At 35.8% G+C, this 144179-nt stretch overlaps 1 long non-coding RNA gene across 1 annotated transcript; it reads left to right on the top strand.

Moving 5' to 3' along the window:
* Positions 1–59102: 59102 nt before the first annotated feature.
* LOC131037532 (uncharacterized) lies at positions 59103–130680 on the top strand. Its single transcript, XR_009358226.1, has 2 exons — positions 59103–59448; positions 130577–130680. It is a non-coding gene; the product is annotated as an uncharacterized LOC131037532 (long non-coding RNA).
* Positions 130681–144179: the final 13499 nt, after the last annotated feature.

Genomic DNA, 144179 nt, shown 5'->3' with positions numbered 1-144179 from the left:
AGCCCATACTGAATTTCTTGGTATGCTTTCTGCTAAAGAATTTGTTGCCACTTCCTTACTACAAACTTGTTGTTCTATTTTGAAATGAGACCCAAAAGAGGCGATAATCGCTTTGCCTTTGTATAGCCATGCTTTTTTGCCCTCATCTCTAGCTTCTCTAACTATTGACATTTCCACCCTCCTCTCTTCTAGTTGCCTAATTGTTAAATCTTCATCTAAAGAAAAGAAAGATCCCCTTAGAAGTTGTTTCTTATTTAGAAGGACTTGCTTGTCTCATAGGTTTGACAAGGATCTAATGGGTCTTTCTCTTTCAGCACTAAGCTTACCCACTCTCCATGCCTGGCATATTCACCCTTGCCAACTCAACTTGTCTTTCAAGAAATCGCTAACCAGCTCAAGAGTACGTTGATTTATCCCATAGTCCTTCACCCCTTGAATGATTAAGTTTGTTTCTATAACTTGCCTTTCTTTGGCTTCTTTGTCTTACATAATGTCAACCTAAGTGTTTGCCTCTACTACTTTATTATCATAACTGATAAGAACTTGTGACCAAGATTTTGTATTTTATACGTAGCACCTCCTTCCTTACCTTCTTTTACTGCCTTACCTGCACTTTCTTCCACTTCATGGGTGTTAGTTTGGTCAATTGATTTCCCTACATCCTAAGGTGATTCATAGTTCAACACAACTTTAATATGAGCTTACTCCTCAAACAATATTATGAGCTTACTCCCCAAACTCTTCACAGGTTTTTTAAGAATTTGAAAGTGAAGTTGAGTTGTGTCTCCACCATTGCCAACAAACCATTCTGATGGTTATGGTGCAAGCCTGTGTTGACAGTTAGCAACATGAAGAATCTATGCAAGAACATTGTTTAGGTAGTTGTTTTCCTTTTGTATTGACATAATATTTTGACATGGACATGGTAATAGGTAATATATCATCTTTTAATGTAATACTAATTGAAGAAGGCATTAAGTGTAATTTCAAATGACACTCCTGCTTGTTGTTGGCTACTAGTTGGGTTGTTAGGAGTTTTGCCTAGATTGCTAGATCTTATGGTTCATCTCCTCTAGTGGTGTCCCTTGTCCTCTTCCTTGTGGTAAGACCCCTTCTGTGGTGGTATGTAGGTAGAATGAAGTTGAAAATAATTTTTTTATCAATATGGTGCCCTAGTTTGCATATTTTCCATCATTTGGCCCTCTCTATTGGATCTCCATGCTTGGGTTGTGTATCCTTGGCAGCCCCTTGGGTGGGAAAGATTGAGCTTTACTCTTTTGCTAAAGGATTTTTCATTTCTTCCTTTACTTCCTTGGAAGGGAGGAACTTGGTTTTGGATAGAGTTTAAGCTTGGGGTAAGAATCCTCTCACTCTTAAGCCTTGGTCTACTAATTTCTACCCTCTTTCGGAACCACTAAACATGTGTCCAGTGTGGGTGTGGCTTCCTAATATTCCACTCCATTTTTGGGAGATGACTTGCTATGAAGCCATTGGAAATTCTATTGGTCGGTTTTTGAAGGTTGACGAGTAAAATTCTATTATGGGGCACTCTACCTATGCTTGCTTCCTAGTGGACATTGATATCTCCTTTCCCCTTCATGGAGAGGTGGTTTTGATGGTTGGGGACTAGCCTTGGTCTCAACCTTTAGACTATGAGGGCATCCCTTAATGTTTTTGTTGTTGTTTATCATGATCACTTGATAGTTGTGGATTTGGCCTCTTATGAGGAAGTCTCTTCCTAGGATTCTGAGGAGTGCCTTGTCTGGGAGCCTATTGTCCCTTTCATGGTTCCTTGGCACGTTCCTTTTTCGAATTGCTCTCTTCTTGTAGCTCCTTCAAAAATCACTCCTTCAGTGGTAGTTAACTGCCTCTCGCCCTCTCCTTTTGTTCCCTCTTTGGGCTATTTGTCTTCTCAAGGGGAGATTTCTTCTTCCCCTCCTTGTGGTAGTTCAGAAGATAGTATTGTCTAGACTATTGTTAGTAGATGGAGGAAAGGTCCTAGTACCTCATCTCCCCTTCTTTAATTTGTTTTGAAAGAGTAGTACTTTTCTAAGGTCTAAACCCCCGTTTCTCATTGGTTCTTAGCTTCGGCTAAAAAGCTTTTGTTTTTTGGTTGTTTTACCCCTCGTGACACCCCTCTTTTCTACCTTGAAGGTTGATATATATATGGGTTCAAGCGCTTCCTTGATTTACTTAATCAAAACTAAAGAAGGCACTCATGAGGATGATGAATTGGATTTTAACCTATTGTGAATGTACTGAGAATCCTATGCAAACTATGAAACTATATAAAGAAATGCTTATTTGTTTGGTGACATGGCTAAACAAATGTGTTTTCATGGAATGAAGATCAACACATGATTGTGGAAAAATGGGCTTGTTGATAAAAGCCTCGAAGAGTTTGAAACAAATGCAATTATAATTTTTAAAGGAAAACTTATCAATAGTCATTTTCATGTATTGATTTTTCATCAACTAGTAATGCACAAGGTCAAGATCTTTCTATCATAATGTAAGTGATGTTACCCTCTCTTTTTTTAATAAAAGAGACAATTGACATGCTTTCATACTAGCATCACATTGTCAACCTCTTTGTTTGTCATTGAAAATCATTGCACATGCACAATGTGGAATCATACAAAAAACATACAAATTGAATGAGGAAGATGACTTAACAAAATTTGGTCTCATGGACTGCGATTGTTGTAGGATACAAAAAAAATGGACTTGTTTTTTTGTTTTTTGTTAATCTTTGTGAGGTTCAATTAAATGGGTCCCACCATAGAAGCAAGGAAAACATACAAAGCTTTAAAAACATGCTAAAGTCCTACATAAATAGACCATGCAAGGGTGTAGCAAGGCAAAATGCAAGACAAAAATCTAACCACCTAATCCCTACACAAAAACACAAATTAGTACCAAATTCATGGGAGTTCCTAGCCACCAACACTACATATCAAAACTTTGCCTCCTATATCCTTGTTAAACAAATCCATTGACAATCCTTTTGCAACAACCACCACCAACTTTAGCTTAACATCACCTTGAGATGTAAGCTTGTCCACAAACACAAATTTAACTCCATGAATGATTTCTACCACTTATTAGCCATGCACAACTTAGCATCTATCCACCATGGGAGAGAATAAGCACTTGTAAACCTTTATGGAGTCTTGATGGTGAGATGTTAGTAGGTAATGAACTGATAGACACACCATGACTATACATGAAGAGAATTCAAATCTTGATATTGATTATGTATTCTCTCACATCATAGAAAAATCTTCTACCATAGATAGACAATGGAACCATTGACTCATTACTTGGGGAGAGAAGCAAGATCCCAACCTAATTACACACTTATGAAATAGCCAACCTAGGCTTAGCAAGGAAGCTGGCCAAGATCATTCTTTTGGATCTAGGCTAAGAAATGTTGCAAAGACCATCTTTGCCAATTCTACCTTTCACCAAATTTAGTAATTTTTTATTAAGACAATGAAATATTTTATAAAAGTAATGGTCAAAGATGAGGCCACACCTTAGGGGTTTTGGGTGATATCTCACATTATTGTGTGCCATCAACTGACACCTAGTAGAATCCCTATATTCACACTCTACAACTATCTCAAAACACCATTACCTAATGTAGGAGACACCAAATCAAAGTAGTCAATAAAGCCTACATGTAAAGTACCTAAAATCAAAAAATCCACCCTAATCTCATGACACTGGTGGCAAACATTTCTATGACATAACATGATGATGAAATTGACTTGCCATGGGCAAAAATTACACAAAAATCTACCAACAAGATGACATTTCATTAATGTTCATTAAGTCACAATGAGGCCCAATCTATTATGATTGTTTGTCCTCTAGAAGGAAATCATTGAGCCTCATAATCTTCTATCTTACTTCTAACCAAAGAACAAAAGGGGGATAAAATAATGCCTTGATTGGTTGATGCAACCTAGAGTAGGGAATTTAATAAAAATATCCTCTCTAGTAACCCCCAAATTTAATATTACTTTCATTTGTAAAATGGAAGCAACATTGCCAAATGATAGTAAATTTATTAATGATTTGTAGTTCATTACAAACTTCTTTGAAAGCTACATAGTGCAAGATACATTCACTTCTAAAATAGGAGGAAGCATAGTCTTAGTAGGTAAATGGTGAGATAACTAGGGTGTATATGATTTAGCCTATATCATAGGTGTCTTTTCGCTTTCTATTGTTGGGATAATTAGAGGAAGTAGAGATATAATTGAAAGATGAGGCATAAGTGGTGTATGAGAGGATATTTTTTCTAGTGAGATGTTTTCCCTTTCCCATAAGAGAGGTACACCTAGGAATGATAGGAACCACTAGGGGTTAAAAAATGAAGGGAGGAGATTTGGACAACATAATTTGTTTTCCACTGTATATAATAATGACATGAGGAGGAACAAAAAAATAACTCGTAGCTGGATATCTTATGGAGAACAAGAGGTATACCCAATAGACCATTCTTATTCATAGTCATCAAGGGGGTAGTAATATGGATAAAGAGATGTTGTTGCAATTGGTTGATCGAGCAAGTGATCACCAAAAAATAAAAAAGGACTTGAAGCAAAAGAATTTGTATGACTCGGTTTGAATTTAGAATAAGATTTAAACAAAAATTATTCATGATGTTGTAAAGGTCTAATCAACATAGGATAAAATTAGTCTAGGGAGAAGCCCCCACAAGAGATGAATGGTTTATATCCAATGTGTTAGATAGTATGAACAACATATTTGTGGGAAACATTTAAGCATTCTGAACACTAAAGTGACCGTGTCCATGGAAGTTGGTCATGGAATGCTTAACTTCACCTTGAAAAACTCAAATATAGGAATAATAACAATCATGTCTTCAACCCACTTTGGTCCAACTAGGATCATCAAATTGGTGGAACCCATTGTTGGAAGATAAATCCCATCGTGTGTGGGAATAGTTAGTTGTGTGTTTCAGTTCAATCTTTGGGGATTAAACAATGTGTAAATTTTTTAAGTCAATTCTATTTGTGTGTTATCATACTTATCTTTATGAAAACTATTGATGCAGATCATTTGTTTTGTTATAACATTAACCATAATTATAGGGTCAATGGGTAAACCATACATATATTTCTTATTGAAATGAGAAGGTATATAAACATAACCATCCTCTATATCAATGAGAAAACCATTAGAAGAAAAGGATATAATTTACATAGTGATGGCATGTGCATGAGGTGATCAGGTGTGGACACCATTTATGTTTATTATATCACTAAATGAAATGGGATATTTAGAATTAGAAGGATAAGGATCAACTAAAATGAAATTAAGTGATGAAAAGAGGTTTTTGTAAATTTTTTAATTTTAGTTCAATTTTGCTACTGACTTATTAGTATTTTATTTTTCATTATATATCTAGATTGATCTTGCATAAATGTGTTATTATACCAAATGGTGAGTACACGTGTATTGTTTCATATCAAGCATAGGAATACAATTAAATTTACAAAATCATTTGGGTTGCACAAAGCTAACAAAGGTTGTTCAATTTAAAGTTGTCTAATTATAAGAAGTTTGTTGGCCAAAAAAAAATATACAAAGACATATCCAAAGATGCCTCATATCTTACTGGAAAGAACACTTTGGAATGCAAGCTTGGGAAGATATAATGTAGTCTAGGGATGTTATCTAAGGGCCACATCCCTTATTGTTACTATAAGTAGATAGTGAAATCTATTCACCAATAGCATAGTGTAGTAAGGAGAATATATGGAGCTACTAAGATACAAAAGATATAAGGAATGCAATGAATATTCATTGATATAAGAATACAAATAATGTGTGTATATAATATTTAAATTTAATTAATAACTAATATTAGGTCTAGAATACATTTCTTTGTTGCCTCAACAAGACTAAGTATGGGGTAGAAAACAACAACACTATAAATCCTTAGGGTATAAAACTCCAGTTTGCATCTCTCATATTTATTACTAGCATTGTTTATGTTGCCAAGGCCCTAATTAGGTTTTATTGAGGTTTACTGGGAATTTTTTCAATTTCTAAACCTTTTATTGAATCAAGAAATAAATAATAATGATGGAATATATATGATCAATCAAAGTTTTGTCTTCTTGATGTCTACCCTATGAGAGGTGGTTAGGCACCAAGGGGATGGGAAATGGAAAGGGGGAAAAGGTTCAAAGAGACTTTATGTGACCATTAATAAAATCACTTGATAACCACCATGGAATACAATATAGGAATAATGCAATCCTAAGTCTTAAATACCCATGGCCAAAGGAAAGAAGCAAAATTCAAGAGCGATTAAGGAGAAAATTGACTTAGAGGAAAGAAGAAAAATGCAAATGATGGAAAGAGATGATATATGTAGGGAAAGGATGGAGATGATGACAAAGGCAATGGGGGTGTCATTGAGCATGTCAATGTAGGTGTTACCATAAAAAAATGAAAATAGAGTATAAATAAAAAGAAGAAGATGTAGTCACATAAATCTGTCCATTTTAATTAAATGAATATTTCGTATTTATTTGATTAAAAACCCACTAGCCATCAGTTAATTAAATTTATATTTAATTAATTCATCTTCAATCATTCTCCTATTAATTAAATAAATTATTCAATTTATTTTAATTCATTCATTAAGCCAAAATTCACAATCAATTAAATGAATAAATTCTATTTATTCAATTTAATCCTCTTTCCTCTTTTAAATAAATTAAATAAAATATTTATTTAAATCATTTATTCCCACCCTTGCATTTTCCTACATCTCCCACTTGCCCTTCCTAAATTCTTCTAGAACCTATCTAATCTTAATCAATTAGCCTAATCCATCCCCTAATCATTGTCACATTCCTAAGCAACTTGGAGTCACTTCTCAAAGACTTCAAAGTCTTTGAAAAGCATTAAATGCTTTGTGTGTTCAACAATTTACCTCTAAAAGTCTTCCATACCACTTATGGCTCTTACATGACCATTTATGGTTAACCCCTAACTCAACCCTCATATGACTCATGTGTCTCCTCAAGCATTTATTGCTTTGACCATGGTTATCCCTTTTACCTTTGCACAAGGGTTTATCCATTGGATAAAAGCTTTATTCTTTGAATAAAGAATTTATTCACTCAACCCAACCTTGACCTTAACTCCCAAGTTAACCTTCAAGTCATGTCAAGCATTTAATGCTTAATCCCTCTCCTCTCAACCTATCTCATATTGACACTTGTCATCTTGGGATTGGGTTGAAAGTCCTCACATGGATTGAATATCATTCAATCCTGACCCTTGTTGAGATTGCTCAATCTCAACCATCCATTGCTCCATTTTTCCTATAAATAGAGCCCATTTCTTCATAATCCAGATCCTGAAAACTTGTATGCATTTAATTTATAGTGAATTTTAGAGAGCATTTAGCATAAATCACATATATTGTCATTTTGGACTAAAATAAATCTTAGTTCATTTCATAATATATCTAATTAGTTTGTTTTACACTTGCATAGCATAGTTAAAACATTTCAATCTTGAACCTCCATAAGCATCCATAGTGCAAAAAGTTGTTGAGAGCTACACTAATTTGGAACTTGGAGAGGAGAGGAACAAAGAAGAAGGAGCTAAGAGCATGTTAAAAGGCATTTGGAGATGTCTTGTGGTATTTACTTCCATAGTTAAATCCTTTATCATGTTTTAGTGTCTCTTTTGATATGCCTGCTTAGAATAGTTTTTGGTTGATTAACACTAACAATTTCTTGTATTCTTGTGTGTTATATGACCACATACTTTAGTCTAATCTTTGCCCCATTTCGCAGAGCATCATTTGGTGAACCTAACGTGAATCCAACAAACACATTTTTTTTAACAAACTAACTTTTTGACTATTTAGCTTGACACACAGGTTGCGCTTTTGCCTGTGCTTTAGTGCTATTGCAATTTGACATTTTAGCGCTATTGTTCTGACAATGGCGCTATTGTCTCAAATTTGGCGTTATTGCATGTATTATAGCGCTTTTGCTTATTAACTAGTGCTTTTGTCCCGGTTGTAGTGCACTTGTTATTGTTGTTTAAAATTTTAGTTTAGCGCATTTGTCTATACTTTAGCACGTTTGTGTTAAGTAGTGCTTCTGTTTTTACACAAAGTAGTGCTATTGTAACAGAACGTTGTAAAAAAAGGCCTTGTCACCGAGAAAATAAATTTTCTTAGGCTTGTAGAAGCCCACCATATGTTTGGATTTTCCTAATTGTTTGTTTCGTGTGTAGGTTTAAACTAACTCCTTTTGTTGTTTCAAGTTAAAAAAAATTAAAAAAATTCATTTGGTGCTCTAAAATTCACAACACAAATTTCATTTCTTGCAAGGTAGGATCCATTTCCTTTGGTGCTCTAAAATTCACAAATTTCATCTCTTGCAAGTTAGGATCCATTTCATTTGGTGCTCTAAAACTTACAATCAAATTTGTTTTCATTGCAAGTTAGGGATACACTCTATTTTTGGTGCTTAAAACAAAGACAAATCTCTTTTCTTGAATAAAATTTAAGAAAACTCACAAATACACACTTCAATTTTTGGGCAAGTAAAAAGAACAATCAATTTGTGTCATTATTTGTTACAAAGCGTTTTTACTTCATGCAAACGTGTTTTTCATTAAGTTGACTAGGATTTCAAATTCTAGTTTACTCAAACATATTGCCTTTGAAGTTAAAAAGAACATCATGGTTGTTGGAGCAACATCTCCAATTAGATAGAACATCATTGCAATGACAAGTGTATTTTGTGATTGGCACGCTTGTGCAAAAGAGTTGGTCGAGTGGTCCTACTTCTAACACACACTATCCTCTCCCTTGGCTTTTGTGGTCCTAGGTGCAAGAGAAAAGTGTTAGTAACACTCAAGTTTTATCTTTTTAAGAGAGGTCTACCAAGAGACACATCACCCTTGGGAATGACCTCGTGCGGTAAATCCTTTGAGCCACTATAGAAATCAGGTAAGAGAAAAAGTTGTAGCCTTGGGTATAGTTGTTCCTACAATGTAACTAGCCAAAAGGAAAAATGGGCCCCACCACAAGTTACAAGGCTCTTAAGTGAGTCACTGCAGAATGAACTTATGTCCAAAAAAATCAAAAATTACTAAACACCTTTAAGTAGTAGCCCACCCATTCAATTGATTGAGGATATTTGTGATAAATTCAGTGCAAGAGCATAGATGGTTTTGCTCCCAAGATACTCACCATACATATTTCTTTGAGTAGAAACATAGCTTTTGAAAAGTCACTTGTGGTTTGATGAAAGTGGTGATTCCCCCATCATAGGGATCATCTATTTGTTATGCTCACGCAAGACTTAGTATATCACATCCTTACCTACCACGACAGGATTCATAAGGTGTGTAGTACCAAAGTCAAAGAAATATCAAGATGTGGGCTGAAATTATTGCAACTGGCCATTTGACCTTAGGGATAAAAAAATGTTTGAAGTGTTTTCATTTTTGAGTCAAGACCAGTGAAAATTGCGCCGATTTCAGGCTTTGGAAAAACACCTAAAATACATTTGAAGGAAAGGGTCATTAAAAGTTCAAAAGATTGGGCTGATCTAGACCCATACTTACTTGTACCTTTTGAGGAAACATTCTTGTGTTTGTGTGCTTGCTTTGTTTTCTTGTGAAATAAAAATCAGAAAATCCAATTCCAAAACAAGTATTCATCCAACACAAACATTTTCAAAAACAAAGGATCCAAAAAAAAGATCAACAACAAAAGTATCAAAATATATCACCATTCTTCACATCTTGAGAAAGAAGAATCTTCATCAAAACATCAACTTGAAGAAAAGACCATTGAGCTCAAAAGCTCTTATCAAAAGGAGGAAATTCTTCTATCTTAATAGACAAATCTTTATCTCTCAAAAAACCTTCCTACATCACGTGCGTCTATATCTTCAAGGGAAATCAAACGAATTTGATCAAGAGTCATTAAACTGCATAGATTTTACACAATATCGAGCTTTGAGTTATCACAAGAACAAAGGAGGCAAGATCAATCCTGACTTGTTTCTAGACATTTGCATCACATATAGCATAGCTCGAGAAGCACCACCAACTCTTGAAAGAGAAGAGGAAGAATTTGTCCCATATGTGACACAAAGCTTTTATTGAAGTTAACATTTCATCCATTATCATATCCATATCTCATCAACTCCATTCCAACTCTCAAAACACCCAATGGTTTTTGTCCTAAGTTCTATTTTTGATATTGCTTGAATCAAACACAATAGATCAGTTTTAGATTGTCTCCACATCTAGGATAAACTCATCCTAAGAGGCATTTCTATGCAGGTTAAAACTAGTTTATGAGTGCATCCTCTCATTACTAGGTAGTTGTGTCTGTAATACATCTCAGATTCCTCTACACCTTATCACATCAAACTTTGTCAATCCAACACAACAAACAATTCAAGAAAAGAACTTTGGTAACATTTACCTTTAGTGCTAGGGATCCATATGCAAAACACTTCACCAAACATCAATCTTTCATTCCATCACCAACTCATCATCATTTTCATCAAAATTCAATAAAAACTTGTAAACAAAATGGCTCATACCAGATCCAAGTCTAGACAACAAGAAATTGAAGAGGAAGAGGAGGAAAATCTTAATGAATTCCAAGAAGCCCATGGAGGAAACACAAATGATGAAAATCCAAGTACTCCTACCCCTGCAGCAATAGAAAGGGCACAACACAACCCTCTCTTTAATAGACTTTTTGACAAAATACTCAGGAGCAATGCTGATGCTCACTTTTTAAGACTTGCTCAAGAGGGGGCTAAACCACCCTCTGACTTCGACGTTGCACAACTAAGACAAGCATCAGAATGCAAAAGTCATAATGAGGATGAAAGAGGTCAAGATCACATCAGATATAACCTTCATCAAGGTAATCCTCCTCCTCCTCCTCCAAATGAAATAGACATGTTGCGGCAACAAGTCAAAAATCTCGCCCAACAACTTCATAGTGATATAAGAACTAATCAATTTTCACTCAATGACATTTGTCCCTATCCATTTGATAGGAATCTTCATATGCCACCTTTTCCATGAGGTTTGAAACACCCAAGTTTGAAAAGTATAGAGGAAAAAGAGATCCTCGTGATCATGTTAGAGAATTCCATTCAGCTTTCCTCGAAGTGGCATATGAAGATACTTACCTAATGCAACTTTTTCCCCAAATCTTGGGAGGAACAACCACATCATGGTTTTCCCGATTACCAGGTGGCATTAGGACATTTGAAGAACTCATCCAGAAATTCTTGGCACATTACTCACACAACATTGAACGTGATATCACAATGGTTGATCTATGTAACACTAAACAAAAACCAGGTGAGCTATTTTCAGTCTTTCTGCAATGATGGCATCAAATGTTTTGCAGACATTCTCTTCAGTTACCTGAACAAGAACTAGTGGAAATATTTATTTCTGACTTAAATGATGAAATGAAATTTCACCTAGACGTAAAAGACACATATTCTTTCAATGACATGATCACCAAAGGTTTAAAATGTGAGCGGGCTCTCATAAAAAAAGGGCTTATCAAAATATATAATGAACCAAAGGATGGCCCTCGCTCGCGCTTCAATAGTGACAAGCCTAACTTCTAGAACAAAAACAAAAACATCATCAACGACGGGGTTGTGGATGCAAGAACTATCAAAAGTGCACAACTTGTGGTTCGATTTGCAGGACAGAACCCCCCACCCAAGAATAACACAGTTGCTCCTCCAAATCAAGGATGCAACACATCTCAAGAGGAACCCAGACAACGTTAAGAAAAATTTAAACCAAAACAAACATACACTCCCTTAGGGGAACCCATCAAAATAGTTTTACGTCAGTTGGTTTCTCAAAATCTGGTTACCTTACCCAAAACATCAAATTATGAACCTCAAGTCAAACCTTCAAGGTGGAGGGATACTGAACATTGCGATTTCCATCAAGGGAAAGGGCATAAGACAAGCAATTGTCATTGATTGAAAGATCTTATTCAAGATCTTATTGACCGTGGTGAAATCAAGATTGAAGGAAATGACCCAAAGACGACAAACAATGATCATCTCATGTTTAAAAATCCACTTCCATCACATGATCAAAGGGGTCCTTCCACTTCAGGGAGAAACATCGATACCACTGATTATACGTAAGCCGCATATAATTACACCATGAATCACCTATATGATGCCAGTGAATAGATTGCAACTATTACCATCAAAAATCCCAGCTCCACTTGCAATGTTGTTACACGTCGCAGCAAGATTACCATAAAAGCAGCTCCACAATGCACCCCATCTATCCCAAAGTAGTATAACCTTGTGGACCAATTAGACAAAATGCTTGCACTAATATCTATCTTAGAGTTGTTGCTCCTATCTCCATCCCAGAAAATAATTTTGGATCAAGCTCTCCAAGAGGCGTTAGTCCCTGCAAACTTAAATATAGATCAGTTCCAAGCCATGGTTGGAAATCTAAGGTCATCACCTTGTCTCACTTTCTCTGAAAGTGGCAACTCATCCTTCTAGCAACCTCACAATGCCTCACTACACATTGAAGGGTTTATCAACCAACATAGGATCAAGCGAGTCTTGATCGATAATGGAGCAGGCTTGAATATCTGTATGTTGCAATTAGTCACATCTTTGGGATATGCAATTGAATTAGTGGATCCCCGCAAGAAGATAACAATCAAAGCCTATGATGATGCAGAGAGTTCATCCAAAGGAGCTATGGTGCTACCAATCTAAGTGGGCCCTATGGTGAAACACATCATCTATCAAGTTCTGGACCTTCCTCTGCCATACAATTTATTATTAGAAAGACCTTGGATACACACCATGCAAGTCGTTCTATCCACTTACCATCAATGTATCAAGTTCCTGCATAATAGTGTAGAAATCACAATGTTGGGCGATGCCAACCCCTTTGCATATTATCACAATATCAATCATCAACCAGATATTACCGTTCTCAACAACAAAGAAGCCATCTCATCCACATCATACTTAAGTCCAGCCTCTCTTTCCAGTTCAAACACCACTATACCCAAGCAAGAGAAGCTCAAGATGAAAATAGCAAATGAAGGTCCTAGGGAATACAATCTCAACCAAATCTTTTGTGTTGGACAAATGCCCACTTCTCCTAGAACTCATGGTAAACCTCAACGGTTACTTCAACAACCACTAATCAAGCTAGCATGTACTTTGATGTCATTCATCATTGGAAAGAGTCAAGAAGAAGAGACCAAAGATGAAGACTTAGCAGAATGGATCTATAAAGATCCTATCACCACATAAATCCCACAAGCTAAGCTTCCCACAAATTAGTATGGCAAAGGCCTTCTCATTGTGCAAAGAATGGGTTATGATGGTCAGAGTGCTTTGGGACCTTGCAAGCAAGGATGACATGAACCGCTACAACCAAAATTAAAGCCCAAAGATAACACTGGCCTAGGCTTTCAAAAGGAGATCCTTTCGAAGCTCAGATTCAAAGGGAAACCCACCAAACCACTATTTCAGCCTATTACAAAGAGGTCACCTTTGATTATAAAAGCAACGTCAAGCACCATAGCAACTACCCCATTGAGGCTAAAAATCCCAACAAAACCATCTGCGACACCAATCATCCCACCAATCAAACCAGCAACCCCGTCAGCAGCAGCAATAACATCAATAGCACCATTAGCAGCAATTGTATCAGCACCCACAATAGTATCAACGCCACTGGCAATTCGAACAAAAGCAGCAAAGTCAACACTACCAATAATCCCCGTATCAAATTCATTGATCCCCATAATCCTTCTTACAGCACCAATCATTTCATCTACAAAGGTACATCAATCGATCACACCTGCAGTGTTTAACTCAAAGGATATCCCAATATGGTACAGTAACCGATTACTAGAAAGTGACTCAGAAACTAACTCACATGAGTGGGAATTTGATTCCATATAGCTTAATACTTCAGATGAGGAAGACACATCACTACCTCCACCCCGCAAAGGCATCCCTATTTATAGAGAAGCACAGATAAAGACCTCTTGGGTTCCTAAGCTGGAAACTTCTTCCACAGACACTACATCACATCCTACGCTTGATTCTGACAGGGAGAGTACCATCAATGACCTCCACCACAACATCTTAACCCTCACTGATACATCTAACGAACTTAACCTAATTGATGAGGTAATGCCCATTATCCATCCTGAACTCATCGAATGGAACCAACATAATCCCCCATGTCTTGACCTTTTCCAAAACGATGAGGCAATCATTGACTTTTTGGAACTACGGGATAACATACCAAGTGGGGATCACAAAGCTGGATTTGTCATTGAACTTAATAGCACAACATACTTTGGGGTGGATGCCAAACCTTTCAGCTGCAAAAATATAACAATAAAACATGGATCTTCCAGTGAAAACCACACTGTGGCACTGTTTGATCCCAAAAAAGTAAAAAGAAAGAGCGTATTGAACGATGAAAACCTCTCTGAGGTGCCTGAGGATGAAAGGTTTGACATTCTTCCCTCTAGTACACAGCAGGAATGATCAACGATTCTCATCAAAGAAACCAAAGAATACAACGTGGGGACTCTTGAAACTCCTCACCACATACATCTGGCATCTCTTTTGACTTCAAAGGAACAACCCAAGTTTGTCGAATTCTTCTAGAAGCATCAGATTAACGTTGCATGATCATATGCAGACATGCCTAGTCTTGATCCAGATTTAGTCATGCATCACCTCACCGTAGAAGAAGGAGCCAAGCCTGTCAAGCAGAAGCTTCGCAAGATGCATCCTCACATTGCAGTACTAGTCAAAGAAGAACTTAAGAAACTCCTAGATATCGGTTTTATTAGACCAATTGATTATGTGGATTGGATATCCAATATTGTGCCTGTCAGCAAACCAAATAGGGGCATTTGTATCTTTCCTGACTTTAGATATCTAAATAAGGCATGTCCTAAAGATGAATTCCCCCTACCAAACATCGACATAATCATAGACCTAACAGCAGGACATGCCATGCTTTCTCTCATGGATGGCTTTTCAGGGTACAACCAGATAAAGATCACCGCTGAGGATCAACATAAGACAACCTTCACATGTCCATGGGGCACATACTGCTCGAATGTCATGCCTTTTGGTCTAAAGAATGCAGGAGCGACCTATCAAAGAGCAATGCCCAGCATCTTTCATGACATGATGCATACTATAATGGAAGATTATGTTGATGACTTACTGGCAAAATCACTAACAAGAGAAGGTCATCTAGAAATATTAGAGAAAATCTTTAACAGACTGGAACTATATCATGTTCGACTCAACCCAAAGAAATGTGTCTTTGGAGTAACCTCCGGGAAGCTTCTAGGATACATTGTCTCAAGGTATTGAGGTTGACCCAACAAAAGTCAAGGCAATCATGGACATGCCACCACCAAAGAACATCAGTCAGCTAAGGACATTACAAGGATGACTACAATCCATCTGAAGATTCATTGCACAATTGGTGGATAAGTGTCACCCATTTACACACCTGCTACACAAAAACATCCGCTTTCAATGGGATACCAGATGCCAACAAGCATTCCTGATGCTTAAAGACTATCTCATGAATACACCATTGCCAATTCCACCAGATCCAAGTAGGCCTTTATTACTCTAGATATCAACAAGTATAGCATTGGGTGTCCTATTGGCACAACACAATGCAGAAGGGAAAGAGTGTGTTGTTTACTACATCTCTCGCACGCTAGTTGGCTATGAACTCAATTACACACCTATTGAGCAAGCTTGCCTAGTAGTAATCTTGACAACCACTAAGCTAAGACACTATCTAATGACACATAAAGTACAACTAATTGCAAAGATTGATCCACTAAAGTACTTACTCAGCAAAGCAGTATGGGTGATGATTCTAAGTGAATTTGACATTGAGTATGTGGACCGTAAGGCTATCAAAGGACAAGTTATTGCAGATCAGTTGGTAGATGTTGCCCTCATAGGTGATCATCCTCTCATTTCCAATTTTCCAGATGAAGAGATATTCATGATCACAGTAGCACAACCATGGAAACTATACTTTTATGGTTCATACACTAGGCATGGCTCAGGGGCAAGCATTCTGTTTATCACACCTCAAGGTGACAACATCCCAAAATCTTACAGGCTCACATTTCCGTGTACAAACAACATAGCTGAATATAAGGCCTTGATCACAAGACTCAGATTAGCCATACAATGGAAGTTACAAGAACTACAAGTATATGGTGACTCCCAACTGGTCATTCGACAAGCAACCGATGAATATCAGACCAAGGATGACAAACTCATGCCATACAAACAAATGGTGGACAAATTAAAGGCATCATTCACTACTATCACCTTTGAGAAAATACCCAGAGATAAGAATTGAGCTGCTAACGCTATGGCTACCATTGCATCTCTCCTAGATCTTCCACAGAATTCAACACGCTACAAGTTCTTAGTAGAACAACTTTGGATCCTCGCTTATGATATCCCCAAATCTGAGATGATATGTCACCTTATCAGTTCTGAATCCCCATGGTATGGTGAGTTCTAGACCTACCTCCACGATCACACACTTCCTCCTAACCAATCAAATAACCAACATAAAACCTTCATTCGCCAAACCGCACAATATACCATTATTGTTGAAACCCTATATTGACACAATCTTGATGGTACTCTCCTTCGATGTCTAGAACAGGATAAGATAACAAAGGCCTTGGAAGAGGTACATGAAGGAATTTGTGGAACTCATGCAAGCGGTCCATCACTAGCCAAGAAAAACCTGTGCACTGGATACTATTGGCCATCCATGGAAAAAGACTCCTACTACTTTGTCAGAAAGTGCAAGAAATGCCAAGTTCATGGAGACTTGATACATGCACCAGCACAGGAATTGCAACCAATCACAACACCATGGCCTTTTTGTCAATGGGGCCTTGACCTTGTGGGTAAAATCCATCCATCTTCATCCAAAGGCTACAAATTCATTATTACCGCCACCGAATACTTCACAAATTGGATCAAAGTTGTTCCACTTACCCAAGTCACCAACAAGTAGATAGCCTCATTCATCCTTAATTACATCATCTATCGGTATGGTGTACCCATATCCATCATCACAGATAACGGTCTTCCTTTCAAAAATCAAGATGTCTGTGAGCTTTGTGAGAAGTTTCACATCCAACACCGCTTTTCCACTCCCTATTACCCACAAGGAAATGGTCAAGCCGAAGCATCAAACAAGAACATATTAAGAATCCTCAAGAAAACAGTCAATGATGTCGGCCGTGATTGGCATATTCAATTGAATCCAGCACTATGGGCATATTGAACTAGCATTCGAACCCCTACAAGCGCAACTCCCTACTCACTGATCTATGGTGCAGAAGTTATCCTTCCTATTGAGGTCAAGATACCATCTCTACGGGTTTCCTTGCATAATCTTATAGATGATGAAGCCTACAGAGTATCACGTCTTCAGGACTTAGAGCTACTTGATGAGAAATGACAAGTTGCCTACAATCACCTCAAAGCCTATCAGCAGTGCATGAGCAGAAGCTATAATCATCAAGTTAGACCTCGTACATTCGAGGTAGGTGATCTTGTTCTCTGAGAGAATCCCTATAACCAACCAAACCAAGAACATCAGGGAAATTTTGAATGAAATTGGCTGGGTCCATATGTTATTATTGTTGTATTTGGGTCTGGGGCATATCAATTGGCTACTTCAGAAGGAGAACCACTAGCAGATCTGATCAACAACATGCACCTCAAACAATTTTATACATAAGCTACATAGAGCATCAGGCTCCCATACATATTAGCAAAAACACCAAAAACATTCAGATAAATGTCCTGAAGAAAATAAAAAAACATCAAAATAGTAAAGAAAAATCACACATCCAAATGGTGAACAACCACTCTGGTGGCACCTTGGGTAAGTGTGATGGTGAAAACCTGGCAAACATGTGCCACTCGTAAAGGCTATGGCTTCATTATCTTTCAGACTTGTTGCGATCACATTCATTTCATCCATTCATCCATCTGTCCAAACCATGGCTGGTTATTGATCTGCAATCCAAGGTAGTACTTCGTGCATCTGGCATCCCACTTTTTCATAGTAATGTCTAAACTGGAGGCAATACCCTTAATCTAGTTAATGGAAGTGGATACTACATTGTTTTGTGATTCACTGAGTTCTACATTCAAAACTGTCTCACAAAATCCCAAAAACATTCAAAACAATCATCACAATACCAAAAGCATTGGAAACATTGTCTCTGAAAATACAAAAACATTCAAAACTATCTCACAAAATCCAAAAACATCACAAAACATCAAACAAACAAAAACATGGCAACACTGTACATATGTTTTTCAAGGCAGATACCAAACAAAACATTATAACATACTCCAACAATGACCACTTATCCGATCAACCAAACAATCAACCTCAATGCACCCACTGTCTTAAACAAGGATGCATCCTTCCTTACCAAAACAAAGACAAAATGACATTTTTCTTTGACAAGAAAATTATGTTTAAGCTATCAAATACTTGGTTGATTTGTGGGTTATTTATTCATATCAGGTTCCTACAACATTGTTTGTGTATCTTCTGCGAATTATTCTGATGAAGTATTGGGGCATGTCCTAATGGTGTCTACGTGGGAAGTTCACTAAGCTACATGATCTTATGTTAAATACAGTCATAGATCACTACGGCTTGCTAACTACAGCGTATACCTCGACCATATGAGCATGAACCATTATCGAGGATCCATATTCTTTTATTCTTTATATATGTTGTTTGCCTACAGATACGATGCTCCATCCTTGGTTCCTACTGCCTCATCCAAACTCAATAGTGGTTTATCTCTGACTACGGTATGAACTTGTCTCAGGATGTGATCGACAAAAGATCGAGGAGGATGTTCCATCTCATGCATGAAAGGAGATAATCCTTTTCTGTTCCGCAAGCAATACTCAGGTCCACTTGATCCATTATGTTAAGTTTCTTGTATTAACTTGCTATATCAAAAACCATGTAAGGCATACTCAGGTCATCTTGAATCATTATGTCAAGTTGCTTGTATTTTCTTACAACATTTTAAAAGCTCAATGATGAAAAATAAAGCACTATGGATCATCATTCCATCTCATCTGTTTATATTGCATTCTGTTCCATATCACCCATCCATTTACTCACTCATTATTCAGATGCATGGTTTTGTATGCAAGTGTGAACAAAATGTGAGCAGTTATGTGAAAAATGGGCTAGTCTTAGATACAATCGCGATAGAGTACTCTGATACATCATCAGTGCATCATGCAAAGTCTAAACAACCTTGCATTCATCTATCATGATCATATCATCATCATTACATTTAGTTGCATTTAGTACTTTTCATATCATTTAGTTGCATAAAATTACATATAGTTAATTATCATTTATTGATATTAGTCTTATTATATCATTTCATCATCGCATAATCATGACATTTAGATTCATTCGTGTGATAAAATTGTCCTTGATTATATTAGCCATTACTATACATTCATTTAGTGTCAGTTACCAATCATCATTTATCATCATTTATCATTGCATACATTTATATATCTATCCATTAGTTAAGTAAATTCATTTATCCATTTAGTATATACTTATACTCATTCATTTCATTTCATTTAGCATTCATTACAAAATGCATTCATTCTACTTTTTAAAATTACATTAAGGTGCAGTTACCCATGAGTTGCATTATCATTATCATTATCACTTCATCATATTTTTCACCATTTAGACTCATAAACACAACCATTTGTTTCCACATTGGTTCAGATATTATCCATATACATTCATTTAGAAATCATCATTTCCACATTTGTACTTTACATTTGTTACATTCATCTAACAAACATCTAGATGCATTTACATATATAAATCATTCATTTAAACGCATTAAATCATAACATCATTGCATATCATTATCTCATTGTCTCATCAAAAACATCAAAATTCAAAATACCATCATAATCATCATTGCATTATGCACACATAACCATCTTGGCATTAAATACATAAGGCATTACATCACCAACACATCATGCACACATATATAAACCTGCATATACATGTTAGCATCACGTCATACAATATGCATATAGACATCATGTAGGCATAAATCATCATAAAAACATGCATATAGGAATCATCTCATAAAAACACATACATATAGCAAGTATAAAGTATCCATCTAAGCATAAAATCATAAAAGCATCATCCATACATATCATCAACATGCATATCAACACAAAATATGGGATCTCCTCATATATCATATCATATCGCCACAAATATACATATATCAAAGTACAATGAAATCCAAAAATATTGGCTATCAAGAGCCCTCCAAGGTACAGTCCAAATGATAAAATAAATGCATACAAAATTCTCTCTCAGATGCCACTCTGACTAGATGTTGCACCCCCATCTCTACCTGCTCCCCCACTAGCCCCTACACCACCTGATCTATCTCTCTGGGGAGGACCCATCACACCACCACTGCTCTGCATCCTCTGAAACCGCTTTGATCTCGCCTACCGCATCTGGGAATAGCTCAGTGCTCACTGACTAGCTGGCACCACCTGCTCGTATAACCCCCGCCAATACTCTATCTCTGGCTATGCCCGTCGAATCTCCCTCATCACCTCCCCAGTAGGACCCTGTGCTCCTACTCCAACCTGGACCCTCTCCTGTAGCTCTGCTAATATCTCCACTACATCATCCCTCTCTCATAGCACCACAGTAAGCTCTAACTCTCACACAAATAGCTGCACATCTCTAGCTGCCACCTCTGCCTCCAAATCCTCTACACGAGTGTGCAAATATCCTATCATATGATCCCGCAGATCTCCACATGTAGCTCCCTCCCCCATATCCATAGGTGCCTCCCTAGTGGCTCCCTCTCCAGTGGCTCCCTCCTCTGTATCCATAGGTCCCTGTCCCTCACCTGCATCCCTGCCACCTAATCTCATACCTCCCTGCATCAAAGGTCCCTGAGATAGCCGCAATGGTTGCCCACCTCTCCCCCTCCATTGTAATTGACCACCACCCCCACCTCCACCTCTGAATCCACCACCTCCTCCAAATCCACCACCCCCTCCTCCTCCTCCATCCCCACCACCACCATCTCCATCCCCACCATCCCCTATCCCCTGTCCACCTACTACTCCGTGACCTCCTCTCCTCCTCCATCTCTATCCCCTATTCTCCTCATAATCTGGGATCGGCTCTACTGGATCTGATATCCACGGAATCAGATGTGTTGTAATATACTATGTATACTCCTTTGACACCCCAACATCCACCATCCCCAACCTCATATGCCATGGTCTCACTTGTAACATGTGGAACCCTGTCAATGCCTGATCATATGGTAGCACTAGCCCCCATAAGTACCTCTCTCATACCACCCGTGCATACTCTCGCGAACCACTAGGTAACCCCTGTCACCGTCCAAACTGTCTCAACACTCTACCTGACAACTGTCTCTCCACATTGTAGGCTGTCCTACCAATGAGAAATCGAGTCATAAAAATATATGGCAATGCCTCTGCATCATCCTCCCATGGCTCACACTCAATATACGGCCTCCAGATCACTGTATCCAAGTCATCTAGTGCATGCCGCCACAACTTTAGCTTCCCCAGGTGGGGCTAACTCATCATACCACCATACATATATACATATGGCTGATCCACTACTTGAAATCTCAGACTGACTAGTCGGGTAACCGGTAGGTGCTCTGAGGCCCAGATATGTAGCAGCGTGGTCCCTACTCCCAATGAGCTCACTCCTCTGTATTCTACATCATGCAAATCTTGATATAAGTGTGATAGAACGCACGGTCCCCATGCAAACTGGGTCCCCTCTATAATCATCTGCTCGATCACCTGACCCCAACCAACAGCCAGTCCATGTGATCGTCTATCCAGGCATAGCAGTCCCCCAACAATCCCTGATAGCACTGTTGGTAATGGCTCATACAACAGGGCTATGTCCTCCTAAGCTATCGATCCATCATCAATATAGACATCCTCTTAAAAAGTTCTCTGCACTGCTAGGGTCCCCCACGCTCGGTCATAGCTCACCAGCTCTCCTCGGATGGGAATGTGCAGGATGCGCTATACATCTTCCAGAGTCACTGACATCTCTCCCTGCGCTAAGTGAAATGAGCATGTCTCACTATGCCATCACTCTACCAATGTTGTGATCAACCCATGATTTGTCTGAATCACGGGCATATACATGACGTCATATAGGCTGATCGTTGCAATACAATCCACCTCGACCTCAGTCAAATGATTGTGCAACACCTGTGTGGCGGGATGCCTCTCGTGCATTTGTAAGATGCGTAGATCCTCCTGCACACGTGCATTAACCATCATCATCAGTTGTTTTGTTTCAAACTTTCTTAAGTTTAAACCTAGACTATCAATAGATACTTTGATCAAGTATCTTCAGGTCTCAACAGGTAAGCAATCATGGCACACCTAAACTTCAACAAGCATTTATCCTAATGACCTAAGTCTCATCAGAGCTGTTATGGTTCAAAATAACTCTCACCTCACATCTCCATCCATCCATCATTGGCATCCGGAGATTCTTGTTCACACACACTGGGGCATTTTATTTTTCCTAACAAAAGCACTATTTTGCATTTCAACAGCGCTACAAGATTGACCAAAGTGCTAACTCAACTATCCACTAGTGCTAAAACACCAATAGCGCTACACTGACTATACCATAGCCCTACTTCACCTCAACAATGCTAATTCAACTACTCAATAGCGCTAACAAAGCAAAAGTGCTATTCTAACTACACACAAGCGCTACCTCGCAACAAACGCGCTCAATTGACCAAGCAATAGTGCTAAAAACCCAACAGCGCTAAAACAACTATACAATAGCGCAACTATTGATACAAGCACTAAAACTGCTATACAATAGCACTGATTTAGTTGACAACAGCGCTAAAACATTGTCTTAACTCAACTTGGACCTAGCTAAAAACATATAAAAATGCACAAAAATCAAAAATTCAAATTCACATACCGCTGGTCCATAGTCGTTTGGCCGCTGGAATTGACAGACTCGCTCTAATCGGTGCTCTACTATGGGAACCAGCATTCTGACTACTCCTTGCTCTTCCAAAAAGTCAAAACCAGAGCTCAGATTTTACTATGGTCACGAATACAAATGACCCTGTTTTCACCCCTTCTTATCCATATATACCCTTCGTCATAACCCTAATTTGTTCCTGCTCACCGCCGTGAACTTCCCGAACCTCCCATTTCTTCATTTTATCTCTGATTTCTTCTATTTTTCACCACTATTGCTAACAACTTCTCTTCTACCACCCTGCCAATTTTTAGTCTTTTTCGAGAGATCGCCCGATTTTTCAAAAAAATTCGGCCCATCTCTCGAGGGGGCATGCAACCCACTAAATTAAATTTTTATGGGAAATTTCTTCACACCTTTGTTTCTTTCTTTGAAACGACACGATAAACCGCACCGTCTCAAAGAGGGGCAAATGTAGTCACATAAATCTGTCCATTTTAATTAAATGAATATTTCGTATTTATTTGATTAAAAACCTACTAGCCATCAGTTAATTAAATTTATATTTAATTAATTCATCTTCAATCATTCTCCTATTAATTAAATAAATTATTTAATTTATTTTAATTCATTCATTAAGCCAAAATTCACAATCAATTAAATGAATAAATTCTATTTATTCAATTTAATCCTCTTTCCTCTTTTAAATAAATTAAATAAAATATTTATTTAAATCATTTATTCCCCCCCTTGCATTTTCCTACATCTCCCACTTGCCCTTCTTAAATTCTTCTAGAACCTATCTAATCTTAATCAATTAGCCTAATCCATCCCCTAATCATTGTCACATTCCTAAGCAACTTGGAGTCACTTCTCAAAGACTTCAAAGTCTTTGAAAAGCATTAAATGCTTTGTGTGTTCAACAATTTAACCTCTAAAAGTCTTCCATACCACTTATGGCTCTTACATGACCATTTATGGTTAACCCCTAACTCAACCCTCATACGACTCATGTGTCTTCTCAAGCATTTATTGCTTTGACCATGGTTATCCCTTTTACCTTTGCACAAGGGTTTATCCATTGGATAAAAGCTTTATTCTTTGAATAAAGAATTTATTCACTCAACCCAACCTTGACCTTAACTCCCAAGTTAACCTTCAGGTCATGTCAAGCATTTAATGCTTAGTCCCTCTCCTCTCAACCTATCTCATATTGACACTTGTCATCTTGGGATTGGGTTGAAAGTCCTCACATGGATTGAATATCATTCAATCCTGACCCTTGTTGAGATTGCTCAATCTCAACCATCCATTGCTCCATTTTTCCTATAAATAGAGCCCATTTCTTCATAATCCAGATCCTGAAAACTTGTATGCATTTAATTTATAGTGAATTTTAGAGAGCATTTAGCATAAATCACATATATTGTCATTTTGGACTAAAATAAATCTTAGTTCATTTCATAATATATCTAATTAGTTTGTTTTACACTTGCATAGCATAGTTAAAACATTTCAATCTTGAACCTCCATAAGCATCCATAGTGCAAAAAGTTGTTGAGAGCTACACTAATTTGGAACTTGGAGAGGAGAGGAACAAAGGAGAAGGAGCTAAGAGCATATTAAAAGGCATTTGGAAATGTCTTGTGGTATTTACTTCCATAGTTAAATCCTTTATCATGTTTTAGTGTCTCTTTTGATATGCCTACTTAGAATAGTTTTTGGTTGATTAACACAAATAATTTCTTCTATTCTTGTGTGTTATACGACCACATACTTTAGTCTAATCTTTGCCCCATTTCGCAGAGCATCATTTGGTGAACCTGACGTGAATCCAACAAACACATTTTTTTAACAAACTAACTTTTTGACTGTTTAGCTTAACACACAGGTCGCGCTTTTGCCTGTGCTTTAGTGCTATTGCAATTTCACATTTTAGTGCTATTGTTCTAACAATGGCACTATTGTCTCAAATTTGGCGTTATTGCATGTATTATAGCGCTTTTGTCCCGGTTGTAGCGCACTTGTTATTGTTGTTTAAAATTTTAGTTTAGCGCGTTTGTCTATACTTTAGCGCGTTTGTGTTAAGTAGTGCTTCTGTTTTTACACAGAGTAGTCCTATTATAACAGAACGTTGTAAAAAAGGGCCATGTCACCGAGAAAATAAATTTTCTTAGGCTTGTAGAAGCCCACCATATGTTTGGATTTTCCTAACTCTTTGTTTCGTGTGTAGGTTTAAACTAACTCCTTTTGTTGTTTCAAGTTAAAAAAAAATTAAAAAAATTCATTTGGTGCTCTAAAATTCACAACACAAATTTCATTTCTTGCAAGTTAGGATCCATTTCCTTTGGTGCTCTAAAATTCACAAATTTCATCTCTTGCAAGTTAGGATCCATTTCATTTGGTGCTCTAAAACTTACAATCAAATTTGTTTTCATTGCAAGTTAGGGATACACTCTATTTTTGGTGCTTAAAACAAAGACAAATCTCCTTTCTTGCATAAAATTTAAGAAAACTCACAAATACACACTTCAATTTTTGGGCAAGTAAAAAGAACAATCAATTTGTGTCATTATTTGTTACAAAGTGATTTTACTTCATGCAAACGTGTTTTTCATTAAGTTGACTAGGATTTCAAATTCTAGTTTACTCAAACATATTGCCTTTGAAGTTAAAAAGAACATCATGGTTGTTGGAGAAACATCTCCAATTAGATAGAACATCATTGCAATGACAAGTGTATTTTGTGATTGGCACGCTTGTGCAAAAGAGTTGGTCGAGTGGTCCTACTTCTAACACACACTATCCTCTCCCTTGGCTTTTGTGGTCCTAGGTGCAAGAGAAAAGTGTTAGTAACACTCAAGTTTTATCTTTTTAAGAGAGGTCTACCAAGAGACACATCACCCTTGGGAACGACCTCGCATGGTAAATCCTTTGAGCCACTATAGAAATCAGGTGAGAGCAAAAATTGTAGCCTTGGGTATAGTTGTTCCTACAGTGTAACTTGCCAAAAGGACAAATGGGCCCCACCATAAGTTACAAGGCTCTTAAGTGAGTCACTGCAGAATGAACTTATGTCCAAAAACATAAAAAATTACTAAACACCTTTAAGTAGTAGCCCACCCATTCTATTGATTGAGGATATTTGTGATAAATTCAGTGCAAGAGCATAGATGGTTTTACTCCCAAGATACTCACCATACATATTTCTTTGAGTAGAAACATAGCTTTTTGAAAAGTCACTTGTGGCTTGATGAAAGTGGTGATTCCCCCATCATAGGGATCATCTATTTGTTATGCTCACGCAAGACTTAGTATATCACATCCTTACCTACCACAACAGGATTCATAAGGTGTGTAGTACCAAAGTCAAAGAAATATCAAGATGTGGGCTGAAATTATTGCAACTGGCTATTTGACCTTAGGGATAAAAAGTGTTTGAAGTGTTTTCATTTTGAGTCAAGACCAGTGAAAATTGCGCCGATTTCAGGCTTTGGAAAAACACCTAAAATACATTTGAAGGAAAGGGTCATTAAAAGTTCAAAAGATTGGGTTGATCTAGACCCATACTTACTTGTGCCTTTTGAGGCAATATTCTTGTGTTTGTGTGCTTGCTTTGTTTCCTTGTCAAAGAAAAATCAGAAAATCCAATTCCAAAACAAGTATTCATCCAACACAAACATTTTCAAAAACAAAGGATCCAAAACAAAGAGCAACAACAAAAGTATCAAACTATATGACCATTCTTCACATCTTGAGAAAGAAGAATCTTCATCAAAACATCAACTTGAAGAAAAGACCATTGAGCTCAAAAGCTCTTATCAAAAGCAGGAAATTCTTCTATCTTAATAGACAAACCTTTGTCTCTCAAAGAACCTTCCTACGTCGCGTGCGTCTATATCTTCAAGGGAAATCAAACGAATTTGATCAAGAGTCATTAAACTGCAGAGATTTTACACAATATCGAGCTTTGAGTTATCACAAGAACAAAGGAGGCAAGATCAATCCTGACTTCTTTCTAGACATTTGCATCATAGATAGCGTAGCTCGAGAAGCACCACCAACTCTTGAAAGAGAAGAGGAAGAATTTGTCCCATATGTGACACAAAGCTTTTATTGAAGTTAACATTTGATCCATTATCATATCCATATCTCATCAACTTTATTCCAACTCTCAAAACACCCAATGGTTTTTGTCCTAAGTTCTATTTTTGATATTGCTTGAATCAAACACAATAGATCAGTTTTAGATTGTCTCCACATCTAGGATAAACTCGTCCTAAGAGGCATTTCTACGCAGGTTAAAACTAGCTTATGAGTGCTTCCTCTCATTACTAGGTAGTTGTGTCTATAATACATCTCAAATTCCTCTACACCTTATCACATCAAACTTTGTCAATCCAACACAACAAACAATTCGAGAAAAGAACTTTGGTAACATTTACCTTTAGTGCTAGGGATCCATATGCAAAACACTTCACCAAACATCAATCTTTCATTCCATCACCAACTCATCATTATTTTCATCAAACTTCAATGAAAACTTGTAAACAAAATGGCTCATACCAGATCCAGGTCTAGACAACAAGAAATTGAAGAGGAAGAGGAGGAAAATCTTAATGAATTCCAAGAAGCCCTTGGAGGAAATGCAAATGATGAAAATCCAAGTACTCCTACTCCTGCAGCAATAGAAAGGGCACAACACAACCCTCTCTTTAATAGACTTTTTGACAAAATACTCAGGAGCAATGCTGATGCTCACTTTTTAAGACTTGCTCAAGAGGGGGCTAAACTACCCTCTAACTTTGACGTTGCACAACTAAGACAAGCATCAGAATGCAAAAGTCATAATGAGGATGAAAGAGGTCGAGATCACATCAGATATAACCTTCATCAAGTTAATCCTCCTCCTCCTCCTCCAAATGAAATAGACATGTTGCGGAAACAAGTCAAAAATCTCACCCAACAACTTCATAGTGATATAAAAACTAATCAATTTCACTCAATGACATTTGTCCCTATCCCTTTGATAGGAATCTTCATATGCCACCTTTTCCACGAGGTTTGAAACACCCAAGTTTGAAAAGTATAGAGGAAAAAGAGATCCTCGTGATCATGTTAGAGAATTCCATTCAGCTTGCCTCGAAGTGGCATATGAGGATACTTACCTAATGCAACTTTTTCCCCAAAGCTTGGGAGGAACAACCACATCATGGTTTTCTCGATTACCAGGTGGCATTAGGACATTTGAAGAACTCATCCAGAAATTCTTGGCACATTAATCACACAACATTGAATGTGATATCACAATGGTTGATCTATGTAACACTAAACAAAAACCAGGTGAGCTATTTTCAATCTTTGTGCAACGATGGCATCAAATGTCTTGTAGACATTCTCTTCAGTTACCTGAACAAGAACTAGTGGAGATATTTATTTCCAACTTAAATGATGAAATGAAATTTCACCTAGACGTAAAAGACAAAGATTCTTTCAATGACATGATCACCAAAGGCTTAAAATGTGAGTGGGCTCTCATCAAAAAAGGGCTTATCAAAATATATAATGAACCAAAGGATGGCCCTCACTCGCGCTTCAATAGTGACAAGCCTAACTTCTGGAACAAAAACAAAAACATCGTCAATGATGGGGTTGTGGATGCAAGAACTAGCAAAAGTGCACAACTTCTGGTTCAATTTGTAGGATAGAACCCCCCACCCAAGAATAACACAGTTGCTCCTCCAAATCAAGGATGCAACACATCCCAAGAGGAACCCAGACAACGTCAAAATTTTTTTGAACCAAAACAAACATAGACTCCCTTAGGGGAACCCATCAAAACAGTGTTACATCAGTTGGTTTCTCAAAATCTGGTTACCTTACCCAAAACATCAAATTATGAACCTCAAGTCAAACCTTCATGGTGGAGGGATACTGAACATTGTGATTTCAATCAAGGGAAAGGGCATAAGACAAGAAATTGTCATTGATTGAAAGATCTTATTCAAGATCTTATTCACCGAGGTGAAATCGAGATTGAAGGACATGACCCAAAGACGACAAACAATGATCATCTCATGTTTAAAAATAAGGTCCTATTCATGAATGTTGATTATTTGAAAAGAGTAAATAATAAAAGTATAAGTAAATTAAAAGAAGAGGAAAATAGAAAAGAACAAGTTAATCTAGAATGGTCATAGTGGTGCAACCATTAACTAATCAAATATCAATTACTAACAAAAGGGAAAAAATATTATGAGGAGTCACAAACCCGAGACTAGGACACATCCCTATTAAGGTCCAAAAGTTGGAGAGTTGTTCTAGAAACATCACAAAAACAAAGTGAAGAGAAGAGATAATAGAAGTAAGAGAAAAAAGAAGAGAGTAAAGAGTAGGATTCCCCTTGGAGTGAGATATTAGGGGAAGATTATTTTGACATTAAACTTGAGAGAGATAAGAATATAGAAACTAATCCCTAAAATAGCATAGAGAATGAAACCGAACAAGCTACACCAAAATTGACAAAACAACTGGCATACAAACCTAAGACAACACAAAACCCAAGAAACATTCGCATACCATGGAAGCACCAATTGAGATCCCTATTTTTGGAACTGACACTATTTGAGCTTTGGAACATTTTTTCTTTTTGGAGTTTGTATGGGAGAGATTGGGAAAACATGCAAACAAGGATATCATATTGGACTATGTTGGCTCACTAAGAAAAGAAGAATTGAAATGTTACTTGAAGAATTATCCTCAGCATCCAGCCACATGGGATGTAGTATAAGAAGAATTTTGAGCTAACTTTAGCACCCAAGATATTTCAACTGAAAGTGTCAGCTAGATGAGGAACTTTGTGCAAGGAGACATAGAATTGGTAAAAAGTTATGAGAAGAAATTTAAGGAAGTGTGTAGGAAATTAGAGGAGCATTTAATAAAAAACAAAAGATAGAATAGTTCATATATGGAATTTGCAAATATATTAGAGTAGGACTATATGGATGGGTATTTGATAAATGTGCTAATATAATTTCCAAGGCAATACCAGGTTGAAGCTCAACCATGGAGGAGACCAAAGAAAGACAAGACTATTGAAGTCCTTGAAGATTTATAATTGAAAGTACACAAGTTAGTAGTACACTAAGAAATTGGGGCCACTGAGCCTAAACAACCCAAAAGAATTTGGTGCACACATTTCAATAGAGAAGGGTGCATCTAAAATGAACTCCCCAAGAACATACCAAAGAAAACATTAGCTGTAGTGAAATCAATGAGACTCAAATCTACATATTGTGCAATATGTCAAGTGTGGGATATACACTTAATAGAAGACTATCCAAAGAATAAACCTCCAGTCTAAACAGGAGGAAACTAGCAAATCAAGACAATCAATGTTTTTATTGTAGACACCTAAAACTGTCCTAGCCTTTTTGAATAAATATTATTTATTTATTTAATTAATTATTTCCCCTTTTCTTCTATTAATTAAATGAATTTTTGTTTGTTTAATTAATTTATCAATCCATTTCTAAACCTTTATTGAAATAAACATTTTATTTATTTAAATCTCCTTTTCCTAAATTAAATAAATTATTTATTTATTTAATTTATTTGGCCCTACCCTTCTATTAGTTAAATAAATATTTATTTATTTAATTAATTCATTTAGCCTCTTCTTTCCATGACAAGTGACATTCATTTCGTAATTCACCTCTAACTACTTTCCCAATATTTTATTATTTACCATACCTACTCTCTAATCCTAGCCGAACATTTATCCTTTCACCTCTTAATCTTAGCCCTCCATTTTTAAGGTGCTCTCTATAAAAGAGGCTCTTTGCCCTCTCTTTCAAAGAATCAAGTTTAAATATACCTAAACTCTATTGAATTATCTACCACAATATTCCTATCCGCACACACTCTTGTTTGACTTAGACCCAACAGAATCTTGAGCAACCTCATGCTAATGATCTTCATGGTCGACAAAATACCCATACATATACTCAACAACAAGATAATAACCAAGTTTATAATCATGACAATACACATACAAGATGACCTCGTGTTAGATTTGATGAACATCTACAAGAACATGCCTACAATACCAATTATGCTCATGGACATGATGATTACACTCATCCAATATTTAATACTGAATATCAAAATTGCATTCCAGGTCATCCATATAAAAATTATATGCCTCATCCACTACCTCCAGAAGATACTCATGACCAATATCATGCTTATATACCTCCTCTTCCCTATGGCCTAAGCATCAAGGTACCTCAAAGTAATAGAATACCACCTAGTAGTGATTTGCAACAACAAATTAGATAATTGCAACAACAAATGGCTAGCATGCGAACTCCCATAAAGAACTACACAATTCACGATAATTGTCCTTATCCTTTTGATAAGAGCATACCTATGCCATATTTTCCCACACATTTCATTGTACCTAAATTTGACAGGTACAAATGAAAATGTGATCCAAAGTAATACATTAGAGAATTTTTCTCGGCTTGCAAAGAAGTGGCTCACAAAGATTCCTAATTAATGCATCCATTTCTACAAAGTTTGGGTGGACAAGGCATGGAATGGTTTACACAATTATTGTTTGGGATTAGTTCATATGGGGTGATTTGGCTGAAGTGTTTATTCAACATTTCTCTTATAATATCAAGTGTGAAGTTTTGATAACAACTTTGTGCACTACCAAAGAATGAAATGGGGAATCCTTTGCATCATTTTACAATGATGGAGAAGGTTGGCTAGTTGTTTCCCTTGTCACATTCCACAATAACAAACAGTCAAAATGTTTTATCGAGAAATTAGATATGACCTTTTCAAGTTATGTTTGTCCACATTCGAAGAAGTTGTAGAAAAGGTTTTATGCATTTATAAAATTCTTCTTAAACAAGGCACTATTACAATCTTTAAGGAAAACAAAGATAATTTAAGTTTGAAAGAAAAACCCCTTTTTTGGAACAAAAAGAAGAACACGGTGAACAATGGGGTTGTAGATGTGAATGTGGTCAAACCTATGGTAATGTTTCCTAAAGGTAGATCTAACAATGAAGTTAGTACCCAAAGGGCACCAAGCCCTACAATATAGAGAAAATGTGTCTTTGGGAGAACTAATTGAATCAGCATTTAAGAAAATTATTGCTAGCAAGCTCATTACAATACCTGACAATCGAACATTTGAACCAAGAGTAAAACCATCATGGTGGAATGACAATGAGTATTTGTGAAATTATAAGATCAGAAGGGAATAAGTCTAGTAATTTTTACAAGTTGGAAAATCTTAGTCAAGATCTTATTGACAATGGAACAATTGAAGTCAACAGTCACTTGTTCAATGAAGAACATGTGATGCTTAAGGGTCCATTCCCAAAACATGAAAAAGGAAAATCTCCTAAAACTAAGGCCAATTTTAATGCTAATTATAGTTATTCATCTTATGAGTACACAATGAACCATATTTTTAAAGTGGGCCATCATATGTCTACCATAACCATTAAGAATAAAACCCGTAAAGGTAAAGTCACTTTACAATGCACCATTTCTAAACTATTTCATCGACCAACCAGTGTGACCTTATCAATCAATTGGGTAATATATCAACCCTCATATCCATCCTTAAATTATTGTGCATATCACCTTCATATAAGGCTATCCTAGACAAGACTTTGCAAGAAACTTTCGTTCCTACCAATCTCAATGTGGACCAGTTTCAAACCATGGTAGGACATCTTTCTACCCCTCATAATCTTACATTCACCAAAGAAGATGATTCATCCCCATAATAACCACATAATGCACCACATTACATCGAGGCTTTTTTCCATAAACACCAAATGAAATGAGTCTTGATAGATGGAGGAGAAACTCTTAACTAGGATTTTTTGAAGAAGTTGTGGACTCTAGGAAAATCATAACAATCAAAGAATATGATGATGAATAATGCTCATATAAGGGAACAATCACCTGGCCACTCAGAGTAGGACAAAAAGTAAGAGATGTGGTTTACCAAGTTTTGGACCTTGATCCCACATATAATATACTTTTGGGACAACCTTGGATACATGTTATGAATCAATTCCTTCAACCTATCATCAATGCATCAAATTCCCACACAATGAAACAAAGGTTACTATTCAGGATGATCCAAAAGCTTATTTATATTGTAACAACATTCATCCTCGACTGGAAGCAATAATACCTATTAATCACGAAGATAATTCATCTTCATCATATGTTGATCTTGAATCACTAAAAGCTTCCACTTTGAAACAAGTTGAGATCAAGGCTTAGGTAAAATATAAAATAATGGAAGAATACAAATTGTATCAATCTATGTACCTTAGACAACTTATGCACTCCCCAAAGTCATATGGTAGACCACAATCATCACCAAAAATGTCAAAAGTAACCATAAAATGGGATCTTGCCACTTTTACTAAATGGTATGAAATGGAAGAAGAAGGTCTTTAATAAAATGTTATACAAAGATCCAGAAGAATAATCAAATCATGACCACATCAAGGTACTAGTTGAGAACTATGGAAAAGGCTTCAAATTCCTAAAAGATGGGATACATTGGTAAAGGTCCTCTTGGCTTACAAAAACAAGGAACTGTGGAACCAATTCAACCAGAACTAGTACCAAAGAAACATTGGACCAAAGGACTTGGATACACACCCTTACAATTATGTAATCCTAAATATCAAGTAGCACTACAAATTGGTTCCTCAAGTTCCACCAAGGATATTAGAACACTTAAATAACATTGCCACTCTACTAATTCAAATGAATGGGAATGGGGTTCAGACAAGTCATCTAGTGACTATGACCTTGAGGAAAATTTTAGAGAATCTAATGAGCCTATATCAGAAGAAAAGTTTTGAGAGACATTCAAAGTTGGCCAATTGTCATTAGATCCAATAGCCCAAGACAAAAATTCTAATGGTGAAGCATTAATAATTTTTTTGGGTGATCATGAACCCTCTACGTCTTGAGGCTCTAGATATAAATTGCGAAAGGTGCATTGATCCAACTGAATTCATATTTAAAATTGATGAGGAGAGTACTAGTCATTACCTTCATGATATCATTGATATATACAAAGACTCTTGCAGCTTTACCCTTACCCCTTTTTACTTTGATCATTTTGATGGCCTTTCACTCATTTACCCTCAACCTATAAACTAGGACCAACAAGGGCCTCCACAACTTGATATCTTTAAAAATTATAAGGCATTCATATACTATCTTGGCATAAAAATTGATCTTCCTATTGAATACCATAGAGAAGGTTTCACTATTGAACTCAACAGCGTGGCCTACTTTGGAGAAGGTGCCAAACTTTCTCATCGCAAAAATATAAAAACAAAAACAAATGAAGAGTCTTCTAGTGAAAAATGCTTTGTGGTGCTTTTAGACTAACAAAAAGTAAAAAGAAAGGACATATATGATAGTAAAAACCTCCTTGAGGTGCTAGAGGATGGAAGGTTTGAAACTCTCCCCATAGCAGCAAATCATGAGAGATCACTTGTTTTGATAGAAGAGATAATACAAACAAATCTTGGGATAAAAAAAGAACAATGTAACATTTACCTTGAACATCATTGATAGAACAAGAGAGGCCCGGGTTTATTAAGTTTTTAAAGGAACGACGAATCAATCTTGCAGGATCATACATTGATATGTTTGGATTAGATCTTGAACTTGTTATGCATCATTTAACAATGACACTAGGTGCAAAATCGGTCAAATAAAAGTTGTGAAAGATGGATCCACAATTGGCACTTTTAGTCAAAGTAGAACTTGAGAATTTGTTGGATGTTGGCTTCATCTTACCTATCAATGATCTTGAATGGATCTCCAATATCGTAACTATAGCTAAACTAGATGGCCATATCAAAATATGCACAAATTTTAGAGACATCAACAAGGCTTGTCCTAAGGATGACTTCCCCTTGCCTAACATAGATTTGATTGTCGATCTCACAATCAGGCATGGAATGTTATCACTAACAAATGGATTCTCTGGTTATAATCAAATAAATATCACAACTAAGGACCAACACAAGGTTATTTTCAAATGTTTGTGGGGAACATTTTGTTGGAATATCATTCCTTTTGGACTCAAGAATGCAAGTGCTACTTATCAGAGAGATATGACCATAATCTTCCATGATATGATGCATGTTTTGATGGAAGACTATGTAGGTAACCTCTTGGGAAAGTCAATCACAAGAGAAGACAATTTTAATGATCTAGAAAAAATATTTGATTGATTGGAGAAATACAAAGTAAGATTAAATCCCAAGAAATGTGTCTTCAAGGTAACCTCTAGGAAACTCCTAGGATACATAGTGTCATAATGAGGTGTTGAAGTGGATCTTGCAAAAAGTCAAAGCAATCTTAGAGATGCCACCTCCAAGGAACATGAGTCAATTGAGATCATTACAAGGGAATTTTTATTCAATCCATAGATTCATTGCTCAACTTGTAGATAAGTATCATCCATTTACATATTTTCTATGTAAGAATATCAAATATAGATGGGATGATAAGTGCCAACAAGCATTTCAGTTTCTCAAAGGTTATCTCATGAGTCCACCAGTTCTTATGTCACCAATTCAAGGAAATCCATCACCACTCTACAATATCAGCAACAACAACAACAACACTAGGGGCACACTTGGCACGACAAGATCATGAAGGAAAGGAATGAGCCATCTATTACATCAATAGAACCTTAGTGGTTTATGAACTTAATTATACTCCTATTGAGCATGCCTGTCTTGTTGAGTTTTTTCTTTGCAAAACTACGATATTATATGCTCAATCGTTAGACAAATATTGAAAGAATTGACCCAAGAAGAACCTACTCAATAAAGCACCTCTCACAAGCAAATTGGCTAAATGGGTGATGATCTTAAGTGAATTTTATATTGAGTATGTTGACAGAAAGGATATAAAAGGACAAGTCATTGCAAACCAACTAGCAAATGCCCTAATGATAGTGATTCTCCTTTAATTTTGGAATTTTCAAATGAATTCATCCTAATAGTGACACAGTCAAAGTTATGGCAATTTAATTTTGATGGATCTTTCACACAACATAGTGCAGGTACATACATTCTTTTCATGATACCACAAGGATGTTTCATCTCAAAGTCATGTTGATTATCTTTTCCTTGCAACAACAACATAACAAAATATGAGGCACTCACTACAAGTCTAAGGGTTGCAATACAATGAAAAAGCTAGGAGCTTCATGTTTTTGGTGATTCCCAACTTGTAATTTCACAAACAAACAATGATTTTGAAACTAAGGACGAAAAACAATTTCCTTGTAAGAAGATGGTGGATGACTTTAAGAAATACATTGCAGAGATAATCTTTGAGTAGATTCCTAGAGAAAACAACCAAGTTGCATATGTCATGGCTAAAATCACTTCTTTGATCAACATGCTACGAAATATGACATATTGTGAGTTCTTGGTGGATAATCTATTGGTCCTCGCATATGAGATCCCTCCATCTAATATTATATGTTTTATTTATCCCAATTTCCCTTGGTACGATGACATATTTTCTTACCTCCACAATAACAGTCTTCCACCCAACCTTTCTAACAATCTATATTGTTCTTCCATTCACCAAGCCTTTGGATATATCATCATTAGTGACACCCTTTATTGTCGAGGTCTTGATGGTACTCTCTTTAAAATTTTAGAAAGTGAGGAAGTTCAAACCACATTGTGAGAGGTTCATGAAGGTATATGTGGGGCTCACTAAAGTGGTCCAACTTTAGCCAAGAAACTAATGAGGACTGGCTACTATTGGCCTATAATGGAAAAAAATGGCTATCAGTTTGTCAAGAAATGTAAGCAATGTGAGATTCATAGAGACTTGAAACATGCACTAGCACAGGAACGTCAACCAATCACTACACCATGGCCTTTTTCTCAATGGGGATTCTACCTGGTGGATAAGATTCACCCTCCATCATCCAATGGCCATAAGTTTATAATGACTTCCAATGAGTACTACACAAAGTGGATTGAAGTTGTTCCCCTAACACAAATTAATGATAAACTAATCACCATATTCATACTTAATTACATCATATGTCGATATGGTGTTCCCCTTTCCATCATCACAGATAATAGGCGTAATTTCAAGAATCAGGATGTTCATGAGCATTGTGATAAGTTCCATATCGGACATCATTTCTCTACTCCCTATTATCCCTAAGGCAATGGTCAAGCTAAAGCATCTAATAAAACTATCCCTGAAATCCTAAAAAAGATAGTCACTGGCGTTGGTTATGATTAGCACATAAAGTTTAATCCAACTTTGTGGGCCTATCGCACAAGTGTCTGAACCCCCACTAGAGCTACACCATATTCATTTGTCTATGATGTCGAAGCTATCTTTCCCATTGAGGTTGAGTTACCATCCTTATGGGTCTCCTTGCACGATCTTATTAGTGATGAGGATTATAGAGTCTCCTGATTACAGGATCTTGAATTATTAGATGAGCACATACAAATTGCTTTCAATCATCTCAATCTTGAGAAATAAGGTGTTTTACACCTTGCATAATAATGTTATAATTGTAATATTTATTTATTATGTGATGTTTCACATGGACATGTAATATGTAGAGATTCATTTGGAATATTCTTGGGTCCACTGTGATATTGTATTGTAACATTAATATTATATTGTGATTATTTAATATTGGGAAAAGATATTTAAAAAGAGAAAACTTAGTAACCAATATTAAATGTGGGGTTAAGGGTTAGTTGTGAGCACATGGTTTTGTGGCACATGGTTTCACTTTACCACTAGTTTTTGTGTGAGTTTTTGTCTATAAAAGCAAGCACATGTTTAGTGGTTAAGGTTGGTTGGTGGTTTTGGGATATCATTATATTGAGTCCTTTGGAGGATTGCATTTGTGGAGCATGGCATGGGATGTGTGGATTCCTTCTTGGACACATGGGAATGAATTAGAGGGCTTGATGGCTCAAAGGTATTCATTGTAACTCTGTATTGCTTTATGGTTGAATAATATGATGGAGTATGGATGCTTTTGAAGGATGGGTTTTTCCCTCGTGAGGGTTTTCCCTAGGTACATATTGTGTCATCATGTGTCTTGTCTATTTGATCTTTGCATTATGGTGATTTTGTAAGATTGTATGCATGTTTTTTTCTCATGAGTTATGGAGGAAGTGGATTATTAGAATGTGGATTTAAATCATTTCCTAACATTGGTATCAGAGCTTTCATGGTTTATTTGGAGTTATAACCCTAGTTTGAGTGGAAAAGGTACAAAGTGGAAGCCATGGCTATGCATGAAAGGATTGGGACATTACAAGGTGTGAAAGACACTTGAGGGTTGTTTTATTGCAGATATGAGGGCTTTAGATTCACTCTTGTGATGGGTTGTTGGCAGATTTGGGGTTTGGAAAATATTTGGTGAAAAGGGTTTCCTTTGGATATGCATTCAAATGAGGGTTTTTTGGGGGAGTTTGTAGAAATCTACTCTTGGGAAAAAACAAACCTCACCATTGGATCTAGATTGGCTAAGAAATGAAAATTGATAATAAAAAAATTGCCCTATTTGGGTCACGATTGAAAAAAAGGCAAATTTTTTTAATAACACGACCTTGACGACCGTCAAATTTAGTCTAACGCAATTTGCAAAATAAAAAAAAATATATTCCTCATCAAATATTATTTACCTACAAATAAATTAAAAAAAAAAAAATACTAACTTGTTGGGGAGGCGGATTTTATTTTTAAATGCATAAAAAATATATATAAATAATTTTTTGGGTGGGTCGTGGGACCCCATCCCCGTACCCCCTACACAATTCATGACAACATAGTACTCTTGTCTTAGTATTGTGCCAGTGTACTGATGTTGCCAGTACTATGGTAGTAGTATGTCCTATATGGGGGATACCAAACCTTGTCCATTGATGTTGGAACCCCGATCAGCGGGCCCCACCACCTCCTCCGCCCAGCCCTTAGGGCTTAAAACAAAATAACTACCATTTAAAAAGTTTTTAATTGTCGATTTTAAGAAAATAAAAATAAAAATTCTTAATTAGATTTTATAAAGGGGGCGAGTCCGCCAACCCAACCTTATATTTGTTATCTTTATTTTTTTTATTTTTGAAATTTAAAGATTAAATCCGATTGGATAAAGAAAATTATAATCAACAAATGGTGCTTCATATATCCTAATAGGCTGAAATTATTCAATGGAGCATAACTTTCACATACAACACAAGATAAGGGCAAATAAGGGACTGATTACAACATTAGAAAAGTGGTGGTACTCAAAGGTAAACTCATTTCATCTATTGATGTGGGAGGTGACAATTACATTAGAGGATGTGTGTTACATCCCGAGGATCCCTATTCATGGAGAGTTAGCAGTGTATGAGCCAGCCACAAGGAGAGAGGTTTTGGGTTGGCTATTCAAGGTGGATGAGGATGAGCTATGCATTGTGGATTATGAGGTCAGATGGGAGACTATGGTGACTCAACATCTTAGGTCTTTGATGGTGATCATCATGTTCATAGTAGGTTTGGTTGCATCGGGCAAGAGAGGACGTGGATTTCCTATTGGATGGGGATGAGTGTTACAAAATATGGCGTCAGGTGGGATGGTATTTTCTTGGGGACCATGCATGTTAGGCATGTTATACTTCCATCTACATCAGATAGTATACAAAGATACTTTAACACTCAATTGTGGGATGACACTACTACAAGTGTGGGCATTTGAGCACATTGCGATATGTTGGCCTATACCACAGAGACAAGTATGAACGGGATTACCATATGTATATTGCTATTATGGGGCCTTATTGTGAGGACCAATTAGATTCACTCTATACTGGAGAGATTAGTTAGACTGCTTGAGATATTTTTCTTGAAGACCATACAGTTATTGTGAGGGTTGGTCAGATGATGATGAGCATCTTCCTTATTACAAACAAGAGAGGCACTTGATAGGGAAAATGATGATGAGACAAAGGGTCTTTGAGGTGTAGCTACCAGAGAGAGTGTGAAGGTGGTTTGGGGAGAGACAATATTCCCTATAGGTATGGCTTACTATGCATGGTTGGTGCAATACAGAGAGGGGGAATTGTCAAAACAAGATTAAAACCCTAGTTGCCTTGCTAATGAGGTCACCATGTGCAAACATTTAAAGTTCTTATTCGTGTCGAATTTGAAACTCAAATCACCAGCAACTAGAAGTTAATTCAATGCTTAACCATACATGTAACTTGACCAACCAATTTGAATTCATACAACCACATGTAAGTACAGGAAATGGATTAATTACAAAAAAAATGAAAAGAACTTCCAATACAATGCCAGTGATTTCAAAACTTTCAGACTATGTTACAAAATCATATTCTAATTCAAATTTTCATATTTCACCCTTCAAAATTGGTTTTTCCAACATTTCTATACAATTTATTCCAAATTTGTGTTTTCCCACCATGACCGTTGAACTGCATGACTATTTGACTTCCACATTTGAAAAATCAAATTTGAATATGTTCATCAGGAAAACAATCCTGAACTGATAAGACCTTACCGGACACCGACATCAAGATAGCAATCTTGAACTGAATTCTTTATCCATCCATCAGAATAGCTACTATTGGTGAAATAACCTTTTTGTGCAACTCTGATAAGGAAAACTTACCCCAATGACCATATATCTGCATAGCTATACCAAACAAAGCAATTGAACGACTATCGGGATAAACTTCCATAGTCGGCTAAACCATATTTGCCAGTCCCGATAGAAGAAACTATCTCGATGACCCTTTTATCAGGATAACTATCCCAATGAAAAACTTGACACTTATTTTGCAACAATGACACCTCATCGAAATAACTATCTTGATGACAACATTGCTAGTTTTTACAACAATGACACTTTATTAGTATAACTTATCGTGATGACAACATTGCAAATTTTTACACACTTGCAAAATATGACTCCAACTCTGACATACAAACCTAAAAATATGAAAAGACATTAAAAATGGTCTCCATAGACCTTATTGAACCAGAATAAAGTGACCCCTAACTCCTAAGACTCAAACATGTAATTAACATGATGACTAGATACTAGGTGCTCTTGCACCAACAGTCAAGGAGAGAGATAGGAGATTGGGGTCCAATTATCATGTCATAGGTAGCCTACTCAAAGTTTAAGTAGTTGTAGCTTAGGTAGTGGGGTGCAGGTGTGGATGTGATAGATGTAGGTACCATAGAGGCATATGATAGATGGTTTTCAGAGCATAGACCTATTCCTTTGACAGATCCAAATATTTCTATTTTGAGGGTTCTATTATGAGGTCGTCGTCAAAGGAGAAGGGTCGCAAAGACGACATGAAGGGGGGAGAAGAGCCATGAGATGATGATGGCTATGGCAATGAGGATTATGAGGAGGAGGATGATGAGGATGAGGATGAGGATGAGGATGAGTCAGATGAGTAGGGAGATGAGTAGTACGATGACCTACTAGCAGTATAGGATGATTCTATGCATGATGTAGCAGTGGGGGATGATGCAGAGAAAATCCTTGATGGTGGAGATGTGAGAGAAGAGGTTAGATATTAAAGGGATCATATTTCTATATTAGAGAGGCATATAGCATATCTTTAGCAGGACATGGCATCTTGGGATGTCGAAGGGGCATCTATGATAGCGGACATGGAGAGTGTGACAACGGAGAGGGATTAGTTAAGTTCCAAGAGAGCAACACTATTGGTAGAATGAGATATACACAATGTAGAGAGGGATTGATGGGCAATAAATTGAGTTTCATTGATAGATTCTTGAGACACAACAGTGGCCAAGACATAGACATTAGATGAGTGATTTTGAGAGTTCATTGATGGGGTACAAGATATGACTATGTGTGAGGCCTTTGATTGGATGAGGGATTATTTGTTGGTAAGAGACACTGAAGGTATGTTGTGATGTTATTTATGGAAACTTGTATTAGAATTGGCATCCACATTTCATGATTTCATCATTCTGGAAGATTGAGTAAAGATTGCTTGAGTCTGGTAAGGTCTGTTAAGATAAACAGAGTATCTGATAGAGTGTACAGTATTTTGGTTGGCAGAATATTTTGGTTGAGTATTTTTTCTTTGCGGATTTGGGAGATGTGTTGGGGATATGCAATTTACCTTATTCTAGGCTTATAGCCTCTAGTGATAATTCTTGTGTAAGTTAGAAAATCTGGTATACATGTTTTGATTAGAACAATGGTTATCAGTGGTAACGTGTGATGCTTTAGTTTGTGGATCTTGCGAATAGATTTTTGTGTGTTCTAGGTTGATGAGCCAACCTAAGGGAAGCATGTGGACATTTTATTTTGGTCTGCTTAATTATTTTTGGATCAAATTGAAGCTGACTTGTGTACACGTTTCATCTTTTGTGACATGTTCTTGAAGTTGACTTGGTGGCGACCTAAATTGGTGATGTGGATACATAAGACAAGTTTATATGATCATTTTGGTATTTGATGATTGTGTTGGATATGTGTATGAGCGATTGTGTGTAGTTTCACGTGCGCAAGGTGAAGATTGGTGCTCCGATATGTTGCAAAATATTAGAATAGAACAATATTGTAGAACAGAGTAATAATATGTTTTGTACTTAACCGAAACTATATCCAGGCATTTGTTGATGCTACTTCATTGTTAAAACTTCATTGTAGTCTCTTACAAACATTTGTAAGCCACTGAGCCTTCCAGGTTGTAGCCCTTTCTTGTAATTTGAGAAGTGAGCTCTAGGCAGTGTGCCTGAATGCATGTGCATTCCCCTTTATGTAATACTTTTATACTTTTAGCAGAGTATATTAATATTGTGGGTTACAATCCCAACATGGTTTTTCCCCTAACAAGGTTTCCACATAAAGATCTTGATGTTATGGTGTTGTTGATCCTTGATGTGTGTTTCTGCACTTTAATTTCTTTCATATGCATGAAGTGGTTTAATAAACAGATTGTCAAAGTTAAAAATTGCAGAACATTGATTCACCCCCTCTCAACATTCCTTGATTCCAAAATTATTGTGAGGAGATGCATTATTGGAGGTTCCTATATGAGGGGGCGGTACCATCAGATCAGAGAGTATCATCCTTTGTAGTGGTTCAGAGCCATAGTGGATCATAGAGCATGACTCATTCTTGAAGGATACAGAGTAGCCCGGGAGTGTTAGGATTAGCTATACAGATAGGAAAGGGGATAGGAGGAGCTTCATCCTTAGGACAAGGATGAAACCAAGAGGATCGAGGGAGAAATATATGATACTAACAGTTAGAAATTTGATGTTCATCTATTGTAGACACTTTTTGATATTATATCAAGCTTGCAAGCTCAATTTTGAGATAGACACCAAGACTATGTACTCTAATACATTTTGATGATATATATAATATGTGTAGATTCTATATGTGGTGTGATTGTCATTAGTGTATAGTGTGGTACCATACACATTAGTTGGAGGAGATCAATACCATATAGGGAGAGATTATATCTTAAGGGGGTAGTAGACAAACATGAAAGACAATCAATTCTAAAGGAAGATCATGAACTAATAGCAAGAGGGCACAATGAGAGAGGACTATAACTAAGAGAGTACAAATTGCTAGATATTGGCAAATGTCACAATGTTTGGCAAATTTTTTGAATGTCTTCACTCTTTGGGTTTGGTCATGTCATGCCTTCTGTCTCTACTACTCTAATTGATGGGCATACATTGCAATATGTCTAAATTCATCCACTTTTCACAATGGCCCCATCATTTGTGCCAAAGACTAATCATCATCCAAATGCAAAGTGAGCACAATATGCATATTAGGTATAATAATGTTCATTAGAACTATTGCATCCATGCCATATTCCAACTAAAATGGGGTGAAGTGACTAGTCATCTTATATGCAACGTGGTAGGCCCAAAGTATTGTAGGCACTTTTGCATCCCAGTCTATTTTATTTCTATCACACATATTAGTCAACGATTTTCCAATTATATTGTTTAGTGCTTCACTTGCCCCATTGGCTTGTAGATGATATGGTGACCATCAAAAATGTGAATTATATGCTAGTATTTGTCTTAGTGGCATCTCATCCCTCATGGTATGTCTTTGGAAGATGTCAACCATGTTCAAAATGTATTCACTCTTAGATGAGATTAAAACTATAGCTATAAGTATAGAATGTCGAAGCCATAGTGAAAATGTGCCACTCTTAGATAAGAATACAACTATAGGTTTGTATGCCAAAGGTTGTGATATTTTCCAAAGAGCAGGAAGACCTACCTTAGGAGATGAGATGCCACTAAGACTACTACTAGCACAAAATCTATTTGAGAAATGGGCTATATACTTCACTGGGCCAATTGATCCATCGTCAAGTCATTCAAAAGAATTATTCATCATCACCTGAATGAAGTATCTAGAAAAATGGGAGAGGTAGAACCAACAAAGACTGCTACAAGGTTGTTGTATGAGAATATAATCACAAGCTATGGATGTCCTTTAAGTATTTTAAGTGATCAAGGGAAGCATTTTGTCAATAATATGATCAAGGAACTACTTTAGAATTGTACGATTATTCATAATAGAGTTCACCATATCATCTACAAGATAATGGGGCAAGTGAAACACTAAAGAGGATAATTGACAAAGCAATAACTAAGAGTGTGATAGAAACATAATGGTTTGGGATGTAAAAGTACTTATGGTACTTTGGACCTACTAGACTGCATATAAGAAGATTAATAAGTTCACCCCATTTCATTTGGTGTATGGCAATGGATGCAAAAATTCTGATGAACTTCATTATACCTAATATGCATATCGCACTCACTTTGATTGGAGGATGATTAGTGTTTGGCATAGGATGGCATCATTGTGTGAATTGGATGAATTTAAACAAATTGTAATGTATGACCATCAATTAAAATGATAGAGATAGAACACATGACATGATCAAAATCTAAGAGTGAAGACATTTAAAATATGGAACTTGGTATTGATGTATGACAACAAGTTCAAAAAGCAAGGGAAGTTGAAGGAGTGATGGATAGGACCATACTACATTCATGAGATTAATGAATCTAAAGTGATAAGGATGAGATAGTTGCATAGAGACCTAATATGGATAGACATTAATGTTGCACGTCTCAAGAAGTACCATTTGATGCCACCCAAAAACTAAGTTAGAAAGAAAATCAAATCTTGTATATTATGTACTACAATAGATTAGGAATCCAAAAAGAAAAACCAAAAAAAAAATATAGACCACAAAAAAAAGGAAAAAGCACTTAGGGTTTAACGATTAGAAATAGCCTGCTAATGAACATTGTATTTTTAAATACGTGCGTACCTTTTGTCTATTTAACCACTCATCTAGACTCATTTTCATCCACTTATTCTAAAATTCACTTTACATTCCAAGTTATCTCATGAGCTCGGAGCCCTCAAAAGAATTAGCAAGTCCTCGCAAGCCCTAGAACACCCTAGCTATTGTCCCCAACTTGTAAACCCCTCTGCCCACTATAATTTCACCAAGGCAACCAGTCATCAACATTGCCAACAAGCCCTAACATATTTACCAAAAATACCCATACAAATCCATGTTCATAGACAAAGAAGGTGCATTCTCACATATCGCCATCAACGTACATATTGGCCAAGGTAATGCTTGAAGCAAGTGTGAAAGAGGGGTGCCTAGATTAGCCCAATGTAAAAAAAATTATGGGTATAAACAATGAAGACATGCAAAAGACATACAACCTAGGTTGGAAACTGGATTCTCTTTCTTGGATCCCCACTTGGATTTCTCTAAATACCTAGACAAAGCGGATAGATAGAGATCTGGTAGTAGTGGCTCCCCTCCACGACACTCACTTCTTAGGCATACTAGAATCTCTTACCTTGAAGATCCAAAGATCTTATGAATCGAGGGACATTTATCTTTACTTTGAATGGTACGAATTGGGGTGGCTTTGAAGGTTTGACCTCCTGCGCCAACAAGAAAATAGGATTTTGATGAGTAAAGCAAGGTGTCTAGTAATTTTCCAATGGATCCCAGTCCAATGATGGATTCTCAAAGTAAGACACTTAATGCTTTAATTGAGCTTATGGATGTAGAGAAGGCCTCCACATAGCCAAAATCACTCAACACTCCAGCCGCCTAACCATCGCATTTATATAGCGACTCGAAAAATGTCGTTCAAGATCCTATTGTGGGAGATGATATCCCTGATGTACCTCATTTTTGAAACACTCCCTTGGGGTGATGAGGCCCCCAAGAGGTGATTCTCTACTAAAAAAAGAAAAGTCGAGTATTGTTAATCACTTTTATCTTGCACCCAAGGTCCACAAAGGTGAGGGGAGAGGATATTCAATGTAATGGTGGGTCCACCCTACAATAGAGCAAGCGCACCAAACACGAAAGACAATGATTCATTTTAACCCCTAAAAAGATGTTGTCTAAGCTAAAAAATGAAAAAGGAAAGCCAATTTTAGTGAAAAATCAAATTCTTCGACAAATGTCTGGCAAAAAGTGATTAGTATTTGTGATTTTTAGTCTTGTACACACAAGGGATTGCAAAACATAGCAAAGTTATTAAAAAACTTAAATAAAAATACTTACAATGCAGATGCCAAAGTGCAGGTGCAGATGCTGACTGTGGTCCTATGCAGAAGAGTGTTAGCTAGCAAATTCAAAATTTAAAATTTGAAAGGTGGGAAATATACCTATGCGAGGACACTGATCTAGGCATGTAGAGACACTAATTCAAGTTCTATAGAAAAATGATTAGTTTAAAATTTTAAATTTTAAAGGCAGAGACATGGTGGGAAATAAAAAAGGTAGAGACGTCGATGTCTACGTAGGTGACAAAGTGCAACCCACCAAAATGATTAGTCCAAAACGTCTAAAAATACTATGCTCAAGACAGAAATCTAAAATGTAGGTTGCTTAAAATGAACACTAAACAACTCTAGATGCTATTTTCTTGTATTTTTTTCTTCAAGCTTAATGTGTGTATTTATTATTATTATGAGTGTTTTGTAATTAAAAATAAAGAAAATAGAGGAAACGAAGGTATCGATTGGCCTTTGCGGAGACACTGAAACAGTGGCAGAAATGTTGATATGTGGGTGGAGACGTCGATCCGTAGATTCCTATACAAAAAAGGTTAGGCAAGAAAACAAATTTGAATGGAAAGGTCGATGTGCGTCTATGGAGATGTCAAAGTAGAGGTGGAGATGTTGAAGCAGAGGCAAAGACGTCGAACCATAGTTAGAGGCATCAATCTGAAACTTGCGAAAAACTTGCTAGAAAAAAACACAAAAAACCTGAAATCTAAGGGACTTGGGATCCCACCGAACATGCCAAAATGAAGATAGTAAAAACCTAGACTAAGGGTTAGTTGCATAAATCACAAATAAAACACCAAAATGCATTCAAAAGATACACAAATAACCTTTATACCTAGATTCTCGCATTTTCCTTCGATTGAGATTGAAGTGGAAAACGCCCTTGATGTCCACTTGATTTTCTCCTTGAGAGGGGATAGATGTGGATTACTCTCCACTACACAGCAAGGTATGATAAGGAGTATAGGATTCATATGATGGATAATGGTTAGGATATGATAAGATTTTGGCATAACAAGGGTGCAATGAATGTATTTGGAACTCAATGGAGAAGCATAACAATACTCAAATGATGAATGATTTGTGAGGAGAGTGGATGTTGATTTATAGATTGGAGGAGGCCGAAATGGAGGTCTAGGATTGAAAGAATGTGGAGGAAGACTAAGAGGATAAGGTGTGAGATCCAAGAGATATGTCATAAAGACATCTCTTATCTCCACACCCCATAAGTACATAGGGAAGAGTTCCCCAAGTACATTGGGAAGATAAAAAGAGAGATAAAATTCCTTGATGGAAGGGAGGAGAAATTAAAAATTCATTAGGAAAAGGAGGGCATAAGAATGCGCAAGGATTTGACATTCCTTAGAAGAGACAAAATTGGTGCATTTAAGGTTTGGAGGGTCAAGGAAGAAAACCATTTATGGCAAGGAGTCGACCCATCCCTAATCAAGGTGATTAGGAATGTGCAAGTGATTAAGGGTACCAATTAGGTAAGTTAATGGAAGATTAGAATGCAAGTGGGAAAGTTAGGAGGATGTGACATGATGAGAGATAATGAGTGGAGCAATATAAAATTGAGGAAAATGATAAGCATGATTAAAAGGTGATTAATTAGGCTAGATAATAGGATTAGAAAAGGGCGATTTGTAGGAATCACATGATTAGCTTAGTTAATTGAAATTAATTAACTAATAAATATTTAGAAGAAATAATGATTGAAATGACTTTAGATGAATGGAAAAATAATTAATTTTGAGAAATTAATTATAAGACTACGGTGATAAGATTAATTAAATTTGATTTAGTTAATCTTAAGAAGGGGATTGATACAATTAAATTAAATAATTATGTGGAAACACTTAAATTAATTAAATATTAGTTTAATTAATTTTAAATTTCTACAATTTCAATTTATATTTTATGTTGAATTCTATATATCAATATTAATATATAAAAAAAAACTAACTTTAATTTTTTTTATCAAACTCAAAAAATTATATAAAAGAATGAAGTCCTTTTTTTTACATTCTAATTGTGCTTTCAACATGTAAAACTTATTAAGAAATAAATTGAAAGATCCCTGACCAAAATCTGATTTGATTTTGGTGATTGTTTCAAAATTTAATCTTTGACAAGCGATAAGGATGATTGGTTTTTGTTTGGTTTTTGAATTGTTTCTAAATTTTTTGTGTTTTTAATGCCTTGCATGGAAATGTATACAAAAATACAATGAAAGAATTAACTGAAATAGATCTTTATAATATGAAAATTCTAAACAACAACTATAAAAGCAAACTTTGGAAACTTAATAACTAGAAAGATCATTGTTGCATACCAGGTAGTTCCATGCCTAGCTTGGAATGTGGGTTTTATTGATCATTTGCAAATTAATGGATTCCAATGCAATTCAACCCTTCCATTAAATTTTATTCACCATACAAATAATTATCTAAAACAAATTAATGATCAGACAGGATATTTGAAGCTGATTCCAAAAACTTACCAGGAGACTTCACTGAACAAGGGCAATTTTCCTCATTATTTTGCTAATAACTCTCTCCGATAGCATCACAAACCTGAAAGGACGAGTCCCATCTCTATTCCCAATGCTGAAAATCAGAATTGTACAAAAAAAAACATGCTAAACCTTTCAATTTATTTTTTCTGAGCTCCAGGCAAGTGGGAATGGTATGGCTGGCCTAGGGAGTTGTACGGTTGGCATTTATTGTAAATGGTTTGCTTCAAACTCTATCCAAACCACACAAATTTGATCCTCGGCCTCTAGAATTGCAAACAATATCAAATTTATTATAGATCAGCCCCAAATAGTGCAAGTGTTCCCCAAAATAGTTGTCGTGGTGAAGAGGGAAGTGTGGGTTTTAGTCCACACAACTTGCATTTGAAGGGGTTATTGTTGGCATATGTACAAAGCATGATGACATGTTAATACTGTATGTTGTCATTGATATCAATATGATGTTGTGAACTAGCTTATTTGAAAAAGTAAAGCGGTATGCTTGTCCAAGTGAATCGGTATGTCGCAAAGAGAACAAGAGAACCAATATGATGTTGTGAACCGAAACCGGTATGTCGGAATGAGAACCGGTATATGGAATGTTTTGTATCAAGGGTTCATATGGCATGACTACCGATTGGTAGTCTTAGTCTCAAGGTTTTTGGTTGAAGTGAGAATTGTAATGGAGGTCAAATTGTGTCGCCACGTCAACCTTGTACGCGTGAAGGATCTTGCATGGAGATTGATCCTATCTACCTCAGGAACGTGCGAAGTCTCTGCAAATGCTGGAGAACGTGTGATGGGTTATCACCTCCAAGAAGCAGCGAAGAATGAATGATGGAGAATGTCTTGAGATCTATTCAAGACCGTTGTATTCAAATGCAAAGTGTTCAATGGTCAGGATTGAACCGACTAAATTTCTCAACCTAAGTGTTCAGGGTTTAGGGTTTATGCTACTGACCTATCTGTTTCTTATAAGGTCGATGTTGTATTTCATGCTGAGGTTGTTGGAAAATGTTGTGTGTGTATCTATGTGCAGAGATACATGATTCTTGCCAGACCAGTTGAGAGGATTGATACCTGCAAAGTGTGTGTGCAAAAGGAAGGAACTAAAGCGGATCTACATTGGCATTGAGTGCTATTACCAGATCATTGTAATACCTGTTGATCTCTAATCACTTCAACAATTGGAAAATCCCTTAACAGGGTAGCTTTAACCAACTTGTTGTAAATCCTTTAACAGGGTGACTCAAAGCCATTAAGTTCATAAAATCCTCTAACAAGGTAACCTGTAACAGGGTTTAACCCTTAACCAGGTATTCTAGCCATCCCTTAACTGGGTGATCCCTAATAGGATCGGTTCCTAACAGAACCTGATGTAACAGTCTTTAACCGGACTAGGCTTCTAACAGAGCGAACTTCTAAAGAGTTCAAAAATAGATTGTGGGTATTCATCCCCACTGTGGTTTTTCCCAGTTGAGTTTCCACATGAAAAAATATGTGTGTCATGTGTGATGCCTCTTTCATGTGATGTTTTGTTATTTCTTGTTTAGTGGTAAATTATTGTATCTCTGATGATAGATTATTTGTTTATGCATAAGGACAAAATGGAAATGAGGGAGTAGGTTGTGTGGAAAGCTAAGAAGATTGACCGATTCATGTCTTTCACAGTTGCACTGTGTTTAACTGATAGTAATCTGGTTCAGACCAGTGTTAGGGATTGCCAATAGTTTACAGTCTGCAATCAAACCGGTTCAGGAAAAAAATTTGTGCCTGTATTGATTCACCCCCCCCCCCCCTTAGTACTAGTTTGGTACTCAGTGTTCATCATTGAGTTATTAGTTACATCCTCCAAATGTTTCTCAAGGAGAAACCATTTTATTATAGACCATCAATGTCCAAAGAATGTCAAAAAATAAGTCATGAATGAATCCAAAATGACCCGTACAAGCCTTTTTATCCAAATCGAACCCTAGAGGCATCTAGCAAGATTTTTTGGAATCTTCTATTCTCTAAAAAGTGGCACCCACCTGAGGGGATTCCCATCATGACTTAATAACCACTTTTTAAGGTTTAGGAATTCACCTAGGAAGGTGTGCCATGGACTTAAAAAAAAGTCATTTATTAAGTTTTATTAGTAACTTGCAAGTTACTTTATTAGATTTTTTTAGTTTTAGAAAAATGACACATGTAACTTTTATATCATAAAGTTGCTTTATTACACCCACCAAAGTCAAAAGAAATGATTAATCTAAGTCCCCTTTGGCTAGAGAATTCATCTTCAAACATCAAATTCACCTATAGAGATGGGTGACAGGTGAATCTGAGCTCTAAATGACACTAAAGAAGAGGGGACATTACAATCCTCCCTTCCCGAGATTGCTTGTCCTCAAGCAATTGAAGAGTTGGATGTTGTAGAATAACTTCTCCTTCCCAAATGTCATAGTCTATGGGAAAATCCTTCCATCTAATAAAAAATTCTCTAACCACCATGTTCCTCAATGTCCTCTCACGCCTATCCAAGATCTCCACTGGAACCAAGATCAACTTCCCTTCTTCATCCAACGGTGGTAACATCGAAGAAGTCACTGTGTGCTATCCAATTGCCTTCTTAAGGCAAGATACATGAAAGACATTATGAATCCTGCTATCTGGTGGGATCTCAATCTCATATGCCACTTCCCCAACTCTCCTCAAAATATGGTACATACCATAGAATCGGGGCTTGAGCTTCTCTGCCCCATTCATCTTCATATATCTCTATCGGTAAGGTTGGAGGTGCAAAAACACCAAGTCTCCAACCTCAAATGATCTCTCAATCCTATGGCAATCAACATATAACTTCTATTGATTCTGGGATCACTGGATAATCTCCTTAAGTGCTTTAAGTATGTCTTGGCTCTCCTAAAGCTAATCCTGTGCTAATGGTGCTCTAATATCTCCAAGTGCCATATCCATGAATGTCATAGCATCGTAACCATATAGTGCACGAAAAGGAGACATATCAATAGACATGTGATGTGTCGTGTTGTAGAAAAACTCTCCCAAATATAACCAATGAACCCATGTATGTTGTTGTTCTAACACATGGTTGCGTAAATACCCCTCAAGCCACTTGTTCACAATCTCAGTCTATCCATCAGTTTGAGGGTGATAGTTGGTGCTAGTTGTCAACTTGGTGCTAGTAAGTCTAAACAAATCTTGCCAAAAATAACTCATGAACCGGCTGTCACAGTCACTGACAATGGTCTTTGGAAGACCATGGAGCCTAAATACTTCTCTGAAAAATAGATTAGCAACCTGTGAAGTTGTATATGTTGCTACTATGGGAAAGAAATGAGCATATTTTGTCAACCTGTCCACTACTACATATATGCAATCTTTCCCTTGCACCTTGGGAAGACCCGTGATGAAATCCATTGAAATACCAGTCCATTTTTGCTTTAGAATGGGTAATGGTTGCAGCAAACCAACAGGGTGTGTATTTTTCAATTTTATTTTGTTGGCAAGTAATACACTCCCTTACATATTGTAAAACATAATCTTTGAGGCCTTTCCAAGAGAACCTCTCTCTAATCTACCTGTAAGTCTTAACAAACCCCTGATGTCTTGCTACAGGAGTGTCATGAAAAGCATGTAAAATCTGATTTTTTCAGTTTAGATTCTGGAACTAAATAAATTCTCCCCTTGTAGTAAATCACATCATCCACAACTATGTATCGGTCATCCTGAATGATCCCATCAATAATTTCACATACATGCTGATTTTTGGAGTACTCTACTAAAAGTTGAGATTTCCAATCAACTGAAATCTCACTCAATGAACAAAGGGCAGCAATGGATGGCTTCCTTGATATTGCATCAACAACTACATTATTTTTCCCCTTGACATATTTAATGTCAAAAGCATATGCTTGGATCTTACTGGCCCATTTTTTTTTGTCTCTCATTAAGATCTTTTTGTCCTAAAAAGTAAGTACTTAAGGCAGTTATGATCAGTTCTAACAATGAATTTCCTCCCCACTAAATACTGTTTGAATTTTGTGAGAGCGTGCATAATAGTCAACATTTCTTTATAATTTCTCATTGTCTTTCAATTTTCAACTCTCATACACAATAGGATGATGATTATACATAAGTACTACACCCACACCCTCTCCAGAAGCATCACATTCAAGCACAAAAGGTTGGGTGAAATCAGGAAGTGCCAACACAGGACAAGTGCTCATCACCTACTTAAGCCTATCAAATACCTCTTGTGCTTACTGAGTCCATCTAAAAGCCCCTTTCCAAGTAAGGTCTGTCAAAGGTGTTGCAAGCTAAGAATAGCCCCTTACAAATCTCCTGTAATAAGCACATAAACCAAGGAAATCACGCTACTGAAATATTCCTGGGAGGTGGCCAATCAGTAATAGCTTGGATCTTTTCCTGATGGAATTTGACTCCATCAACTCCTATCACATGACCCAAGTATAACATCTCAGTGAGCCTAAATTCGCATTTGGACATCTTAGCATAAAAGGACCAAAATTTCATAATGCTCAACACCTCATCTAAGTGCCTCGGATGTTCCTCCCATGATCTCTTGTAAATTGATATATCATCAAAGAATACCAATACAAACTTATGTAGATGCTTATCAAATATGTGGTTCATACATGACTGAAATGTAGCAGGGGCATTAGTGAGACCGAAAGACATCACTAAGAACTCATAATGACCATAATGGCACCTAAAGGTTGTTTATGAATATCAGACTCTCGCACCTTAATCTGGTGATACCCTGATCGAAGATCAATCTTTGAACTAAGTTACCGGTTCGGGTTCGAATTCGGGTACGAATTTGTGGGTTCGGCATTTTTTTTTTATTGGGTACGGGTACGGGTTCGTCCGTACATATATACATATATTAATTATAAATTTATATATATACACATATATTATATATATTTTCAATAAATACAATCCATACAAAAATAATTTTTTATTGTTTTTTGACCCATGGGCCCCGTTTTTGGGAACCCACGGGCCTGGGTTCACTCGGGTCCTCCTAGATTCACTTGGGTCCTCCTGGGTTCCACCCGAGCCGGACCAGGACCAGGCACGAACAAGGACCCGAACCCAAGCCAAAACCACAAGAACCGGTAACTTAGTCTTTGAAAAATAAACTGAGCCATGAAGCTCATCCAACAACTCATCTATGCGTGGAATGGGGTACTGATTCTTAATGGTTTTCTTATTGAGTGCATGGTAGTCAATACACATATGTAGGGTCCCATCCATCTTCTTCACCAACACAACTGAAGAAGCAAAGGGACTAGAGCTTAGTCTAATGAATCCCATGTCCAGAAGTTTCCTGATGGTCTTCTCAATCTCATCTTTGTAGGCCTTAGGATGGCGGTAAGGAGTTGTCATGATTGGCTTTGCTCCATTCTCTAATTCTATCACATGCTCAAAGCCTCTATCAGGTGGTACTCTAGGAGGTATATCACCAAACACCACCCCATGCTTATCTAAAATCTGTTGTATATCAATGTGATATGAATTGCCATCCTCAGATGAAGGTGCTTTAGATGAAATAAAGCACTGTGTAGTCCAAAGGATATCTCTATGCCTGATAATAGTCTCCATTCTGCGGGAGGAAACCTCCTTGGGGCCTCCATCCGATAATGCCCTCAGTATTCTCTTCTTACCATCAACTAAGAACTCCAATTGCATTTTGCGGTGATCAATGAAATACCTGCCAATTCCTTGTAACCATTGCATACCTATAATTGTATCCTAATCCTCTAAGGGTAAAACATAAAAGTCATATGTCAAAGTGTAGTCCCCCATCTAGATATTGAGTTGAGGAATCCTCCTTGTACATCACAACACCGCACCATTTGCAACCTTCACACCAAATCCTAAAATATTCCTCTCTGTAACCCATGTCTCTCTACCATATGTTGATCAATAAAGTTATGGGTCGCTCTAGTATCTACAAAACACACTACACGCCGCCCCTGAATAGTTCCCTTCAATCTGAAAGCATGGAACTTAGGATAACTGGAAAGAGTGGCCATGGTAACATTGGTCGTAGCCTGTGCATCAGTAGAGTCAAGCTCAATCTAGGGAGACTCAATATGCTCTCCCTCATCATTTGTGTCTTGTATGTGCTCATCCTCCACATCTAAGCTCACTTCAATGAGATGAGATTTGCCTCTACCAAGGCATTTGTGACCTGGTTCCCAAGGTTCCTTACAAGTAAAACACAATTTCTTTCTCCTTAATTCATTTCTAGTCTCCTGATCAATCCTAGGAGAAGATGTGTTACCCTTCTGTGGATTGAAAGGCTTCTAGAAGGGTTTGGAGTTCCTGTGAAAGTTTTTGTTTTGCTGAAAAGTGGAGGATGGAGGAGTGGTTTCCAAGTCTAACGTGAGCTGAATAGCCTCCTACAAAGTCTTAGGCTTCAAAGCCTTGACTAAACCACGGTATCTCTCATGAAGTCCCTCTATGAAGAGCATAACTACCGTCCTATCAGGCATCTCCGGTACCATCACTGCTATACACTGAAATTCATTAATATATGTATCCACACGACCCGACTATTTCAGGAGAGCTAAATCTCTATAATAAAGTTTCACATCTTTCCTGTCAAATCTAGAAATCAGCCTCTCTGTGAACTCTACATATGAATAAATGAGAGTGTGATTCTGCATGACCAATCCATGGTGCCACCAGTCATATGTGACACCCTCTAAATGTAGGACAACAATCTGAATGGCCTCATTTTCAGCCATGGGTTTCAAGGAGAGGTATATATCTAGCTTGTGAACCCACACTCATGCACTAGTGGAACCGCTGCCATCAAAAGTTGATAAAATCATCTTATCTATAGCCTTCTTCAGATCATTATTCCACTATTATCTGGGTCCCCTGTCATTCTGTCCCATCATGGAATCACAACGTTGCATACAATATTGATGCAACGGAAATGCATCTCTAACATGTGCTGGTAGACGTGCCCACTCATGGCCGCTGGCAGCCATAACTGTATCCTAGAAGGTGATTCCATTACGAGGCTCAGCCAACGGTGGTACATCTCTAGGAGTGAACCATGGGAGCATAGGCCTATCTATTGTCCTAGTATGGGTCTTGTCCCTCCATGGTGAGATGGATGCATTACTCAGGGAAGATGAAATTCTACTACTGCCCCTACTTCTTGCAGTTGATATTGTCCTACTACAACTCCTATGCCTTCCCCTATTATTGCCCAAATCCATTTTGTCAAGTGTGTCTTGTAACCTGTTGATTGCCTCAATAATTCTTTGATGTGCTTCAGCCAAGCTCCTCATAATCTCTTCAGGATTGAGTGGAATCTACCTCTCTTGTCTGGGTGGTCTCCTTTGTCCTTCAGGTATATCACCCATATTAGTCTCAAAGAGTGGTTCTATGACAAAATTTAAATCCACTCTAGGTCTCCTACGTGTGTAATATTTGTAGGTACCAAATCTGCCCTGATGCATAGAGTTACTTTGATGACCCCCAGGCTGGCGAGATCATCGCTCTGATACCACTGAAAGATCCCTGACCAAAAACTGATCCGATTTTGGTGATTGTTTCTAAATTTTATCTTTGACTAGCGATAAGGATGATTGGTTTTTGTTTTGTTTTTGAATTGTTTCTAATTTTTTTATGTTTTTAATGCCTTGCATGGAAATGTATACAAAAATACAATGAAAGAATTGACTGAAATAGATATTTATATTCTGAAAATTCTAAACAACAACTATAAAAGCAAACTTTGGAAACTTAATAACTAGAAAGATCATTGTTGCATACTAGGTAGTTCCACGCTTAGCTTGGAATGTGGGTTTTATTGATAATTTGTAAATTAATGGCTCCCAATGTAATTCAACCCTTTCATTAAAGTTTATTCACCATACAAATAATTATCTAAAACAAATTGGGCAATTTTCTTCATTGTTTTGCTCATAACTCTCTCTGGTAGCATCACAAACCTGAAAGGATGAGTCCCAACTCTATTCCCAATGCTAACAATCAGAATTGTACAAAAAACCCCATGGTAAACCTTTCAATTTATTTTTTCTAAGCTTCGGGCAAGTGGGAATGGTATGGCTGGCCTAGGGAGTTGTACGACTAGCATTTATTGCAAATGGTTTGCTTCAAACTCTCTCCAAACCACCCTGATCCTCACCCTTTGGAATTGCAGACAATATCGAAGTTATTGCAAATCAGCCCCAAATGGTGCAAGTGCTGCTCAAAATAGCTGTCGTGGTGAAGAGGGGAGTGTGTGGGGGTTTCCGTCCACACAACTTATATTTGAAGGAGGTTACGTCCCCCAAATGTTGCTCAAGGAGAAACTGTGCTATTGCAGACCATCAATGTCCAAAGAATGTCAAAAAATAAAAGTCATGAATGAATCCAAAATGCCCCTCCAAAAAGTGGTGCCCACCTAAAAGGAATCTTATCATGACTTAATAACCACTTTTTAAGGTTTAGGAATTTACCTAGGAAGGTGTGCCATGAACTTTTTAAAAAAGTCATTTATTAAATTTTATTAGTAACTTACAAGTTACTTTATTAGATTACAAGTTACTTTATTAGATTTTTCTAATTTTAGAAAAATGACACATGTAACTTTTATATCATAAAGTTACTTTATTACATCCACCAAAATCAAAAGAAATGATTAATCTAAATCCCCTTTGGCTAGCAATTCATCTCCAAACATCAACTTCACCTCTGAACTTGAATTACATAAATTCAACTTTTTTCAAATATATTTCCGGATTCAATTGTATAGAAATTTTTGCACCAACATTCATCAAAATAAGAGAGCTGTGTAGAAGTTTTTCATCAACATTTATCGGAATGAGAAAAAACTAAATAGTTAAAAAAAAACTAAATTCCCTCCAACAGAGCCGAATGGTGAAGCCCTGAGCCGTGAGGAATTTTCGGTGGCATGATCAACTTCGATTGGCAAATGTTTAGAGGAATACTGCTGATTAATTAGCGTGGAATTAATGAAGAAAGAGGGTAATTTTATTCAACTATGACAACTGTAAGCTCTGACGAGAAAAATGAAAAATCACTAGCTCAATCACGGGGAGAAAATCAGAAGAAGCCCAATAGTGTATGCTTCGATTCATAAGAAGCCCATCAAGGAGAAGCTGGTGATGAAGAGGAAGTACAGAGGAGTGGGGGAGGCGGCCATGGGTAAAATATGGTGCAGAGATCAGGGATCATTTAACTCTTCGGAAGCAGCCATTCTCAACTTGGCTTGGATTTGGCTTATACCAAGTTGCCTGCACTATGAGAGGCTCTCGGGCTATTCTCAACTTCGCTAATTATTTTGTGGGCAGATCACCCAAAGAAACCCAAACAATGGAACCCTTAGAATGAGATTCCACCATTAATGTAGAATTTCCTCCGTTGGAGTAAAAACTCCACCGTTGGGAAAAAGCATTTGCACCGTTGGAGCAAAAACTGCACCGTTGGAAAAAGCAGTGCCGTTAAGAAAAAAACAGTACCGTTAGGTTTTAAGGAATTCAAAATTAGGAGGAGCTATAAATAACTGGGAATATAACTGTATTATTCATTCTCTTCCTTCTTTTATCGATGGTTTCCTTTTGTGAATGTCCCTTTTTCCTCATTCTCGGTTTGCAAAGAATTTTCCTTTTCTTCTTTTCATTGTGAATGTTCTTATCTTCTTTTACATATGTTTTGTTTCCTTTTCTGTGAATGTCTGTTTTTGTCAATGTTGTGTGCGCACTGTTGTGTCTACTCGTGTTGTTTTTCTGTACATTTTCTGTGGTGTTATGTTATTTTTTCTCCCCAATTATGTTGTTGTCGTCTTTTTCATAGTGACAGCAAAAAAGAGGCAGAGAAGAGGAGGCGACAACACAGGATGAGAAGAGGCAGAGAAGAGGAGGCGACCACACAGGTGCTATGTTAATATTGTTGTACTATTTTAGTCAGCGACTATTATTCCAATTTCTTTAGGCATGCAAATGATCTTTAATATCATGAAGATGATGTTTCACTCTTTTTTTGGGTCATAATGTTCTGGGCCTTTGTAGTTTTAACTATGGAGTCTACGAAGGATCTTGTGTTTGATCTGGTGTTGTTGGAAACTAAGAATCATAGTTTTTGTGTATTTAGTAGCACTGATCTATATTCCAGTCTCAATATTTGATGTTAAATTTGGTTGGAAGGCAATTACTGTGACTTCTTCATTTTGGTACTTAGAGTTGACGTGGCCCTCAACTAAATATATTTTGCAATAGGTTTTATGCATAGTCCTTCAACTAAATATATTTAAATTTCAAATGTGATGTTCATTTATATAATATATTGGTTCATTCATTGTGTATTGATACTCTTTACATTTGAACCAAATTTGCTACTTTATTCTCTGCTGTCAAATTGCATGAATGAGGATTATTGTCATCTAAAATTTTGATGGTAAGGAAAAGGCCCTTTGTTCGATATGCCTCTGAGTAGATAGATGTACATGCATGTGACTAGATAGAAGGTTTTGATCATTTCTTTGTCGCTACTGAGCTTTTTGAGATCATAGAAATAAATTTTTGAGTTTCTCATTTTGTATAATATTTTCTTTCCTTTCTAAACAATTATTAATACCTAGGAACTTTGCAGTCAATAGTGTCAGAATATGCACTCCGTTGATTTTAATAAATCAAGACACATTGTCTCATTATGTAGGGAATATTTGAATATTTGAATATGCACTCCGTTGATTTTAATAAATATGTAAAAAAATTTGTTGTTGCTTGTCATTATTCTTTGTGCAATTAGTATTATTGGAAATCAGTTACCTGTTAGTCATTTTTTTGAATGGCCGTTGTGAATGTTGTTATCTTCTAAAGAAGTTTTCTTCCCTTAGAGCCTTATTTGAATCTTTGTCATGAGACAATAGTAAGGAGACCGACCATCTGCCACAGGAAAATTGTTAGCCCATTTCCTATCTGCCAATGGAAGATGTGCTGTTTGGGGGGTTTTTATTAATTGTTTGTTCTAATGTGTTTTTACTGCTGTGTATATAACGACTTGAGCCTCTTGGTATAGTCTACTATAAGTCAATTAAATTCTAATAGTTTTTCTAATGTAAACAACAAAAAAAACTTAGATTACTTTGAAATAGGAAATAAGTTTGAAAAGTAACTGAAATTTGATTTGGAAGCAATGCAAACTATATTTTGACAATCTATTTTCTATTTTAATTCTAGCGACTTTGCTGAAATTGGTTTGAATTTGAAAGCATTATTTTTTTGTTAACAATATGCTTTTTACTTGAAGTTTACATTAGCTGGAGTTGGTTTGAATGTAGTGCAACACTATATTGGATAGGGTCATGAAAACCCTCATTAAAGAATATGATGGAATGCTTTCTAGGTTTCCCATGTTCTATGTTAAAATTGTCTTACGAGACTTAAAATTTCTGAGGAATCAAACTGGTTTACTGTTGCAATGTCACTGGTTTGGCTATTTATGCAGGAAACTATTTTGTTGGGTTAGACAAAAATTGATTTATAAATGTAGTCTCAGCATGTAAAAAGACAACTTTATTAGAAGAAAACAGGGTTTAGGGGTGCAAGTTTATGGTACAAGGATAAGCCCTACTATTTTTGATACTTGAGAAAACGCTACATATATCTAAAATGTGTCATTCCCGTTTGTTTACTAATTTGAATTTCCGGTTACCTTCATATAAATCTCATATAAATCTCAAGAAAACGCTGCATGACATAGCCATAGCCTTTATTGTAGGAAATAGACATTTGAGAAGTAGTCAATCAAAACTTGCATCGGTTTTACTACATTTAATTGTAGTGGATGGAATTGACATTTTATGAAATGGAGCTAGAAAAGAGACATTAGAACCCAAACACCACCATCCATAGTGGGTTGTACAATTCAAGAAGGGGAATCTGTAACTAATTAAAACATCAACGCTTTTTTAGCTAAATCAACATTCTATAGCTGAAAGTTTTAGAACAAGTTAAGAGCATTGAAGTATTGAATTGTGTAATGAGAATTGCAAGGAACTGAAAACGGTGTATAAAATTGGAAGCATTGTCAATTCAGTAGGATCTTGCCTACAATTGTCTTACAACTTCGATGAGTGGGGAGGTGGACAACAAATAAGTCAACTCAATTTTTAATCATCTTCCTCAATGAGCAGGGGAACTGGACAATCAACAAGTCACCTCTAGCTTTCAAGCTCCATTATGAGCTTTTCTCTAATGCAATGTTCTTCAAGCAATCTACAACCTTTGTTGTTGAATAGAATTGTCATCATCTTTAATCCTCATTACAGTATTTGCAGTAGCCTTTGTCACCACTATCTTCTAGTGTGGGCAATGTTTGTGTTTGGTTAGTTTTAATTTGTTATAGGGGTTAAATTTGTTATGTAAATGATGAATGCTTGAATTTTATTTTCATTTTTGTATTATTAGTTTAATCATTTTAAATAGTTTGATGTGAAACACTTAAGTTTAATATCAACAATACATGAAATGTTTTGTTACTCACAAATCAAAGCAACATACCTAATTGTAGCTACTAATCCCATGAGCTTTTTTCATGGATAAAATGTGTAGGCCCTGTTTGCCTTCTACAAATTGTGTTATAGTATAATGCTGTAAGCTGAATTTCTGATCCAACTGTGTTGCAGTATTTAATTCCAGCATTTGGACCTCTTAATAGGCTCTTATTTTCTATAGAATACTTTTTCTACTCAAGCACATTTAATTATTGAGATTTCTCTACAACACCGGTTTAGCTTCTACCCAAATAATACAGTCTTGAAGATTTCTCTAATTTATATAACTTTTTGGATCAATTCACTTCTGAAATTGTTTTTTAGGACAGTCATTTAGAGAGCTATTTATGGCTCACCATGTTGTTGTAATTCTACATCCAGTTCAGGGACACCAAAATTTCAGACGTTTTCCATGGAATTTTAGAAGACCCATGTTTTAGCATTCGTTTTGTTCAAGTTTCAGAATGATAAAAGCTTACCACTTGATTTTAGGCGAATAGCCATGTCAGAAGAAGCAATAGAATTCACAGATAAACTATGTATTAGAACATGCCTTTTTTGGGGGGTTATGTTTTTAGATATATTATTTATTTCATAAAATGTAAAGATCATTAATTATAAACAACAAACTGAAGGAAGTAATTATTGAATGATAAAATATATACGTCATTTGATTTTAAAGATTTCATTAATGTTAGGTGTGAAATGTGCAAGGTGCAGGATCTATTTGTGATGCAGAGCATCTTCCTTAAAATCTGACTACCCATCACTTGGGTTGACTCAGTATTTTAGGAATTCTTCTTTCTTTTTTTTAGCTAAACTGGTAAGGAGTTTTTCCAGTCTTAGATAGTAGGAAAAGGGTAGGAGTAGAGAAGGACAGAGAAAAAAACAGAGAGGACAGAGGATAATGAGAGAGAGCTGGTTGTAACTGAGATGAAATACACATCTGTTTCTACTTTTGTATTTTTCTGAGTATTATTATTAGAATATAAATTTATGGAGTAAACAGAGTTTTCTAATCTGCCTCTTAAATTCCGTGTTTTACATTTTTGGGGGGTTTATGCACTCCATAGTGGTTAGATACATATTAGTAATGCACCACGACTTGTTTGTTTTATCCATGTATCATGTGGTTGGTTAGTGACAGTCGCTATTGTTCAATGTGATTATATGGCCTTCATATTTGGGATATGATAACACATAATTAATTTGTATATATTTTGTTCAAACTTTATAATGTTTTATATGTGATTGATTTGTATGGGTTCTATCTGAAGGTTGCAGAAAATTCCTATGATGCACTCCATAGTGGTTAGATACATATTAGTAATGCACCACGACTTGTTTGTTTTATCCATGTATCATATGGTTGGTTAGTGACAGTCGCTATTGTTCAATGTGATTATATGGGCTTCATATTTGGGATATGATAACTCATAATTAATTTGTATATATTTTGTTCAAACTTTATAATGTTTTATATGTGATTGATTTGTATGGGTTCTATCTGAAGGTTGCAGAAAATTCCTATGATGTGCCTAGTGTGTTTGTTTATGGATCATGGTTAAGTCACATTGTGTCTTTTGCATTGTGATTACATGTGAAAGGTCTAAAGATTAATCAGAGTCTTATTGGTTTTGTATGAAGATTACTTGTGGATTAGGTTAAATGGCATATATGGCATAGCATCCTACAATTGTTCTAGATTTTATGTTAAACTTGCATCATGACTAGCAATCATAAAACTCCTATGGTGTGCTTAGTGTGCTTATTCATATATGCATTATGTTTGAAAGTTTCTTGTACAAGCATCATGATTGAGTGACATTGATGCTTCTACATGATTTTATGGTTTTTGCATGTAGGATCCACATATATTTTTGAGTTGTATGATGGGCGTTGTTTAAGTTACTAGTGACATATATTCCATTGAGTTGTATAGGTTTTATTTGAAGTTTGCTTCAAACTTATATATCATGCTTGGTGTGGGTCAAATTTGAATATAACATAACATCCTACTAGTGTGGATCATATGACATGTTCAAGTTCTATTGTGTTTGTTTAATGGATGCATCGAACTTTACACAACTGAATTTATTTGTTGTAGCATCCCCATGTCTCGTACCCATACGTTTGACCTAATACCTTATTTTTAGTCATTTTGTCTTATCTCGTAATATGATGACATGATTACTAGCTGTATCATGTACACTGTCTAGAAGGGTGGTGATCATTATGGAGAAATTACTGTTAGTACAATCTCTATCAGAAGGGTGATTGTGTAGAAAGCTTCTCAATGGCAAATAGAACATTTCTTTTACACCAGAATTTTTGATAAATGATCTTATGGAGTAGCTACATCTTGTTTGAGCAACAAGGTTGGTATTTTGGGAAGTCTGGTCATGGAAAAAATTAAAATCTATTTAAAAATCTCTTTGATGGTTTAGAATAAATAGGCATCTATTAGAGATGCTTTTATCTTTATTTCGACTATCAATCAATTCATTGTTTCAAAAATTGAGTTATTTATTGCAATTCAGTTATTGATTTTTTAACCTTATAGTTTGAGAAAGATATGACTACAACATCGATTTCATATTTGTGTGAATGAATATTAGTAGGACTTTCTTGGGAATTTGCATGCATTTTTAAGTTCTTTTCTTTTTTGGTATATGTCATGTGTTTTGGGACACATTAATTAGCCTTGTGTAAAACATTTTTTTAGTTTTGTGAGTTTTGCCGATGCAAACTATAATATGAATGATGGACGAGACATGCAAAGGGTCATATTGGGTTCTCCTTTTCCTTTGGAATCAAGGATTTAGGTCGTATTTTCTTTAGCTTTTTTGTTCAAGTGATTTTTGAAAAAAAATAAAAATTTACTTGCCAAATCAAGTATGAGTATGTGGGTACAATACTCCTTACAATTTTTATTATGGGTATTGGGTATGTTTAGTTATTTTGTTACGATCGTAAAAATAATATGTAAAAATCACAAATGTATGCATACATAAAGTAAGAGAATAAAAAAAACAATATTATTAAAAATTAATTTAAAATAAAATATTATAGACAATTATATAGATTTTATGAAAATCAAACTAGAAAATTAAAACGTAAATGATAACTCACTATGTGTAGAACAAACATAAGTAATCAACATCATTCATCCATCTTCCCATGGGTTTTTATACGATTTATGGCACAAAAACAATGAAAGTCCTTTGCTCTTAGGTTATCAATGTATGCAGTTGATTAGTGTTTTATTTCCCAAAAAATGTAAAATTCATACAAGGTGTTGTATTGAAGTTGAAAAGAATTTTCAGAAGACTAGAATTCTTAGAGATTTTAGATTTATAGGAGCTTTCCTTCGCTTGAGAACTACTCCTTATTCAGGATTTGTCCAAAATTGTCTTGGTATTATGTTATCTCTAATTAGGAACAACAACAACAACAACAACAACAACAACAACAACAACAACAACAACAACAACAACAACAATATTATTATCAAGAAATATGATTAGAGTTCCCAGCCCTAGGTGTCAAGCTCCTTATTCAAGATTTGTCCAAAATTGTCTTGGTATTATGTTATCTCTAATTAGGAACAACAACAACAATATTATTATTATCAAGAAATATGATTGATCTGCAACTAATGGTACTACAAGAGTCACCTTAGAGTTACCAACCCTAGGTGTCAAGTGGGCTACTTAAAATTCAATCTGTTTGAGAAAAAATAAAGGATAAACAAGCATATCACTCTTGATCATAGGCTTTGTTTAAATAGGTAACTTTCATAATTTTCATTTTCCCTCCAAAATAAACCCACACAAAAACCTTTTTCCCAATGCTACTTTAAAATTATAAACTTTGTTACATAATATTTGTGTCCCCATTACCTAGGCACTCTAAACATACTTAAAATATTTGATTCCCTATTTTATTTTCCTAAGCCCGATCAGAAATGGGAAATGTGTTTTTTGCTTCACGGATTTTTTTTCAAAAGGGGACATAATAGTTTGCATTCCCCAAAATTGCACTCTCTCGAACAAAGTAGATTCTAGACCCTAGTTCCTTTTGCAAAATTTCATGTTTGATTTTGCTAGCTGACCCATAATCCTTTTTGGAGCCTCTGTTGATATACCTAGCTTGGTTGCTTTGTCCCTCTTTTACCTTCCAAATGTTCTCACCAACATACTTATATTGCACTTTTCAGATATTATTGGAAGCTAAAAATATTGCACTTGAAGAAACTTCTAACACCCTAAAAGCTTTTGTCAAACACATTATTTCATAAGGCATATTGTCACTTGCAAGTTGTGGCTTTGAATAAAGAGAAGTTTTGCCTTATCTTCCTTGCGCATCTAGGGGTGATTGTCATGTTTAGAACTTAATTCCAAACTCATGATTTGTTGAGTGAGGTCCTTTGTCTAATTTTGATCTTTGGAAAATTGGCTAAACACCATACTACAATTATTTAAGAAAGCTGAAATATCAAAATGATGTTTACCTTGTTGAAGCCTCCAATAATCTCATCTGCCTACCTTTTATGATGCTTTCTTGTCGTTGTGTTTTCTCCCATTAAATTATAGATTATTTCAAACAATATCCCTTGATCTTCCATTGTAGCATGTAGGTTTGCGAATTGCAAGCACTGAACTCCCATAACCTTGTCAGTTCCTAAATCAAGGAGTCTAGATTCATATTAGAATTTAGACTCAACCTTGGATAAAAAGATCTATGCACCTATTTGCATTTTCCATATTAGGATGTTTCCCATTTGACCACTTATTGTTATAGGCATGCACAATGTTATACCAATCAATATTTAGGGAGTTGACTTCTTAATGAGTATTGTTTAACCTATTGCATGTGGAGGATGCCATGCCAATGTTAACAACACTAACATTTGTATCAACACTTGTATAAGAATAGAAAGTTGTTGTTGCTTTAAATAGTGTGTTATTCATTGTGTGTAGAAGAGAACCATTTTTCTACTTATTCTCCATATGCTTGTGCCAATGCAATCATAGTTTTGATGGTTGCACTCTCTATCCAAACACATGTCTGTAACCAACTAAAATGATATGAGTTTTCTTACTTGGATTTAAAATTGCTCATCATTGATGTCAAAATAGGAGTTGGTAGTTGGTAGTTCATTGTTTCTTACTTTATATCTTCGCGTTGCAATTATTGAATTTTGTTATCATTCACAATGTTTGTTTTGTGCTCATCTCAAATCAAAATTGGTGGACTTACCAACAACAATAATATTAAAATTATTAAAAGTTTGAATCTTCATATACCTCAAAATATCACCTAAATCCATAGCATATTGCATAAATAATCTTGAAGAAGGCGATTTACCATTTTTACATTTTCTCTTTAGAAATTATTACTCAAGTCCCAAATCCCCATGCATGCATGCTTTTGGATTTGAACCAAATGATCTTTCTACCCTTAATTGTGAGTTATACATTTCATTATTTCCATCTTCTTAGGATATCTTCAATGATGGTAATAATGGGATGGTTGCTATAAATTTGTACTCTCATTTGAGCTGAAATTATTGTGGTAGCAAGAGAGCTTACCTTCTTTAGGTGAGAAATTTACTTCAACACAACCATCCTTGTGATTAAGCATTTGAGCTTTAAAGTCGAAAACATTTCCTTCAATTCCATGCCTATCAATATGGTGATTTTGAAATTTTTTTTATGGGGTAGAGTCTCACATTTTAGAAGATTCTTTTCAATTATAGAAGTTTTACATTCAATCTATAATGCCAATTTCTCCTTGACTTCATTAATGTGGACATTTTCTTTCTTAGAAATTACTAGAATACCTTTTTTCTATCAATGAACCTTCACCTTTAGCTTGTATGGTTGATTCATTTTGTTCTTGCTCACATTCCTTATCAATTTTTGGTAGGTTTGGCTTGGCCTTTCTTCTTCTTTTGGCTTATTCTCTATAGATTCTACTTTGCTCTTGTAATTTTGTCTCTCGTGTATTTGTCACTAGTTCCATGATATTCTCTCTCTTCATCTAATTTTTTTTAAGCCTTTTGTCTTGATATATGTAATTTTCCTCCCAAGGTTCTTTGCATGAACTGCAATAAGGTAATATACTTAATAGAATATGCAATGCAAAAATGAATTTTTAATACTTACAAAATGAACAATTAACATAGCAACTCAATAATGGGTTTACCTGGATGATTTTTGTAAGTACATTTATGAGCCTATTTTAGATATTAACCATGATAGGAGACATTCCAACAAATAAGGTAGTGATGAATAATGAGGTGAAAGATATAATTGAGGTCATGCTAGATAGAAGGTGCATGAACATGAGAAATATAACTGATGATGGAGTCTGATATGCTACCATGGGCATTGCATACAATGTGTATTACACAAACTGGGAAGACTTTGCAATGGTTATGACCATTCATACTGACTACCAAATGGTAGTCAAGGGGAAGGACTATGACCTCTATGAGAGGAGTTGGTGGATAAACTAGCCAAAATAAAAGATGAAAAATATCATTTTTGGTATGGCACACTGATTATTTGTTTAATGTTCTATTTTCTTCAATAATTCCCAAATTTTAGGAGCATAGCATGGTGGAATGGCTAGAGAGTTAGAGAAAATCAAATATCATACATGGTGGTTTCCTAACTCTTCCACCTACAAGGTTGCATACTAGGGGTTTATCAAAACCTTTTAGGAAAAAATGCAGAAGAGAGAAATGGTCCTCTACAAGTCAACTGCACAATACACAAACATTTCACTTCCATGGTTGACAAGGATTTAACCTAAATGGAGGCAGTGAAGCCTTACATTGTATGGATATTGTGATTTCCCTACAAAGTTCCTAAGCAAGATGTAAATGCATATGTCGCCACTTTACTAAGCAACCCCAATGATCCCAATGCAACTGGGTTTTGCACACATAAGTGGTAATGGATGCAAAAATCAAGGAGGAGGCACATGCGGAAGCACAAAAGAACAAGGATGATATATTTGAGAAAGTGGGGATACCGAAGGGAGTATTTTTTTAATATTTTATTCAAGTCAACCTTAGGCTAGTCGGACCACAACCCACCAGAGCACCACCTACATCCATTGCCACCACAAGGACATCTACAACCACAACTTCTACCACAACCACTACCACAAGGAAGTCCAAAAATTTTCACATGGAAATTCATAATGTGGATAAAGAAGAGGAAAAAGAGATAGAGATTACATTGCAAAGGACATCAAAGAAGAGAAAGATGATGTAGAAACCTTCGAGGGTGGACCAAGAAGGTCTAGATCTAACAAAGGAGACAATCAACATAATGACAACTTTTAATGCCATCGCGAGACATGAAATATTGCTAGAGTTTCTATTGAATGCACTCCTCTACTAGGAATGCACCGAGGTCGTCGTCTTTAGGAGTATATAAAAATAATTATTTAAACAAGCTTGAGTTCCGCCTTGGAATTCGGCCTAAAGCCTTGAAAAGTCAGGCAAATCCATATGGGATTCTTTTTGAGTATGCATTGAATTAATTTTAACCTTCCAATTAGCATTATCTGTACTCTTTGATTAAAAGACCAAGGAGTTTCGAGAACCAACTACTCACCCATAACCAAAACCTAATCCACATCCCAAAATGCCTGAGTACAAGGAACAACTCCGTCCCTAGACTACCTACATACCCGTTTTGACACGGGATCAAGGCGTAAAGTATGTAGTTTTGGTTTCTAACCATGGTTTAATGTAAATTGTTTGGAATTAAAAACTGAGATATAAGTATTACATGTCAAACAATTCAACCATTTTGGAAATAGTATTTTTTTGAAAGAAAATTAAAAATCTAAAACTTGAACTATATACATGAATGTACTAATCGCTTGAAAACTATGATACTTATAGGAAATAGCTTACAAAAATGACCATAACACTTTAAGTATGAATCCTAAAACTTGAAAACTTGAAAGGTACTAAATTGCTTGAAAGAAAATTAAATGATTAAATAGCAAGACTTTGGAAAAGAATTTAACATTAACTTGCTAAAAAGAAAAACTATTTAATAATAGGCTTGAGAATAACCACATTATTGATAAACCAAATAATTCTTCCATTTGAAATAGCATAAATTTTATCTTTAATTATTTTCTACAAATGATAACCTTATGTAAATATTAATAAGCTTGAGAATAACCACATTATTGATAAACCAACTAATTCTTCCATTTGAAATAGCATAATTTTTTTCTTTAATTATTTTCTACAAATGACAACCTTACGTAAATATGAATCCTAATACTTGAAAGGTACTAAATTGCCTGAAAGAATTTAACAATTAACTTGTTGAAGAGGAAAACTATTTAATAATAAACATTATTCATAAACCAACTAATTCTCCCATTTGAAATAGCATAAATTTTATCTTTAATTATTTTCTATAACCTTGCGTAAATATGAATCCTAATACTTGAAAGGTGCTAAATTGCTTGAAAGAGAAAAACTATTTAATAATAAGCTTGAGAATAACCACACTATACCATAATTTAAATAATTTGAAGGAACTTACATTTCATCTAATAATAAGCAAAATGTTTAATTAATAATAATTTATTTCATATGTTATTTAATCTCTTAATTATAATTCATCGTCAACATATTACTTATAAATAACTTCTTATCCATTTATATCCCAAATATAAGGATTATATAGCATTTAAATAATTTTTAAAAGTAAAGTCTTATTTAAATAATTAGAGAGCACATGATAAGGTCAAAAGTAAACTTTACCCAACAATCATTTGGAAAAGAAATAAAATCTTTTTTTTTTCCTTTTATTTGATAAAATTTCCAAACGCTTAAATTAAGATTATTCTTTTTAATAAATAGAATTTAACAAATGATTTTAAATTTATAGCTTTAATAGGGAAATGCGAATAAGAAAATTTAAAATCTTTTTAGATAACTTACTAATTATCAAAAAAGATAATTTTATCCTCGTGTAATTAAATAATAAGTTGATTAAATTATTGGTTCAAAACTATTGGTGCAATTAAAATTAAGGTTGTTAATATCTATTTATAAAATAAGCAATTAATTTAATATAATTATGATTAATTTTTATACAAGAGAACATAACAACCAACCAATCAAATCAATGGTAAATTTACTATAATTGATTTTTATTTATTTTATCTAAATTTATGTATATCAACAAAGAGATTATTTAATATTTGCCTTCAATAAAATTGCCTCACAAAAATGTTATCTTAAATATCCTAATAATATTAAATTTAAATATGAAAGAAAGAATTTCCTTTTTATTTTAGTGATTAAACAAATTAATGAAGCAATCTCAACCCTTAGATTAGATTAATCTTAGCCTTTAGATGTAGAGTTCACCCACCACCCTAAAATCTTAATACTAATATTAAAATTTAGGGCTTTTCTTCCATTCCATCACCGTGAATCTTGTAGGAAGAATGGATAAGAAGAATCTACAAAATCGATCATGCCTATCTATGAGTTTGCAACCCCTTGTCATCAACCGACTTATCTGTTGGCTAAAAATATGCAAATTTCTACATATTTTGAAAACCCTTTTGCAAGGATTGAATGGTTGATTTAACTATAGGTTTCAACCTAGTTGTTTTATTTTCATTTTCATTTTCTTCTTTTTATTGAAGTTGTAGATGCCACAACTTTCCTCAAGGGAGGTCGTTTGGAGACTACGACAGAGCTCCTCTTAGAGGCTGCAAGCTTCCATAGGAAGTCACAGACACCCCCTCCTACAGGCTTGACATACAATTTTTTTTTTTTTTTTTTATAATTTAAATTATTTATCTAATGATTTTATTTTATTAGATTATTATTATTATTATTATTACTTTATTTATTTTTTTACTAATTATTAAATATTGTTATATTCACTGAGTCTGTGGATTCTTTTGAAAGTATTGCATTGCATCATAAGAGAATGGCAATAAAATTAAATTATGTGCATATCTAAATTTTATCAGATCTAATATTTTTCCCTATACATGTATATCTATTCAGCCATATAATGTTAATCATGACATACATTTTCTTCTCCTAAATTTATATACGTTGGCCATTTGGTGGAATTGATTATGTGTTGCATTGATGTTTTGTCATTGATGTCAACACTAGTTGTTTGGATGCTTTACCAACACCCTTCTGGTCCCAGTAGGTTAAGTGGTTTCTGGTTAACTTAGATTCGATATGATTCGACAGGCTCCGGTATAGTTTGGTGATGGAATTGGCTTGTTCATGATACTAATACTCATATTTGGTCAATTGGATTTGGTATGGTGATTGGATGCTATCCTTCTTTCTTAAAAGCTTGGTTTCTGGTTCCGGTGAGGGTTTCGCCGACAGAGCTTTTGATGGAGATTTTTGATGAATTTCATAAGTGGTGTTGGTGCATCTTTTGATGAAGTTTCAGGATGTTGTTGGTGATCATGTTCGAGAATTGGCGGTTGGAGATCATTGTTGAAGCGTGTTGACCTATACTTGGTCCCGGTTGATCTAGGTTATGGACCGACTTTAATGTAATGTGTGGATAGGACCTATTGATGTATTTTCGAGATGTCTTATGTGTTGATATTATTTGTTTGGTCTAAGGCCAACATGGTTTGTAATTATGTAATTGGTTTATTGTCTGGTGGTCGACCTGATTGTTTATGGTTGAGGGTTTGTATAAATAGATGTAAGATCTTATTGCAGATCATCATGGTTAATGTAAGAGGTCATGGTCAACGAATGTAATGAGCAAATAATGTAATATCATTCAGGCAGAGGAGTTGGTCGATCATTGGAGATCAAATTGGGTTTATGTAAGAGGATTTAGTCCTCTGGTATTGAGCTTAACCGGACCTGTACTCAGGCATAGGAGATGCTATCTTTTGCAGTTCAACACTTCTCTGGATTGTTGTCTGGATTTATATGTAGTCAGTGAGGCTCCTTTTGTGATGAGAAGTGTTCTCTAGGCTGTTGGCCTTCCTGCAAGTGCAAGCCCCTTCATTGTAATTCACATGCTTACTGCAAAAGTATTATCTGACTGTGGGTAGGCTTCCCACCATGGTTTTTCCCTTTACTGGGTTTTCCATGTACAAATCTTCCTGTTGTGTAGATGGCTTTTATTCTGTGATTATTGTTATACTTAATTGGATTAATTGCTATTTGTAATATTGTTTTGGGTTTCGGTATTAAAGTTTTAATTACTGAATGTTCCTATAATCTGTGACAACTGATTCACTGCCCCCCCCCCCCCCCCCCGCCCTCCCAGTTGTCTTCTGGTTATCTGAATTGTCTAACAATTGGTATCAGAGCTTTGGTCCTCTCTGCAAAAAGCTTAACCACTTGAGGAAGATCCTATGGCGACTAACAGTTCAAGTTCATCCAGTTCTTTTGGAGCTATCTTTCGAAGGGATATTCTGAGGCTTGATGGAACAAATTACACAGTATGGAAGATTCAGATGGAGACTCATCTGAGATGTCTTGGCAAGGAGATTTGGGAGATCACACAGAATGGTGTCACACCCTTTAATCCAGGATCTAGCAATCCTCCGCTGACATACCTGGACAAGGAGCTTGAGAATCATTGTAGAGAAAGAGAAGCCCTCTTGTGTGCACTTTCTGATCAACAAATAATGGGATTAATAGACAAATCATCTGGAAAGGCTATATGGGATAAATTGGAGACTCTTAATGAAGGTGACCCTATAGTGAAGATTGCTAAACTTGATGGTTATCGGGTGAGATATGAAAACCTGAAGATGGAAGAAGATGAAAGGATTATTGCATTCATGGAAAGGATAAATGAGATTAATATGGGAATTCAATGTTGTGGTGGAACTCTAAGCGAAGATGAAATTGTTCCTAAAGTTCTGAGAGTCCTACCACCAGCTTACAAAATGAAGGCTACTACTATTAATGAGTTGAGAACAATGGCCAATACATCTATCAACAGAGATACTTTGGTTGGGAAACTATCTTCTTTTGAGCTTGAGGAATTTGAACCTTCTAGAGCTGTGAAGACTGAACCTACTTTTCATGCATCTGCATCTGCAACCGGTAAGAAAGATTGGAAATATTTATATGCAAAGGAGTTAGAAGATATGAAAAAAGAAGATGATGAGTTTGAGAAACTTGAAGCACTATTTGCTAGAAGAGTACCGAAACGACCGATAGGAAGTAAGTATGAAGGAAAAAAACCTTTTAAATGTTTTGCATGTAATAAGATTGGTCATTTTGCATCTAGATGTCCTGAAAGAAATTCAAGATTTGAAGAAAGAGTTAAAAGATCATTTAAGCCTAACCCTCAATATTAGAACAAGTATAAATACAAAAAATCCATAGACAAATCATGCTAAATAGCGGATGAGAAAGGTATTATTGATTTAGAAGATGAACTGACAGAAGACTCCGCTAGTGGATCCGACAATGGGAAGGAATGGGTGTTCCTGGTTATCAAGGAAGATGATCCGACATTGGAAGAGAATGTACCTAAGGAAAAGGCACTTGCGGCTAAAATTGAGGACAATGATGAATGAGTAATTGATAGTGGTTGTTCACATCATATGACGAGAGATAAAGGGAAGTTTCTATCTTGGCAATAATTTGATGGTGGACTAGTTAGATTTGGAGATGACAAGACATCTATGATCAAAGGAAAATGAACTATATCATTGGATGGTAAGAACGATACTGACAATGTTTATTATGTTGAAGGTTTGAAGTATAATCTTTTGAGTGTAGGACAATTGGTAGATAAGGGATTTCAATTACAATTCAAGGATGGAAAATGCAAAATCATTAACATATCTGGCTTGGAGATTGCAACCGGTACATAGACAAAAGGTAACATATTTCATTTGAACTCCGATAAGAATACATGTTTTATTACACAGATTGACGAGAGTTGGCTATGACATAAAAGGTCGTGTCATGTAAATTTCGATTGCATTGTGAAGATCAGTTCAACTAAGGCAGTTAGGGATATACCTAAGATTATGAAGCCCTATAATCTGGTATGTAAAGAATGTCAAATGGGTAAATAGGTCAGAACCTCTTTTAGGAGTATACAAGATAAATCAAATGATGTTCTTAATCTTATTCATACTAATTTGTGTGGCCCTACTAGAGTTAAAAATTTTCATGGTGATAGATATTTTATGCTAATCATTTATGGTTATTCTAGAATGACGTTGGTTACTTTTTTGAGAGAAAAATCCGAACCACTTGAAAAGTTTAAAATCTTTAAGACTAAAGTGGAAACTGAGACAGGATTGAAGATTAAATGTTTGAGATCAGATCATGGTGGAGAATTCAAATCTGGTGAGTTTAATAACTTTTGTAACAAGCATGGTATAAGAAGACCATTTTCTGCTCCTTGGACACCTCAGCAGAATGGACTTGTGGAAAGGAAAAACAGAACTATCTTGGATGCTGCTAGAACAATGATGATGGAAGTTAATTTACCTCATATCTATTGCAGAGAAGCAGTGAGTACAACAGTTTATACATTTAACATAGTACATATCAAAGGAGAAACCGGTAAGACACCTTATGAATTATGGTTTGGCAATACACCTACAATTACGTATTTCAGAATTTTTGGTAGTAAATTTTATATCAGGAGAGATGATACTATTGGGAAATTTGATCCTAGATGTGATGAAGGTATATTTCTTGGTTATTCTAATGAAATCAAATCATATAGATGTTATAACAAGAGATTGTAGAGAATTGTGGAGAGTGCTAATGTCAAAGTAGATGAGCTAAACAAAAGTCAAATCAAAGTTTATGAGAAGGAACCGACAGTGGAAATCATTATATCTGAACCAGTAGCACCTTTACCAGAACAGAGAGTTGAACCAGTTACTCCGGCAACATTAGAGAATTCTACAGTAACTGAAGAATTGGGAAGATGAACAGAGAGTCAGAAGACCCCTAGGTATGTGAGATTGAATCATTCTGAAGATCAAATCATTGGGGATAAGAACAATGGAGTGATGACAAGAAGAAGACCGACAACTAATGAGGTATGTATAATTTCACAAGTTGAACCGGTATCAGTAATTGAGGCATGTAAAGATGAACATTGGTTAAAAGAAATGGAAGAAGAATTAGACCAGATTGAGAAAAATAACACATGGACTTTGCTTCCCCGGCCTAAAAATAAAAATGTTATTGGAACTAAATGGGTTTTAAAGAATAAAATGAATGAGGATGGTCAAGTTATAATGAATAAGGCTAGATTGGTTTGTAAAGGATATTCTCAAAATGAAGGAATTGATTATGGAGAGACTTTTGCACCAGTAGCTAGGATTGAAGCTGTAAGATTATTTCTTGCCTATGTTGCTTATAAAAACTACAAGGTTTATCAGATGGATGTTAAATGTACATTTTTGAATGGGGATATTGATGAGGAAGTTTATATTGAGCAACCTTATGGTTTTTCACTATCAGATGATACAAATATGGTTTGCAGGTTAAGGAAAGCTTTATATGGATTGAAACAAGCACCTAGAGCTTGGTATGCAAGGTTGGACAAATATCTTTTGAAGCTTGTCTTTACTAAGGGCGGTGCTGACAGTAATTTATATTATAAAATAATTGATGATGATATATTGATTGTTGAAGTATTTGTTGATGACATTATTTTTGGAGGTGAATATAAATTATGCATAGAATTTTCTAAAAACATGGAGAAAGAATTTGAGATGTCTATGATTGGTGAGATGATTTTTTTTTAAGGTTTGCATATTACTCAAACTCACAAAGGTATTTTTATCTATCAAACTAAATATGCTAAGGAATTGTTGAAGAAATTTGGTATGGGAGATTCTAAACCAATAATTACTCTTATGGTTACAAGTGAGAAATTGACAAGAAAAGATGTTTCTACATCTGTAAATCCTACAAGATACAAATCTATGATTGGAGGTTTGCTTTATTTGACTTAGACTAGGCCTGACATTATGAATGTTGTTTGTATTGTTTCAAGATTTCAAAGTGATCCTAGAGAAAATCATGAGATGGCAGTGAAAAGAATTTTTAGATACTTGCAAGGTACATCAAAATATGGCTTGTGGTACCCTAAGGATGATAACTTCACTTTATGTGCATATACAAATGTTGATTGGGCTGGAGATGTTGATGACTAAAAAAGTACTTTCGGTGGAGCTTTCTTTCTTGGAAAGAAGTTGGTTTCATGGATCAGCAAGAAACAGTCATGTACTTCTTTAGCTACTATTGAAGTTGAGTATGTTGTTGCTGCTACTAACTGTACACAAGTTTTATGGATGAAGCAAATGTTGAAAGATATAAAGGTGGATTGTGATGCATCGGTAGTCATTCATTGCGACAACTCTACTGCTATTGATATATCAAAGAATTTGGTATTTCATTCTAAGACAAAGCACATATCTATCAAGTATAACTTTTTGAAGGAGAAGGTGGAAGAAAACGAGGTTAGACTGGTTTATGTGAACACTAAAGAGCATATTGCAAATATTTTCACTAAACCGTTATCCAAGGAATCATTTGAGTACCTGAGAGACAAATTGGGAGTTTCTACCCCCTCTGGTAGAGACTTGATTGATGTCATTTGGAATCAGTCCGACATGTATTTGTTTATGGTGAAAATGGATAACAATAATAACAAAATTGAAAGGCTAAATGAATTCAACCACCAAACCCTAGCCTAACAACAACAAAGATCCACCATAACATATGAAGATTACCTAAGACAATGCAAATCAAATGAAATCACAAAGATTATACCATTACATGTCCAATAGGGTTTTGATCTCCATTCTTCCTATCTCCATTGATCTTGCTTGATATATTTGCTCTCAGATTTTATGTGCACAAGAGCTCAACAAAGAACAGAATGTGGTTGCAAGTAGGATCGTAGTATAGTCAAATGATCAAAAATAGTTCATTAGGTCATTAGGGTTTGATAATGAAGGAAGCATCTCCTTAAATAGAAGACACTATATGAAATGGAGGGATAAGATTGAGAGGTGTAAAAAGGAGGTCGGCTATGATTAGAGGGTAGGTAGAAGAAATAATAAAATAATGAAAGAGGTAGGTAGTGTAGGAATTAAGAGATGAATGACATGTGTCATGTGTAGAAAAAGGCTAATGAATTAATTAAATAAATAAAGATTCATTTAATTAATAGAGGAAATGGGATCAATTAAATAAATAAAATATTTATTTAATTTAGGAAAAGGATAATTTAAATAAATAAATGTATTTATTTAAACGAGAAATAAGGCTAGAAGAGGATAAATAAATTAATTAAATAAATAAAGATTTATTTAATTAATAGAAGAATTAGGCTTAGATAATTAAATAAATAAAATATTTATTTAATTAGACATGACAATTTTGAGTGTATATAGTATTATCTGAGATACTATTCATTCTAGCACTGATGTGAGATGCTACTGCTTAGGACGAGTATTCAGCTTTGAGATTCAGAGGCTTCTGTTTTTGCTTTGATATTTCTGTCAGATTTATGGCATTGATGTCAAAGGGGGAGTGATATTGATGTGAAAAAGTAAAAGTCAACGGGGTTGAGATATTGATATTCATAGCTATATGCAGGTGATTGTTGGTTATCTTCCACAAGGGGAGACTTGTTTGGCATTTCTTGGTACTTAGATGTTTTTCACATCTAGTGTTGCCATCAATGCCAAAGGTGGAGATTGTTGGCTATTTGATGGAATTGATTATGTGTTGCATTGATGTTTTGTCATTGATGTCAACACTAGTTGTTTGGATACTTTACCAGTAACCTTCTAGTCTCGGTAGGTTAAGTAGTTTCTGGTTAACTTGGATCCGGTATGATCCGGCAGGCTTCAGTATAGTCTGATGATGGAATTGGCTTGTTCATGATACTAATATTCATATTTGGTCAGTTGGCTGTGGTCTGGTGATTGGATTCTATCCTTCTTTCTTAAAAGCTTGGTTTCTAGTTTTGGCGAGGGTTTCACCTGTAGAGCTTTTGATGGAGATCTTTGATGAATTGCATAAGTGGTGTTGGTGCAGCTTCTGATGAAGTTTTAGGATGTTGTTGGTGATCACGTTCGAGACTTGGTGGTTGGAGATCATTGCTGAAGCATGTAGACCTATATTTGGTGCCAATTGATCTAGGTTATGGACCGACTTTAATGTAACGTGTGGATAGGACCTATTGATGTATTTTTTGGGATGTCTTATGTGTTGATATTATTTGTTTGGTCTAAGGCCAACACGGTTTGTAATTATATAATTGGTTTATTGTCTGGTGGCCGACCTAATTGTTTATGGTCGAGGGTTTGTATAAATAGATGTCACTAGAAATCAACTCATGCTAGTTAGATCGCACCTCGCACAAGTCAATCCCAAACTACGCCTTCACCAAACTTTAGCAAAACCATTTAGTACTTTTCCAACTTCAATTCAAAACAAATCAACTTAACATAGAACACAAAGTATAAGAGGCAAAATAACTTCCTTATGTCATTTAGCAATCCAACATTACAGGACATAAAGCCAAGTTGTGCTCCAGCAAGTAGGTCGGGCTCCGCCGAAAATGCCTACATTATTCTCCGCCGAAAATGCCTACATTATTCACAGTTAACAAGTATTCTTAACCTTTCCCCTAGGACCAATGCTAGTCCCAACCCAAGACTCAGTCTGATCCACACAATAAGACTTGTCACAACAAAGAAACCTCCAGCTAGCTCCTCGCTCGCTCCTTTGCATTCCTTTTCGCAACTTGCCTCTTCAACTCGTACTTTGTTTGAATATCCCTTTGAATTTTGTAGCTCGCTTATAAAGGCACACCTCCATGATCGCCTTCAAAACTCTCATAACATCCATACCGTTAGATCACATCGCATGGCTCCTAAAATTCACCAAGGAGCGTGATCCACTTTTCACGCCTCAAGTTTACAAACCCACTCTATAGGTCCTAACCTATTCAATTCGGATCACCCCGTGCATGTAACCACCATGGGACCAATAACAGATGTGACTGTTGGTGTAAATAATTATTCATCATGGATATTATTACACTTTACTTAAGTTTACTTAGGAAATGTATTTCATAGTAGTTTGGGTATGAGACACTTGGGTGTTTGTGCCACATTGGGATAGTGTGTGTAGGAGAAATTCCACCTTTTATGGTGTTGATCTTGTTGTTACACTCCACATTCAGTGGGTGATCCACCTCATGTGGACTATTATATTATTTCTCCTACCTACCCACACCTATTTCCTACCTACCCTTGTTTCTTATTGAGCCACATGTCATGTTTGTGTGCTCACATATCCCTAGCCTTGCCTATATAAGCAGGCTCATCTACATTGTATGTAATCATTATTATTGATCATTTTCTATTGATGAGAATACAGTTTATTCTTGTCCTATATTGTGTCTCTATTTTGTACATTTCATTGAGCTCTTGATCTTGGCAAAATCTCACATGGTATCAGAGCTATTGGGGCTTCATTGATTCATCTTGAAGAGGCATTATTGTGACATCAAGAGGCAGATCTAAGGAGTAGCATCTTTTGGAGGCATCCTAGACCAGATCTGACCTTGCCATTGCATCCAGAAGGCCATTTCCATGAATTTTGGTTATAAAGTCGGCCTATTTTCGTGAGAATTTTTTTTTCGCCAATTTTGCTATTATTGTACGGATTTCCAAATTTTTTATTAATTTTTTGGAAAAAAAAATCTTATTTTCGGAAAATTCTTTTCGAAAAATCAAAAATTAAAAAAAAAAATCAAAAAAAAACTTTTCGAAAAATTTAAAAAAAATCAATTTTTGGGGGGTCCGCAGACCCCCCCTGGACCTGTCGTACCCTACAGGTCTACAGCACTGTTAGCCCATGCCTGTACCCACCGTCATCTGTGTTGTACCCGCAGCGTAGATCGTCTTGCCGCAGCACTGCCTGACACCACCACCGGTGACGTCCTCTCGGCTCCGCTCGCTCGTTCGCCGCCGCGTCGGCTCCTCCTGACACCGGCCCCCGTCCTTGGTTCCTCCGGTGACTGCTCCCCAGCCGCCTGCTGCAACCTCTGCTAACCCGCTACCGGCGGCCCCCTCAGCCACCATCGCCGGCCTTTCGGCTCCAACCGCTCCCTCCGCCGGTGGTCAACCCAGACAGGAGGACCCGTGTCCGCCACATGGCAGGCGGCCACTGGCCCGTGGGTACAACCCGTACACATAGTCATCCACCACATCATCTGCCACACAAAGCTCCTAGTCAGCAAATCCGTACGGTACAACCTACACAGTCACCTGCCCAGTCAGCAGTCCGTACAGTACAGACGCCCAATCAGCAGGGAGGTGAAGTTTTTGCGACGGTCATACAACTATCAAATTTAACACAGTGACTTACTGACGTCAGCGCCACATCATCATTTTTCAAAAATTTGCAGGCCCCTCTCATTGAGCTTTTTGATTTTGCAGTTCAACTTCAAATGGCCATAACTTGCTCATTTTTGCTCCTTTTTGGGTGCAATTTTTTTTTAAATGGGCTAGAATTTCATGCTCTCCGCAGTGGTAAAATTTTTATTTTATTTTGATGCACTATTTTTTTTTCAAAAAATGCAGTTTTTGGTGACTATACCTAAATAATCCCAGTTTTTGCAACTTCAGAGGCTTCGTTTAGGGTCATACGACCTCTTTTTCAGGTGCTGTCTTTTTTAAAAGTGCGTATTTTTTTGTCTACTTTCACATGATGCTATCAGATTGATGTCATTGTAAGTAGAAATTGTACTTTTAGATTTTGGTCATTTTTGGCTCTCTTGGTACTTGTATATTTGCTTGAATCTCAGTTAGATTCATTGCACTATTGATTGAAGTCTCTTGTATCTCATTTGAGAAGTTGTAAAATTTGCATCATAAGACCACTTTGCCTTGTTTTGCAAGTGGCTCATTGTAATCGCACTAAGTATAAAGTGCCAAAATCATCACTTTGGGGGGGGGGGGGGTACTTTGATTGATTGAATTTGGGGGGGTGTCTCTTGTGCTCTTGTTCTCTTGTGTTTCTTCCTTTTTGCTGCTATGGGTTCTTCTAAGTTTCCTCTCTTAACTCCACATAATTATGCTACTTGGAAAATTGATGCATGGAGTAAACTTATGGAAAAAGGACTCACTCATTATATTGATGGAACTATTGTTGCTCCCGCTGATCCTAAGGTTGATCTAGTTGGTCACTTGAATTGGCTCACTAAAAATATCATGGCAATTGGTACCTTAAGAAAGTATGTATCAAAGGATCTCATTTTTCATATTGAGAAATGTACTCTAATCAAGGATGCTTGGCAAAAGTTTCAAGATTTGTATGGTCAAGTTGATGAGATTAGGGGATATCAAATTGATAGTGATCTCACCATGTTAGATCCCAAGAACTTTGATACTATACAAGATTATGTCACTAAGGCAAATGAGTTGAGGGCACAACTCAAAGATTGTGGCATTGATAAGAAGGATACTCAATTGATATTCAACTTGATAGGCAAGCTTCCACAAGAATATGCAACATTTGTTTCTAGTTTCCAAACCCATAGGATGACAATGGGTTCAAGCTACAAAATGCCTACATTTGATGCTTTCAATGAAATGTTAATGATGGAACAAACTAAGTTGATAAGCATGGGCATTCTTAAGGCTTCTAAGTCTCAAGCATTAGTGGCAAATCAAGGGAACAAAGGAAATCAAGGAAAGGACAACTCAAACAAGAAGAAATGGCAATCAAAGCCTAAGGAAAAAGGACCATCTTCTCCACAACAAGGAGATTCATCCTCTTCCAAGAGAGATAATTCACCAAAGAGGGAGAGACCTACTTGTGCTTATTGTAAAAAGATTGGTCATGAGGAGCATCGTTGCCATTCTAAGAAGATTGATGAGCTCACACATATCATCAAAAAGCATAACATTGATTTGCCTAAAGCCTACAAGAAGGATGATTCATCAAATTCCACTTCCTCACATTCAAAAGGAAAAGGGCAAGCATTCATGGCTTCTACAAGTGGGAAGACTCACTCTTTTGGGACAAGAAAAGGAAAAGCTCTATGTGCTATTATCAGTCATGATTTAGAGAGATGGCTTCTAGATTCAGGGGCTTCTCATCATATGGCATCTTCGCAATCTATGTTCTCTACATTTGAGCCTTGCACCATGCCGTAGATTTTGATGGGCAATCATACATACATGGATGTGATTGGGAAAGGATCTATTGACATTGGGGATAACTCCTTCAATGATGTGTTGTGTGTACCCCACTTGACAAACAATCTCCTTTCTATCTATCAAATCACACATGGCACAACTAAGAGAGTTGTGGAGTTCACACCTGACTCAATTTTCATTAGAGACTTGGAGACTAGAGCTATCATTGCAAATGGGGTGGTTGATCATGCATCTCGGTTATACTCCTTTTCAGATTTTGTTGATGATGATGATTTCACATTTGATGATTCTACACATGATGATCACACTTATTGTGATGGATCGGATTTTGAGGAGAACTTTGGGCACTTGAACATGGGGATTCTCACATGTGACCCCATTCTTGAGTCTTGTATTTCATCTCCTCATATTGATATCACATCACCTATTGCACCTGATGATGTGGATAGTGCGACAGTTTTGCCTTCATGTGATTCAGTGCAACAGGATATTCATTGTCTTCCAGCTTCAGATTCATGGGATGATTACTTGACAGACATTGTAGGTTTATTTATAGAATCCTACATTGCGGATTTGGGAGACATCATTGATGACATTCATCTTCTCTTTGATGAAGATGATCCTTCTTTGATTGTTGCGAGGGGACACTCTGACCCTCTTGTTCGTTCTCTACATGATCATTCTTTCGAGGCTGACATGATTGTGGATACTTATGTACAGCAGTTGGAGGAGGTCTCTTTATTTTTTGAGGAGACATGTGAGTATTTGGGACATGTTCTACATCCATCTCCACTAGATCTTGGAGTGCCTTTTTCAGTAGCGTGGCATAGTTTACCACCTTTGGAGGGGGTATCTTTCAGCATCGACATGGGGACACTTGAGTAGTTTTCAGAGATTCCTTTCATCATGAGTTTTCTTCATACATCTTCCCTTCATGATTGGGGAGACTTCATGGATACACCTTTGGTTTTGTTTCTTCCTAAGGGGAGGAATGTTGTTCGACGTTCGTGGAGCAGTTTCTTCATACATCGAGCTTCTATCATTGGTGCAAATTCCACATTGAGGGGGGGCTTCCTAGCTTCTCTTCTTCTCTCATATGGGGGGGACTTTTTCCTCACATGGGGTTTTTGTCCTTCACATACTTCTATGAGAGTTCTTTGTATCTAGTTTTTCATCTCTCTTTTGGGGGAGGGTTTTTTCCCATTGGGTTTTTCTCTCTTTCCCCACTTTGTGAGAGTTTTCATTGCATTGGTTTGCATGCATTTGCATTTGTACATGGGTACCTAACATGGCCTCGTAGTCGGGACCCATCTTGCATTTCTTAGTTGCATTGTAGACTTTAGTGCATTCCCCTAAGTTGCACTTAAGGGGGGGTGTTGGTGTAAATAATTATTCATCATGGATATTATTACACTTTACTTAAGTTTACTTAGGAAATGTATTTCATAGTAGTTTGGGTATGAGACACTTGGGTGTTTGTGCCACATTGGGATAGTGTGTGTAGGAGAAATTACACCTTTTATGGTGTTGATCTTGTTGTTACACTCCACATTCAGTGGGTGATCCACCTCATGTGGACTATTATATTATTTCTCTTACCTACCCACACCTATTTCCTACCTACCCTTGTTTCTTATTGAGCCACATGTCATGTTTGTGTGCTCACATATCCCTAGCCTTGCCTATATAAGCAGGCTCATCTACATTGTATGTAATCATTATTATTGATCATTTTCTATTGATGAGAATACAATTTATTCTTGTCCTATATTATGTCTCTATTTTGTACATTTCATTGAGCTCTTGATCTTGGCAAAATCTCACAGTGACCTATCCAATTTGCAAGAGTTCAATTGAATTCATTGTCGAATTATGATCCGCTCCAACTTCCTTGCATCTGGGCCATTGCACACCAATCTCAATGAAAAGTAAGGTGGGCCTATAAGCTCAACAGTCGACTTAGCCACCAAGGCAAAGTCATCTTTATTTCAGATGTTACACCCTCCCCAACCTAACTCATGGCGACACCCTCGGCGCCGATGCACCTTGTGTCCCCAAGATGCATGAGAGGTATCGAATACAACTTAATTGTGCTAAGTCAAGTTCCCCTAAAGGAACTCCAAAACCTTCTCTTCATCTCTCCACAAAGTCTCGCCTCTTTCCCAAGAAGCTTCCTCACAAGTTGAGCCTTCCCAAATCACAAGGAACTCATGGATCATCCTCTTTCCATAAGCTCTTGACCGCATCGCCAAAACCTATCCAACTCGCCTATTTGGATTGTCTACCACATTGGTCGGTCCCCGATTTGGAATGTTCCTCACCAAATCCTCTTGTTTAGGATGATGAGCTCGCAACTGAGATACATGGAACACAGGGTGCACACTCAAATGTAAAGGTAAATTCAATTTATAGGCGACTAGACCAACTTTGTGCACAACTTCAAACAGACCATCTCATCTCCTCACCAGCGAAGCATTCAAACCCTTAGGAACTTTGAACTGGTTCGGATCCATCCATAGCAGAACCTTATTGCCAACATTGAATTCCAACTTTCTCCTCTTTTAATCTACAAAATTTTTCATTCGGTCTGCATCCTTGGTGAGATGATATCTCGCCAAGTCAACTCGCTCAGTCCACCTCTTCACGAGTTCTTTCGCATCTGTGTCACTAGCCTAGTATCCCTGCATCACTGTATGTGGAGTGAATGGTTGTTGCTCATATTGATGAGAGTTGGTTATGGCATAAGAGATTGTGTCATGTTAATTTTGATTGTATTGTTAAGATCAGTTCAACAAAGATAGTTAGAGATATACCTAAGATTATAAAGCCTCATAATCCAGTATGTAAGGAATGTCAATTGGGAAAGCAAGTTAGAACTTCTTTTAAGAGCATACATGATAAATCTAATGATGTGTTTGATTTGATTCATACTAACTTATGTGGTCTAGCAAGGACCAGAAGCTTTCAAGGTGATAGGTACTTCATGGTAATAATTGATGATTATTCTAGAATGATGTGGGTGACTTTTCTAAGGGAGAAGTTTGAATCTTTTGATAAATTCAAGATGTTCAAAGCAAAGGTGGAAATACAAATTGGATTGAAAATAAAATGTATGAGATCAGATCAAGGCAGTGAGTTCACTTCTCATGAATTTAACAATTTTTGTGGGACAAATAGAATTAGGAGAAAATTATCTACACCCGGACTCCTTAGCAGAATGGAGTAGTGGAAAAGAAGAATAGAACCATTTTGGATTCAACAAGAACCATGATGATGGAATCCAAATTGCCTCACATCTACTAGAGAGCAGCAGTAAGTACAACAATCTACACATTCAACAAAGTTCATATCAAAGGTGAAACCGATAAGACTCCTTATGAATTATGGTTTGGACATACACCTACTGTTAAATATTTCAGAATTTTTGGAAGTAAATGTTATATCAAAAAAGATGGTTCAATTGGGAATTTTGATCCTAGATTTGATGAAGGGACATTTCTTGGATATTCAATTCAAAGCAAAGCATATAGATGTTATAACAAAAGATTGTAGAAAATTGTGGAGAGCGCAAATGTGAAAGTGGATGAGAAATACAAAGATCAATCTATATCATATGACAGAGAAATGGTAGTGGAAATGATCATAATTGAACCGATAATGCCTCAACCAGTACAAGACACTGAGACAGTTACACCAGTACAATCAGAAAATTCAACTGTGACTGATGATCAAAACAATGAACCTGAAGTTCAAAAGACACTAAGGTATGTAAGGTTAAATCATTCTGAAGATCAAATCATTGGAGATAGGAACAAGGGAGTTATGATAAGAAGAAGACTGACAAATGAAGAGGTATGTCTTATTTCTCAAATTGAACCGACATCTATTATTGAAGCTTGTAAAGATAAATATTGGTTAAAGGCTATGGAAGATGAATTAGATCAGATAGAGAAGAATGAAACTTGGACTTTAGTTCCCCAACCTAAAAATAAGAATGTTATTGGAACTAAATGGGTTCTTAGAAATAAAATAAATGAGGATGATCAAGTTGTAAGAAACAAGGCTAGATTGGTTTGTAAAGGATATTCTCAAATGGAAGGAATTGGTTATGGTGAGACATTTGTACCAATAGCTAGAATTGAAGTTGTTAGACTATTTCTTGCCTATGCAGCATAAAAGAACTATAAGGTGTATGAAATGGATGTTAAATGTGCATTTTTGAATGGTGAACTTGAGGAAGAAGTATACATTGAGCATCCTAATGGATTTTCACTGATAGATGATAAAGATATGGTTTGCAGGTTAAGGAAAGCATTAAATGGATTGAAACAAGCTCCTAGAGCTTGGTATGCAAGGTTGGATAAATATCTTTTGAAGCTTGGTTTTACTAAAGGAAGTGTTGAAAATAATTTATATTAAAAAATCACTGATGATGATATTATGATTATTGAAGTATTTGTTGATGATATCATTTTTGGAGGTGAAGATAAATTGTGCATGGAATTCTCTAATAATATGAAGAATGAATTTGAAATGTCTATGATTGGTGAAATGAGATTTTTTTAGGTTTGCAGATTACTCAAACTGACAAAGGCATTTTTATCTATCAAAATAAGTATCAAAGGGAATTATTGAAGAAGTTTGGTATGGATAATTCCAAACCGGTAAGTACTCCTATGGTGACAAGTGAGAAATTATCTATCAAAGATACATCTGCACCGGTAAATTCGACAAGGTATAAGTCTATGATTGGTGGCTTATTATATCTAACTCAGACTAGACCGAATATTATGAATGCAGTAAGTATTGTTTCAAGATATCAAAGTAATCCTATAGAAAATCACGAATGTGTAGTAAAGAGGATATTTTGGTATTTGCAAGGAACAACAGAATATGGCTTATGGCACTCTAGAGATGATAACTTCACTTTATGTGCATATATAGATTCAGATTGGGTAGGAGATACTAATGATAGGAAGAGCACTTCTGGTGGAGCTTTCTTTCTTGGAAATAAATTGGTTTCATGGATCAGCAAAAAATAGTCATGCATTTCTTTATCTACTATAGAAGTTAAATATGTTGCAACAGCAACTAATTGTACTCAAGTCTTGTGGATGAAGCAAATGTTGAAGGATATCAAGGTAAATTCCAGTGAACCAGTAGTTATCTATTGCGATAACTCTATAGCTATTGACATATCTAAGAATCTGGTATTTCACTCTAAGACTAAGCACATTTTAATAAAATATAACTTTTTGAAGGAAAAGGTGGAAGAAAAGGAAGTCAAATTGGTTTATGTGAACACTAAAGACCAGATTGTAGATATATTCACTAAACTGTTGTCTAAGGAATCATTTGAACATTTGAGAGATAGGTTAGGAGTATCTACTCCTTTGACAGAAACGTAACTGATAGAGCAGTTCATTAGTCTGGTACGCATCATCAACTTTATCCTTTACTTTGGGTTGATGCAGTGGTGCTACTACTCAGGGGGAGTAGTCAGCTTTGAGATTCATAAGATTTTGATAGCTATGTCACATCTTTGGCTTTGATCTCAAAGGGGGAGAGTTATATGTGAAAATTAATGTCATAATATGTCATATGGGAGAGAGATTCATATCAGTTTCAGATTGGACTACACTCAGGGGGAGTTGCTGGGATTTTTTAGTTTTTCATTGTTATATCTTTTATGAGAAATGTGATGGTATGATGAAAGAATAAGTATCCGGTAGAATGCTAAGAGGGGGGGCTGAATTAGTATATTGAAAAATTGATACAAAGTTCCCAAACTCAAGTTTAGTCAAACAAAGTAAACATATCTCAGTAAAGATCAATATTCATAAGAATGCTTGACATCAATAGGTTTAACTATTATGACAACTTTAATAGTAAACAACTTCAATCTTGTGAAATTCTTAATCATAACTCAGCATAATCATCTCCAATTCTTCTACTTAACATGCCTTATCAAAGATTAACCAAATCAACAAATAAGATCACATCCACAAAAGCATTCACCACTTGACACAAATGTTTATACGTGGAAAACCCAAATAGGTAAAAATCATGGTGAGATGGGACTCACAAGGATAGCTATCTAAACTCTTTCTAAGTTCTCCCTGTTAGGATCCAAGCATGTTAAAGCTTTACGATAAGTCCTGTTAAGAACTAATTCTGGTTAGGAATCACCCGATTAAGGGATTTACAAATATGCCTTGATGAAAAGCACAATACCCTGTTAGGAGTAACCTCACTAGAGGATTTAAGAATCCAAGCTAATGGACCACCTTGTTAGAGGATTTAATGAGTAACCAAGCTTGTTAGAGCTTACCCGGTTAAGGGATTTTATTTCTGCTGTAATTGTTAGAAAACAACAGGTTTTCTTGATTTGTCTGAGTAACACTATATTTGCTTGATCAGATCCTTCTAAGCTTCAATATGCCTTCACTCAAAGTGCAGATCCATTCACTGGTTAGGCAACTACACACGCAATGGGCTTTCATCAATCTTGCCAACAACCTTTACAAACAACTTCATCGACCTTATATATAAATCAATTACGTCGATAACACAACAAAAACCTAATTCTCATCATTGAGATTACAAACAAGTCGGTTCAATCTTGACCATTAGAAATCATGACAATCTCTTCACATTCTTCAAGAAAATTCCAATCGCTCCATGATCACCGCTCCATTGGACTTTGTAACTCATCACACATTGTGCATTAAATGCAATCCACTTTGCTCCTTTCCTAAACAATAATAAACATGCCAAAATAATTTGAATTTATCCTCATACAATGATCACATGTGTCTTCATCATTACCGCTCATCAGATAATAAACCATCAAACTTGATCAGTTAGGGTTTAACAGCTGATAAGGTTTGTTGGTTACAATGCATAGAAAGGTTTAACCCTTTACACCGGTTCACCGGTTCAATTCATAAACTTTACATATCGGTTTACAATATCTTCTACATAGCTCTTCTTACCAGTTACTACCCAATATCAAAAACAACAATATCAACAATAACATGAATAACATTATCGGTTCAATTGACATCAATGACAACATATCATTAATGCAATCTCTATGCAAAATGCTAATAAACTCAAAATACCAACAAAATGTTTGGCATTTCTTGACACTTAGACGTTTTCTTTTTCACGTCTAGTGTTGCAATCAATGCCAAAGGGGGAGATTGTTGGCAATATGAAGGAACTGATTATGTGTTGCATTGATGTTTTATCATTGATGTCAACACTAGCTATTATGATTGGTTACCGACAGATAAATTTTGGTTACCGGTAGAAGTAGTGTTACCAGCAAAAGGGACTAGTAGTTGGATACTATTGACATGTTTGGATCAATGGAATATGTTTGGTTTGATGTTTCTGGAGTATGTTTTGGTCAGTTGGTATTGACTTGATGATCAGATGCTATCATACACTCTAGTAAGCCTTTACTGGTAAGGGTTTAAGGTTTTACCGGTAGAGATTTTACTACTAATCTTTGACAAGATGCATAAGTGGTGTTGGTGTGGCTTCTAGATAGAATTTAGGATGTAGAAGGTGATCCTTGATCATGCCTCGACTGATTGGATACATCGCTTTGGTGTGGTAAATCTATTTAGGTCTGGTACCTATCTAGGTTATGAACTAGTATCATGTTACGTGTTCTCTACACATTACTAGGATGATTTATGGATTGATTAATGTTGTTTTGGTCTAAAGCTGACATGGCATATTATTGTAATATGGATGTATGTAATGATCTTATTGTAATATCTTTTAGGTGGTCGACCTAATTGGTTTAGGCCTTAAGGTTTGTATAAATTGATGTAAGATATCATTGTAGATCATGGTTGTAATGGTCGTGGTCATGGAATGAAATATTATATGCGAAGGAGATTTGGTCGATCATAGGTGATCGAATTGGGTTTATGTAAGAGGTCAAAGGCCTCTAATATTGAGCTTAACCAGGGTTGTAATCAGGCATGGTAGATGCTATCACTAGCAGTTCATTCTTCTGGATTGTTGTCCAATTATCTTGAGGTGGTTATAACCTCTCTGTAGTCAGTGAGACTCCTTTGTAATGAGCAGTACACTCTAGGCAGTGTGCCTTCCTGCATGTGCAGACCCCTTATTGTATCACATACTTTATATAGAAGTATCATCTGATTGTGGGTAGGCTTCCCATCGTGGTTTTTCCCTTTACCAAGTTTTCCACGTAAAATCATGGTGTTATGTGGTATGGTTGCATTGTGTTAATTCTCTTTTTCATTCTTAAGTTTTATTGCTTACCAGTATATGTTTCTGCTATTCTTGTATTCAATGTTTATGTGCTCCAGTTAAAGGTTATAAAGTGGTTTGATTAATATAATCTATTGACAACTGCTTCACCCCCCCCCCCCCCCCCCTCTGAGTTGTCCACTAGTTATTCTAACAGTAAGATCTCTTTGTAGATCATCATGGTTAATGTAAGAGGTCATGGTTAAGGAATGTAATGAGCGAGTAATGTAATATCATTCAAGCAAAGGAGTTGGTCGATCATTGGAGATCGAATTGGGTTTATGTAAGAGGATTTAATCCTCTGCTATTAAGCTTAACCGGAACTGTACTCAGGGATAGGAGATGCTATCTTTTGCATTTCAACACTTCTTTGGATTGTTGTCTGGATTTATATGTAGCGAGTGAGGCTCCTTTTGTGATGAGCTGTGTGCTCTAGGTTGTTGGCTTCCTACAAGTGCAAGCCCCTTCATTGTAATTCGCATACTTATTGCAGAAGTATTATCTGGTTGTGGGTAGGTTTCTCACCGTGGTTTTTCCCTTTACCGGGTTTTCCACGTACAAATCTTGGTGTTGTGTGGATGGCTTTTATTCTATGATTACTGTTTATGGTTAATTGGATTAATTGTTATTCTAGTAATATTGTTTTGGGTTCCAGTATTAAAGTTTTAATTACTGAATGTTCCTGTAATCTGTGACAACTGATTCACCCTCTCCCCCCCCCCTCTCAGTTGTCTTTCGCTTATCTGAACTGTCTAACAATATATACGTTTTCTTCTCCTAAATAAATGGGTAATTACATAAACTCTTATATAGTACATAAAATAGACACAATTTCACTATGACAACACCCTTTTTATTCAAATATAATTTTTGGTTCAAAGACTAATTAATCTAAGTGAATAAAAGGCATTAGTTAATCATAGAGATTTTTCCATAAATTTTATATCTTTCAAGTAATATTGCAATATATAAACTATTATGGATGTATATTAGAAATATAAGAAATAGAAGTTGAATGTATCTTATACTACCTAACTAGCTGGGCAATTAACTAATATTTCCAACTTAATAGCATTGTCTAGTTTCTTCATGAGGAAGATAATAATTCATTCAATACCCTATATAACTTTCTAGAACCCAATCTATCAAGCATGACCCAAATAATACAATAAAATCTATATGTACTTCAACCAATCTCATTAATTCTACAAAACAAGAATCTCCTTAAATGAATATCTATTAGTCGTTAAATCATAAGATGGTAAAGTAAAGAAGACTTATCTTTCTATGTAACTTGAAAAGAAGTAAAATCTTTCTCCACACTGTTCCCTCCTTAAGGATACCCAAGAACTGGATCCACAAAATATCAAATCCTTCTTTGTAGAGCAAGCTCCTTCTTCCAACTTCCTTTCTTTAAATTTGTCCTCTCCTGCAATTCTAATGGCAATCTCCTTCCAAAACCTCTAAAATCCTGCAAAATCACCACAAAATTTCTCCTACAAATAACATGATAATCAAAACCAACTTCATAAGAATTCAAAGACTATTTAATCACAAAAACAATGAACTCCCCTTTTTTGAAAATCTAGAATTCAATATATAGAAAAGAAAGTTATTTTCCCACCACCAAAAGAATTAATTGATTTTGAGATTCTTTTCCCAAAATAATCACATGCAAAAATGATTATTGTCATAGTGGGGGTTACATGCAAAAATTTGAATTTGAATTTTCCTCCATTTTATCCAAAATGAATTTTGTAACTCCTTTGTCATAAAATAAAGCCATGAATAGAATTATTCTTGTCATAGAATAATTTTGTAACTCCATATATTTGCTAAATATAATATTTATTCCTTAATATTTTGAATTTGAATTTTTTTTCCTAGAATCTTCTTATTTCTCTACACCATGTGCTTAATTAGAATATTGAGGAAATAAATAATTTCCAAGTAAATTATGACCTCACGAGTGTGTCACCAATATTTAATTCTTCCTTTAAAACTAATTCCATCCTTATTCAATTTTCATCTCCAACTAACATTGCTCATTAAATTATTATTATTATTATTATTAATAATAGCAAGTCATATTGAGGTCCAAAAGGAGGGTTATGACACCTAGTCAAATATGTGAACTACCTCAATAGGTCACTCAAGGACACAATGAAAGAATTTATGGAGGACATCAAAGCGGCCATCAAATTCAAAAGGGATAAGGTATTGGAGAGAGAGAAAGAAATCAGATATGAGGTCATTGCAGAGGTTAGCAAAACATAATTTTGGAGCAAAATGAGTTAGTATGGGCTCAAGCACAAGAGCTCTGCACTAAGAAAAGGGTTGATAAACTAACTGATCGGAGGCACTATGGAGAATGAAGCCAAGCTTTGGTAAGAGGCTCTTGACGTGACCTAAAATCTCTATGAAGACATGTTCAGAGATGGAGAAAAGGGAAAGGTTGAAGGGCCATTACTGCCAAAATAAAATTCAGCTAAAACTACAAAAGAGAACAATGATGATCAAGTTGGAAACAACACAACAGGGATGGAAGTAAAAGACATTGTCAAAACTAACATAGAAGATCACAAAGCAGAGGTAGAGAAGAAAATAGAAAAGTCCATGGAGAAATGGGAAGGAGATCTAGAGAACAAAGAGAAGGAAAGGATAAGAAGGGGGAGAAAGGCCATGACAATACAAAATAATCATCTACAGCCAAGGAGTGAGTAAATGCAATAAGAAACTTTTGGACACAAAAGCAACACCTACAATTGGCGCTACAATTGCTACAATTACCAATGGTAAGCCAGAAAGTGGACATGTCAAGCATTTCTCTCCTCCAAAAGATTTGGTTGGGGGAATTCATTCATGCTACCACCAAAAAAGAGATCTTGAATGAGCATGTGCAAAACATTAGACAATTGGAGGATGTGTAACCACACTGTAGAGTGTCATCCTACATACTCAAAGGGATATAGCATTGCTATTTCCACAACAACTCAAGTTTTGGGTCGAGAGCTTGCAAGGTGATCTATCCTTTGAGGAACAAAGTATAAGAAAAGAATCCTAGGAAGAAATAATCAAGCAAAAAATAGAAGAGCACACGAATAAGTGTGTCACCACACAAGCCTAGCTGGATAAAGAAATAAATAAGTTGATGGATAGTGTTAGTGAGGCCAGAGTAATCTACCAATGTTGCTTACAATAGCCAAATACAACAAAGTGCTTGAAAGATCAAATACTATAGTTAGAAGATTAGATCATGTGGGAAACTCAAACATATGATCCACTAGTGGACATGGATGGAGCGATAAGAATGTGGAAGGAGATAATCAATGAACAATCGTAGCAAGTGCACATTTAGAAGGAGCAACTAAAGAGTCATATTAAACATCTCTAGGAGGTAGTGCATGCTCATCTTTCACACCTTCAAGGGATTTTGGGTGTCACAAAAGGAGTACAACAATAGCTTTAGGGTACACATCTCTGGATTGTAGTTTCCTCATTCCTCTTACTAACAGGATATAATATATGGTTTCTTGCAATCTTTTCTTTTGGGCTAGTCATTTATGCAATTGTCATATCATCAACCTAGTCCTTATACCACTTGGTGCATAAAGTCAAGTGCAATAGAAACAAAGGTTTCTCAATTGAATTAGTATCCCCCTCATTCATTCGCATCTCCCTTCCCTCCACCCCTAATCTATCCATCACTTTATCTCCTTTTTAATCCTCCAATATCTTCATATATTTTGAGATGACACGTGTTCTTCGAACTCACATATTTTCTCAAGGAGGCATAGCTACCTCTTTTCTCTTTGTCACCACCATCCTTATAATGGTTAGGGCATCCTTCTAATAGTTCCATCTCTTCCATAACTAGTATATTATATTCTTCTTTGAAATCACATTTCTCAGTTGAGTCACAACATTGTCTCGGAGGGGTAAAATATTAAAAACCTAATTAGCTAGATCCTAACCTCACAAAATTTATTCCCCTTTTAGTCTTAATTAAATAAAAACAATTATTAATTAACCTTCCCAATAGTCCTCCTAATATTAAGTAAATAAGTTTAAATAATTTATTTATTTAATTTATTATTTTATCCCTTTCCTCTAGAGTCCACCTTAATTAATTATTTTTTATTTTTATTTAAAATTAAGTTCATCCTTTGTATCCATATCCTATAAAAAAATACAAATGACTTGTTTTTAATTCTCGCTTTTCCACCTCAAGCCATTAGTTGACTAAAACCAACTAGTTAACTAATAAATCTATTTACATATTCTTATGCATGCTTTAGTCATGGTCAAACTTTCACATGCCATGCATGTGCATGGTCTGTGCTTCCTACTTGCCCACAAAATAGATTTTGTCTATATGTTTTAAAGAAAAGGGGTTGTAATCAATTCGTGTATTTAGATGTTACAATAACTTTGTGTGAAGTTTGAGAATTTGGTAGTCTTGTTTTGTCTATTATCACACACATATATGTAATTTAACACCAACAACCATCATTCACAATATTCTACATAATTGCAGCAATGCCCTAGTTTATAAATGCCATTGACTGTGCTAAATAGTTTTTATTACTCTTTAAAATACAAATGGTATATATTTAAGATAGTGATAGAAAGTTGAACTAGAGTTTTGGTTTTACAATTAGGCATAGAACCTTAGGTATTTACGGTAAAATTTAATGGATGATGGAAAAACTTCATTAACCATAAAATAAAAAGGGTGAAGATAAGTACCTTCTTTATGGGTTGTGTTTGAAAACTACCACATAGTTGGTATGACATCATATGGATGTTGGCATTGAAATAATGAGAAGTAAGGAATATTTGCATCATCTCAATATTCTAGGTATTGATAAATCTTGGTTGTGAAATGGGTTAATGAATAAGTTTGAGTGTTAGTCGATAAGATCATATTTGAAAAGGGTAAGTTGATTTATTTATAATGTACCCTATGTATTATTAGTCTAATATATGATGATAGAATGATTATCATATATGCTAGCATTAATAAATGTAGCATATCCTTCCCTTGGGTTAAACTTTGACATTATGTTAATTTCAATTGTGCATGACTAGCCATCAGATCGTGTCTAACTTGAAATTATGATTTATAGAAAATTAAACATGGTGTTGATTACTATTAACTCCATAATTGTTACTTATTAAACTTTATCTAGCTGGATATAATCATGAGTTATAATAACATGGCTTTGCGCAATTTAGTAATTAAAATCATAAGATAAAGAGTATTATTAATATTATTATCATGGGAATATCATAATATAAAGACTTAATATTCACTTAGAGAAAGTTTATCATTACTGATGTGTGCCTCCATATAGTTGGATAACCCACTATAGAATACAAGACATACTTATCTTGAAGACAACAATTTTAAAGACTATGAAAATGGTATATAATATGAGTTTTGTTTAATAAATCCAAGTATAGGATTTGTGGATGAGCTTAGACCCGAGTTCTCTACATTGGTAATTATATGAAGAACATCTTATGATATCGAGGATATCCTACCATGTTGGTATTTGCAACTACAAGAATCATTTACTTATGTGTCAAGTACAAAAATTACCTAATTTGAAAATTAGGCTATTATAAGAATAATGGGTTACCTAATAAGAAATTGAAACCAAGACACTAAGAATGTCATTACCTGTAATATTATGAAATGTATATCTCTATATGAAGATATGACGGGCATAATATTGTCAACCATCTCAAGACTCTAGGAGTCACATATTGATCATGCTTAATGCAAGATGTAAACATTGATAGATCTCTTTCATGGTCCAAAAGGATTTTATGTTATTTTCTTAGGATGATGTTATCTATTAGTATGATACATGATATTATCATACTGTATAGAAGTGGGACCCAACTAGGAGCCTTATTGAGACCTTTGCATTATTTTTGCATCATTTTTATATTATGATTACATGATATTTATTGACCTCTTACTTGTACCATAACCTTGATAAGATAACTACCAGGGGAAATAATGAAGTTGAATTGGTTAACGGTATGTTATGTAGGAATCATGGATAAGGCAAGATATACATATGACGTAAGTCCTATGAGGTTTCAAATACTTGTGATATTGGAAATAATAGATGCAATGTTATATTGAGAATATAAGGTTTGTATATTGACCCCTTGAGTAGAATAACCTCCATACTAAACCTATTAGGTGAATTTTGATTGGTAGTGTTTTCTTGTGGGTTGGTGTGAACTAAGGTTATTTCAAGTTGAGTAATAAGGTAGACCTAGGTTGATAAAACAAACCTTGGGTCATTCAAGTTGGTTTATGAATAATACTCGAGGACTCTTGATCAAACATCAATATCGTTAAAGGGGAAGCATTATAGTACTAGTTACTAAATTATGAACTTATTTATGATGTACTATATAATGATAAGTGTTATTAATGGAAATCACGATATGATGAAACTTGGGAACATGTTTGTAGGTGTCCATTGAGAGAAATATTGGAGGAGAATTACGTGTGACTTTAACCCATTCGGAAGAGGGGACGTAGGCGGCCCTTGGGTGAAGGATGACCCCGTGACCTCAAGTCCATAGGTGTAGGGTCTGGGGAGGGAATAACTCCAAGGTTCAGGGTTATTCCTAACTTTTTCACCTTTCCTCTTTGGTAGGATTCATATGAGGCTGAATAGGCATTAGAAGATTATTAAGATTATGAAAGTGTTAAGAAAGCCTTATAACTTGTATTTAATATATATGATTGTGTTTTTAATGACGAGTTGATAAATTGAAAAGGTAGATCACATTATGGCTGGTTTGTTTGTCGATTGAGCATAGGCCATCTTATATTGGATCCAAGTGAAATTTAATCCTACACCTATAAGACCATGTATAGACTTCTAGATTAGTCAATTGTGATCTATTTGTTTTGAAATAGGAACCTCTCTTCCAGTTATAATGCTAAGCCTATTACAGGTGCTAACTTTTACAACAATGGATAAAGTTCAAACCCTGTGATGGCATAGGTAGAAAATTGTATTCCTCTAGTACATAGACTAGTCCTCTCTTTATCTAAGGTGATCACCAAAGAATAAACCCTATGGCCTGCATAAGATAAGCTTATCCGCTCAAGATTGACAGTAGTCAAGGAGCGTACTATGTTGGTAGACTATCAGTCGTACCCCCTAGTTAGTGAATGGTTACCACCAATTGCATGCAAGCAAGGGATACCTTGCATTGATCTAGGGTATTGGGCAGATTCCTCTATGAGCATGTAGACTTAGGGCCCAGTTGCATGTTGGCGATGGATGTCCTTGTTTCTTATCCATCTGATGGATTGCAGCGAAGATAATTTCTATTCAAGACTAGGTAGGTAATAATTGGATCAATCCCATTGTATAATTTTGGGCATATCTTGATGTAGAAATGGTATACTTGGCTTTGTTAGGATGAGGATAGACACTCTGTGTAGTATGCGATACATTGAACCTTTTTCCCACTTGCTCGTTGGTGCGAAAGACTACACAAAAGAATGTGTCCCATGGTGTAGTGCGCAGTTTACCAACATTACTTTTATCTGGGATGTACTATGGGTAAGTGGTAGCTAGTTGTTATGGATATGCCAGTTCCTCACTATGTAAATGATAGTCACTAGGTATGTGATGCCTACTGAAGCTAGTCACTATCTATGAGAGATGTATATTGAAGCTAGTCCCTATGAATATGCAATGTATGCTAGAGCTAGTCATTTTGTAAATGTGACATAAGCCAAAGTTAGTCATCATGTGTGTGATGTGTATGAGCTAGTCACCATGTATTAATGGGAAATATGCTCGAATCACTCTTTATGGAAATGGGAACTTTTGGAAGGATTTGGCCCCTGAGTGATTGTGTATGCTTGTACACTACCTGATGGCCAATGGTTGGTTTCTATTGAAATGAACTAAGTTAATTGATTGCATGAAATTAATAATCAGGGTTAAAGAGAGATCAAGGATCTTATACAAGAGGAGAGAAGGATCTCCCTCTAACACTCTAGGTGAACTACGAAGCCTCTAGATTTCCTTGAAGGGATGCATAGTCAGGGTCATTAAGGATGAACCCTTGAGGCATACGTCAAGATCTAGAGATGACCTTGACATTAAGATCTTACTACCTTTTACAGTAAGAATAAGTGGTGGAATGGAGTTGTCACCACTATGAAGATTAAAGAAATTAGGAAGTTGACACTTCTATGCTAGAACTGGAAGCTTGGTCGATTGAATTGGTATATGTAATATAAAATTTTAGTGTTTGATGGGTGGATATTATAGAGAGTTGTTTGGAGTGTTTCATGTAAGTATCTGAATGCCTCTTGAGGAATCCTATGCCCTATCAAAGTTGCAATAATTATATTCCTTGAGAAGATGTCTTTGCATATTATAAAACATGGTGTTAACAAATACTCCATGAGTGTATCTTGGAGGGGACACATAGTGCATACTAGAAGAAGAAGAAGAAGAAATTATTTTAACGTCCACGAGGCTAAGTATAGCCTATGGGACAGACCCATTCAGAAATCAACTTCTGCATTACACCTCTTTTCTTGTGTAGTGTAATGATGAGAGTCCCTAGCCTCTCCAAACACCCCTCATTGATTAAATTATCCCAAGAGCAGTCTGCAAGAGTGGTTTCATAACTGTCCCTATTGTCCTTGAAAGTGTCACATTCCAAAATGAAGTGTTTTTCTATTTCAACCTTACCTGAAGTGCAGAAAATGCACACTCTTTCCTCCCAATTTTCTTTTGGTCTTTTCCAATGCCTAGTTTTGCATCGGAGCTGATGGGAGTTGGTTCTTAATTGAGCAATAAGGATTTTGGCTTTCCATGATAAATTGGCCCCTATGTACACTTTTTGTTGATGGTTACACGAGGGGTTAAACTCTTCAATATAATACTTTTTCTTTCTCCCTAGCTTCTTATCCCAAGTGCGCTTATGGAACTTATCTATAATATACGCCTTTATCTCCTTGCTATTCATGGGGCACATGTTCAAGTATATATCCCATTTTCTAAGCCATTTTCTATTTTGTCGCATCCAAGTCTTCTTTCTTTTGCATAATGTGTCATTGAAGATGACCTTAGGTCATCTACCCTCACCCATTTGCTCAATTCTTTTCAAATAACAAATGAGATTTGTCAAAGCAATTGCCTTCATCGACACAACCCCCACTTCACTGAACATGATATGATATGAGACTGAGCTTTGAGTTTGAACTTGTTTGTAATCAACTGCTTTTGGATTTTCTCAATTTGTTTCCACTGTAAATTAGAGGTGTTGTTGGCCCACACTTCACAGCCATAAAGTGCAACTAGAAGCACTAAACACCCAAAGAGTGTTTGGATAGTCTTCCAATCCTATAACTCTGCCTCTTGCACCTAATTTGAAAAGCATATAATGCTTTCCAACCTCCCATCATTCTCTTCTTTGGAGAATATGAGCTTTGTATTAAAAGGAGAAGATATTGGAGAATAAATAAAAAGGAGAAGATATTGGAGAATATGAGTATAAATAAAAAGGGCAAGATATTGGAGAATATGAGCTTTGTATTAAAAGGAACTAGAAGGCTTTCAAGCAATTCAAAATATAATACATAATCAAGAACCCAAAAGCTTGCCAATAGAGGAAAGTTGTAGCGTAGAGGCTCCTACTCTATTAGAACCTTCTAGATACACTAAACAAAAACCAAACTTAGTCAATATGACAATTAAATTAGATGAAAGGTTTAACAAGTTCCTAAAAACTCAAAATAAGGTCCTATTCATGAATGTTGATTATTTGAAAAGAGTAATTAATAGAAGTATAAGTAAATTAAAAGAAGACAAAAATAGACAAGAACAAGTTAATCTAAAATGGGCATAGTGGTGCAACCATTAACTAATCAAATATCATTTACTAACAAAAGGGAAAGAATATTATGAGGAGTCACAAGCCCCAGACTAGGACACATCCCTATTAAGGTCCAAAAGTTGGAGAGTTGTTGTGGAAACATCACAAAAACAAAGTGAAGAGAAGAGATAAGAGAAGTAAGAGAAAAAAGAAAAGAGTAAAGAGTAGGATTCCCCTTGGAGTGAGATATTAGGGGAAGATTATTTTGACATTAAACTTGAGAGAGATAAGAACATAGAAACTAATCCCTAAAATAGCACAGAGAAGGAAACCAAACAAGCTACACCCAAATTGGCATACAAACCTAAGACAAGACAAAACCCAAGAAACGTTCACATACCATAGACACACCAATTGAGATCCCTATTTTTGGAACTAACACTATTTGAGCTTTGGAACATTTTTTCTTTTTGGAGTTTGTATGGGAGAGATTGGGAGAACATGCAAACAAGGATAGCCTATTGGACTATGTTTGCTCACTAAGAAAAGAAGAATTGGAATGTTACTTGAAGAATTATTCTCAGCATTCGGCCACATGGGATGTAGTAAAAGAAGAATTTTCAGCTAACTTTAGCACCCCAGATATTTCAATTGAAAGTGTTAGCTAGATGAGGAACTTTGTACACGGAGACGTAGAATCGGTTAAAAGTTATGAGAAGAAATTTAAGGGTGTGTAGGAAATTAGAGGAGCATTTAATAAAAAACAAAAGATAGAATAGTTCAAATATTGAATGTGCAAAGATATTAGAGTAGGACTATATGGATGGGTATTTGATAAATGTGCTAATATAATTTCCAAGGCAATACCAGGTTGAAGCTCAACCATGGAGGAGACCAAAGAAAGACAAGACTATTGAATTCCTTGAAGATTTATAATTGAAAGTACACAAGTTAGTAGTACACTAAGAAATTAGGGCCATTGAGTCTAAACAACCCAAAAGAATCTGGTGCACATATTTCAATAGAGAAGGGTGCATCTAAAACGAATTCCCCAAGAACATACCAAAGAAAACATTAGCTATAGTGAAATCAATGAGACTCAAATCTACATACTGTGCAATATGTCAAGTGTGGTATATCCACTTAATAGAAGACTATCCAAAGAATAAACCTCCAGTCTAAAATGGAGGAAACTAGGAAATCAAGACAATCAATGTTTTTACTGTAGACACCTAAAATTGTCCTAGCCTTTTTGAATAAATATTTTTATTTATTTAATTAATTATTTCCTCATTTTTCTATTTATTAAATGATTTTTTTTTTTGTTTAATTAATTTATCAAGTCTTTTCTAAACCTTTCCTTATTGAAATAAACATTTTATTTATTTAAATCTCCTTTTCCTAAATTAAATAAATATTTTATTTATTTAATTTATTTGGTCCCACCCTTCTATTAGTTAAATAAATCTTTATTTATTTAATTAATTCATTTAGCCTCTTCTTTCCATGACAAGTGGCGTTCATTTCTTAATCCACCTCTAACCACTTTCCCAATATTTTATTATTTCCCATACCTACTCTCCAATCCTAGCCGAACATTTATCCTTTCACCTATTAATCTTAGCCCTCCATTTTTAAGGTGATCTCTATAAAAGAGGCTCTTTCCCCTCTCTTTCAAAGAATCAATTTTAAATATACCTAAACTCTATTGAATTGTTTACCACAATATGCCTATACATACACGTTCTTATTCAACTTATACCCAACAAAATCATGAACAACCTCATGCTAATGATCTTCATGGTTGACAAAATACCCATACATATACTCAACAACAAGATACTAACCAAGGTTATAATCTTGACTATACACATACAAGACGACCTCATGTTAGATTTGATGAGAATCTACAAGAACATTCTTACAATACCAATTATGCTCATGGACATGATGATTACACTCATCCAAGACTTAATACCCAATATCAAAATTGCATGCCAGGTCATCCATATAAAAATTACATACCTCATCCACTACCTCCAAAAGATACTCATGACCAATATCATGCCTATATACCTTCTCCTCTCTATGGCTTAAGCATCAAGGTACCTCAAAATAATAGAATAACACCTAGCGGTGATTTACAACAACAAATAAAATAATTGCAACAACAAATGACTAGCATGCGAACTCCCATAAAGAACTACACAATTCACGATATTTATCCTTATCCTTTCGATAGGAGCATACCTATGCCACCTTTTCCAACACATTTCATTGTACCTAAATTTGACAAGTACAAATGAAAAGGTGATCCAAAGTAATACATTAGAGAATTTTTCACGGCTTGCAAAGAAGTGGCTCACAAAGATTCCTAATTAATGCATCCTTTTCTACAAAGTTTGGGTGGACAAGCCATGGAATGGTTTTCACAATTATTGTTTGGGATTATTTCATATGGGGTGATTTGGCCGAAGTGTTTATTCAACATTTCTCTTACAATATCGAGCGTGAAGTTTTGATAACAACTTTGTGCACTACCAAAGAATGAAATGGGGAATCCTTTGCATCATTTTACAATGATGGAGAAGTTTGGCTAGTCATTGCCCTTGTCACATTCTACAATAACAAATTGTCAAAATGTAAACCGATAAATTAGATATGACCTTTTCAAGTTATGTTTGTCCACATTTGAAGAAGTTGTGGAAAAGGTTTTATGCATTTATAAAATTCTTCTTGAACAAGGAACTATTACAATCTTTAAGGAAAACAAAGATAATTTAAGTTCGAAAGAAAAACCCCATTTTTGGAACAAAAAAAGAACACAGTGAACAATGGGGTTGTAGAAGTGAATGTGGTTAAATCTATGGTAAGTTTTCCTGAAGGTAGATCTAGCAACCAAGTTAGTACCCAAAGGGCACCAAGACCTACAACATAGAGAAAATGTGCACCTTTGGGAGAACCAATTGAATAAACATTTAAGAAAATTGTTGCTAGCAAGCTCATTACAATACCCGACAATCGAACATTTGAACCAAGAGTGAAACCATCATGGTGGAATGACAATGAGTATTGTAAAATTATAAGATCATAGGGCATAAGAGCCAAGCATGCTCGATCAACTACTATGGAAGGTAGTTAGTTGTCTACTCCCTGTCGAGAACGGGTAACCAACCAGATAGAAACAAAGCTTACCTCCCTCCCACCCACGGTCCAGTTAAACTAATCAATTGGCTGGCATAAGACTAGTAATTTTCACAAGTTGGAAAATCCTATTCAAGATCTTATTAACAATGAAACAATTGAAGTCAACGGTCACTCATTCAATGAAGAACATGTGATGCTTAAGGGTCCATTCTCAAAACATGAAAAAGGAAAATATCCTAAAATTGATGCCAATTTTAATGCTAATTATACTTATTCATCTTATGAGTACACAATGAACCATATTTTTGAAGTGGGACATCATATGTCTACCATAACCATTAAGAATAAAACCCGTAAAGATAAAGTCACTTTACAATGCACCATTTCCAAACTATGTCATTGACCAACCAATATGAACTTATCAATCAATTGGGTAATACACCAACCCTCATATTCATCCTTGAATTATTGTTCATATCACCTTCACATAAGGCTATCCTAGACAAGACTTTGCAAGAAACTCTCGTTCCTACCAATTTGAATGTGGACTAGTTTCAAGCCATGGTAGGACATTTTTCTACCCCTCATAGTCTTACATTCACCGAAGAAGATGATCCATCCTCATAACAACCACATAATGCACCACATTACATCGAGGCTTTTTTCCATAAACACCAAATGAAACCAGTCTTGATAGATGGAGGAGCAGATCTTAACTGGGATTTTTTGAAGAAGTTGTGGACTCTAGGAAAATCATAACAATTAAAGAATATGATTATGAATAATTCTCATATAAGGGAACAATCACATGGCCAATCAGAGTAGGACAAAAAGTAAGAGATGTGGTTTGCCAAGTTTTGGACCTTGATCCCACATATAATATACTTTTGGGACAACCTTGGATACATGCTATGAATCAATTCCTTCAAATTATCATCAATGCATCAAATTCCCACACAATGGAACAGAGGTTACAATTCAGGGTGATCCAAACGCTTATTTGTATTGCAACAACATGCATCCTTGACTAGAAGCAACAATACCTATTAATCATGAAGATAATTCATCTTCATCATATGTTGATCTTGAATCACTAAAAGCTTCCACTTTAAAACAAGTTGAGATCAAGGCTTAGGTCAAAGATAGAGGAATAAAAGAATACAAATTGTATCAATCTATGTACCTTAGACAACTTATGCACTCACCAAAGTCATATGGTAGACCACAATCATCACAAAAAATGTCAAAACTAACCATCAAATGGGATCTTGCCAATTTTACTAAATGGGGTGAAATAGAAGAAGGTGGTCTTTTATAAAATGTTATACAAAGATCCAGAAGAATAATCAAATCGGGACCACATCAAGATACTAGTTGAGAGCTATTGAAAAGGATTCAAATTCCTACAAAATATGGGATACAATGGTAAAGGTCCTCTTGGCTTAAAAAAACAAGGAATTGTAGAACCAATTCAACCAGAACTAGTACCAAAGAAACAATGGACCAAAGGACTCAGATACACACCCTTACAATTATGTGGTCCTAAATCTCAAGTAGTACTATAAATTGGTTCCTCAAGTTTCACTAAGGATATTACACCACCTAAATAACATTGCCACTCTACTAATTCAAATGAATGGGAATAAGGTTCAAACAAGTCATCTAGTGACTATGACCTTGAGGAAACTTTTAGAGAATCTAATGAGCCTACATCAGAAGAAACATTTTGAGAGACATTCAGATTTGGCCAATTATCATTAGATCCAACACCCCAAGCAAAAAATTCTAGTGGTGAAACATGAATATTTTTTGGGGGGGATCATGAACCCTCTACATCTTGAGGCTCTAGGTATAAACTGTGAAAGGTGCATCGATCCAACTGAATTCATAATTAAAATTGAGTAGGAGAGTACCAGTCATTACCTTGATGACATCATTGATATATACAAAGACTCATTCAACTTTACCCTTACCCCTTTTTACTTTGATAATTTTGATGGCCTTTCACTCATTCGCCCTCAACTTATAAAATAGGACCAACAAGGGCCTCCACAACTTGATACCTTTCAAAATGATAAGGAATTCATATACTATCTTGGCATAAGAGATGATCTTCCTATCGGGGACCATAGAGCAGGTTTCACTATTTAACTCAACAACATGGCCTACTTTGGAGAGGGTGCCAAACTTTCTCGTCCTGAAAATATAAAAACAAAAATAAATGAAGGGTCTTCTAGTTAAAACCGCTTTGTGGTGATTTTAGACTAAGAAAATGTAAAAAGAAAGGACATATATGATGGTAAAAACCTCCTTGAGGTGCTAGAGGATGGAAGGTTTGACACTCTCCCCATAGCAGCATATCATGAGAGATCACTTGTATTGATAGAAGAGACAATACAAACAAATCTTGGGACAAAAAAAGAACAACATAACATTTACCTTCAAACATTGTTGATAGAACAAGAGAGGCCCAGGTTTATTAAGTTTTTAAAGGAATGAAAAATCAATTTTTCAAGATCATACATTGATATGTTTGGATAAGATCTTGATCTTGTTATGTATCATTTAACAATGACACCGCGTGTAAAATCAGTCAAATAAAAGTTGTGAAAGATGGATCCGCATGTGGCACTTTTATTCAATGTAGAACTTGAGAAGTTGTTGGATGTTGGCTTCATCATACCTATCAATGATCTTGAATGGATCTCCAATCTCATACCTAAAGCTAAACTAGATGCCATATCAAAATATGCACAAATTTCAGAGACATCAACAAGGCTTGTCCTAAGGATGAGTTTCCCTTGCCTAAAATAGATTTAATTGTTGATCTCACAATTAGGCATGAAATGTTATCACTAATGGATGGATTATTCGGTTATAATCAAATAAAGATCACAACTAAGGACCAACACAAGGATGTTTTCAAATGTTCATGGGGAACATTTTGTCGGAATGTCATGCCTTTTGGACTCAAGAATGTAGGTGCTACTTATCAGAGAGATATGACCAGAATCTTCCATGATATAATGCATGTTTTGATGGAAGACTATGTACATAAACTCTTGGGAAATTCAATCACAAGAGAAGACCATTTTAATGTTCTAGAAAAAATATTCGATTGATTGAAGAAATACAAAGTAAGATTAAATCCCAAGAAATGTGTCTTCAGGGTAACCTCTGGGAAATGCCTAGGATACATAGTGTCATAATGAGATATTGAAGTGGATCTTGCAAAAATTCAAAGCAATCTTAGAGATGCCACCTCCAAGGAACATGAGTCAATTGAGATCATTACAAGGGAAATTTTAGTCAATCTATAGATTCATTGCTCAACTTGTAGATAAGTGTCATCCATTTACATATTTCCTATGTAAGAATATCAAACATAGATGGGATGATAAGTGCCAACAAGCATTTCAGTTTCTCAAAGGTTATCTCATGAGTCCACCAGTTCTTATGCCACCAATTCAAGGAAAGCCCTCACCACTCTACAATATTGGCAACAACAACAACACTAGGGGCACACTTGGCACAAAAAGACCATGAAGGAAAGGAATGAGCCATCTATTACATCAATAGAACATTAGTTGGTTGTGACCTTAATTATACTCCTATTGAGCATGCATGTCTTGTTGTAGTTTTTTCTTTGCAAAAACTACAACATTATATGCTCAATCATTAGATAAATATTGTAGCAAGAATTGACCCAAGAAGTACCTACTCAATAAAGAACCTCTCACAGGAAGATTGGCTAAATGGGTGATAATCTTAAGTGAATTTGATATCGAGTATATTGACATAAATGATATAAAAGGACAAGTCATTGCAAAACAACTAGCAAATGCCCTAATGATAGTGATTCTCCTTTAAATTTAGAATTTGCAAATGAATTCATCCTAACAATGACACAATCAAAGTTATGGCAACTTTATTTTGATGGATCTTTCACACAACATAGTGCAAGTGAATACATGCTTTTCATAATACCACAAGGAGGTTTCATCTCAAAGTCATGCCGATTATCTTTTCCTTGCAACAACAACATAGCAAAATACAAGGCACACACTAAAAGTCTAAGGGTTGCAATACAATGAAAAAGCTAGGAGCTTCATGCTTTTGGTGATTCCCAACTTGTAATTTCACAATCAAATAACGATTTTCAAACTAAGGATGAAAAAAAATTGCCTTATAAGAAGATGGTGGATGACGTTAAGAAATACATTGCAGAGATAATCTTTGACTAGATTCGGAGAGAAAACAACTAAGCTGCATGTGTCATGGCTACAATCACTTCTTTGATCAACATGCTACAAAATATGACCTGTTGTGAGTTCTTGGTGGATAATCTCTTGGTCCTCGCATATGAGATCCCTCCATCTAATATTATATATATTATTTATCCCGATTCCCCTTGGTACGACGACATATTTTCTTACGATAGCCTTCCACCCAACCTTTCTAACAATCAAGATTGTTCTTTCATTCACCAATCCTCTGGATATGTCATCATTACTGACACCCTTTATCGTCGAGGTCTCAATGGTACTCTCTTTAAATTTTTAGAAAGTGAGGAAGTTAAAACCACATTGTGAGAGGTTCATGAAGGTATATGTGGGGATCACTAAAGTGGTCCAACTTTAGCCAAGAAACTAATGAGGACTGGCTACTATTGGCCTACAATGGGAAAAAAAATGGCTATCAGTTTGTCAAGAAATGTAAGAAATGTTAGATTCATAGAGACTTGAAACATGCACTAGCACGGGAACTTCAACCAATCACTACACCATGGCCCTTTTGTGAATGGGGACTCTACTTGGTGGATAAGATTCGCCCGCCATCATCCAATGGCCATAAGTTTATAATAAATTCCACTGAGTACTACACAAAGTGGATTGAAGTTCTTCCCCTAACACAAATTACTGATAAACTAATCACCATATTCATACTTAATTACATCATATGTCGATATGGTGTTCCCCTTTCCATCATCACAGATAATAGGCGTAATTTTAAGAATTGGGATGTTCATGAGCATTGTGATAAGTTCCTTATTGGACATCATTTATCCACTCCCTATTATCCCCAAGACAATGGTCAAGCTAAGGAATCTAATAAAACTATCCCTAAAATTCTCAAAAAGATAATCAGTGGCATTGGTTGTGATTAGCACATAAAATTTAATCCATCTTTATGGGCCCATCGCACAAGTGTCTGAACCCCCACTAGAGCTACACCTTACTCATTTGTCTATGATGTCAAAGCTATCTTGCCCATTGAGGTCGAGTTACCATCCTTATGGGTCTCCTTGCATGATCTTATTACTGATGAGGATTATAGAGTCTCCTGATTATAGGATCTTGAATTATTAGATGAGCAAATACAAAATGCTTTCAATCATCTCAATGTTGGGAAATAAGGTGTTTTACACCTTGCATAATAATGTGATAATTATAATATTTATTTATTATGTGATGTTGCACATGGACATGTATTATGTAGAGATTCCTTTGGAATATTCTCGGGGCAACTGTGATATTGTATTGTAACATTAATATTATATTATGATTATTTAATATTGGGAAAATATATTTAAAAAGAGAAATCTTAGTACCCAATATTAAATGTGAGGTTAAGGGTCAGTTGTGAGCACATGGTTTTGTGGCACATGGTTTCACTTTACCACTAGTTTTTGTGTGAGTTTTTGTCTATAAAAGCAAGCACATGTTTAGTGGTTAAGGTTGGTTGGTGGTTTTGGGATATCATTGTATTGAGTCCTTTGGAGGATTGCATTTGTGGAGCATGGCATGGGATGTGTGGATTCATGCTTAGACACATGGGAATGCATTAGAGGGCTTGATGGCTCAAAGGTATTCATTGTAACTCCATATTGCTTTATGGTTGAATAATATGATGGAGTATGGATGCTTTTGAAGTATGGGTTTTTCCCTCGTGAGGGTTTTCCCAATGTGTATATTGTGTTATCACGTGTCTTGTCTATTTGATCTTTGCATTATGGTGATTTTGTAAGCTTGTATGCATGCTTTTTTCTCATGTGTTATGTAGGAAGTGGATTATTAGAATGTGGATTTAAATCATTTCCTAACGTTGGTATTAGAGCTTTCATGGTTGATTTGGAGTTATAACCCTAGTTTGAGTGGAAGAGGTACAAAGTGGAAGCCCCGACTAAGCATGAAAGGATTGGGATATTAGGTGTGGAACACACTTGAGGGTTGTTTTATTGCAGACCTGAGGGCTTCAAGTTCACTATTGTGATGGGTTGTTGGAAAATTTGGGATTTGGAAAATATTTGGTCAAAAGGGTTTCCTTTGGATATGCATTCAAATGAGGGTTTTTTGGGGGAGTTTGTAGAAATGTACTCCTGGGAAAAAATGAACCTCACCATTGGATCTAGGTTGGCTGAGAAATGAAAATTGGTAAAAAAAAATTGCCCTATTTATGTCACAATTGAAAAAAAGGCAATTTTTTTTAATAACACGACCTTGATGACCATCAAATTTAGTCTAGCACAATTTGCAGAATAAAAAAATATTTATTCCTCATCAAAAATTATTTACCTACAAATAAATTTAAAAAAAAAAATACTTTGTTCTCGGGGAGGCGGATTTTGTTTTTAAAAGCATAAAAAATATATATAAATAATTTTATTTATTTTTTTATTTTTTATTTTTTTTTGGGGGGGGGGGGGGTCACGAGACCCCATCCTCGTACCCCCTACACAGTTTGTGACAACAAAGCACTCTTGTCGTAGTACTGCGCTAGTGTACTGATGTCGCCAGTACTATGGTAGTAGTATGTCCTAGTTGGGGGATACCAGACCTTGTCCACTGATGTTGGGACCCCAATCAATAGGCCCTGCTACCTCCTCCACCTAGCCCTTGGGGCTTAAAACAAAATAACTAGCATTTAAAAAGTTTTTAATTGTCGATTTTGAGAAAATAAAAATAAAAATTGTTAATCGGATTTTATAAGAGGGGCGGATCCACCAACCCCACCTTAAATTTGCTATCTTTATTTTTGTTATTTTTGAAATTTAAAGATTAAATCTGATTGGATAAACAAAATTAAAATCAACAAATGGTGCTTCATATAGCCTAATAGGCTGATTTTATTCAATGCAGCATAACTTTCACATACAACCCGAGATAAGGGCAAATAGGGGACTGATTACAACATTAGCAGAGTGGTGGCACTCGAAGGTTAACTCAGTTCATCTATCGACGTGGGAGGTGACAATTACATTAGATTATGTGTGTCACATCTTGAGGATCTTTATTCATGGAGTGTTAGCAGTGTATGAGCCAGCTACAAGGAGAGAGGTTTTGGGTTGGCTATTCAAGGTGGACGAGGATGAGCTATGCATTGTGGATTATGAGATTAGATGGAAGACTGTGGTGACTCGACATCTTAGGTTTGTGACAGTGATCATCGTGTTTGTAGTAGGTTTGGTTGCACCAAGAAAGAGAGGACATGGACTTGCTATTGGATGGGGATGAGTGTTACAACGTATGGTGTCAGGGGGGATGGTATTTTCTTGGGGACCATGCATGTTAGGAATGATATACTTTCATCTACATCAGATAGTATACAAAGATAATTTTGACACTCAATTGTGGGATGACACTACTATAGGTGTGGGCATTTGAGCACATTGCGATATGTTGGCCTATACCACAAAGACAATTACGACCAGGATTACCATATGCATATTGCTATTATGGGGCCTTATTGTGAGGACCAATTAGATTCACTCTACACTGGAGACATTAGTTAGACTGCTTGAGATATTTTTCTTGGAGACCATACAAGGATTGTGAGGGTTAGTCAGATGATGATGAGCATCTTCCTTATTACAAACATGAGAGGTACTTGATAGGGAAAATGATGATGAGACAAAGGGTCTTTGAGGTGTAGCTACCAGAGAGAGTGTGAAGGCAGTTTGGGGAGAGACAAGAATCCCTATAGGTATGGCTTACCATGCATGGTTGGTGCAATACAGAGAGGGAGAATTGTCAAAACAAGATTAAAACCCTAGTTGCCTTGCTAACCAGGTCACCGTGTGCAAACGGTTAAACTTCTTCTTCGCATAAAATTCGAAACTCAAATCATCAGTAACTGGAAGGTAATTCAATGCTCAACCATACATATAACTTGACCAACCAATTTGAAATCATATAATGACATGTAATTACAAAAAATATATTAATTGCAGAAAAAATGAAAAGAACTACCAATACAATGCCAGTGATTTCAAAACTTTCAAACTATGTTACAGAATCATATTCAAATTCAAATTTTCATATTTTACCCTTCAGAATTGGTTTTACCAATGTTTCTATACAATTTATACCAAGTTTGTGTTTTCCCGCCATGGTTGTTGGACTGCATGACTATTTGACTTCCACATTTGAAAAATCAAATTTGAACATGTACATCGAGATAACAATCCCGAACTGATAAGACCTTATCGGACATCAACATTGGGATAGTAATGTCGAAATAAATTATGTAGTCACCCATCGGAATAGCTACTATTGGCGAAATAACCTTTTTGTGCAACTCCGATCAATGACCCCATGTCACCATAGCTATACCAAACAAAGCAATTAAATGACTATCAGGATAACCTTCCACAGTCAGTTAAACCATATTTACAAATCCGGATAGATGAAACTATCCTGATGACCCTTTTATCGGGATAACTATCCCGATGAAAAAAATGACACTTCTTTTACAACAATGACACTTCATCAAAATAACTATCTCGATGACAACATTGATAGTTTTTACAACAATGACACTTTATCGGTATAACTTATCCTGATGACAACACTGACAGATTTTTACAGACTTACAAAATATGATTCCAACTCTGACATACAGACCCAAAAACATGAAATGACATTACAAGCGGTCTCCATAGACCTTATTGAACTAGAATAACATGACCCCAAACTCCTAAGACTCAAACATCTAATTAACATGATGACTAGATACTAGGTGCTCCTGCACCCACGATCCAAGAGAGAGATAGGAGATTGGGGTCCAGCTATCATGTTGTATTTAGCCTACTCAAAGTTCAAGTACTTGTATCCTAGGCAGTGGGGTGTAGGTGTGGATGTGATAGATGCATGTACCATAGAGGCATATGATAGATGGTTTTTCGAGCATAGACCTATTCCTTTGACAAATCCAGATATTCATATTCTGAGGGTTCTATTATGAGGTCATCGTCAAAGGAGAAGGGTCGTAGAGTCGACATGAAGGGGGGAGAAGAGCCATGAGATGATGATGACTATGACAATGAGGATTATGAGGAGGAGGATGAAGAGGATGAGGATGTGGATGAGTTAGATGAGTAGGGAGATGAGCAGTATGATGACCTGCTAGCAGTATATGATGATCCCATGCATGATGTAGCAATAGGGGATGATGTATAGCACATCCTAGATGATAGAGTTGTGAGAGGAGATGTTAGATATTAAAGGGACCACATTGCTAGATTAGAGAGACATGTAGCATATCTTTAGCAGGACATGGCATCTTGGGATGTTGAAGGGGCATCTATGATAGCAGACATGGAGAGTGTGACATCGGAGAGGGATTAGGTAAGTGCCAAGAGAGAAACACTATTGGTAGAACAAGATATGCACAGGGTAGAGAGGGATCGATGGGCAACATATTAAGCTTCATTGATAGCTTCTTGAGACACAACAGTGGCCAAGACATAGACATTAGACGAGTAAGTCTAGGAGTTCATTGATGGGGTACAAGATATGACTATGCATGAGGCCTTTGATTGGATGAGGGATTATTTGTTGGTAATAGAAACTAAAGGTATGTTGTGATGTTGTCATTTATGGAAAATCATATCAGAATTGGCATCCACACTTCATGATTTCATCATTCTAGAAGATTGAGTAAAGATTGCTTGAGTCTGGTAAGGTCTTGTAAGATAAATAGGGCATCTGACAGAGTGTACAATATTTTGGTTGGCAGATTATTTGGTTGAGTATTTTGCTTTGCAGATTTGGGAGATGTGCAATTTACCTTATTCTAGGTTTATATCCTCCAATTATAATTCTTGTGTAAGTGAGAAGATCTGGTAATCATACTTTGGTTAGAACAGTGGTTATCAGTGGTAATGTGTGGATCTTGCGGATCGATTTTTGCATGTTCTAGGTTGATGAGCCAACTGGAGGGAAGCATGTGGAAATTTTGTTTTGGTCCGCTTAATTATTTTTGGATCAAATTGAAGTCGACTTGTGTACATGTTTCATCTTTTGTGACGTGTTCTTGAAGTCGGCCTAGTGGCGACCTAAATTGGTGAAGTGGATATATAAGATAGGTTTATGTGATCATTTTGGTATTTGATAATTGTGTTGGATATGTGTATGGGTGATTGTGTACAGTTTCCCATGCGCAAGGTGAAGATTTGTGCTGCGATATATTGCAGAATATCAGAACAGAGCAATATTGTAGAACAAAGTAATAATATGTTTTGTACTTAACCGAAACTATATCTAGGTATTTGTTGATGCTACTTCAGAGTTCAAAACTTCATTATAATCTCTTACAAACATTTGTAAGGAAGTGAACCTTTCAGATTGTAGCCCTTTCTTGTAATTTGAGCAGTGAGCTCTAGGCAGTGCACCTAAATGCATGTGCATTCCCCTTATGTAATATTTCTATACTTTTAGCAAAGTATATTAATATTGTGGGTTAGAATCCCAACATGGTTTTTCCCTTAACCAGGTTTTCACGTAAAAATCTTGGTGTTATGGTGTTGTTGATCCTTGTTGTGTGTTTTTGCACTTTAATTTCTTTCATATGCATTAAGTGGTTTAATGAACAGATTCTCCAAGTTAAAAATTGCACAACACTGATTTAGCCCCCCTCTCAATGTTCCTTGATTCCAACATTATTGTGAGGAGATCCATTATTGGAGGTTCCTATATGAGGGGGTCGTACCATCAGATCAGAGACCATCATCCTTTGTAGTGGTTTAGAGCCATAGTAGATAACACAACACAACTCATTCTTGAAGGATATAAAGCATCACGAGAATGTTAGGATCGACTAGACATATAGGACAGGGGATAGGAGAAGATTCATCCTTAGGACAACGACGAAAGCATGAGGATCGAGGGAGAAATATATGATATTGTTAGTTAGAAACTTGATGTTAATCTATTGTAGACACTTTTTCATGTTATATCAAGCCTACGAGCTCATTTTTGAGACAAATACCAAGACTATGTACTCTGATACATTTTGCTGATATATATAATATATGTAGATTCTATATGTAGTGTGATTGTAATGATTGTTGGATGCATGTTTATTTTTATATGATGTTGGATGCATTACGATTTTATGTGGGAATATCACTAACAGAAAATGAAATGATGAGTGAGTGATTTATGATGTGTGTGCGTACTAACATGTTGTGGATGCAAGATGCATGTGCATGTGCATTTTTTTTGGGTACGAAAGTACAAGATTGGAGAGACTGAAATGGACTAATAGAAGAAAAGGTTAGTGAAAAGGAGATTAGACAAAGAAAAAAGGTATGAAAAATGATAAAGGGAACCTTTTCTTTCTTTTGCGCACCTTCAATAGAGAGCTTTAATTTAATATGGCAAAAATGGATGCATCGCATTGTAACATATATGTGGTCAGAGCAATAATGCTATCCTTTTGCAAATGGGACATATATTAATTATAGACAAGGAATGCGTCCATGGTGTGTTCTGAAAAATTGGTTTGTATGTCCAAGGTCGAGGTATGTGCAATAGTCATAAAGTGACAGATTCAACACAGACACCCAAGACATACATTTTTTAGAACATCATGAACAACATCCCACAAACAGAAGGCAATAACAAGAAATGTCATGAACCATCCTAGCCACTCTCATCACTTGGTGATATCCTTGAGTAGCATAGGAACATGAGAAAAGATAAATTAAGAAAAGATAAGACTCACTAGACCAAGTGAGCCAACAACCATTATGATCTTGTTGTCAAAGTTGATAGTTTGTGTTTATGTTTGATAGGACGATCATGATGTCTGGTTTCATGAATGAAATACCTTGTATAAGACAGACATATTCTGGTTTTGAGTATACTACACTCTATATAAGATAAATGATAGTCAGACAAAGGATGAGTTGGTAGATTTATTGATCGATAGATGTGACAAGTTGATATGTCTGACATGTTGATTTGAATGATAGTTTGTATTTTGATACGTGATTTGATAAGTGTAGTATTACGAGTTTTCTATTTGTGTTTGTTCAAATATCTATCTATTGTAAAAGGACAAATTTATTGATGAAATAAAATGATGATTGTTTTTGGATTTTTTGGTTGTTTTCTAATTTTTAGGGTTTTGATTGTTTTTCGATGTTTTTGGAGATTTCCTCCAGATCAATTTTTTGAATGTTTTCTATTTTTTTGGAGAAGCATTAGCTATGGTCTGCACTGCAAAAATATAGACATTACTTGTTATCCACACCATTCACATTCTTTACTAATCATGAGCTATTGAATTATTTATTGAATAAACTGGTCACAGATGGCTGCATATGCAAATGGTTATTATTTTAGGAGTTTGATTTCAAGATCATGGTGAAACTAGGAACAAGAAATGAAGGTTTGGATTACTGGTCCAAAATATAAATCTAGGAAGAATCGAAGGCCTAAGGAGAGGATCTACATGGCACACATTTGTTTCACATCAAGATGGTAGCAAAGGAGCTAGAATACATTGATATATTGCTACAACAAGAGAATTTTCCCAAGAATATTTTGCAATAGGATCATAAATCATTAGTGTAGAGTGTGGCACCATACACATTGGTTGGAGGAGATCAATACCATTTGGGGAGAGATGATATCTTAAGGGGGGTAGTATACAAACATGAAAGACAATCAATTCTAAAGGAAGCTCATGAACTAATAGCAAGAGGGCACGATGAGAGAGAACTATAACTAAAAGAGTACAAATTGCTAGATATTGGCAAATGTCACAACCTTTGGCAAGTTTTTTGAATGTCTTCACTCTTGGGGCTTGGTCATGTCATGCCTTCTGTCTCTACTGCTCTAACTAATGGGCATACATTGCAATATGTCTAAATTCATCCACTTTTCACGATGGCCCCATCCTTTGTGCCAAAGACTAATCATCATCCAAATGCAAAGTGAGCACAATATGCACATTAGGTATAATGATGTTCATTAGAACTATTGCATCTAGGCCATACACCAACTAAAATGGGGTGAAGTGACTAATCATTTCGTATGCAACGTGGTAGGCCCAAAGTACTGTAGGCACTTTTGCATCCCAATCTATTTTGTTTCTATCACACATATTAGTTAGCGATTTGCCAATTATATTATTTAGTGCTTCACTTGCCCCATTAGCTTGCAGATGATATGGTGACCATCAAAAATGTGAATTATATGCTAGTATTTGTCTTAGTGGCATCTCATCTCTCATGGTAAGTCTTTGGAAGATGTCATAGCCATTATGAAAATGTTCAAAATGTATTCACTCTTAGATGAGATTAAAACTATATCTAGAAGTATAGAATGTCAAAGCCATAGTGAAAATGTGCCACTCTTGGATGAGAATACAACTATAGGTAGGAGTATGTTAAAGGTTGTGATATTTTCCAAAGAGCAAGAAGACCTACCATAAGAGATGAGATGCCACTAAGACTAGTACTAGCACAAAATCTATTTGAGAAATGGGCTATATACTTCACTGGGCCAATTGATCCATCGTCAAGTCATTCAAAAGCATTATTCATCATCACCTGAATAAAGTATCTAACAAAATGGGAGAGGTAGAACCAACAAAGACTGCTACAAGGTTGTTGTATGAGAATATAATCACAAGGTATGGATGTCCTTTAAGTATTTTAAATGATCAACAGAAGCACTTTGTCAATAATATGATCAAGGAACTACTTTAGAATTGTATGATGATTCATAATAAGAGTTCAACATACCATCTACAAGATAATGGGGCAAGTGAAACACTAAAGAGGATAATTGGCAAAGCATTAACTAAGAGTGTGATAGAAACATAATGGTCTGGGATGTAAAAGTACTTATGGTACTTTGGACCTACTAGATTGCATATAAGAGGACTAGTAAGTTCACCCATTTCATTTGGTATATAGCAATGGATGCAACAATTCTGATGAACTTCATTATACCTAATATGCATATCGCACTCACTTTGATTGGAGGATGATTAGTGTTTGGCATAAAGGAAGGAGTAATTGTGTGAATTGGATGAATAAACAAATTGTAATGTATGACCATCAATTAAAATGATAGAGATAGAACACATGGCATGATCAAAATCTAAGAGTGAAGACATTTAAAATATGGAACTTGGTATTGATGTATGAAAGCAAGTTCAAAAGCAAGGGAAGTTGAAGGCGTGATGGATAGGACCATACTAAATTCATGAGATTAATGAATCTGAAGTGATAAGGATGAGATAGTTGCATAGAGACCTAATATGGAGAGACATTAATGTTGCATGTCTCAAGCACTACCATTTGCTGCCACCCAAAAAGTAAGTCAGAAAGAAAATCAAATCTTGTATATTATGCACTACAATAGATTAGGAATCCAAAAAGAAAAATCCAAAAAAAAATATAAACCACAAAAATAAAAAATAAAAACACGTAGGGTTTAACGATTAGAACTAACCTGCCAACGAACACTATATTTTAAAATAGTTGCCTATCTTTTGTCTATTTAACCACTCATCTAGACTCATTTTCATCCACTTATTCTAAAATTCACTTTACATTCCATGTTATTTCATGAGCTCGGAGTCCTCAAAAGCATTATCAAGTCCTCACAAGCCCTAGAACACCCTAGCTACTATCCCCAACTTGTAAACCCCTCTGCCCACTGCAATTTCACCAAGGCCACTAGTCATCAACATTGCCAACAAGCCCTAACATATTTATCAAAAATACCCATACAAAGCCATGTTCATATACAAATAATGTGCATTATCATATATCCCCATCAATGTACACATTGGCGAAGGTAATTCTTGAAGAAAGTGTGAAAGAGGGGGGCCTAGATTAGCCCAATGTGACAAAAATTATGGGTATAAATTATAGAGACATGCAAAAGACATATTCTAGGATGGAAAGTGGATTCTCCTTCTTGGATTTCTCTAAATACCTAGACAGAGCGGATAGATAGAGATCTGGTAGCACTGGCTCCCCTCCACGATACTCACTTCTTGGGAATACCAGGATCTCTTACCCCGAAGATCCGAAGATCTTATGAATCGAGGGACATTTATCTTTACTTTGAATGGTATGAATTGGTGGCTTCGAAGGTTCTACCTCTTGTGCCAACAAGAAAATAGGATTTTGGCGACTAAAACAAGGTGTCTAGTAAGTTTTTGAGGGATCCCAGTCCAACATTGGATTCTCAAAGCAAGACACTTAAGGCTTTAATTGAGCTTATGGGTGTAGAGAAGGCCTCCACATAGCTAAAATCACTTAACACTCCAACCACCTGACCAGTGTATTTATATTGCGACTCGAAAAACGTTGCTCAAGATCCTATTGTAGGAGACGATATCCATGATGTACCTCATTTTTGAAACACTCCCTCGGGGTGATGAGGCCCCCAAGAGGTGATTCTCTACTCAAAAAAAAGAAAATTCACATGTTGTTAATCACTTTTCTCTTACACCCAAGGTCTACTTTTCTCTTGCAAAAAGTGATTAGCAGTTGTGATTTTTAGTCTTGTACACACAAGGGACTGCAAAACATAGCAAAGTTAGCAAAAAAAAATCAAATAAAAATACTTACAGCGCAGATGCCAAAGTGCAGGTGTAGACGTTGATTGCGGTCCTACGGAGAAGAGTGTTAGCTAGCAAATTCAAAATTTAAATTTTGAAAAGTGGGAAATAGACCTATGCGAGGACACCGATCTAGGCATGCAGAGACACCGATTCAAGTTCTATAGAAAAATGATTAGTTCAAAATTTTAAATTTTAAAGGCAAAGACATGCTAGGAAAATAGAAAGGTAGAGACACCAATGTCTATGTAGGTGATGAGGCACAACCCACCAAAAAGATTAGTCCAAAACATCAAAAAATACTATGCTCAAGACAAAAATCGAAAAGCTAGGTTGCTTAAAATGAACACTAAACAACTCTAGATGCTATTTTCTTGTATTTTTTTTCTTAAAACTTAATGTGTGTATTTATTATTATTATTATTATTATTATTATTATTATTGAGTGTTTTGTAATTAAAAACGCAGAAAACAGAGGAAACGAAGGTATCAATTGGCCTTTGCATAGACACTGAAATAGTGGCGGAAATGCTGATATGCGAGTGGAGACATGGATCTGTAGATTCTTATACAAAAAAGGTTAGGCAAGAAAAAAATTTGAATGGAGAGGTTGATGTGCATCTATGGAGATGTCGAAGCAAAAGCGGAGATGCCGAAGCACAGTTAGAGGCATCGATCTACAACTTGCGAAAAACTTGCTAGAAAAAAACACAAAAAAACCTAAAATCTAAGGGACATGGGATCCCACCGGACGTGCCAAGATGAAGATGGTAAAAATCTAGACTAAGGGTTAGTTGCATAAATCACAAATAAAACACCAAAATGCATTCAAAAGATACACAAATAACCTTTATACCTAGATTCTCACATTTTCCTTCGATTGAGCTTGAAGTGGAAAATGCTCTTGATGTCCACTTGATTTTCTCCTTGAGAGGGGATAGATGTGGATTTCTCTCCACTACACAACAAGGTATGATAAGGAGTATAAGCTAAATATGATGGATGATGGTTAGGCTATGACTTGAGATTTTGGCATAACAAGGGTGCAACGAATGTATTTGGAACTCAATGGAGAAGCATAACAATACTCAAATGATGAATGATTTATAAGGAGAGGAGATGCGAATTTATAGATTGGAGGAGACCAAAATGGAGGGCTAGGATTGAAAGAAGGTGGAGGAAGACTAAGAGGATAAGGTGTGAGATCCAAGAGATATGTCATAAAGACATTTCTTATCTCCACACCCCACAAGTACATAGGGAAGAGTTCCCCAAGTACATTGGGAAGATATAAAAGGGATATAAAATTCCTTGAGGGAAGGGAGGAGGAATTAAAAATTCATTAGGAAGAGGAGGGCATAAGAATGCGCAAGGATTTGACATTCGTTAGAAGAGACAAAGTTGGTGCATTTAAGGTTTGGAGGGTGAGGGAAAAAATTCATTTATGGCAAAGAGTCGACCCATCCCTAATCAAGGTGATTAGGAATGTGCAAGTGATTAAGGATAATGGTTAGGTAAGTTAATGGAAGATTAGAATGCAAGTGGGAAAGTTAGGAGGATGTGACATGATGAGAGATAATGTGTGGAGGAATATAAAATTGAGGAAAATGATAAGCATGATTAAAAGGTGATTAATTAGGCTAGATAATAGGATTAGAAAAGGGTGATTTGTAGGAATCACATGATTAGCTTAGTTAATTGAAATTAATTAACTAATAAAGATTTAGAAGAAATAATGATTGAAATGACTTTAGAAGGATGGAAAAATAATTAATTTTGATAAATTAATTATAAGACTACAGTGATAAGATTAATTAAATTTGATTTAGTACGTTAATATTAACGAGGGGATCAATATAATTAAATTAATTAATTATGTGGAAAAGCTTAAATTAATCAAATATTAGTTTAATTAATTTTAAATTTCTACAATTTAAATTTATATTTTATGTTGAATTCTATATATCAATATTAATATAAAAAAAAAAACTAACTTTAATTTTTTTTATCAAACTCAAAAAATTATATAAAAGAATGAAGTCCTTTTTTTTTTAATTTCTAATTGTGCTTTCAACGTGTAAAACTTATTAAGAAATAAATTGAAAGATCCCTAACCAAAATCTTAGATTTTGGTGATTGTTTCAAAATTTAATCTTTGACCAGCGATAAGGATGATTGGTTTTTGTTTGGTTTTTGAATTGATGATCAGACAGGAGATCTGAAGCTGATTCCAAAAACTTGCCAGGAGACTTCACTGAACAAGAGCAATTTTCCTCACGGTTTTGCTCATAACTCTCTCTAGTAGCATCACAAACCTAAAAGGATGAGTCCCATCTCTATTCCCAATGCTGATAATCAAAATTGTACAAAAAACCCATGTTAAACCTTTCAATTTATTTTTTCTAAGCTTCAGGCAATTGTGAATGGTACGGTTGGCTTAGGGAGTTATACGACAAGCATTTATTGCAAATGGTTTGCTTCAAACTCTGTCCAAACTGCCCATATCTGATCCTCAACCTCTGGAATTACAAACAATATCGAATTTATTGCAGATCAGCCCCAAATGGTGCAAGTGCTGCCCAAAATAGTTCTCGTGGTGAAGAGGGGAGTGTGGGTTTTTGTCCACACAACCTGTATTTGAAGGGGTTACGTCCTCCAAATGCTACTCAAGCAGAAACCATGTTATTGCAGACCATCCATGTCCAAAGAATGTCAAAAAATAAGTAACGAATGAATCCAAAATGACCCGTACAAGCCTTTTTAGCCAAATTGAACCCTAGAGGCATCTAGCAAGATTCTTTGGAATCTTCTATTCTCGAAAAAGTGGTGCCCACTTGAGGGGAATCCCATCATGACTTAATAACCACTTTTTAAGGTTTAGGAATTCACCCAGGAAGGTGTGCCATGGACTTTAAAAAAAGTCATTTATTAAGTTTTATTAGTAACTTACAAGTTACTTTATTAGATTTTTCTATTTTTAGAAAAATGACACATGTAACTTTAATATCATAAACTTACTTTATTACACCCACCAAAGTCAAAAGAAATGATTAATCTAAGTCCCCTTTGGCTAGTGAATTCATCTCCAAACACCAACTTCACCTATGGAGATAGGTGGCAAGTGAATCTGAGCTCTGAATAACACTAAAGAAGAGGGGACATTACAATCCTCCCTTCCCGGGATTGCTTGTCCTCAAGCAATTGATGATTTGGATGTTGGAGAATAACTTCTCCTTCCCAAGTGGCATCCTCTATGGCCAAATCCTTCCATCTAATAAAAAATTATCTAACCACCATGTTCCTCAATGTCCTCTCATGCCTATCCAGGATCACCGCTGGAACCTAGATCAACTTCGCTTCCTCATCCAAGGGTGGTAACACTAAAGAAGTCACTATGTGTTGTCCAATCTCCTTCTTAAGGAAAGATACATGAAAGCCGTTATGAATCCTGCACTCTGGTGGGAGCTCAATCTCATATGCCACTTCCCCAACTCTCCTCAAAACATGGTACAAACCATAGAATCAGGGCTTGAGCTTCTCTACCCCATTCATCTTCATAGAACTTTGTCGATAAGGTTGGAGGCACAAAAACACCAAGTCTCCAACCTCAAACGATCTCTCAATCCTATGGTGATCAACATATAACTTATGTTGATTTTGGGCTCGTTGGATGTTCTCCTTAAGTGATTTAAGTATGTCTTGGCTCTCCTAAAGCCAATCCTGTGCCAATGGTGCTCTACTATCTCCAAGTGCCAGATCCATGAATGTCATAACATCGTAACCATATAATGCATGAAAAGGAGACATATCAATAGACATGTGATGTGTCGTGTTGTAGTAAAACTCTCCAAAATAACCAATGAACCCATGTACGTTGTTGTCCTGACACATAGTTGTGTAAATACCCCTCATGCCACTTGTTCACAATCTCAGTTTGTCCATCAATTTGAGGGCGATAGCTAGTGCTAAGTGTCAACTTGGTGCTAGTAAGTCTAAACAACTCCTGCCAAAAATAACTCATGAACCGACTGTCACAGTCACTGACAATGGTCTTTGGAAGACCATGGAGCCTAAATACTTCTCTGAAAAACAGATCAACAACCTATGAAGTTGTGTATGCTACTACTATGGGAAAGAAATGAGCATATTTTGTCAACCTGTCCACTACTACATATATGCAATCTTTCCCTTGCACCTGGGGAAGACCCATGATGAAATCCATTGAAATACCAATCCATTTTTGCTTCAGAATGGGTAATGGTTGCAGCAGACCAGTAGGGTGTGTATTTTCAGTTTTATTTTGTTGGCAAGTAATACACTCCCTTACATGCTATAAAAATTCATCTTTGAGGCCTTTCCAAGAGAACCTCTCTCTAATTTGCCTGTAAGTCTTATCATACCCTTGTAGTAAATCACATCATCCACAACTGTGTATCGGTCATCTTGAATGATCCCATCCATAATTTCACATGAATGCTAATTTTTGGAATACTCTACTAAAAGTTGAGATTTCCAATCAGCTAAAATCTCAATCAATGAACAAAGGGTAGTAATGGATGGCTTCCTTGATAATGCATCAGTAGCTACATTATTTTTCCCCTTGACATATTCAATGTCAAAATCATATGATTAGATCTTATTGACCCATTTCTATTGTCTCTCATTAAGATTTTTTTTTCCTAGATCAATTCTAACAATGAATTTCCTCCCCACTAAATACTGTCTGGATTTTGTGAGAGCATGCATAATAGCCAACAATTCTTTATCATAGTAGAGTATAATTTCTCATTGTCTTTCAGTTTTCTACTCTCATACATAATAGGATGATGATTCTGCATAAGTACTACACCCACACCCTCTCCAAAAGCATCACATTCAAGCACAAAAGGTTGGGTGAAATCAGGAAGTGCCAACATAGGACAAGTGCTCATCACCTGCTTAAGCTTATCAAATACCTCTTGTGCTTCCTAAGTCCATCTGAAAGCCCCTTTCCAGGTAAGGTCTGTCAAAGGTGTTGCAAGATAAGAATAACCCCTTACAAATCTCCTGTAATAAGCACATAAACCAAGGAAACCACACAACTCTGAAATATTCATAAGAGGTGGCCAATCAATAATAGCTTGGATCTTTTCCTAATGGACTTTAATTCCATCAACTCTTATCACATGACCCAAGTATAAAATCTCAATGAGCCCAAATTCGCATTTGGACATCTTAGCTTAAAAGGATTGAAATTCCATAATGCTCAACACCTCATCTAAGTGCCTCAGATGTTCCTCCCATGATCTGTTGTAAATCAATATATCATCAAAGAATACCAATACAAACTTACGTAGATGCTTATTAAATATGTGGTTCATACATGACTGAAATGTAGAAGGAGCATTAGTGAGATCTAAAGGCATCACTAAGAACTCATAATGACCATAATGGCATCTGAAGGTTGTTTTGTGAATATCAGACTCCCACACCTTAATCTGGTGATACCCCGATTGAAGATCAATCTTCGAAAAATAAACTGAGCCATGAAGCTCATCCAACAACTCATCTATGCATGGAATGGGGTATCGATTCTTAATGGTTTTCTTATTAAGTGCATGCTAGTCAATACACATACGTAGGGTCCCATCCTTCTTCTTCACCAACATAACTAAAGAAGCAAAGGGACTAGAGCTCGGTCTAATGAATCCCATGTCCAGAATTTCCCTAATGGTCTTCTCAATCTCATCTCTGTAGGCCTTAGGATGGTGGAAAGGAGTGGTCATGACTGGTTTTTCTCCATCCTCTAATTCTATCACATGCTCAAAGCCTCTATCAGGTGGTACTCTAGGAGGTATATCACCAAACACCACCCCATGCTTATCTAAAATTTGTTGTATATCAATGTGATATAAATTGCCATCTTGAGATGAAGGTGCTTTAGATGAAATAAAGCACTGTGTAACCCAAAGGATATCTTTGTGCCTGATAATAGTCTCCATGCTGTAGGAGGAAACCTCCTTGGGGCCTCCATCCGATAATGCCCTCAGTATTCTCTTCTTACCATCGGCTAAGAAATCCAACTGCATTCTGCGGTGATCAATGACATATCTACCAATTCCCTATAACCACTACATACCTATAACTATATCATAATCCTCTAAGGGTAAAACATAAAATTCATCAGTCAAAGTGTAGTCCCCCATCTAGATACTAAGCGAAGTAATCCTCTTGGTACAACCCAACACTACACCATTTGCAACCTTCACACCAAATCCTGAAAAATTCCTTTGTCTATAACCCACGTCTCTCTACCATATGTTGATCAATAAAGTTATGGGTCGCTCCAGTATCTACTAAACACACTACACACTACCCCTGAATAGTTCCCTTCAATTTGAAAGTGTGGAACTTAGGATAACTGGAAAGAGTGGCCATGGTAACATTGGTCATAGCCTGTGCATCACTAGAGTCAATCTCGATCTAGGAAGACTCAATATGCTCTCCCTCATCATCTATGTCCTGTATGTGCTCATCCTCCACATCTAAGCTCACTTAAATGAGATGAGATTTGCCTTTACCAAGGCATCTGTGACCCGGTTCCCAAGGTTCCTTAAAAGTAAAACACAATTTCTTTCTCCTTAATTCATTTCTAGTCTCCTGATCAATCTTAGGAGAAGATGTGTTACCCTTCTATGGATTGAAAGGCTTCTAGAAGGGTTTGGAGTTCCTGGGAAAGTTTTTATTTTGCTGAAAAGTGGAGGATGGAGGAGTGGTGTCCAAGTCTAACGTGAGTTGAATAGCCTCATGCAAAGTCTTAGGCTTCAAAGCCTTGACTAAACCATGGTATCTCTCATGAAGTCCCTCTATGAAGAGCATAACTACCCTCCTATCAGGCATCTCCGGTACCATCATTGTTATATGCTAAAATTCATTAATATATGTATCCACATGACCCGACTGTTTCAAGAGAGCTAAATCCATGTAATAAAGTTCCACATCTTTCCTGTCAAATATGGAAATCAGCCTCTCTATGAACTCAGTGTATGAATGAATGAGAGCGTGATTTTGCATGACCAATCCATGGTGCCACCAGTCATATGTGACACCCTCCAAATGTAGGACAACAATCTAAATGGTCTCATTTTCAGCCATGGGTTTCAAGGAGAGGTATATATCTAGCTTGTGAACCCACGCTCGTGCACTAGTGGAATTGCTGCCATCAAAAGTGGATAAAATCAACTTATCTATAGCCTTCTTTAGATCATTATTCCAATGTTGTCTGGGTCCCCTATCATTTTGTCCCCTCATGGAATCATGATGCTGCATACAATATTGATGCAATAGAAATGCATCTCTAACATGTGTTGGTAGACGTGCCCACTCATCGCTAGCAACCATAATTGTGTTCTGGAAGGTGCTCCCATTTTGAGGCTCAGCCAACGATGGTGCATCTCTAGGAGTGAACCGTGGGAGCATAGGCCTATCCATTGTCCTAGTATGGGTTATGTCCCTCTGTGGTGAAATGAATGCATTACTCAGGGAAGATGGAATTCTATTGTTGCCCCTACTTCTTGCAACTGAGATTGTCCTGCTATGGCTCTTGTGCCTTCCCTATTATTTCCAAAATCCATTCTGTCAAGCGTGTATTGTAACATGTTGATTGCTTCAACAATTCTTGGTTGTGATTCAGCCAAGCTCCTCATAATCTCATCAGGATTGAGTGGAATATGTCTCTCCTATCTGGGTGGGCTCCTCTGTCCTTCAGGTATATCACCCATATTAGTCTCAAAGGGTGGTTTTGTGACAAAATTTAAATCCTCTCTAGGTTTCCTACATGTGTGTTCCATACTAGGTATAAAAGAAAACTTTGGAAACTTAATAACTAGAAAGATCACTGTTGCATACCAGGTAGTCCCATGCCTAGCTTGGAATGTGGGTTTTATTGATAATTTGCAAATTAATGGCTTCCAATGCAATTCAACCCTTCCATTAAAGTTTATTCACCATACAAATAATTATCTAAAACAAATTGATGATCAGACAGGAGATCTAAAGATGATTCCAAAACTCTCTCTGGTAGCATCACACACCTGAAAGTCTCATCTCTATTCTTAATGCTAACAATCAAAATTGTACAAAAAACCCCATGTTAAACCTTTCAATTTTTTTTTTTGAGCTCCAGGCAAGTGGGAATGGTACGGTTGGCCTAGGGAGCTGTACGACTAGCATTTATTGCAAATGGTTTGCTTCAAACTTTGTCCAAACCGCCTAGATCTGATCCTCAGCCTCTGGAATTGTAGACAATATCGAATTTACTGTAGATGAGCCCCAAATGGTGCAAGTGTTGCCCAAAATAGTTGTTGTGGTGAAGAGCAGAGTGTGGGTTTCCATCCACACAACCTGTACAAGCCTTTTTAATCAAATCAAACCCTAGATGCATCTAGCAAGATTCTTCCGAATCTTCTATTCTCCAAAAAGTGGCGTCCACCTTAGGGGAATCCCATCATGACTTAATAACCACTTTTTGAGGTTTAGGAATTCGCCTAGGAAGGTGTGCCATGGACTTTTTAAAAAAGTCATTTAACTTTTATATCAGGAAGGTTTTTCTATTTTTAGAAAAATGAGACATGTAACTTTTATATCATGAAGTTATTTTATTACACCCACCACAGTCAAAAGAAATGATTAATCTAAGTCCCCTTGGGCTAGGGAATTCATTTCCAAACATTCATGATGAGAGAGCTGTGTAAAAGTTTTTGCATCAACATTCATTGGAATTTTTAGAAAAGAAAAATGAAAAACTAAATAGTTAAATAAAAAACTAAATGAAAAACTAAATTCAACTTAACGAAAAACTAAATAGTTTAAAAAAAAAAAAAACTAAATTCCCTCCAACAGAGCCGAATGGTGAAGCACTGAGCCGGGAGGAATTTTCGGTGGCATGATCAACTCCGAATGGCAAATGTTTGGAGGAATACTGCTGATTAATTAGCGTGGAACTAATGAAGAAAGAGGGCAATTTTATTCAACTATGACAATTGTAAGCTCTGACGAGAAAATTGAAAAATCAATAGCTCAATCACGGAGAGAAAATCAGAAGAAGCCCAATAGTGTATGCTTCGATTCATAAGAAGCCCATCAAGGAGAAGCTGGTGATGAAGAGGAAGTACAGAGTGGGAGAGGCGGCCATGGGTAAAATATGGTGCAGAGATCAGGGATTCGAAAAGGCAAGGCGAACATTTAACTCTTCGGAAGCAGCCATTCTCGAACTTGGCTTGGATTTGGCTTATACCAAGTTGCCTCCACTATGAGAGGCTCTCGGGCTATTCTCAACTTCGCTAATTATTTTGTGGGCAGATCACCCAAAGAAACCCAAACAATGGAACCATTAGAATGAGATTCCGCCGTTAATGTAGAATTTACACCGTTGGAGTAAAAACTCCACCGTTGGGAAAAAGTATTGCACCGTTGGAGTAAAAACTGCACCGTTGGAAAAAGCAGTGCCGTTAAGAAAAAAGCAGTACCGTTAGGGTTTAAGGAATTCAAAATTAGGAGGAGCTATAAATAACTGCGAATAGAACTGTATCATTCATTCTCTTCCTTCTTTTATTGATGGTTTCCTTTTGTAAATGTTCCTTTTTCCTCATTCTCGGTTTGCAGAGAATTTTCCTTTTTTTCTTTCCATTGTGAATGTTCTTATCTTCTTTTACATATGTTTTGTTTCCTTTTCTGTGAATGTCTGTTTTTGTCAATGTTGTGTGCGCACCGTTGTGTCCACTCGTGTTGTTTTTCTGTACAATTTAATTTTCTGTGGTGTTATGTTAGTTTTTCTCCCCAATTATTTTGTTGTTGTCTTTTGTCTTTTTCATAGTAACAGCAAAAAAGAGGCAGAGAAGAGGATGCGACAACACAGGATGAGAAGAGTCAGAGAAGAGGAGGCGATCACACAGGTGCTATGTTAATATTGTTGTACTATTTTAGTCAGCGACTATTAGTCCAATTTCTTTAGGCATGTAAATGATCTTTAATATCATGAAGATGATGTTTCACTCTTTGATTTTGGTCATAGTGTTCTGGGCCTTTGTAGATTTCACACATAGTTTTAACTATGGAGTCTACGAAGGATCTTGTGTTTGATCTGGTATTGTTGGAAACTAAGAAAGTTTTTGTGTATTTAGTAGCACTGATCTATATTTCAGTCTCAATATTTGATGTCAAATTTGGTTGGAAGGCAATTACTATGACTTCTTCATTTTGATACTTAGAGTTGACTTGACCCTCAACTAAATATATTTCGCAATAGGTTTTCTGCATAGTCCTTCAACTAATTATATTTAAATTTCAAATGTGATGTTCATTTATATAATATATTGGTTCATTCATTGTGTATTGATACTCCTTACATTTGAACCAAATTTGCTACTTTATTATCTGCTGTCAAATTGCATGAATGATGATTATTGTCATCTAAAATTTTGATGGTAAGTTAAAGGCCCTTTGTTCTATATGCCTCTGAGTAGATAGATGTACATGCATGTGACTAGATAGAAAGTTTTGATCATTTCTTTGTCGCTACTGAGCTTTTTGAGCTCTTAAAAATAATTTTTTGAGTTTCTCATTTTGTATAATATTTCCTTCCCTTTCTAAACAGTTATCAATACCTAGGAACTTTGCAGTCAATAGTCTCAGAATATGCACTCCGTTGATTTTAATAAATCAAGACACATTGTCTCATTATGTAGGGAATATCCTTGTATATTGATCCATTGAGCAAAAAAAATTGTTGTTGCTTGTCATTATTCTTTGTGAAATTAGTATTATTGGAAATCAGTTACTTTTTAGTCATTTTTTTGAATGGCCGTTGTGAATGTTGTTATCTTCTAAAGAAGTTTTCTTCTCTTACCCTTCAACTGCAGAACCTTCGTGTTAGGAGTCAGGAATCTTTACCCTTGCACCCATCAGAGCCTTCTTGTAAGGAGACCGACCATCTGCCACAGGAAAATTGTTAGCCCATTTCCTATCTGCCAATGGAAGATGTGTTGTTTGGGGGGTTTTTGTTAATTGTTTGTTCTAATGTGTTTTTACTGCTGTGTATATAACGACTTGAGCCTCCTGGGATAGTCTACTATAAGTCAATTAAATTCTAATAGTTTTTCTAATGTAAACAAAAAAAAATTAGATTACTTTGAAATAGGAAATAATTTTGAAAAGTAATTGAAATTTGATTTGGTTTGGCTATTTATGCAGGAAACTATTTTGTTGGGTTAGACAAAAATTGATTTATAAATGTAGTCTCAGCATTTAAAAGAGAACTTTAGCTGAGGAGCATTATTAGAAGAAAACAGAGGTTTAGGGGTGCAAGTTTATGGTGCAAGGATAAGCCCTACTATTTTTGATACTTGAGAAAACACTACATATATCTAAAATGTGTCATTCCCGTTTGTTTACTAATTTGAATTTAGCCTTTATTGTAGGAAAGAGACATTTGAGAAGTAGTCAATCAAAACTTGCATCGTTTGTACCATCCATAGTGGGTTGTACGATTCAAGGAGGAGGAACTGTAGCAGTAAATATACAGTATGATAGTAAACTAATTAAAACAAAAACGCTTTTTAATAAAAAGTAGCTAAATCAACATTCTATATAGCTGAAAGTTTTAGAACGAGTTAAGAGCATTGAAGTATTGAATTGTGTAATGAGAATTTCAAGGAACTGAAAACGGTGTATAAAATTGGAATCATTGTCAATTCAGTAAGATCTTACCTACAATTGTCTTACAACTTCGATGAGTGGGGAGGTGGACAACAAATAAGTCTAACTCAATTTTTAATCATCTTCCTAAATGAGCAGGGGAACTGGACAATCAACAAGTCACCTCTAGCTTTCATGCTCCATTATGAGCTTTTCTCTAATGCAATGTTCTTCAAGCAATCTACAACCTTTGTTGTTGAATAGAATTGTCATCATCTTTAATCCTCATTACAGTATTGTGGTAGCCTTTGTCACCACTATCTTCTAGTGTGGGCAATGTTTGTGTTTGGTTAGTTTTAATTTGTTATAGGGGTTAATTTGTTATTATGCAAATGATGAATGGTTGAATTTTATTTTCATATTTGTATTATTAGTTTAATCATTTTAAATAGTTTGATGTGAAACACTTAAGTTTAATATCAACAATACATGAAATGTTTTGTCACTCACAAATCAAAGCAACATACCTAATTGTAGCTACTAATCCCATGAGCTTTTTTTATTGATAAAATGTGTAGGCCGTGTTTGCCTTGTACAAATTGTGTTATGGTTTAATGCTGTAAACTGAATTTCTGATCCAACTGTGTTGCAGTATTTATTTCCAGCATTTGTACCTCTTAATAGGCTCTAATTTTCTATAGAATTGTACAAATTGTGTTATGGTTTAATGTTGTAAGCTGAATTTCTGATCCAACTGTGTTGAAGTATTTATTTCCAGCATTTGGACCTCTTAATAGGTTCTAATTTTCTATGGAATACTTTTTCTACTCAAACACATTTAATTATTGAGATTTCTCTACAACATCGGTTTAGCTTCTACCCAAATAATACAGTCTTGAAGATTTCTCTAATTTATATATCTTTTTGGACCAATTCACTTCGGAAAAAATTTCTTAGGACAGTCATTTAAAGAGTTATTTATGGCTCACCATGTTGTTGTAATTCTGCATCCAGTTCAGGGACACCAAAATTTCAGACTGGTAAAAGTTTGCAACGTTCTCCATGGAATTTTAGAAAACCCATGCATTTGTTTTGTTCAAGTTTCAGAATGATAAAAGCTTGCCACTTGATTTTCGGCGAATAGCCATGTCAGAAGAAGCAATAGAATTTTTAAAGATTTCATTAATGTTACGTGTGAAATGTGCAAGGTGCAGGATCTATTTGTGATGCAGAGCATCTTCCTTTAAAATCTGACTACCCATCAGTTGGGTTGACTCAGTATTTTAGGAATTCTTCTTCTTTTTTTAGCTAAACTGGTAAGGAGTTTGTTTACTGTTGAACAGCTGTCAGTGTTTTCTAATTATAGACTGAAGTCTTAAAGTAGGATTTGAATAAGTACGCTGGCTTTTAGAGTTGGACGGACGGGAGTTAGTTTTTTCCAGTCTTAGATAGTAGGAAAAGGGTAGGAGTAGAGAAGGAAAAAGAAAAAAACAGAGAGGACAGAGGATAATGAGAAAGAGCTGGTTGTAACTGAGATGAAATACTCATATCTGTTTCTACTTTGTATTTTTCTGAGTATTGTTATTAGAATATAAATTTATGGAGTAAGATGGATAAAACAGAGTGTTTTCTAATCTGCCTCTTAAATTCCTGTTTTACTTTCTCTTTTTTCTTTTTTTTTTTTGGGTCTATGCACTCCGTAGTGGTTAGATACATATTAGTAATGCACCACAACTTGTTTGTTTATCCATGTATCATGTGGCGCTATTGTTCAATGTGATTATATGGCCTTCATATTTGGCATATGATACACATAATTAATTTGTATATATTTTGTTTAAACATTATACTGTTTTATATGATTGATTTGTATAGGTTCTATCTGAAGGTTGCAGAAAACTACTATGATGTGCCTAGTGTGTTTGTTTATGGATCATGGTTAAGTTACATTGTGTCCTTTGCATGGTGATTACATATGAAAGGTCTGATGATTAATCAGAGTCTTATTGGTTTTGTATGAAGATTACTTGTGCATTAGGTTAAATGGCATATATGACATAGCATCCTACAATTGTTCTAGATTTTATATTAAACTTGCATCATAACTAGCGATCATAAAACTCCTATGGTGTGCTTAGTGTGCTTATTCAAGAATGATAATGATATGACTTTTTGAGTGAAGGTTCTAATGGCATATATGCATTATGTTTGAAAGTTTCTTGCATAAGCATCATGGTTGAGTGACATTGATGCTTCTACAGATATTTGACATATTCCATTGAGTTGTATAGGTTTTATTTGAAGTTTGCTTCAAACTTATATATCATGCTTGGTGTGGGTCAAATTTGAATATAACGTAACATCCTATTAGTGTGGATCATATGATATGTCCAAGTTATATTGAGTTTGTTTAATGGATGCATCGGACTTTACACAACTATATACACATTCATACCACACCTAGAATTTCTTTGCTGACCTAATACCTAATTTTCTGATGATTAATCAGAGTCTTATTGGTTTTGTATGAAGATTACTTGTGCATTAGGTTAAATGGCATATATGACATAGCATCCTACAATTGTTCTAGATTTTATATTAAACTTGCATCATGACTAGCGATCATAAAACTCCTATGGTGTGCTTAGTGTGCTTATTCAAGAATGATAATGATATGACTTTTTGAGTGAAGGTTCTAATGGCATATATGCATTATGTTTGAAAGTTTCTTGCATAAGCATCATGGTTGAGTGACATTGATGCTTCTACAGATATTTGACATATTCCATTGAGTTGTATAGGTTTTATTTGAAGTTTGCTTCAAACTTATATATCATGCTTGGTGTGGTTCAAATTTGAATATAACGTAACATCCTATTAGTGTGGATCATATGATATGTCCAAGTTATATTGAGTTTGTTTAATGGATGCATCGGACTTTACACAACTATATACACATTCATACCACACCTAGAATTTCTTTGCTGACCTAATACCTAATTTTCTGATGATTAATCAGAGTCTTATTGGTTTTGTATGAAGATTACTTGTGCATTAGGTTAAATGGCATATATGACATAGCATCCTACAATTGTTCTAGATTTTATATTAAACTTGCATCATGACTAGCGATCATAAAACTCCTATGGTGTGCTTAGTGTGCTTATTCAAGAATGATAATGATATGACTTTTTGAGTGAAGGTTCTAATGGCATATATGCATTATGTTTGAAAGTTTCTTGCATAAGCATCATGGTTGAGTGACATTGATGCTTCTACAGATATTTGACATATTCCATTGAGTTGTATAGGTTTTATTTGAAGTTTGCTTCAAACTTATATATCATGCTTGGTGTGGGTCAAATTTGAATATAACGTAACATCCTATTAGTGTGGATCATATGATATGTCCAAGTTATATTGAGTTTGTTTAATGGATGCATCGGACTTTACACAACTATATACACATTCATACCACACCTAGAATTTCTTTGCTGACCTAATACCTAATTTTCAGTCATTTTGTCTTATCTTGTAATATGATGACCTGATTACTAGTTGTATCTTGTACACTATCTAGAAGGGTGGTGATCATTATGGAGAAATTGTACCTTTAGTACCTTCTCTGTAGAAGGGTGATTGTGTAGAAAGGGAAGGATGCATTCTTGGCTTCTTGTTCAAGCACTGTTTTGATTTCTCTGTGTGATTGTAAATAAGCATATGCTATCTATAATCTATATTTTGGTTCAGCTATGAATTATTTTGCCAATTTAGTGTAATCATTTGCAAACTATGTAGCCATGATGTGAAATTTGAATGGAAGATAAGTCATGTATAGGTTCAAAAGATAAATTAGTTGCCAAATCAAGTATGAGTACGTGAGTACAATACCCCTTACAATTTTTATTATGGGTGTTGGGTATGTTTGGTTATTTGGTTACGATCGTAAAAATAACATGTAAAATCATAAATGTATGCAAATACATAAATAAGAGTGAATAAAAATATAAAAAATATAAATATTATTAAAAATTAATTTAAAATAAATTTTTATAGACAATTATATAGATTTTATGAAAATCAAACTTGAAAATTAAAACGTAAATGATAACTCACTATGTGTAGGACAAACACAAGTAATCAACATCATCCATCTGTCTTCCCATGGGCTTTTATGCGATTTTGGATTTATAGGAGCTTTCCTTCGCTTCTTGTTCAAGCATTGTTTGTGATTGTAAATAAGCATATGCTATCTATAATCTATATTTTGGTTCAGCTATGAATTATTTTGCCAATTTAGTGTAATCATTTGCAAACTATGTAGCCATGATGTGAAATTTGAATGGAAGATAAGTCATGTATAGGTTCAAAAGATAAATTAGTTGCCAAATCAAGTATGAGTACGTGAGTACAATACCCCTTACAATTTTTATTATGGGTGTTGGGTATGTTTTGTTATTTGGTTACGATCATAAAAATAACATGTAAAAATCATAAATGTATGCAAATACATAAATAAGAGTGAATAAAAATATAAAAAATATAAATATTATTAAAAATTAATTTAAAATAAAATTTTATAGACAATTATATAGATTTTATGAAAATCAAACTTGAAAATTAAAACGTAAATGATAACTCACTATGTGTAGAACAAACACAAGTAATCAACATCATCCATCCGTCTTCCCATGGGCTTTTATGCGATTTTGGATTTATAGGAGCTTTCCTTCGCTTGAGAACTACTCCTTATATAATAGATGATATCTTTGAGTGACCTATTAATATCTTTCAAGGGTGACCTTGGATTTTTAATAACCTTTCAATTTTATTCAAGTTTTGTCCAAAATTGTCTTGTATTATGTTATCTCTAATTAGGAACAACAACAACAATATTATTATCAACAAATATGATTGATCTACAACTAATGGTACTACAAGAGTCACCTTAGAGTTACCAACCCTAGGTGTCAAGTGGGCTACTTAAAATTCAATCCTTTTGAGAAAAAATAAAGGATAAATACTTAAAATTCAATCCTTTTGAGAAAAAATAAAGGATAAACAAGCATATCACTCTTGATTATAGGCTTTGTTTAAATAGGTAGCTTCATAATTTTCATTTTCCCTCCAAAATAAACCCACACACAAACCTTTTTCCCAATGCTACTTTGACATTATAAACTTTGTTACATAATATTTGTGTCCCCATTACTAGGCACTCTAAACATACTTAAAATATTATAAAGGCATTTCCCTATTTTATTTTCCTAAGCCCCATGAGAAATGGGAAATGTGTTTTTGGCTTCTCACAGATTCCTTTTTGGAAAGGGGACATAATAGTTTGCCTTCCCTAAAATTGCACTCTCACAAACAAAGTAGATTCTAGACCCTAGTTCATCCTTTAGAAGTTATTGACTTTTGTGAAATTTCATGTTTTTGCCTTTTTAAGCTTTTTTATTTGTAAGATGCATCTACTTTCTTATTAATGACAATTTTGCTAGCCGACCCATAATCCTTTTTGGAGCTTTTGTAGATATACCTAGTTTGGTTGCTTCGTCCAAAGACACTAAGCAAGACACAAATGAAGTATAAAAGAGCCTAATATTACCCATGAGGTGAAAATGATCTTCTGTAATAGGTTGATAGTTTTGTGAGTCAATTAGACCCAATTGATGTAAGGCATTGTCATGGTTGCATTTTATAAGCCACCATGGATAAATGACCATGTGGGTTAGTAGGAGTCTAGGCATGAGTCGGGCAAATAAATATATGATGTAAAAAGGGATAACTAATCCTCTAACGGTTCCAAAGTTTAAAAAGTGGTTGGAAACTGTTAGGGAGGCTATATTATGCCCACTTGGATCGATTCCAGGTTGTTGTTGTTGGCGTAGTTGTTGAAGTAGATGAAATTTGATGATGTTTTGGAGTTTGGAGCAATACAATATACTTGGAGTTTTCTAAAATTCTGCAAGTTCACAACTTTTGTTGTCATTGCAAAATGTTGTAAAAAGGGATAACTAATCCTCCAATGGTTCGAAAGTTTAAAAAGTGGTTGGAAACTGTTAGGGAGGCTATATAATGCCCACTTGTATCGATTCCAAGTTGTTGTTGGCGTAGTTGTTGAAGTAGATGAAATTTGATGATGTTTTGTTGTTCATTTTTGGTCAGTACAGATTGGTGGATGTCTGAAACCAATTGGATGAGTTAGGGAAGTCTCTTACCTTTCATTTGAATCAAGTTTGAGGTTTTGTAACAATCGGGTTGTAGGGATCAATCCAAATCCAACCAGACTGGTCACAAACCCTGTCGCTACCTAGGGTTTAACTGTAAAGATGCCCTTAATCTAACATTTTCATTAGAGGACCAAACAACTTGTGGGGGAAAATGTTAGAAGGGCCATTGTATCATAAGATTTTGGTGCTGGTTTGCAGGGAGGCTCCAAGCCCAAAGAGATTGAATTGACCCTAAGCGGGCATCTCTATGTGATCGTCGGAACTGTAGAAGTGGAAATCACTTGCAGAAGATAAAGAAGATGGGATCAAGTCTTGAAACCTTGGATTTGGTAGTTTGACACCTTACCCCACCTTGCAGAAGTGTTGGTTTAGTCGGGGGACTAATACAAGGGGTACTTGCTATGTAAGTTAGGCCTAATTGGCTTAATTAGGTCTGGAAGGACAATAAGGGTACAAACCTTTCAACTTGTGGTTAGAGTCTAAGTCTTTGGGGAATTGTGTAAATAGAGAAAGGGTATATGAATCTACCTTTAGTTTGTCTTGTCCTTTGGAATTTTGTTAAGTTGTGTTTGGAAAACTCAACCGGTAGGGCTCCTAGACAAGAGAACAGTTGTGAGGCAAGTATTCCCTAACACATCTGATAGCCAGATCTTATAGGTGTTTTGTGTTGGTTGGACCACCAATAGCCAAAATCCAATAGGTTTTCATCCCACCGGTACCGGAAGATACTAAACCGGTTCACACAAGGGTAGAGTGTCTTCATCATACTAGTACTAGAAGATACTAAACCGACATGGATCCGAAATTGTTGTGAGAGTTGAGTATTTGGTAGGTGTGTTGTTCACACCTTGGCCAAACAAAAGAACTTGTTCTAGACATAGTAGTTGTGGTTGAGAGAAGGTTTTCACCTAGTTTGTTGCCTGGCTCTGCATCACCCTCCTTGCAACTCTTAATCATGACTCTTTTACCTTCCAAATGTTTCCACCAACATACTTATATTGCACTTTTCAGATATTATTGGAAGCTAAAAATATTGCACTTGAAGAAACTTCTAACACCCTAAAAGCTTATATCAAACTCATTATTTCATAAGGCATATTGTCACTTGCAAGTTGTGGCTTTGAATAAAGAGAAGTTTTTCCTTATCTTCCTTGCGCATCGAGGGGTGATTGTCATGTTTAGAACTTAATTCCAAGCTCATGATTTGTTGAGGTCCTTTGTCTAATTTTGATCTTTGGAAAATTGGCTAAACACCATACTACAATTATTTAAGAAAGCTGTAATATCATTATGATATCTACCTTACTTATGGGGTGATTTTCTTCCTAAAGCCTCCAATAATCTCATCGACACTGAACTCCCATAACCTTGTCAGTATTCATATTGCATACTTCAAAATTCTTTGTAGGTTAGATTTAGTTTCCAAATTCTTAAAATGATGAGTCTATCCCCCACATTGAACTTAACAAACACTTTGGATTTCTAAATCAAGGAGTCTAGATTCATATTAGAATATAGACTCAACCTTGGATAAAAATATCTATGCACCTATTTGCATTTTTCATATTAGGATGCTTCCCATTTGACCACTTATGGTTATAGGCATGCACGATGTTATACTAATCAATATTTAGGGAGCTGACCTCTTGACCTTTGATCCTACTTGATGGGACATCATAACACAGATACAACACTTTCTTTATCCTCAAGCAATTCTTTTCTTAAAGAGTATTGTTTAACCTATTGCATGTGGAGGATGTCATGCCAATATTAGCAACACTAACATTTGTATCAACACTTGTATAAGAATAGAAAGTTGTTGCTACTTTAAATAGTGTGTTATTCATTGTGTGTAGAAGAGAACCATTTTCCTACTTATTGCCCATCATCATCTCATATGCTTGTGCCAATGCAATCATGGTTTTGATGGTTGCACTCTCTATCCAAACACATGTTTGTAACCAACTAAAATGATGAGGTTTCTTACTTGGATTTAAAATTACTCATTGTTGATGTCAAAATAGGAGTTGGTAGTTGGTAGTTGGTAGTTGGTAGTCCACTGTTTCTTACTTTATATCCTCGCGTTGCAACTATTGAATTTTGTTATCATTTACAATGTTTGTTTTGTGCTCATCTAAAATCAAAACTGGACTTACCGACAACAATAATATTAAAATTATTAAAAGTTTGAATCTTCGCAAACCTCAAAATATCACCTAAATCCATAGCATATTGCATCTAAAATCAAAATAGGTGGACTTACCAACAACAATATTATTAAAATTATTAAAAGTTTGAATCTTCACATACCTCAAAATATCACTTGAATCCATAGCATATTGCATAAATAATCTTGAAGAAGGTGATTCACCATTTTTGCATTTTCTCTTTAGAAATTATTACAAGTCCCAAATCCCCATGCATACATGCTTTTGGATTTGAACCAAATGATCTTTCTACCCTTAATTGTGAGTTATACATTTCATTCTTTCCATCTTCTTAGGATATCTTCAATGATGGTAACAATGGGATGGTTGCTATAAATTTGTACTCTCAATTTGCCTGAAATCATTGTGGTAGCAAGAGACCTTACCTTCTTTAGGTGAGAAATTTACTTAAATACAACCATCCTTGTGATTAAGAATTTGAGCTTTAAAGTCAAAAACATTTCCTTCAATTCCATGCCTATCAATATGGTGATTTTGAAATTATTTTTATGGGGTAGAGTCTCAAATTTTAGAAGATTCTTTTCAATTATAGAAGTTTTACATTCAATCTATAATGCAGATTTCTCCTTGACTTCATTAATGTGGATATTATCTTTCTTAGAAATTACTAGGATACCTTTTTTCTATCAACGAACCTTCACCTTTAGCTTGTATGGTTGAATCATTTTGTTCTTGCTCACATTCCTTATCAATTTTTGGTAGGTTTGGTTTGGTCTTTCTTCTTCTTTTGGCTTATTCTCTATAGATTCTACTTTGCTCTTGTAATTTTGTCTCTCGTGTATTTGTCACTAGTTTCGTAATATTCTCTCTCTTCATCTATTTTTTTTAAGTCTTTTGTCTTGATATATGTAATTTTCCTCCCAAGGTTCTTTGCATGAACCACAATAGGTAATATACTTACTAGAATATGCAAAAATGAATTATTAATTCTTACAAAATGAACAATCAACATAGCAACTCAATAATGGGTCTACCTGGATAAATTTTTGTAAGTACATTCATGAGCCTATTTTAGATATTAACAATGATAGGAGGCATTCTGACAAATAAGGTAGTGATGAATACTGAGGTGAAAGATATAATTGAGGTCATGCTAGATAGAAGGTGCATGAACTTGAGAAATATAACTGATGATGGAATTTGATATGCTATCATGTCCATTGCATACAATGTGTATTACACAAACTGGGAAGACATTACAATGGCTATGATCATTCATATTGGATACCAAGTGGCAGTCAAGGGGAAGGACTATGACCTCTATGAGAGGAGTTGATGGATAAACTATCCAAAATAAAAGACGAGAAATTATCATTTTGGTATGGCACACTGATTATTTGTTTAATGTTCTATTTTCTTCAATAATTTCCAAATTTTAGGAGCATAACATGGTGGGACGGCTAGAGAGTTGGAGAAAATCAAATATCATAAATGGTGGTTTCCTAACTCTTCCACCTACAAGGTTTCATACTAGGGGTCAATTGCACAATACACAAACACTATCACTTCCATGGTTGACAGGGATTTAACCTAAATGGAGGCAGTGAAGCCTCACACTGTATGGGTATTGTGATTTCTCTACAAAGTTTCTAAGCAAGACGTAAATGCATATGCCACCACTTTACTAAGCAACCCCAAGGATCCCAATGCAATTGGGTTTTGCACACATAAGTGGTAATGGATGCAAAAATCAAGGAGGTGGCACATGAGGAAGCACAAAAGAACAAGGATGATATATTTGAGAAAGTGAGGATACCGAAGGGAGTATTTTTTTCAATAGTTTGTTCAAGTCGACCTTAGGCTAGTCGGACCACAGCCCACCAGAGCACCATCTACATCCATTGCCAACACAAGGACGTCTAAAACCACAACTTCTACCACAACCATTACCACAAGGAAGTCCAAAAGTTTTCACATGGCCTCACCAACAAAATTAGAAGGTGTAACTTCTTCTACATGAGCATCTCAAGCACTAAAGAAGGGAAGGACACCACATAAGTCTTAGGGACCAAGGATAAAACAAATGGCAAAGAAAAGGGTAGAGAAGGTCTTGTTTGGTGTTTTCCACCTCAGGGACGGCTAAAGGCCAACTTTGATGGGGCTTCTAAGGGGAATCCAGGTAAAGCTGGTTATGGGGGCATTGTTAGGAATTTTGCTGGAAGTTGCCTAGTGGCAGTTGCTGGTCCTTTGGGGAGTCAAACCAGTCATTTTGTTGAAGCCTCAGCTACGCTAAACACTCTTATTATAGCTAAGAACCTAAATCATGATAAATTATGGCTTGAGGGAGACTCACTTAATATCATTAAGTGTTTGAAGGGGGAGACTGAGCCATCGTGGTCCATTGAAAACATTATTTTTAAAGCTAGGGAGATCATTGCTAGTTTTAAAGCAATTATCATTGAACATGCCTTTAGACAGAAAAATATGGTGGTGGACTGTCTGGCGAAACTAGGCGTTAACTCCGATTCTCAAATAATTTGGCACGGGGAAGATTTACGAGGAAAGGACCGCATAATCATGATAGCTTATATGAGTAATTTATGCTCTGATGGAAAGGTTATGATTGCCTGGCAAAGTGGCAGAATCCCAATCAAATATAATATCACTTCGCACACTTTGTGGGTCATCTTTTTCAAAATCTTGAGAGACAACGGGAAGAAAGTTTTGAGTTTGTAGAAGAACAGAGGTGAAAGTCTGAAATTGAATATGGGAGGAGATTTAAGGAGGGAGGAACCAGACAACATGTCCAGATGGAAGGACATGCCAAAAGTTTGGGCGAAGATAGAAAAAGGATCCCTTACAAGTTTCATGGAGAAGCCGGTTGATTACGACAAAGGTAGGTTTAATCTTGCTGTATCCAAAATCTCTGAAAATTGGTGTAATGGGTCCTTTAAAATCTATGGTGTTAGGTTCAAATTGGACGCGGGCCTCATCGCGACTATGACAGGTATGCCCCACTCTGGGATTAATTTCTTTAGAGATCTCAAGGTTTCCAATAATGCGGTAAATTTGTTCCCGCATAAGGAAAAGGAGAGGGCTAAAATTGGAAAAAGCCACAGGGGGTTATTACGAAGCCTCCAACATCAAGAAAATCTAGGGTTGGGTTTTGAATGCCTTAATGGAATACATAACTGTTGAGGACCGCTTTTCCAGGGCCCACACTTATCACTTTGTGTTATTAAACCACTTTAGACATGAGAATCGGGTATCCCTGCCCTACCATCTCTTCAAGTCCCTTTCTAGGTCTCTCAATAAACACAACAAGAATCCCTCGAATCCGGTGCTCCATTGTGGGCTTTTGTTGCTCATTTATGAGCATTGTAAAACCCTTACCATGCTAGAAAACAAGAGGTTATTCACTTCTCCAGGGAAAGGAAAGAGAATGCTAGAGGAAGGGGAACCTAGCAAGGAGGAGGCTACCTCCAAGAAAAAAAGCAAGAGTGCCATTGGGATGAAAGCCCATGAAGATAAGAATGACACAGAAGAAACTGGAAAAGAGGGCAGTGAAACGGAAACGGATGAGTCAGAGGGTGAGAAC

The sequence above is a fragment of the Cryptomeria japonica genome, chromosome 6 (assembly GCF_030272615.1).
Source record: "Cryptomeria japonica chromosome 6, Sugi_1.0, whole genome shotgun sequence".
Taxonomy (NCBI): domain Eukaryota; kingdom Viridiplantae; phylum Streptophyta; class Pinopsida; order Cupressales; family Cupressaceae; genus Cryptomeria; species Cryptomeria japonica.
Note: the sequence above shows the minus strand (reverse complement) of the source record. Positions and strands in the feature narration are given on the sequence as shown.